Source organism: Phaenicophaeus curvirostris, chromosome 3 (genome assembly GCF_032191515.1).
Source record: "Phaenicophaeus curvirostris isolate KB17595 chromosome 3, BPBGC_Pcur_1.0, whole genome shotgun sequence".
NCBI classification, from domain to species: Eukaryota; Metazoa; Chordata; class Aves; order Cuculiformes; family Cuculidae; genus Phaenicophaeus; species Phaenicophaeus curvirostris.
This window is the reverse complement of record NC_091394.1, coordinates 57,932,226-58,076,084: the sequence shown is the minus strand read 5'-3', so window position 1 is coordinate 58,076,084 and position 143,859 is coordinate 57,932,226. Positions and strand designations below refer to the sequence as shown.

General features: G+C 40.0%; 4 protein-coding genes across 10 annotated transcripts; 2 read left to right on the top strand and 2 right to left on the bottom strand.

Moving 5' to 3' along the window:
- Nucleotides 1–9,352: 9,352 nt before the first annotated feature.
- MRPL15 (mitochondrial ribosomal protein L15) lies at nt 9,353–35,020 on the bottom strand. Of its 3 annotated transcripts, XR_011337180.1 has the most exons (7): nt 34,857–35,020; nt 30,873–31,030; nt 28,264–28,429; nt 27,584–27,707; nt 23,393–26,403; nt 17,621–17,743; nt 9,353–10,489 (listed from the first exon to the last, which is right to left on the bottom strand). XR_011337180.1 is itself a non-coding variant. In XM_069854109.1 (6 exons), the coding sequence occupies exons 1-5, from the start codon at nt 34,953–34,955 to the stop codon at nt 26,066–26,068; spliced, it is 885 nt and encodes a 294-aa protein (XP_069710210.1). In that variant the 5' UTR covers nt 34,956–35,020; the 3' UTR covers nt 24,399–24,575; nt 26,023–26,065. The 3 variants fall into 3 exon arrangements, 1 of the variants encoding a protein (XP_069710210.1); XR_011337181.1 differs by lacking the exon at nt 17,621–17,743; XM_069854109.1 differs by lacking the exons at nt 9,353–10,489; nt 17,621–17,743 and having other exon boundaries at nt 24,399–24,575; nt 26,023–26,403.
- Nucleotides 35,021–39,989: 4,969 nt separating this feature from the next.
- Nucleotides 39,990–50,385, top strand: LYPLA1 (lysophospholipase 1). Its single transcript, XM_069854110.1, has 9 exons — nt 39,990–40,114; nt 40,980–41,011; nt 43,769–43,834; nt 45,311–45,358; nt 46,157–46,227; nt 47,038–47,111; nt 47,810–47,911; nt 48,523–48,699; nt 50,092–50,385. The coding sequence occupies exons 1-9, from the start codon at nt 40,046–40,048 to the stop codon at nt 50,143–50,145; spliced, it is 693 nt and encodes a 230-aa protein (XP_069710211.1). The 5' UTR covers nt 39,990–40,045; the 3' UTR covers nt 50,146–50,385.
- An 8,616-nt stretch (nt 50,386–59,001) lies between these two features.
- TCEA1 (transcription elongation factor A1) lies at nt 59,002–89,787 on the top strand. Of its 3 annotated transcripts, none has more exons than XM_069854107.1 (10): nt 59,002–59,150; nt 65,599–65,661; nt 70,696–70,801; nt 78,505–78,592; nt 79,625–79,770; nt 84,265–84,321; nt 85,285–85,439; nt 87,276–87,422; nt 88,356–88,427; nt 89,463–89,787. In XM_069854107.1, the coding sequence occupies exons 1-10, from the start codon at nt 59,082–59,084 to the stop codon at nt 89,469–89,471; spliced, it is 912 nt and encodes a 303-aa protein (XP_069710208.1). In that variant the 5' UTR covers nt 59,002–59,081; the 3' UTR covers nt 89,472–89,787. The 3 variants fall into 3 exon arrangements, with proteins under 3 accessions (XP_069710208.1, XP_069710207.1, XP_069710209.1); XM_069854106.1 differs by having other exon boundaries at nt 79,622–79,770; XM_069854108.1 differs by lacking the exons at nt 59,002–59,150; nt 65,599–65,661 and adding an exon at nt 69,374–69,398 and having other exon boundaries at nt 79,622–79,770.
- Nucleotides 89,788–96,780: 6,993 nt separating this feature from the next.
- RGS20 (regulator of G protein signaling 20) lies at nt 96,781–135,487 on the bottom strand. Of its 3 annotated transcripts, XM_069854086.1 has the most exons (6): nt 134,983–135,487; nt 117,042–117,344; nt 103,488–103,636; nt 99,338–99,424; nt 98,357–98,591; nt 96,781–97,141 (listed from the first exon to the last, which is right to left on the bottom strand). In XM_069854086.1, the coding sequence occupies exons 1-6, from the start codon at nt 135,103–135,105 to the stop codon at nt 96,953–96,955; spliced, it is 1,086 nt and encodes a 361-aa protein (XP_069710187.1). In that variant the 5' UTR covers nt 135,106–135,487; the 3' UTR covers nt 96,781–96,952. The 3 variants fall into 3 exon arrangements, with proteins under 3 accessions (XP_069710187.1, XP_069710189.1, XP_069710190.1); XM_069854088.1 differs by lacking the exon at nt 117,042–117,344 and having other exon boundaries at nt 134,983–135,481; XM_069854089.1 differs by lacking the exons at nt 117,042–117,344; nt 134,983–135,487 and adding an exon at nt 116,038–116,136.
- Nucleotides 135,488–143,859: the final 8,372 nt, after the last annotated feature.

Below are 143,859 nucleotides of genomic sequence, written 5' to 3'. Positions count from 1 at the left end.
GCAGGAGAAGCTCATGACCACTTATTCAATGGCATTCACCACCCCACAGTTGCAGAAAGGAATGGACCAGGAGAGGTCCCTCTGCAATGTCACCTATCCAGGCTTTCCTTCCCCCTGGCAATCTAGAGATGGTGGCTGCCATTCCAAACACTGGGTCCCAGAGAACAGACATGCCCATTGGCATCTCCACAAAGAGCCAACAAGGAGAGAATGTGGCTGTATGGGTTTAGCTGCATGCTCCAGCCACAGCCCACCCATGTTGGGGACAGCAGTTACGGGGTGTGAGTGCACTGCCCCTTTCAGCCATCTACCCTTAGAGCCCTTGTGATGAGGCCACTGATGCCACCCTGTGCTCAGCACACAGTTAGTGGACACTGCAAATGTCAACGCTCCCTGTTTCTGTCTCTCTAGTGAGTACCTGTGGCTGGACATTGTACTTGTAATCATTATCTTTCTGAGGCAGGACAAAAACAGAGAGGATGGGAGATGATGTCGTACCCCTACAAAGCAGTGATGCACTTCACAGAAAAGTAATGCATTGGGGTGCAGGCTCATTGCAGAAGAGTTATTCTGCTTCTAGTGGTCTCTGTGGCTTCCCAAAATGCAATCCAGAATTTATAGTGCAGGGCAAGCAACAGAAAGGAAAACATCCGGTACACCTGACTATGAGAATTTTGAAGGTGAAAGCAGATCCTTGTAAAGCTACCCAAAGAGCTCATCTCTGTTGTCCTGCACCAGGATGCATGAATAAAAAATGCCTTACAGATCCAGCATAGGGTACTTAATGGCTGTCAATATGCAGAACTGGCCACCGTAGTACCCTGCAGGAACATGGCCAAGAAACCTAGTATTCAGATGTCAATGTGATGTTAGCAATGACAGAGATGGCTGGGGTACCTGCTGTACATTTTAAAGAATGCTGACACTACCCCAGCTGCAGAAAGAGAATCATTTAGGTCAGAGACGACTCTTAAGATCATCGACTCCAACCGTTAACATAACACTAGCATGTCCACTACAAATCCTTTCCATTTGATTTCTCAGCTTTCACTCCTGTATTATTATTGTATTAGCTTAGTCACAGAGTTTTCCAGAGGCAAGCAAAACCCAAATTTCTGGTGATAATACCCAAATAAACAAAAGAAACAAAAGCAGACAGGAAAAAAAAGAACAACACAGAGGGAAAATCTCCTCTCCTTTGTGCACTTCAACATAGTCAAAGGAAAACAAATCCATGCTCCCACATGACTTTGTAGTTCGCTTTAAGTCCTGCTGTGTCCAACAGCTGGAAGCTGTCTCATATTGGACTGTGTGGAGGGATGTGCCAGAGATTCCCTCTTATTCCCTTGTGTGGGATGTAAAGAATTCCTCTTCTCATAACTGGCATTCCTACTGCACTGTGTCATTTTATAACTAAGACAATAAACTAGTCCTGTTGAAACACTCCTAGATGGACACTGTGTTTTTTTTCTTATGATATAAATATGAGAATGTGTGTCAGATATGAAACTTCCTGGCCAAAACCTGTATTAAAATCAGAGTAGCCTGTGCTCACCACCTGCAGTTGAGACATACTTTGATATTCTTATCCCACCTTCCCAAGATTAATTATTCAAGACCGAGGAAGAGGTTTCAAATTCACAGCACAGCTATTAAAATAAATTTTACTCCTGAAAGATGCAGGAGTCAGTAATACAGTCACCTGCTCATTCCTCCTTGTAGGAACCAGCACAAGCACAAAATGCTGTTGTGTTGTGTATTGTTCCTAAACACAAGCCTGCCTGATGCTTTAATAGTATCTTTAGAAGAAAATGCCATCTTATCTGACACGTTTGTGCTGCAGTAGTGGGGTAAAAATAGAAGGGTTTGGGGTTTTTTAGGTAATTACTTGGAAATACAAACATGAATCAAAGTTGAATGTAAGTCACAAGCTGCTGAAGTTGTATTTCTACTCATTAGTACAGATAGTTGAAAACGAATATCATTGTTATTGCTGTTAGGTGAGACCCTGGTGGAATCCAGTGAAAATAAGAAGAGGAGGGGAAGGAGGTGGCCCTGACCTTGTGTTCAGGTTTTATATATTATCAGCCCATAAAAACTGAGATATTTGCATTTGTGGTTGTGGAGCAAACTGAAATTAAAGAGAAGTCTTAACCACAAAATTAGAACTGGGGGTTTGGGCAAATTTACCCCTGCCCTGCCAGGCTGAGGTTGTCTATATTGTTGATTATTGTCTATCTGTGTTACAAGACAGTATCTAATCAGGGAGAGCATCAGAGCTCCATGTGCACCAGAGAAACACCGCGGGGTGTGACCAGTTTCATGATGTGAAGTAATTGCCCGTGATTGGATTATGTTTTATTACACTACTAAGATCTCAACAAGCTTCTCTTTGTACCTTAGCTTACATGAAGCTTCCTTCTTTCTATGCATATCATCTCAAGATAAAACCCTCTCTCTTCTCGAGATTAATTATGTCAGCTTTTCATAATGTGGGGTTTTGATATTTTATTCAGCTTTTTAAAGCTTACTTGGTTTTGGTTTTTTGTTGTCCTGGAATCCGATGGAGGAAATTTGGAATTATGGGGCAGCAGATCCAACTCAGCTTGTAGTCTGCACAAAGCAAGGCTATCTTGCCATTCAAAAGTAGATCTCTTGAAAATAACAGGATTAATTGTCCAAAATAGTTTTTTGCTTAAAGTATTTTACTGGTATTGTAGCCCATGAGTGAGAGATACAGGTCTTCTACAGAGCAGCCAAAACTCTGTTGATCAGGTCAGACTCTTGAAATATTCCTAAATTCCTGGCCTCACATCTCAGGGCCACATTGTGGCAGTTCAGACTTTCTGATTTTACATACACAAAGCCCAAGAACTTCAGTCCCCTCTGCAAAGTCTTGATTTCATCAGTGTAGAACAAGAATCATCTTAAACTGCAAAAAAGTTTAGTGGCAGGGAAACATACTTTTTTCATTCAGACTATTCAATCTCCACCTGAGAGTGAAGGCCCTCCAAAATTTGACTTTGCATCTAGCCTCATGTCCATGCAGGCATTTGGATTCTGGGTGACTGGAAATACATTGACATATTTCTCACACAGAGAAGAGCTCTCTCTTTGCAAGAAAACTATATACAGAGTGTCCTTGGGATAAGCTTTGGGAGCTATTTTACTATAAAAATATAGAGATGGAACATGCTAAAAGGGAACTGCTACATGATATATGCTAATTTTCACAGAGCAGGCAACATTTGTATTCAGCATCTTTCTAGGCAAAACCCTGGCATTTAGCCAAATAAAATTTTTTAAGCGCAAGAAAAATTAAATCATTTACTGGAACTAACCTACTGATTCACTTTTAGTCACTTTTACCACTCAATCCAATGTCCAGGCAACAAATGACTTCTTTTCCTGGCCAGGATTACAGGCTACCAGCCAAGGCCAGCTTCTGCAGAACTGCGTGGAAAGGGGACACAAGCATTAGATGAAAAGCTTGCAGGGGAGTTGAACTTTACCCTGATGAAGGTGGGGTCATTTGTTCACCCAATTTCTCATTAAAACACAAAAATTTGGTTACAGTGCACAAATGCACACAAAAGATAAACTTATTCTTTAAGTAGCATTTACTTACGTAGTAAAAAATAATTTTCCTATGTTCCTTTCAAAAACCCTAAATATCTTACTGTAAAACATACCAATACACACAGCTTGCTTTGTTCCTCTTTTTTACAGGCCACTTAAGGTGCAGAGGTACAGGTGCCATGCCATCTGGTTCCACTGGTCATGATTTCAAGAGCTGTTACACAAAACTTCTGCTTTTGTTGTTCTTATTCCTCCTTCCTAGTGAATTTACCAGCATCATTACACCAAGTATGGATTTGATGTGTCAACCAAACCTCTGTTAAGGGAAAATTTTGTACTGCTCAGGTTTTTTTTTTCAGAATTAGGCAGCTAAAATGTAGCAAAACACCCTATTTGCCCACTATAATTACACGAACAAATGTCGATCAACACATATGTGTAATAAAAGCCCACCAAATTATTTTCTTTTAAACACAGATGTAAAGTGTAATAAGTTACTCCAGTGACCACATTCCACAGGGAGAAGTGATTCATGACTATATTCCATTTAAATTTCTTGCAGTTTCTCCTTTCTGTCTGTGCATGTGCACACTCGGGTTTGATTCTCCAGCTAACGTTGTTGTGACTAAAAATCATCTAGTGTTTTCTATCTACATATGAAGCTTTTTAATAAAGAAAGTATGTAAAGCTTGTCTCTCACTTTTTATTTAGTGTTTTGCTTTTATTCCTGTTTGAAAACACAGAATACATTTTTGTTGCAAATCTCAAGGCTACATGGGTTTTCTTTAGATTTTGTGAGCTCGACTACCAGTAACTTGTGCATGAGCCTGCAAGTAGGAGCAGGTTGTGCAAGACTCCATTTGCTTCACCCACAACATCGTCCTTCAAATGGAAATGTAGGGCAATGTATCTGCAAGGAGGTTGAAGGAAAAAACTATTTTTTTGATCAGGCTCTCACTTAGTGCTGACAGCAGTCTTAATGCTGAGTATTTCTCTAAATTCTTTGCATCATTTCATCAGAATGGTGGTTTTGGTCCTGTCCTGAATGATCTCTTTTAACTAGATGAGGAGGTGGGTCTGTGGGAGTGAATATCTTCTGCTCACATTTTCCTCTCTGCAGCCAAAAGAAGGGGTAATAAGGAATAACCATGATGTGCTCCTAACCACGGCAATTGCTGCTTGCTATCATTACAGCCATTATATGACTCAGTGTTTGTTCCAGGTTGCTCTATAGATAGTATGATAGGAGCATCAGTGGACGTGTCACCGAGGACTCATTGTGTCAGACTCATCCTCTGTTGGTAATGAAGATCTGGTCACTACATTCAACATGATAGAGAAAAGCAGATACATTCTGCTCTGAAATGGAGATTGAATTCTCATGATCACCTGAATTTTTCTTCAGTGCCTCCCTTTCTCCTTTCTAAAGATAATTTTTTTCATGAGTCTCTTCAAACAAGCAATTTACAGACAGATTTACCTGCATTTTGTTTTATAGCCCTGTCATACTTGCTGCTCCCCTCTTTCTTGTGTATGTCTATGTGCTTTTGTTACTTGTATTGTGTAAGGTGCCTTGGGATATTCGCATCCTGTGCATTGTGTGGCATTGTGTTGAATAGGAGGTACAGAAATTAAAAGCAGGTCTCCTTCTACCCACATATGCCTTTTCTTTGCAGGTTTTCCTGGAAGTTTTGTGTGGGGAGGGAAGGGAAGAGGTAAAATATGACTTGGCTGAGGCTGCCGGATGCTGAATCAGCTGCAATTGCCTCACGTTTTCCTTTCTTTTAAAACAAGGGGTACAGTTTTCAAAAATGCCCATCTGACTTCTCTACAGGACCTACCTAGCCCATCACTTTTCAGTAAGTTACTCTTAAAAAATGGTGTTAAGTCACATGAGCAGCTTTGGAGAACATCTTTATAATGCCTTCCTCCTAGGTCTGGAGACCGTGTGCTCTGGGTTTCCAAGAATCTGCTGTAGCTGCTGCAAGCTACCATGGTTCTTATGATCAGCCACAATTCCCTTGAAAATGGATTTTTTTTTTCCCCGCCAGAAAACAGATATTTATCTGGAGGAGACAGCCACACTCATCAACTCAGAAAAACTTATCGCCACCAAAGCCCCAAAACACATAACTTCTTAATGCATAATTCTGTTCCATTGCACTATTCTGACTATAGACGCTGACACCTGAAGTGCTGATTCCTTGCTGCTAACACCTACGCACCAGCACGCATTGCTCTGGTGAGGCTAGACAGCTAAGATGTGGTAATGCAAAAGTCAATGAACAGAGAAGCACTTAAGAGGGAGCAAACAAGAAGTACAGCATCAAAATCCTACAAGACCCAGAGATCACCCTCTCACAAGTTTTATACATCCTGAGGTTGCAGACAAATGAAATCAGCCATTGGTTAGGAGCTAGTAGCAGTTCTCTGGAAGCATGTCATTTATATTTAGCAGGGGGTCAGTATTTTGCTTCCACAGCATCCCTATCTCTAAAAGAAAGGGGGAGCTTGATGCCTTTTAGCTAAAGGACACACAGCTGTGTAGCATCTAACCACATACATGGTGCTTATCTTTCCAAATCTGTTTTTCTGTTGTGCATTAAGTCGTGCGGATAAAGGTTCATTCAGTCTTGCACATTTCCTAAAGTAGCTACTGCGATTGAATACTTGAAACACTGGCAGAAGAGCAGAGGAAAATTGAGTGTTAATGAGGGCTGTGCCCTCGAAGTGTGCAAGAAAAAGAACTGGCATCTGACAAGCAATGCTTTCACATTCAAATGTGAGAAAAGTAATTGCCAATTGCTATTTTTCTTCCTTTTTCTTTGCAGAAATGTGTATATACTCACCTGATACAGCTAGCATTCGAAGTCTTGATAGCTGGTTTTATATGCTTTCCTAAAGGTTTTTGATTCTTCCTACGCTGTTCCCAGTTAGATGGAGTACCTTATAATATAACTTCCTCATTAACATCAAGAGCTGTGATTATACAGTTGTGTTACCAAGGGCTTCAAAGACATGAAGCCTAAATATAATCTTACAGTACCTTGTTACAATACAAAGCACATCCTCTAATACATTTTTTTTGTTTGCATAAAATGCAACACAATAATGGTTCACTTGACCTTTGCCCCCCTGTATAGTTCATTTTAACATTGTTTGAGGAGCACAGAGTCTGCATTTTGCAGGGCACAGGTGCTCTGCCCCATACTGGAGACTGAGGCTCAACCCGGTGGTGCAGTGCACCACTTCTCCCCCCCAGCAGCTGGACTCAGGGGATTGCTTTTGTGGTCCACCAGGAATTTCCTGTGATAGAATATCAGAAACCTACTGGTGACTAGTAGGAGGTGACTTCACAGGGCAAAAGTTCTTTCCCTACAATAAACATTCACAGTGCCGCTGTGGAGATTTCCTACACAGACCTGACAGCCGCCAACTACTTGTCATCTCGACGGAGAATGGTGCAGGGAAGGGACCGTTGTCTTTTGCAAGCATTTGTCACCTTAAAAATGAAGTTGTGCCCATGCTGCTGTTTTATTAATGCCTCCTGAGAAAAGGAAGAATACAAATTACTTATGCTAATTTAAAAAAAAGAAAACAAACATTTTGAATGAATATGTTTAAAAATATACAAGTCCACAGTCAGAGTGTACTGGTATATACAGGTACCATAATACCCAGACAGTCCATACATACCATATAGCCTAGTATCTTTAGGCACCATGGTGTACATGCATTGAGAGAACCAACAATTAGGAAAACACTATACTTTCTCCATATGAGGGTTTCCTTGGGGAAAAAAAACAAGGATATTCAGCCACCATATCTCTTGGAGGGGCCTGTCATTTCGAGGATCCAAGTAGTAAATCTGAGCCTGACACAATTCCCTTGGTGAAAACTACTTAAAAGAACTGCTGGGGGCACTAGATTCATTTGGCTGGTTGAAATAACATGCAACTGGGCAAACTGCAGTGAAGATTACAGATTGAAATAGCTTTGGGGAAACAATACATTAATTTCCTGTGGAAAATACATCTATTAAAATGGAAACTAGCTTTGCTTGAGTCCAACGTGGTGAAAAAGCATATTGTAAATCTTGGAAAAAAATATAGCTCATTGTTGGCTTGGAAGTAAAAAATGCTGAAAAGTAATGTTATCCTCAGTATAAGGGCTGTGTCAGAGTACTCCCTGGTAGAGGCAATGAGAGAGAGCAAAGATTTCCAGAAGGAATTTTTAAGCTGCCTCACCAACTCCTCAACATACTCCAGCACTTACGCACAAAGCCTGCAACCATGTCCTTCACCAAGTATTTTCTGAGCAGGTTTCCTGTTCACTGGAAGAAGTTCAGCCCAAACCATTGCTTATTTGTTTTGCTTCTGAAATCTCGTCATCAGCTAATGGACATTACTACAGGTGAGGCTTCATCAGGGCTGGACAGAACACAGCATATCTTCGTCTCACATCCTGCCTTGTTCTGTAACTAATAGCACAGCACCAAGAAGTAAAAAGGAGAAAAAGATGGCAAGAGGCCTATAGGAGTACTCAATAACACTGGAGACGTTCGGTGCTGCCCTCCTTGTTTGCTGTTCCTGAAGTGCGCCTGTATTCACTGATATGTGCAGCACCACAGAAATCACTAACGAGCCTGTCCACAGCAGTCTGTGCCTGTATGTGTAAGTGTGAGGACCAGAGAGGCAGTGCTTCAGCTCCTTTAAGCATTGCTGCAGAGAAGAACAAAGCCCCAGTTTTAAGAGTTGCTTCTTCTTATATTCTCAGATAAACTTTTTTCTCCCTTCCAGCAATGTACAACATTTAAAAAGGCATCCTCTCTAAGAGAGCTCTGACAATTCCCTCTTGGAGGGCTTAATTAAAAGAAATAACCTCCGCCTCACCCCGCAGTCTGTTAATGATGCACTGGGAGATGAGACCACTTTATTTGACTTCAGTGTACTTACTAGACTTTTAGTGGCAAATAGATGTTTGTGCTGAGGGAAGACTGAATTCATCCGTCAAATACTTCTTTTTTTTTCTTGTGATCAAGGCTGATATTTTTAGTCTCAGTGACTGAATTTCCAGTCAGTCACTATGTACTCAGGAGGAAGAAACCAGTTTGGTTAGCTTTTTTTCTGTTTCTTAGCAAGCAGAACACTGTATTCCATTTCTCTGGACCGTGACATCCCATGGCACATTAAGAGCCTTATTCAAACTGCAAGACAGCCATATTTTACACTCAGCAGGAGACTCTAGGAAGAGCTATGAAGCCAGGTTATTCTGACTCTGGACAGATTGTCTAACTAGGAGCTAGGAACAAAGCTTAGGACATTCTCTGCCAGTTCATGTGATCCTGAAATAAATAAGTAGAAGATTGCCTCAGCAAGGATTTTCTTTGTACTATAAGAGATTCTGCCTAGAGGAAGGTTTAAATTCAGAAGAAATTCAAGAACTTACATTTGTGCTTTTGTTCTAAGTCTTCATCCAGAGTGCAGTACTGCAAACCTGTGGGAACTCTGAGGACAACTCTGAAATAAACAGGATTTTATTTTCTTGTTTGCACATGAACAGAGCAATAAAACACTGAGATCTCAGCTTAGTTCATGGACCAGGCTTACTGGTACCAGGGAACTCCTCTTTAGACCTGCACCATATCTCACATGCTGATCCATAGTTTCACCTCAAAACTATAAAAAAAAGCAGATAGTGGGAGGTCTTGAGAACTTCTTTATTAACTGCTCAGCATTTTATTCTGATTGATCTTTTCAAAGAGGACAGAAACTTTCAGAATAATAAATCACATTTATTGAAATTTACCACAAAAATCTCATACATCACCCATCACATGAAGGCAGACTACATTATATTTTCTAAGGCTAGGCAGTTCTACCATGTTGGGGAGAGGATTTATAGGCTTCTACATGCCAGGAGACATTTCTTCTCTTCCACAGATGTTTAAGATAAATAGAAATTGAAAAGTCTCTGCAAGTTGGACACTCTCCTTGTTCTTTGACTTCAGCATGCAAGGCTGGATTTAATCTGGGCAGTATCCGATCTTCTGAGTGACATCAGTTTCTAGCTGACATTGCTCATGACTCTTTTGTGTAAATTATAGCTGTTATTCATGAGAAATTAAATCATTCCACCCTAGTTGTACACTTGAGTTTCAAATTAAGAGATACAGGAGCCAAAGGGGCTTCTAGAGCAATTTAGTTCACCTTATCCCAGAATGTTCCAAGACAGCTTCTTGCCTCCTGAAGCTCAATTCAATTCGTGAGGTACAAGCAGTCAACAAATCTTTCAGTGATTTTTTTTTTTGCACATGACAGAAAATATAAGGAGTCTGTTTTTCGTGCCATGTGGGAGAGGAAACCTGTTGATGCTGATTCCTTCCCTGTACTAGCAAAATTTAATCACAAAAGTTCCACTTAAAATTCAAGATAAACTTAGGAAAAAGCTTTCAACCAGTGAATGTGTAGGAAAGAGTTCTCAGGTTGGAGCTGGGCTCATTACTCCATGGATACATCAACAGAGAAAATTAAAACATTGACTTTGGCAAATAATTATTTCCATCAAAAAGGAGCAGAATAAACTATATGATCCTTTTGATCACTGCACCTACTACACTTGATGTGAGTATGGAGAAAGACTGGAGATAAATAAAATGGCTGTTGCTTTTAGACAGTTTTGAAGTCAGTAAACTCAATCTGGTTTTGTTGTGGGTGGAAGATCTCTGTTGTGAGAGGTCTCTAACATGTTACAGGAGATGTTACGTTGTGTTTGGGCATGAAGGGAAGACAACAAGGATTGTTGTCTGGTCTTACATGCGTTGTTTTTCTCCTTCACATTTGCCATATTTCTTGTGGGCTGCAACCAGAAGAGTTGAGGACAATCAGTTTTGGAGCTCTTGCTGTTCTTCCTGGAAGAAAATGGAAAACTTCATGGAATCAGCAGTGTATTTCTCATCTAACAAGTTGTCCGATAGTAGTGGACTTGAGGAAAACAGCAGAGTTTATGGGGCCACAAGGCTGCCAAAACCCAAAGCCCAAAATCTTGTTATTGGTAAAGCTAAAGACAGTCCTTCTCAAATACACTTATGTTGCAACAGTATCTTAAAGATTTTCTAGGCTTGAGGAAATCAGAAGATCCTTCTTCACTATACATTCATATCTTTCCTGAATGCAAGGTGAAGAAGAATTCGATGACTCACAAGTTGTTAAAGCAAGGTAGTCTGCTTTATGTCTTAGCTTAACACTGCCTATTGACAACCAGGAGGTGACACAGCTGTAATCCAGAAATATACAGCTCTAATTTTTTGTGATATGGAAGATCCTGGAATTGTCCTTTTTACATGTTGATCCACAGAAAAGTTGGTTGCTTGATTTTAGGGTGAAAAGGAGACTAGAAGCCTTTTTTCCTTCCAGTACAATACTTACAGTGCCTCTTGCCAAGTTACAAACACAGACTGCACATCACAAAATTTATTTCCATAACACTTTGGTTGTAAAATGAACATGAAATTGCTGTTCATTTGGATTTTATCTGATTTCCCAAGGCTAGTCATCCCAGAACTTGATTGTTTGGTACTGCTTCCTTGCCTGGAAGACTAAATCTCTGTGTACCTTCAGCTCTTTAGCTTTTTTTAATAGATCTCTAGAGGAATAAGTTTACTCCCACTAACAGTAACTTCGTAAGCAGCTCAGTGGGGTTGTTTGTAGACTGATGTAGAATAATGTAATTCTTAAAAAAACCCTTGAAAACTGGTCCAAACGTAGAATCATAGAATGATAGAGTGGTTTGGGTTGGAAGGGACCCTTTAGAGGTCGTCTAGTCCAACTTACCAAACATTATGCTTGATAAATATCACCCATCACCAATTAAATCTACGAAGACAAACAAAAAGTATCTTTACAAGAGGCCTTTGTTTATTGTTTTGTTAGTACTTCTTTTCCTGACAATCTTAAAGGATCCACCACCACATCATTATTTCAGTGTAATGAGAATATCAATCTTACTATTTCTGATTTACAGATATCCTCAAAGATTGTAGCTTTTAACACCAGGAAATGTAAAGGTAATTGAGTAGCAGCTTTCCCATTTACTAACCATTATCTTTCAAAACTCTCCTTTCCTGTTCCACAAAGTTGTTGCTTCATTAATCTCCATGCGTGACTGAAAGCGTTAAAAGCTTTCATGACCGATTTATTACAAGAAGACAACTGGGGACATTTCCCATCGTTTTAAACAGCACCCTCTCTTTTGATGCAAAGTACCTGTTGAAGTATTCCTGCTTCACAGCACCGCTGAGGCTTTTCTTCCCAAACTGGAGACTTTCAATCTCAGTACCTGGCCCAGACCCTAAGCCAACCGGCCTCCTGGCCGGGGTAAGATCGCCCTCCAGCGTCCTTCTGAGGTTTTGTACGCTATTTTTGAGGGGGGGAACCCGAACTGCACACTTAGCCTTAATTCTAGTTTCTTGTAAGGCAGGCAGTGGGTGTTCCGCCCTCTGTATAACTCCGTATGCAGCCTCCTGCTGATAGCAAGGATGCTGCTGTACTCACAAAGCTCTGCAGGTCACCACTGCAACTGCCAAAACTATTCCAAGTGTATACCGTGCAAATTCAGTTCCATAAGTTGAATTCTAGCACAATACTTTGTTCCAGCTTTGTACCTGTCTCCACTTACTCCTTGCATTTTTCTTTTCACTTGCCACTTCTGAAGAAGAGGGGGACAGGACAAGAGGGAATGGCCTCAAGCTCCGCCAGGGGAGATCTAGGCTGGACATTAGGAAAAAAATTCTTCACAGAAAGGGTCATTGGGCACTGGCACAGGCTGCCCAGGGAGGTGGTTGAGTCACCTTCCCTGGAGGTGTTTAAGGCACGGGTGGACGAGGTGCTAAGGGGCATGGTTTAGTGTTTGATAGGAATGGTTGGACTTGATGATCCAGTGGGTCTCTTCCAACCTGGTTATTCTATGATTCTATGATTCTAAGAGAGGTGGATGTTGCTAAGCTGCATCAGAAAGAAATACAAATATCAGCTGTCTTACTCACCAAAGGGACAAACCCCACAGGGCTGGAAAACACAGCCCAAGGCTGGAGACCCCTCCTTACCCCTGGCCATTCAGCATCGATGCCTTTGCAGCTGCAGGAGGCACTCACTCTGCCCCTTGCCCTCACAGGACAGCTGGCTTCATCAATGCTGTTGTTTTAGCAATAAGCATGTTTTGGTGGCTAAATACCCTTGAAAAATACCCTTGAAATATGCCTGGAAGTACCAGCCAGACCCTTTCTTAAGCAGCAAAATGTAGGGCAGCTCTGCTGGTTCCGTGTATAACAGAGTTACCTCTTTGTCTCCCACCAAGTCACATTCTCCCAGCTCCAGTCAGGGCAGAAAAGGAGCTGGGTCCTCTCCCAGAGAAAACGAGTGGCAAAGAAAGAGGGGAATTTTTTTTAAGCACGTTAAAAATTTGCATCTGCAAAATAAATTTATGCAAAACACTATACTCTTCCAGGCTACTTGTAGTTCTACATCGTTCCTATTCTCTGTATATCTTGTGCTCCACAGCTGTCTGTTTCTGGCACTGATCAGCAAAACCTGTCTCTTTTGTTTAGTCATGGCAAGTGAAAAAAAAAATGTGGAGTGTAAATGGCAGCAGACCTGGACCAAAGTAGTGTGTAAAAATTCAACTTTCTGAATGGAATTTGTATTAAATACACTTCAAATAGTTTTGAAAGTTTTAGACATCTTGATGTGAAAGCAAAAGTTTCTAATTATCATTTTTCTGAGCTTAAAGGGTGGTCAGCTTTGTATAAATCACACTGCAATTGAAATTGTTTCTCTTAATGCTGTTACAAATAACATTAAGACTGCTGTGACTGAAAAATATTTTAGGAAAAAAATGTTTCTATTTTACTTTTGACAGATTATTTTAGTGGATTCTACTTCATAGTTTCCCTCTCCAGTCCACACCTTTGGGTGGATTTTTTCAAACAGCACCAGAAGCAGGAAGCGTGCCCTCATCTATGGTTTATGAGAAGTACCCTTGCTGAAGCCTGGCTTCTCTAGCTGAAGTCTGGCAGCGACAGGTACTGCTCTCTAACAGAAGAATTCACACTTAAGCCCGTCTGTTAGTGGGGACACATGAGACTCCTCTCCCAGTCCAGCTGCTTGTCTTCACAGAGCTTGTTGCACCTTTCTGTCTTTGACACTTCCACTCCTTCATCCAGAAAAGCTGAAATGGGTGCAAAGGTTTCAAAAGAAATGGGAAGGGAACCAACTAGATACCCAGACAGGCAAGCTTGTGCTGTTATACAACAGTTCTTTCCTTAGGAAATCAGGTTAAAATATAGGAAAACTTGACTGTAGTATTGTCTGAATCCTATTAAGACAATTAACTTCTAAAGGTAAGAGGTTAAGCTAAGAAGCCATAATATTCTAGGAATGTCAGTTGGCATTAATGTTAGCTACTGAAGCACATTTGCCCTCCTTTCCGGGCAGACCTGCAGCTGAGAGCTCTGCTACCTATTGAGAAGTGGTTATGCCAGCATCGCCAGCTCTGGTTCCATCGGCGCCTCCCCAACTTTGTGACCAAGGGACTACTACCAGCAGTCTTCTAGAGATACTGTAGACTATCATCACACTCCAGGGCAAAGTTTTACTTGAAAAATTTGTAAAGATTATATACAAGGATGGAGTATTTTTGGACTCCAGGCTGTAGTTTGACAAAATCAGTGGTTTATGTGCACCATGCTTTTATTATCCCCCCCCCCCAAAAAAAAATAACAGCCATGGAATAGCTTGCTGACTGGATTTTGATCATCATTCAAGTGTTCATGAACTATGTTATTTTAGTAGTAAATAAGGAATCTTGGTGTAGATTTGTTTTCATATTGGATGTGAAAAAAAACCAAACCAAAGAAGATCTGTAATCTAATTGATCCAAACAAATTAGTACAGAAGGGTTAGTCAGAACAGAACTGTGTCATAAGTCAAGATGACCTGTGTCCTGTGGGAACCACAGACATCTTTCATGTGAGCAGAGTCTTTAGCATCCTCAGAAGGATGGCACAGAAGAGCTTAAATTGGGCAAAGAGAAGAGAAAACATTTGAATCCCAGGAAAACTAAATAGTCTTTAAAGTTTCTTCCATGTCATAATAAATTTTTCATTCATATGAGACTTCTATATTCTTCCTATGACCTCTCTTTCTTTTAGTAAGTGTTTTCTGGTCATGTTAATCATTTGAACAAATTGCTCAGAAATTCAGTCATTTGTTAGTGAGTTCAAAAGATGCCAGGGAGTACAAAGATGCATCATTATTTAAATGGCACTCTGCTGCATAGTTTAATGTATGAGCCTATGCTTCACCATGTTCACTTCTTTTACGCAAGCTGATAAGCTTTTTAGGACAATGCAATCAGGAATTTTCAAAAATTCCTATTGTAAAAAGGAGTCAATAAAACCATAAGCAGAAATAATCACAGACAGTTGACCTCTTCTGATAAAGAATACCAGTGGATAGAGATATAAATTTCAAGATCTCTCTCCTACAGTGCTTCAGTATAGAACCATGCATTTTCTTGGAATTTCCTATCAAAAACAAAACCCCAGTAAACAAACAATCTCTATCTGTTTAAAATCTTACACTTAAAGTTACATCAACTGATATTTTTTTGAACAGAGTTGTGTAAAATTCAAGTGAATACGCAGTGCTGAGACATCCCGAGTCATGAGAAGAAGAATTAAGACTAAGCATGTCCACCTTCAGCTTCAGTTTTCATTTAACTTTAACTTTGATTGTGACTGAAACTAGGAAATGCCTTTTTACTTCAGATTTCCAAGTATGTGAAGAATCCAATTACAGTATGAATGAAAAACAGGTAAAATCCAAAAGCTTGTAGTATAAAACAGGAAGTACAATTGGCTTGACTCCTTGGATAGCCAGAGGTATTACTAAAGCTCTTCTGATTTTGGATACAAAAAAATCAGAAGAAAAGCCACAGAGTCGTGTGCCTTACATATTGGTTCCTACAATACTGCATGCAAAGTTCTGACAAAGGTATATGAGTCTGAAAGGTCAGTCTCTTCTTTTTATGGTGGTAGCTGGTCATATGAGCAGATTGTCCTGGCTGGGTTTGCCATTATTTGAAGAAAGGAAATATAGTTCTTCCCATATTACCAGCTAATAGCAAGGGCCTTGCAGGTGAGCTCTGCTGGAGAAAAAGCTCCTCCAAACTCCCTTGCTAAATCAGAGGGTAGGACACCCCTTTGGCTCCCCATCCAGCCGCAAAGCCATTCAACCCAGTGATCCAGAGCCAAGTGGGGCACACAAACTGTTCCCCATGCAGGTTGTGGCACTGGAGAGGATGACATGGCATCACCTGCCTGCATTATGGGGCTCTCCATGTGCTATCATGTCCAGGCTCGAACATTGCTGGAGAAGTGTAGTCACCACATGAGGGAGGTTTCAGGGGGAGATTTGAGCACAGGGACTGCTCTGAGTGATTTTCTCTGGCTACACCTGCACCTGTTCCCATGTCTGCACCACTGGGACTTTATGTCACATGTTATTTTACAACAGATGTGTGGACTTAGCTCCACCCCAGGGCACCTGCTACTTGGGTGCTACTGCTACAGTGTTAAGTAAAGAAGCACAGGACTCACAAAGACTATAGAGGAATCGTTATATCACAGAATCGCTAGGTTGGAAAAGACCCACTGGATCATCGAGTCCAACCATATATACGACATTCTTTATAAACTCAAAGATCACGTTCAAGGCCTTCAGGGTCTCCAGTACTTATTTTTCAAAAGGAAGAATTTTAAGTCTCTCTTACCTCTTCTGTGAGGTCTGGTGGTGCCCTTGGAGCCCTGGAACAAAACTATAAAAACTGTGATGATATTAAAAAAACCCAAAAAATCAGGCCACAATGATGTGAACTACTCTGCAGAAAACAATGTATTTCATGTACACATCAGAGCATCTGAATCCCAGACTTCCAGAAAGACAGTGGCTATTAAGAGGCTTGTATTGCTCAGAGACTGGAATCTGCTGCCTTTGACAGAGATTTTTGCCTTGGGAATTTGTTAGTCTTCTCTCCAGAGGCACATCCTATCAGAGACAGTTAGCAGATGAAAAATCTGTGTATTTTAAAATAGAGGAACATTATTTTTTTTCATAGGCTAATTAGAAACATGCCACAAATACAAAACCTGAGCCATATGTAAAGTTCTGAGGCAGGTATAGAAGATTGTCTGAAGGAAAAAAAGCCTGCCTTTTCCGTTCAACAACACAGGGCTTGTGCAAGTTCCTAGCTATTCCATTCAGGAAGAATCAAAGTTTCCTTTCAGCCACAGAAAAACAGTGAGCTCTGATTCTTTGTGTAGTCAAACACAGTGCTAGTAGCCGAAAGTCATGCTGAATCAACTAAAATGTTTCTTTCCAACATTCAAGGGACATTTAAATGACAAAAGACATTTAAAAGGCAAAAATTCCTTTAGCCCCAAGGACTGCTCCAAGAAGGCTCCTTTAGCGCTCTAGCTTAGGATCTCATGCAATCTCCTTTAACATGGGGAACCACTGAGCAGTTCTGCGGTATACTTTTGGGGTCAAGGATTATTCTTACAAAGAAAAGATTGCTTTGATTCATTTTGGGAGGCTGTTTCCCGAGGTTTATACAGCTACTTATTGTCAGAAGTATGTTATTTTCCTCATATATTATTCTAGATAACTAAAGAACAATCAAAGCATTCTGAAAACATCTTTTCCTCTTTAATATGCACATCACAAAGGCACAGAATTCAAAGCACTTCCAACAGGATCTACCATGGTGATGGAACAGGTAGTTCTTTCCAGGTGGCAATGTCATTGCATGAGGCTACGTCTGGTCAGCAGACATCAGTAAACAGAATATCCTGCAACTCAGAGACTATCCCATTATGCTTGATTTTGGATTCTTTAAAACAGGGTAAGCAAAGAGAATGCAAACAGCAAGGTCAGACACGATTTTATGAAGCAAAACCAGAAAAAGGACCATATTCTGAACTTACCACTGATTGCTATCAGCCATCTCCCTTTTTGCCCACACGCAAAACCTTCCTGGCTCCAACATTAAGCTTGAACGAACTTTCAAGCTACCTTAACTTCATCTTAGGAAAAGGACGCTAGAACCACTGAAAAAAAAGGCCAAAAGTGATGATTAAATAAATTAACTATTCACGTTGAGGTTTAAACCTTCCAGACCCAGAAAAGAATAAACAGTCGGTGAACCAGACGTCAGTGAATTCTCATGGGAATAAATGTGTCTGGTCACTAGGTGTCAGCCTTGCCTGTACCAGAACACTGGACATTACCAGTGTTCCAGTGAGCCCATGCAACTCTCGACGCTACGAATTATCATTGCAATCTTGTACTCCAATTTAGAGAAAGGAGCCGAGAAGGATGCTGTTTGTCTGGGATGCTTATGTACCTGGCAATATAGTATTTGTTATCCTCAGATTTGGATGCTGGAAACAGCAGTATGTTTCTTTTATGCTGAGATGAGACTGGAGGTCAACTGCAGAAGCAGCAGAGGAGTTGTGCTCTCAAACAATAAATAAATCAGTAGGGTGTAAGTAATGAATCGGTAACTGTTTTGCTAGCCTCGCAATATTTACTGTTTATCCTAAAGCATCAGTTCCTGGAAAAAAAGCCATCACATGAAAATGCTGGCTCTCACTTCTTAAATTTGCTTCTAGCCTTGCTGGATACAGAAACAATGCTTGGAAACAAGATCCCTGCAGGGCTGAAAAATCTAAGGACAACAAAGAAAACCTAGAATGTATTCTTTAAACAATTTCTTGAATACCAACAGTTCATAATGGTGCAGTCAGCAAAAACCAGAGTAATTAAACATGCAGCAGAGTTTAAGTGGTGTTTGCTGAACATTTGTTGTTTCTGATTTTGAAATTTCTACGGATGGAGATTTTCATATCTTGATTCTCGTGTTCCCAAGTCTTCACAGATTATCTTTTCTTTTCCTAGGGCCAGCTACAGTAGCACAGCTGTATATCATTGCCCAGAGTGATCTGCTCCTGTTGCAGTTTCCTAATATGCTCCAAGCAAAGTCATCCAGCTCAGCAAAGAGCATCAGTTCGAACTGGGAAAATACACACTTTTCACAAGATGCAGCAAAAATTACTTGTCAGCTTTTTACTCTCCATTTTCATATTAGATTCACTTAATGGACAGATAAGCTTTTCCACAATAAATAAAGACAAAATCATAGTATCCCCAGGGCTTTGATTCCCTTAGATACATATAAATGAGTGCAGAAAAACTGAGCCAGGCAGAATTTCACAACGTTCCCATCCTCGCTACAGTAATTAGTTTCACGATCATCCATTCTCCACTCAACTTGTATTTGATCTTGGGATTGTCCCCAGCCCTGGTGCAGGATCTTGCACTTGCTGAACTTCTCAAGGTTCACAAAGATACACTTTTCAAGCCTGTCAGTGTCCATCTGGATGGTATCCCTTTCCTGCAGTGTATTGACTGCACCACACAGCTTGGTGTCACTGGCAATCTTGCTGAAGGCACACTCAATCCCACTGTCCTTGTCTCTGACAAAGATGTCAAACAGCAGTCCCAGTACCAATGCCTGTGGAACGTCACTCATTACTGATCTCCACTCGGACATTGAGCCATTGATGACAACTCTGAGTGCCACTTTCCAGTCAACACCTTATCCACTGAGTGGCCAATCAGGAAAGATAGGGAAGGACTCCTTGTGATGGAGTTTAGTGATAGGACGAGGGGTAATGATTTTAAGCTGAAAGATGGGAAATTTAGATTAGATATTAGGAAGACATTTTTTCCTGTGAGTGTGGCAAGGCACAGGAACAGGTTGCCCAGAGAAGTTGCGGGTACCCCATCCCTGAAGGTGTTCAAGGACAGGTTGGATGAGCAACCTTGTCTAGCAGGAGGTCTCCCTTGCCCATGGCAGGGGTTTGGAACTAGATGATCTTGAAGGTCCTTTCCAATCCAAACCGTTGCTTGGTTCTATGATCACGCCACTGTAAACACCTGTCCTTAATGGTGAACCTGGAAGAGCTGGAGCCTTCCAATAATAACAACAAAACCCAACAACAAAGTCAAAATTGGCCCAGACATTTCACAAGTGCTAGAATTCAGGGCAGCAGCAACGGCAAGCCAGCCAAGCCCAACATAAAATCAGTAGAATAATATTTTGACTGGAACAGTATCAAGCTGAGTACATAGCCCAGGCCCAGACTGCCTGCTGCTGTGATTAGAGTGATTACCTTGCCAAAAAAACAAAAAAAACCCATAAACAACAAAACCCACCAAAAAACAGAAGAGAGAAATGATTCCCTATGCATTAAAAAAAAGCAAATGTGTCTATGAGGTTCCAGGGACTCAGAAATCACTGAAAACAGGAGAAATGACAAGTCAAAATCTGTAGAAGGATCAGTCCCAAATCTGTCTTTTATACACACACTACAATTCACACAGCACTTGTAAGAGGGACCCTAAGAGACATACTGGACTGCACGTTCTTAGAAAGCAGTGAGACAACATCTGTGTTTAAGTATCCCAGTCACGTTCTCTGATCATTACAAGCACCACTTGCTGAAGGAGACACCTCAGAGGAACAGTATCCTCCTCTCCTGTTTTTTCCTTATTTGTAAGTTCAGGCAACATTAACTTCCATGCTTTGCCTGCAGAGGAAATGTGTACAGTAGAGCTAGCACAAACATCAGCACCATATTACACGAGGGCCAAAGAATGGTGGCAGACAAATTTTGAATGGCAACACCAGTGAAGAGCTGTGAACTATGAGTATTCCAGCTTGAAAGAGCCAGGGGCTTGTAGGTAAGGATATCACCAATTCTGTATCCTGGAAAAGCTGAGCTCTCCAACAGTTGTAAAATAACATAGAGTACCTAATTGCCAGTATTTCACCTCTTGTGGCACCAAGATGGCCTCCAACTTGTTTTTTATTAAATTAGCATGCTTATTTTCAAAGACAAACTCAATCTTGTGCATCAAATTGAGAAGTTTGCAGTGTTGAGCTAGGCAATCCACACCAATGACTCATGATCCACAAGGAGTTCTTCCCTCCACTAGCTTCAGGCATCTTCGGTCACCAAAAACAGAGTGGGATTCAGCTCCAGATACTTACGTTTGAGGTGTGTACAGGTACATTATATGTTAAAACCACTATCATAGTCAGTAGAGCCTAGAGGGCAATTTAGTTGCTCAGATGTCTGCTTCAGGCTAAATACAGTGATTCTCCAGATTCTACCGATTGCATCACTCAGATTTCTACCGACTGTGAAATGAGCTTAAACAATTGCCTACATGTGAGCAACGTAAATTTAAACTTGCATTCATATTGAAATGCTAAATTTATAGGGAACTTGGGATTCCAACTTCTGAAGCTCTCAACCACAGCTATAGTTAACAAAGTAAAGAAAGCATCTACCTTGTAAGATACTAAACGTGAATTTATTTTCTTAATTTAAGGTACTCCACACTGGGAGAGAGGCAAGCTACGCTAATATGACAAAAAATCCACAGAGAACCAGTTTACAGTAAATTTACAGATTGACTTATTTTTCACAGACTGCACTATGTACACAAACCTCTAGCTATCACTACCTGCACAAGGAATAACAATAAAAATACAAACATCAAGAAAAGGTAGTTTCAGGCTAATTTGCCCTTACTTATAGATCAGGGAGCAGAAAGGACAACCCTACGATGAAACTAAAAAGAACCTTGGAGGCTGGGTTTCCAAAAGTGCAAGGAGAGACTGATTTGGACATTGATGTATTGAACACAACATTGCCTATCCATTAAGGCTCGTGTCTAGCACGTGCAATGCTGAGTTACGTGTGCAGACACCCTTCTAGGAGTGTTCCTTGACTGAATAAACTCTGAATCCATTGCTCAAAGGCCCCTCCACGTGTTGGTGTGTGCCTCGGAATCTACAAGGTTAACAAGTAAACAACATTGCTGTTGACATTTTTAACAACAAAAGCAACTCCAGTCCAGGAAACTCAAGCCATGAAAAAACCGCTCATATAAACAGATGCAGGAATGATCAACACTTTTCCTGCACCAGAGGCACATAAAACAAGATTTTCAAACCTAGAGTTGGCCAGACAGGATGACACTGTGAGAATGACTAAGCCCTGTAGTTCCCACCACTACAACAGGGGAAGAGAGAAGAGACCTCAGAAAGATGCAGATGCAACAGAGGGAATATTAACCAAAGGAGACAGAATAGATCTGAGGATAGTTTGCTTCCACTGAGAAACCAGTAATTCTATAGACAATGCCATACAGTTCAGCTGCAAGAGACCACGAAGGGCCATCTGGGCTGGGAGATGAAAGAGCTTAAAAAAAGTCATAATTTTCCTAACAACTAAGAATTCTGTCAAACCAGGACTTCTAATTGCATCTTTTCATAGAATAAACCATAATACAATAAACTGAAGTATAGACTCAAGTTATGTAAAACTATTTCCGTCTGATCACCCATCAAGAAATTTTAAGAAATAAATCTGCATATGGAATGTTAAACTGGCCATTTTGGACAGACACAGCATCTTTATTTTACATATATGTAAATATAATTCTTCAGTATTTAACTCCTGCAACAATTTCAAATTCAAGACAAATTTTTACAGAAATTGTGAGCAGAAATTGTGAGCGCAGAATTAGCTGTGCATCAGTATTTTAAATTTTAGCAATAAAATAGAAAATAATTAAACTAGCAATGGGAAGTGATCTTCATAATTGATCACTTTTATATGACTTCCTGAAACACTAACATAAATTACTCTTGTATGTCAAAACAATGTTGGCATACTGCCAGCACAGATTCGGATCAGAGCCACTTATTTATTCATTTATTCCTTTTTGGAAATCAGTGGGCTGCACAGTCAACTTTTGGTTTTTAAACACATACTACACTGTGAAGTACAGTGAATTAAAAGCTAGCATGTCCTCATTGTACAAATAAGTGAAAGGGAAAAAGCATCTATTTTAACTTCCTTAATTTCAAGTCTGCAGCTAGCTAACTGTAAGGGTAGAACTGTCTGGCTGCTGTTAGCAGTTTGTCTCATAAGAAACAGGCAATTTCTAATTAGCAAGGCATGATATAATAAGTTATGTACTTAGAGTCCTTTATTTTCATTTGACTCACCTATGTAACCAGTTTTATCAAGGAACCATTCCAAACAGCAATGTTGTTGATAAAAATTGACATGGCTTTCAGAATTTTATGGCACAAGTAACTTTTTTCCCCTCAGCTACTCAGTAGTGTTTTTCCGGTTACAGCAGATTGGGTGCTTCTTGCAGTGTAATACATTGTTGCATATGAAAAACCTCTATTCAAAACAGGATATCCAAGGCAATCATTTATCTTATGAACACCAAAACATAGTGCATATTCCTAAGTAAAGAGAATTGCCTTAGATGTCTGTGCTAGCTTACACTGAACCTGACCCTCACATAAACAACAGTCCACTGGGAGGCTGTTTATTATGAATTTATTAGAAACCTTGTCAATAACTTGTGCTTTTGGTAATTCTGTAATCAGTTGCCAGGAGACTTGTGTTCCTGACGAGATAAAATGAACAGGAAATCCTCTATAGCCTTGTCACTTTTTTTCACTAGTAAATAAAAATCAGAACAACCATTATAAAATACTAGCTACTGTAAACAGGAGAAAAAAGACAAGCATTGCATATTTTAAATAAAGCAACATACAGCCCTTTTTGCCCTCTCCAATTATAAGATGATAAAAAAATCACCTTTATAAAGTAGAATGACCGGATTTTGCGGAACGTGGCTGTTTTGGCTCCAAGGTATTTGTAGCATTATAGTATCAGAGTCAGGATACAGCTGCCTTGTGACTAAGATGTCGTTCACTGAATAAGTGCTATCCAATCCCTCGACGTCACCAGACATCTGTTTCCTGTTTTCATTCTTTCCTTCACTGTTATCATTTTATACAAGTTACCCTTTCACCTGAAAACCATTTAGAAGCCTAGAGAAACCAGCGTATGCACACGTGCATATATCAAAGAACTTGATTTAGGAGGAAAAAAAAAAAAAGATCCCCGAGAGCAATGCGTTCATTTTAATATAAACAGCAGGAGTGGAAACAAAGTTGCCTTCCCCCCTTTTCTCCTCCCAAAAATACACAATGATACATAAACACTTTTGTCTTCTGGTCTTCACTAATATGAGTAACTTCCTTCTTCGCTTCCAGTTAAGTAGCTTTCCTGTTGAGTACCACCACCTCCACAAAATACAATTGTGAATTGATTCATAAAAACAGAAACATTATGGCACAAATAAGGGAAGGCAATAAATACTCTTCCCCCCCAACTCCTTCCCAAATGGAGGCAGTAGTATTGTAATAACAAAAAAGAAAAAAAAAAAGGGAAAAAAGAAGTATTGCTTGTCATTTAATGTTCCAAACTAACAATCATCAGGATGCTGAACAGGATACATCCAAAGTGAGAAAGTTATTTACTTCACATTCAAGTTAACACGAGCTATACTTTTTTTGGCACACGGTATTCTTAATGTGCCAAAAAAAAAGTGTTGTGCACCTTATGAGACATGAGTGTTAACACCACTAAGACCGAATTCCTGCTATTCACAACCCAATTTCATATTGGTGTTGTTTTGCCACGTTTCACCTACACTAAACCACAAGTCAGGAACAACCATTATTGATAACATCTGTCACAAATTAACAACAAACAATAGATGCTGAAGTGTAAACTGTCAACAAATAGTGACTTTCCATTGTTAATCTCTGGATTTTACAGTTTTTATTTAATCAGCATGAAATTAGACAACTTGTTTTATTTTGTTTTGTGATACAGATGCTCATTAATTGACAAGGCAGTTCGTTGAGCGAAGCAAAAATCTGGGCTGGTTGACAAACATCAATAAAAAAAATCCTCCACTGTTTCTTATTCTCTGAAAGAAAAAGAAGATATTTTAATTTCTTTTCTCCCCCATCCTTTCTCCTTCCAAGGCACACCCAGTAAAATACAAGTGTTATACAGGAAAAACAAGAGATTCTGGCACTCAAAGGGCTTTCCCTAAGAGTTGGGATAGTTTGGCAGCTACAGGAAACTACGTAGCATTTCCAAAGGCACATGAAATTGGAAAGCCAGAATTCTTGTGTTCTGGTCTTCTGGAGTGTTTCCTGCATCCTAATAACCAAATTATCCCCACTGTAAAGCCAAATTCAGCTTCCATTAGATTTCATATAATTATAAATCATCTGATAAACTTCCAAGGAGTCAGAGCAAATTCCAATAGCTTAACTTAGTCTTCTCTCTGATATTTCAATGCACCGCCTGGCTCATCATCCGAAGTATCCAATCCTAGAATACTCTTGCACAATAATAGTAGAGTATCCTAGAGAGACTGGTGAAACAAACATTTTCTGGAAAATATTTTTAAAGATTGAATCAAGTTGATGTGATCAAAATACCATTTCTCACAAAAGTTATTTGTTTATAACCTTTCACAACATCTGATTTCATTTGTCTACTGTCACGCATGCAATCTGTAATCAAGCTGAACACTGAACCCTAACTTTGTCCATCACATCCCCATCCTTTATAATCTACTGTCATGGTCCAATATACATCGACTCTGTGTCCTGCTATGTATTTTTATCAATGACATTACATATATGTCTGGACAAGTTTTAAATCAATGGCTTTTATTATTCAAACAGAATTTGAGGGATGTATTTTTTCTCTAAATGTAGATAGAAAGTTCTTTCTATCTACAGATAGAAAGTTCTTTCTATCTACAGTGTGTCTTTCATAATTCCATCTGAAGGATTAAGACAAAAATTAAGACCCCTCAAGCTCTAGAGCTACTGGTGGAAGTGGCAAAATCCAAAACATTGCTATGGAATTGAAGAAATTAATGAATTCTTCTGTATTTTGTTATTTCTGAATGGTTTTAATTTTCCCCATTAAAAAATAGATAGTTTGCCTCTTAGTGGTACTCAAGATAGCATCTTCCCAAAACATAACTTAATGTTACACAATACAATAGGAAAACTAATTTTGGTTTTGTACAGACATGTTTCTGATTTAAATGGGGGGGATAAACTAATTATTAGGTCAAGTTGCTCTTCCCAGTTGTCCCCTACAAAAAAAGCAACATAGAAACAGTTTGTCTGAAAAAAAATAACTGACAAACTATTGCAAGAGAAAGTGTGCAAACACACACTTTGTGTCAGATTCTATACTGTTTCCAAACTTCTCATACACTGTACTATGACAATAAAAAAGTTGAGCTACAGTAGATTACATAAACAAAATTTTATGTTTTGTCTAGCATAATAGGGAATCTTTAAAAAAAAAAAATCAAGCGCCACTTCAGATCCATTATTTCATACCCAGATGTTTCCTGTACACCTGCAGTTGTCTCCGCTCCTGAATTCATGAACTGTAGTATTTTAACAGCCTTTCATCAGTTGGTTTTAGAATTTTCTTGTCTGCCAAGCTTACGATCCATCCTGGTGCAAGACCAAAAAAGATCTGTCTAGGATCCTTGCGCATGCTTAACATTTTGAAGAGTTCATCCTTAGTTATGTCTGGTAAGGCATAGCCGTATTTCTTTGCAAGTTCAAGTCTGGCTTCAGCCACCTTAGATGGATCTGCCAGGTACCCACGATTACTGGCATCTTTGTAGTAATGGACTAGATCTTCGTGTGGAAGCATTCGCTTAGGAATAGGCTGGCCACGCAGAAAAAACACTACTGGCTTACATAAAATTTCTGTGGGCAAACATGAGAGAAGATTAGATACTATGCTTTATAATACATACTTAAAGACATAAGATGATACCTTCTTGTTTAGTATTTTGTGCTAAGTAAATTAGTAAACTCTTATTAAAAAGTATCAAGCAAAACTCCAAATTTTAAGAATATTCTTGTTCAGAACGAGATAGTGGTTTACAAGTTTCACTTAACCAAACAACTCTGTTTTAACTGACATTTATAGCGACAATCTGGATGAATCATTACCTCCAAAACATTCAGAATGCTTACTTTGGAAAGATACAATAACTAAGCTAGTAGCTGCCATTTATTTAAAGGACTGACTTCCAGCTTAGCAGCAACACTTTTCATGGCTGTTTACATAGCGTACCAACAAATGTCAATATTAGAGTTTCTAGAAGTATTTTAAATAAAGAATCAATGACATATGTACCTATTTAGTCATTTGCGAGCCTATCCTCTCCTCCTTAAGTTTTACTGAATTTTGCAAATTACATTCTAGATCCTTTCAACCTTAGTATTTTGATTATTTTCTAGATCAGGAAAAAATAAACTCATAAAGAAGAACAGGGAAACATACACTTTGCACTGAAAATGTCTATTCCTCTTGTTTCCAGCTTCATTCACACATGAAAACTCCATTATTGTCAATAAAAAGTGCATGAATGAATATTAGGCAGGATGCAGCCTCAAGCAAAGTCTCATTCTTCAGTGAAAGTGTTGTGAGAACAATAGTCATTTTGACTAGAACGATTTTAAGCTTCTATAAGCTAGTTATTTCCTCACTTTAAATGGAAAAGTATTTTAAAAGATCCAGTGTTTTTTACATCTATTTTTTCCCTTAATTTTCTTAGTGTTATTAAACAAGTGAGAAAGTTTGAAAACAAAGATTCAAAGAAACAATCTTTTATTAGTTCCTCTATTTACAAAGCTGCTTGGATTTCTTTAACTGGCTGACTGGTAAACGACAAATAACACTGGTGGAGCTAAATGGGTGAGTGGTGAAAAAAAGCAAAACTGAGGATGCATTACAGTTCAGCATTTGTATAACAACATGTTGTTGAAGCTTTCCGAATAGAAGTAGTTCTTACTGGAAAATAATTCACTATGTTTGAAACTTTTCTTTGAACCATTTAATCTTCGTATATTAAAGAGGCCGAAACAAAAAAATTCTTACCCAAACTCCTTGGATCATAGAATGACGTTGTTACAACACCTCCATTTTTTTCTATGGCTGCAATTGCCAATTCAGATGCTCTCTGCACTTCAATATTTACTTTTGCTGAAAAAATATCAGCACCCTGTAAATTTTAACACATCAGAGTAACATTAAAACGGGTATTTTAGGACATACATTTAGTCTTCTTTGCAAAGCTGTAAGAAAACTTAAATCCTGCAAAACATTCTGGTTTGGTTGTTCCCTGCCCAAACACAGGTAACCAAATTGCTCCCACTCAGTCACCTGGCCTGAATAAAAAAACACTCTGCCTTTTCAAAATATTCATACAGTTCGTTCAGTACATTCTAGTCTTCTGCTGCAAAATACTTGTTTGACTTGTTGTTAAGTGCTCCTTAACTATTCCTTTTGTAGTCTCCCAGGCTTTAAAACATGATCCTGGGGTTTTGTGCTAACAAACAGTGCCCTCTAGTGGATTCATTACCATAAAAGTCTCACAGCAAACAGAAAAGCAAAGATGCTTCCAAATCACAGGGAGGACAATCTTAACAGCCTGGTATTGAAAATTAAAAAAAAACAAAACAAAACAAAAAAAAAAAAACAAAAAAACCCCAACAAAACCACAACAGAAAATCCAAAGCTTTCTACTGCCTGACACAATAAATGACTTGAATGCATACCTCCTCCACCAGCTGGACACCATAATCCCTTTTGAGAGGTTGTACTGTTACACCTCTGGCATTAACGAGCTGTGTTAAGTCAATTGGCTGCGTGGGGTCCACTCTACCCAAATCAATCAGGTACTGCAGCCTCTGAAGACTGAGTGGTTGGTACTGACGTCTGAGGCTGGGGAGAGGAAAACAAGAAAAGCCACAAACAAAGCAATGAGAAATTTACAAAATTGAACTTTTAATAGAAACAGGTCAACCGAGACACACTAATGTATTCCATTTTCTACTTACTCCTAAAACTACCAAGTAAATATTTAAAACACACCCATCCATAAGCCAAAAATTTAAGTTTAATTTAATGCAAATACAAGCCCTAGTAACAGTCCAAGACTTCCATTATGCCTTCAGGTTTGCTCACACACCCCCACCTGCAATACACTATTCATCATTTTCCTGCTGCTGAGCTCAATTTACTCCAGAGTATCTCTCTACTTGCTGACTCATTTAAGGAAGAAAAAAAAAAAAGATAAAAAAAATTTAAGTGTCAGCATTTCTTGGCAAGCCAACAATATTCTAAATAACTACCATCTTCAAAGTGAATCCAGCTTGGCAGCTTCACCAATACACCCAGAAAATCTGACAAAATGAATATACAGTCAAAAACAAATACATCCTCCTCTCCCAAATAAAATTTAGTCAGAGACTATCAGCCAAACCCTGTATGTGCTCCTGTATCACTTGCCTATATCCAACACGGCTTTTTAGTCCATTGCCACTGTTCCTGACATTTCACAATATCAAATGGAATCTTCCTCAAAATATCATCAAGGGAGAGAAATATTGAGAAAATATGCATTAACCCATATCCTCAAAGGAAACTGCAATATTTTTTCAACAGTCATCAGCTTTGGCAGAATCCACTTTTCACTTTTTATGAAGTACTAACTCTCCTATACAAACCAATCCACAGAACAGCTTTCCCAAACCCAGTATCTATGCTCACTGCACACCATTTACGCTAATGCTCAAAACCTTCTCATACAATCAGCTGGACCACTGCTATTGAAAAGCTCTGAGTGGTAGCAGAAAAACTGTTAGTGGCAAGCTAAGTGAGACAACACGAACCACAGAATTAGCACTGTTAGACAGTTCCTAACAGAGCAAAAATTCACAAAGTAGAGGAACACCTCTGCAGACTGAAAGAAGAGCAAGGTGAAGATAAACAGGCAGAGACACTACAAATCACACTCCTATCTTGCCATGACAGACTCTCTCAAGCATACTTACAATGTTTACTAGAAGGACATACGCAATAGCCTGGCATTGAAACTTCCCTAACAACATTGAAAAGAAATTAGAGGATGCTCTTTTTTTTTGTTTCCACATGCTGTCAGATGCTGTTAAAAAAAAAGCAAGATCTTTTTTTTTTTTGTCACACAAGAAACTTGGATTTTTGCTGTTGGTTATTCACAAACTTCTGACCACTGTTATAATAAGAAGTTCAGTGTCAGCAATCTGCAGCAAGAATGGATATCTGAAAACGCACAGCTATTTGATGAAATTATAACAACAGTTCGATTTTGTTTCATTTGCTAAGTTTAACAATTCACAAATAAATTAATGAGTCCTTTCATTCTTGAACTGTCTGGTAGGTATGGCACATTTTTCTTAGTACTGCCTGTAACAACTTCTGCATCCATAAAATGCTTTCTTGACTATACCTAAAAGGAAAGAAATGGTTACTGACCAAGGTAACACACACGCTATCTTAGGAAACAAAATCAGCTTTAAAAAACAATAAAACCCAAAGCATTTAACTGTGAACATAGTGAAGCAAATTACTAAAGCACTGGCATATAGATTTCCAGCTAAGAGCAGTGACTGGTTAAAAGAATCGTTTTAAAGATTAAAAAGCTGAAAGAGCGACATCGCATTAACAAGCACAATGTGAAAAGGAGACAGAAGTGTGAAACAATGCAGAATGTCTGAGCAGAACAAGAGTTAAAAATGACTTAATGGCTTCATCCAATAAACTTGATATACAAAAGCTTGTTAAGATCCCAGAAGGAACAGATGAAGCACAGACAAAGCCTGCAGTGTTGCAGAGCTAAAAAAATAGTCATGAAGAGAGGCAGAATTGTTTGACTAGCAGCAGATTAGAACTTCAGGTGAGTAAAGCAAAGAAATAACAAAGCAAGGCTTTGGATTACACTTCCATGCCTGACATCCTCCCTTGTGTCAATGGAACTGTTCCCAGTCAATTCAATAGGTTATCTGCTGGGCAGGCAGGCAAAGGGAGAAACAAGCATGAATGGAGGAGTGGTCTGAGAGGAGAAACGCACTCAGTTGTAGCAGGAAGGGTAGACTGCTACATATAAGAGACTACACAAAGAAAAGGGCAAATAAACAGAGCTGTAAAACAACAGAAAATACATGAATTCATTAAAACAAAAAATCTCACAGGAAATGGGAGATTCTGCTGGTAAGGAAGCTAACAATTTGAGAGGGATGTCTCATTCCCAGATAGGTCTGTTTTGGTATAAAAGATTCCAGCCTCAGGATAAAGACCAAGAAAAGCAGATAACAACCAATTTCTGAGTACATATGAAGAAACTTACCTATGTCCCTCATTAAACCCATATTTTGGTATGACCAAGTAAAATGGAGTTTGACCACCCTCAAAGCCTAATCGGGGGCGATTTCCTCTTTGTCTTTCTCCTTTGTGACCTCGACCACACTTCCTGCCTCCATATCTTCCACGGCCACGTCTTCTTTCCTTGAAAATAATCAATGATATATTTAATCAACTACTTTGGAGATAAATAGCTATAAGATTTCAGAGATATGAACAACTGAGCAAAATGATTCTTGAGGAAAATTTAAGTAATTGTTCCTTTCTAAGGGGAAAAACAGCCAGAGAAACAGTTAACGTGATTTTTGCAGACCACAGCTCTAGGCGGGCACCACAAATAGTCTGAAAGTTTATGCTAACACACATTCCTTGTGATAAAAGGAATAGCAGTACTTAATCCTACCTTTTACACCCTGTGCTTTTTACGTTAGGAAATCTTCCTGAATTAACTACTGATATTTCCTCCTATTTTATGAGAAAGTTGCTCAGTGCTCAGAAGTTTCTAAACATTGACAATGAAAAGAAATAATAATAACAACAACAATAACAATATCAATTCTACCTCAAGGGGCAAGGAAACAGAATACATGCTATGCTCGCACATAATATTTCATGGACTGCAACAGATGAAGTTTCTACTGACTACAGATCAAAAGAAAAGACTATATTCTAAACTTATTTTTTCTAAATGCAGACTGTGATACTAAGCCATTAGTTTTCCTAGCACTTTAAATCAGCACTGCAGCCCAATAATCTTCCTGTGCTCACCTCGTATTTGTGCCAGCAGAAGCACTCACACAGATAAATGGTGAACAGGATCAAAGAGATAAGCAAAGGTAAAACTTTTTTTTTAATTTAAAATCCAGGTCACTTGCACCATTCAGTACAATTCAATGGCATACAAATGCCTAGAGAATTACAGAACAGGCAGTCAGCAAAGGTAGAAATGAGCAGCTGGGAGTGATGGCTATTAAATGAAGCACTACCAGCTCACACTGACCTAAGTAATAAAGTTTTCTGTGTAAATTGACTTCATTTACTGAAGTCATTAATGTACAGAAGAACTTGCAGCACTAAGGCTCACTTTGGTTTCTTTGTGATTTGTCAGGGATAAGACAGAGCCACAAGCTTCAGAATCCTAGCTGCCGTGCTCCACAGTTGAGTTCACTGTTCAGCTCCAAGAGGTACAATCACATCTGTACATCACTTTGATGGATCCATTCTATCTTACAGATTTTTTCCCCCGATCAAGCTTATATTCACCAGAGTGTGAACACATGTGGAAAGAGCCTTGTCCTGTTGCTAACTAGTCTCACATCTGTATAACAGAACTCACACATCTGGTATTTTCCACTGCATGTTTCCCAATGTGAATTAGTACGGCTGATAGGCATGTAAAGCAACACATTCTAAACAGCATTTGCACTGCTTAAAAGCTAACTTTTGTTAAGTCACAGCACAGTCACTGTTGGATCAATAATAATGTAAATAATTCATTATTACACTACAGTAAGCCTGTTCAAGTTCTCTTTTTTTTTATTCATCACTCTGCCCAAATCCAGGCACCTCTAACCCTACAAACCAACTCTATGCAGTTAATATTGAGTAAAACTCATGTCTAAAAACTGCTCATCACATCATAGTACTTGATTATTAGCCTAACACCATAAAGACATAAAATTTGTTGTTTGTGGTCCTTATTGTGTCTCCAAGTTTTCCAAAGTTATGGTCACTTATGTGTACTGAACTATTAGTACAATATTTCAGCCCTACAACCAAAGGAAGCTGATTTGTCCTCAGCCCTACACTATGATTCTTCATTCACAGCGCTTCTTGTGCTGACACAAGCAGTTGCATGGGTGTGTGTTGGACAGGTCAGGGAATTAAACTAGATGAAAACTCATTTTTGTCCAACTAGTTTTCAGCTGGTTTAGTTCCCTGCTTTGGCTCACCACACAACCTGTAGCAGCAGTACAAAATACACAGCAGGTACGAGTACCTGAAGGGAGAGAGAGGGTGCAGCCAACTCGCCCCTTCTGGCAGCTGCCTGTACACACACCAGATTACACAGTGACTTTAGCTAACACAAGCACACTGACAATATCTGGGCACAAATGGAACGTAATCAGTACATCGACCAGATCTTAGATTCTCAGAAGGGCCAATCAAAACTCTTTTTTTTTGCTGCAACTTCTGATTGTGAAGTCAAGTGCTCTTAAATCTGTTTATTGAGAACTTCATTAATCACATAATAAGGTTGTCAGACACAAAAAGGAACATATCAGAGAAACAGAGCTGAGTTCACTTGTACAACTCATTTCCTAGATGGAGTTGCAAGTCACTTGCTAAAGACCCAGTGAGTGTACAAAAATATCTACTTTCAAGATTTAAAAAAAAAAAAAAAAGAGTGTTTTCCTTAATCCAACTGCCACCTTGAAAAACAAAAAGTCCTGACATCAATTACAGTCAGGAAAAAAGCAGTTCAAGCAAAGCTCAAGTTAACACTATGTCACAACTTCTGAATGCTAAGCCTAAAAATACCTTTTTGCTGCCTGGATTAGTTTGAAAAACCCTAAGAATCACCACTTCAGTCCTGTACAGGGCTGCTTCTTCCAGCTCTGGTTGAGCCTGGACAAGCTGGATGTTCACAGCTATAAATGAAATAACTTGACAGGGGAACCCCAACAGCTGCAGAAGGGAAGAGTTTCCATTCTCCTGCCATAGGTTTACAGGATTGCACCTATGCAGCACTCACCAGCTCTGTAAGCACCTCTACAAAACCTTGTGCACTGACAGGGATGTGCTGCTTGTGCTCTCTCTCTGTTTTCTATTCCTACTGCTTTAGCCCTTGAACCTCATCGCCCTGAGCACTGTTATTTCCCCCCAAACAGTTGGGCTTCTGCTTGGTTTCTTTTCTTTACTCCTCTATCACTTTACAAGGAGACAGGCAAAAGAAGATTTAATTTTGTTTTTGAGAAAGCAAAACAAACAAGAATTGCAGGATGACATCACATTCCCTTTTTTGGTTAAAGCCTTTTAACTTTCTCTTTTCAAAGGTATTACCCCATCCCAGAAACATTTGATATTACACATTTTCTTACTGTTTCCCTCTACTCCTCAACGATAGCCCTGAGGTTTACCTAGGGCCACTCATCAGCCAGTCCTCTGTAGGGACAACCACACACACTGGCTACACAACTTTTGAAGAAGAAGAGGGACAACATACACAGCACTGCCACCCTCTTCTCAGCCTTCCTACGCCTATTCTGGCCAAGCTCCTCTCCTGGGAAGGAAGGCGCCCCCACCACCAGGGCCAACTCCTGTTCCTGAAGGAAAAGGAGAACGCTTCCCTTCATATCCCTGCTCCTGGAGGAAAAGAACATGCGCCCGCCGTGGGGGATGAGCCCCGCTCCTGCAGGAAAGGACGCTGTGCCTTCCACAGGGAATGAGTGCCTGTTCCTCCAGGGAACCGAACCACTGCTGGGACCAAGTCCTGCTCCTGGAGAGAAAGAAGATGCGCCCACCCGTGGGGCTGAGCCTCGATAAGAGAAGGCTGAAGGGAGACCTTACTGCTCTCTACAACTACCTGAAAGGAGGTTGTAGAGAGGAGGGTGCTGGCCTCTTCTCCCAAGCGACAGGTGACAGGACAAGGGGGAACGGCCTCAAGCTTCCCCAGGGCAGGGGTTCAAATCGGACATCAGGAAAAAATTTTTCAACGAAAGAGTCATCAGGCACAGGAACTGCCCAGGAAGGTGGTGGAGTCACCATCCCTAGAGGTATTTAAAAGACGAGTAGGGGAGGTGCTCAGGGACGTAGTTTAGTAGCAGGTAGGCAGGGTTGGACTCGATGACCCAAGAGTTCTTTTCCTACCTAGTGATTCTATAATTCTGCTCCGGCAGGGAAGGACGCTGTGCCCGCCGCCGGGGCCGAGCCCCGCTCCTGGCCCGCCCGTCCCGCTGCAGGCACTCACCGGCTTTTTGGATCCTGGGCTCGGCCTCAGGTTGGCCAGACTGACCCTGGGCAGCGACCGCAGCAGCTCCAGGGCCTTGTTCGCGCCGTTCCAGCTCATGCCCGCTCTCCTCCCAAGGGCGGCAGCAACGCCGGCCCGCACCGCCCTGCTTTACGGCAGAGTCGTAAAGCAAGCGGACCGCCCACGCTTTTCCGGCAGTGTCGCGCAGCTCACCCGCGCGGGCTCAAGGGCGAGCGGGGCGGCGGCTGCGGGCCGCCCGGTGATAGAGGCAGTAGTTACTGTTACAAATATGGAATAGCTTTGATTTAAGCTAAAATACAGTTTAGTTTCATCTAAGTCATTCTGGGTTTTAAGTTAGACGGAATGTCCCTCTAACAGCGTGTTTTCTTTCAGTGTTTTTTTTTTCCAGACGCTGTTGATTCCTTAAAGATTATAACGTCTTGTGTGAAGTACGATCTGTGCTGAACAGATGTGTCCTCTTATGTAATCCCCTCTGTTTGCACTGCCTCTCTATCTCAAATCCAAGGTGAGGCAGAGCTGCCTCCAAATCAGCAAGAGTACCAGGCACGGTGAGGCTGCACCTCGAATACCATATTCAGTTTGGGCCCCTCACCACAACAAAGACATTGAGGTGCTGGAGTGTGTCCAAAGAAAGGCAACAAAGATGGTGAAGGGTCTGGAGCAAAAGTCTTATGGGAGACCTTATAGCTCTCTACAACTACCTGAAAGGAGGTTGTAGCGAGATAGGTGTTGGTGTCTTCTCTCAAGTAACAAGTGATAGGATGAGAGGAAATGGCCTCAAGCTGCCCCAGGGGAGGTTTAGACTGGATATCTGGAAAAATTTCTTTGCTGAAAGGGTTGTCAAGCATTGGAACAGGCTTCCCAGGGAACTGATGGAATCTCCATCCCTAGAGGTATTTAAAAGTTGTGTAAATATGGTGCTTAGGGACATGGTTTAGCGATGGACTTGGCAGCATTAGGTTTACGGTTGGACTCAATGATCTTTAGAGGTCTTTTCCAACCGAAATGATTCTATGATTCTATGACTCTTTCATTCACACAGATCTCAGCCGGGTATTTTGAGCACAGGCGTTTAAAGCCATCAGGCTGCACCTAAAAATGACAGACAGTGCAGAGAATATCTACTAAAAGTGCAGTGTGTCAATCCAAAAACTTTAAAGGAGAGTACTTACTGGAAATGTGCATTGTTATTAGAGACTTCTGTTGTACTGTTGCACTACTTGATCACTTTAATCTAAAAGGTGGACCTACTGGAAAATCATACAGGGGTTTCTACTGGCATCTTGGTCTGGCAGGAAGTTACCCTCTGGCACAGTGGGTCTGGGCTTACTGAAGTGAAGATCTGAACGAGGGAAGCTGTGGCTGAGAAGTTACAGAGCAGAAAGGCTCATTCCTGTTGTGAAAGTTACCCAGTACTTCTCAGTGTCATATCCCGCTTTCAGTCCTGAAACTTGTGTTTGACCAAAACCTTCTTCCATGTTGAACATCTGCATCAGATGATATCTTGGAGAAAAAGCTCTAGCCCTTCTGAGAGTAAATAAGGGTGGACATCAAGTTTTAGAAATTGGTTGAGTTTCAGTATGAAATTCAAACAGCTTTCCCCCCCACCCCTGCCCTGTCAGAGCCTGCTCAAGCTGGGACTTTTGTCTTAGACAATTGCAACAGTGATAGTTGTTCGTTGTGGAGTAGAGAGGCCACAAGGTGACTAAAACAATGATGTGGTTTGGTGTCTCCCGACAAAAACTCCTGATGGGTGGAGGGTGCTGACGCTTGTCCACTGTCCCTCCACAGGGACTCAACGAAAAGCAGGGGGTTCTGAGCGACCAAAGCGATACACTCAAGCCTGGAGAGGTGAAGCTCCAGTCTCTCACAGAGTGGGTCTGGAGCAGGACTTGACAACCCCCTTAAAAATAATAATTTAAAAAAAATGGTAAAAATCACAATGTAACAACACGCATGAAATCCTGGTATGGAAAACCTTCTTATCCAAGTCCAGCCACTAGAATAAGGGGAAAATACAGGGTTTACAGCATGCTTTGTCTTGTAAAGCTCTCACTACTTTGAATAGAACCATGAAATTAGGTAGAAGAAAGATCACTCGTATGATAGATATATTATTGTAAAGAGATAGCCAACTTACAAGTCTTTGAAAGATTCATAATTCAGAAGTTTTCAGCAATGTTTTCGGGATTTCAGAAGGTTGGTTCCTATTACGTTTGTCTGTAACCAGCAGACCGCCCCATGTCTGGACAGGCTGTCCTGTTACTCTGTGACTTGCATATGTGAAATACAGGCAGAGCTCGCATTTCTCCAGTGACCCTGAGCCATGCTAGTGGCAATCAGGAATTCACAGAATCACCAGGTTCAGGTAAGATCACTCCAGATATACTGACTAAAAGATTAAAAGTTTGGTCTAATTACAAGCAGAGTACCAATCTTCCAGGCTGAAGCTACATCACCCGGCCACCTCATGGAAGTTGCATTTATGTGGTAAATAGCACAGCAGAGAAGGAAGACAAAACTTTGTTCATTTCCCAAAAGGGTGCTCTACAGCAGAAGTCGTGTTCAGCATGCTTGATAAGCACTGGACATAATGTGAAGCTTCTAATCTTTTAGGAATCTTTTATGCATAAGCTATATTTTCTTAATAGATTTGATTTGAGTTCAGTGTGTGAGGCAAAAGCACACATTAAAGCAGAGATAAATCAAAGCAGAAAAGGCTGTGAAAATAATTTGATTTTAGCAATAACATGGATCCCTTGGCATAAATACTGTGTATCAAAGCAGCTTAACAATCATAGAAAAAGAGGCTGCATGTTTAATGTTACACAGTTGGTGCAATGGGTTTTGGAATATATTTTATGAAGCCAGGCTGATAAAATTATTAGTCTTAATGAGCAGAAGTTTTGTGAAAAAATGTCCCTGCCTGGTATGGAACATGCCAGTGGGGAGGATGTGAAAGAAATCTAGAGTGCATTCAGCTGCTGTTTGAGATGCCAAAGAAAAGCATCTGTGTTAGTCAAATACCACCCGGCAAATACAATGAGCAAATTGACTTTCTGGGAGGAAATATCAGAGAAAGATGTATGGAATAGACAACAAAGAACAAAACATTCCATTTTGATAGAAATGTGTCTGCCATATTTATTCAGAGTTGGTCTAAGTATTTGGAATGGACTCAAATGATCCAGTAATTTCAACACAGAGTGCCTGAATAGCCTAATACATTTCAAGATGAATGAGAATCATTGACTCGTCGGCTGCAAGCCAAGAGATTTAATTTGAGGATGAAGGCATCTGATCTGATGAGGACAAATTAGTTCTGTTTAACAATGCTGTTTGCGGCACTTGTGCTGGTTTTCCTGTTTCCCATGAGACTTAGCATTTTATATTTACCTATTTAAGCATACTGTTATTTCTTTTTCCCCCTAAGCTGTATAATACAGCATAAAAAATGACTTCTACAGGAAACACTCAAACCACAGACACATACAAGTTATACTACAAAACCACAATATAATTTGGCACATTCAGGGCCGGATTGAATGAGATCTTGAGATCTATCTGGCTACTGGAAAGCAAGTTTTAAAGCCGAAAGATAGTTGAAACTCTTTGAAAACACTGGAAGCCCAGAGCCAGTTTTCAGCAGCGTACGTAGATTTGTCACTTCTCAAGACACTCTGCTCCAGTCATACAACCCCTGAGGGGTGTCCCCTGCAGGCCCTGGAGGTCTGCAGTGCCCAGGCCACAATTGACAGAATCATAGAATGGTTTGGCTTGAAAGGACCTTAAAGATCATCTAGTTTCAACCACCCTGCCATGGGCAGGGACACCTCCCACCAGACCAAGGCCCCATCCAAGCTGGCGTTGAACACCTCCAGGGATGGGGCAGCCACAACTTCCCTGGGAAACCTGTGCCAGTGCCTCACCGCCCTCATGGTGAAGAATTTCCTCCTAATGTCTAGTCTAAGTGTTTCCCTCTCCAATTTATAGCCACTCCCCCTTGCCCTTATCACTACAAGCCTTTGTAAAAAGTCTCTCTCCAGCTTTCCTGTAGTCCCCTTTCAGGTACTGGAAGGTCACTATAAGGTCTCGGAGCCTTCTGTTCTTCAGGCTGAACAATCCCAGCTCTCTCAGCCTCTCGTACGGGAGATGCTCCAGCCCTCTGATTATGTTCATGGCCCTTCCGGACCCGTTCCAACAGTTCCTTATCCTTACAGTAAGGATTCCAGAATCGGACACAATACTCCAGATGAGGTCTCACGAAAGCAGAGCAGTGGGGCAGAATCCCCTCCCTCTCCCTGCTGTCCACGCTTCTTTTGATGCAGCCCAGGACACGATTGGCCTTCTGGGCTGTGAGCGCACACTGCTGGCTCATGCCGAGCTTCTCATCCACCAGCACCCTAAGTCATAGAATCATAGAATAACCAGGTTGGAAGAGACCCATTGGCTCATCGAGTCCAACCATTCCTATCAAACACTAAACCATGCCCCTTAGCACCTCATCCACCCGTGCCTTAAACACCTCCAGGGAAGGTGAATCAACCACCTCCCTGGGCAGCCTGTTCCAGTGTCCAATGACCCTTTCTGTGAAAATTTTTTCCCTAATGTCCAGCCTAAATCTCCCCTGGTGGAGCTTGAGGCCATTCCCTCTTGTCCTGTCCCCTGTCACTTGGGAGAAGAGGCCAGCACCCTCCTCTCTACAACCTCCTTTCAGGTAGTTGTAGAGAGCAATGAGGTCTCCCCTCAGCCTCCTCTTCTCCAGGCTAAACAACCCCAGCTCTCTCAGCTGTTCCTCATAAGGCCTGTTCTCCAGCCCCCTCAACCAGCTTTGTTGCTCTTCTCTGGACTCGTTCCAGAGCCTCAACATTCTTCATCCTTCATCCTTCAAGTCCTTCTCCGCAGGGCCGCTCTCAATCACCTCATGCCCCCTCGGGTACTGACACTGCAGACCCAGGCGCAGGACCTTGCCCCCGGCGTGTCCGTGTGCGCGCACACGAGCCCGGGGTCGCTGCTCGCGGTTGATCGCTGACCGCCGCCCCCCGCCCGCCGCAGCCAATGGGGCCGCGCGGATGGCGGGGGGTGTCCCACCCGCTCCCGGCTGCCGCAGCGCCCGCCTCCCCGCTCCTCCTGCCGCCGTCCCGCCGGCCTCCTCGGCGACCCGGTGTATGTGCGGCAACAACATGTCGGCTCCGCTTCCCGCCATCGTCCCGGCCGCTAGGAAGGCGACGGCCGCCGTGAGTGCGGGGGGACACGAGCCGCAGGACCCCCGTTTTCCCCTCCTTTTCCCCCCCACCCCCGCCCCGCACGCTTTGTGCTACGCGGCGGCCCCGGGCTGCCAGGTCTACCACTCGGTGGCTTCCCTGCCGGGGGTCCCCGCTCCCTCGGCGGCCGAGCGAGGGCAAAAGGGCACCGGTTGCGGGGAGGGAAGCGAGAGGAGCGGAGTTTTCCTCCCGAGGAAGCGGCGCCTGAGCCCGCGTGGGTCGCTTGGCGATGTTTTCTTTTTTAATTCCTGAGCGAACCGGTGCCGGCCGCGCGGTGTCCCTGCTCTAACCAGGGGAATCGTCCAACAGTAAAGTTCTCCTTTCGTGATATTTAAGGAATAAAACAGCGAAGGCTGCGGAAGACCGGCGTCTGGCCAGTATTTCAGGAGCCAAAGAAAGACCGGAGGTCGCGATAACCCTTATTTCGAGCCTTAAATGGAAACTTCCAAGGAGGGCAAGTGCCAGGGAAATAGAGTAGGGGGCTGCCTGGCAGACCTCGGGCTCGATGAAGGGCTGCGGGGAGCACACGCGGGGCCGAGGACACGCATCCCGATTAGTATTGGGAAATGTGACTAATATGCATGATCCTTACAAGAAATTGAATACATATGTATACATTCAGTGTGTAAAAAAAAACAGCTACTTGCAGTCACTGGCGTATGCAGTAGGAGGATTGATTCCCCCCCCCCCCCCCCCCCCGTATATCTGGTACCCAATGAAAGAGAACGCCTGCTTCTTAGGACCCCAATTTGTGTTAAGAAGTTTTTTTTCCTAATTTCAGTGATGATCTGACACCAATCTGGGTTTGTCTCTTCTGTTTTTTTTTTTTTCTCTTCAGGTCATTTTTCTCCACGGATTGGGAGATACTGGGTGTGTATTCTGATCTATTACATAATTAATAGTTATTCTGTTTCCAAGTACTAGGCAGCATGTTTTAAAGATATGAGAAATTAAAAGTTACTTAAGGTTATTTTGCTCTTAATTGAACACAGCCGCCAACACCACAGAGAACTTAATGTATGCTGGAACGATGGTGACAACTATTTATTTAAAATTTCCCAGCATGAGTCCTAAAAAGCTTTTTCTTCTCTCTTTTTGATCACTTAACCTAATTTGAGCTGAACGGGATCCTTCTTTGGTTCTTGAATCAGACTTGGTGGAAAAAGAAGTCTGGGTTTCTGATCTTTTGCTTTTCTGAGAGTAGGTTCCCAGTTAGTTCTGTGTTTACCTAAACATAGATGAGTTCCTTGTTTTCCAGACTCGTTGTTTTGATAGTAGGTGCGATTAGCCCATAAGTAGAAATGGAAAGAGAGGGAATTTCTGGAAGGCATTCTCCATGTGGTATAATGTTCCCATTTGAAGCTTGTATGCGCTGAGATATAAGCACGCTTTCATTAAAGCCATTGAATCAAGAAGTTAGGAGTGTGTTGAAACCTTTTTTTTTGTTAGAAAACTTTAAAGGAGTTGGCACTTAGAGACTGAAAAGTAAGTAGCATGAATACTTTGTTTATTGTGCTCGCTCATGGGCAAAATTACACAGTAGTATTTTAAGAGTTCTGCTTTTTTACCTGGAACTTGAACGCTGCCTCTAGGTTGAAACTTGCAATGTTTTAAGACTTTTTCTGAAGAACTAACAGAAAAGTCAGCTGTCAAAATTGAAACTTGCATAACTGGACACTTTAATAAGTTAAAAAGAGTCAAGTCTGTGCACTTGGCAGTGTTCACAAGTGGAGACTTTTGTTCTTATTTGTTGTGCTGACACAGCACCTTGTTTGCATTATCCCTCTTCTTTTCTGCTGGTAGGATGCAGCGGAGGCAGCAGTGCTTCCTGCATCTTGGCACCAAATGCTCAGCAAGTGCTTGGAGAATCTTTTGAGTCTTTGGAATCTGAGTCCTTGCAAATCAGGTTGATGTTGGTTTCGACAAGGGGGGGGGGGGAAAACGCGGAGATTTGAACTTCTAACATAAATTGTATTCCTTATGCAGAAGTGTTTTTTCCGTTTTAGTGACAAAGCTAGTGGGCAGTCTCAAGCCTGCAGATGCAGTGAGCGTACTGGAATGTATGCATTAACAAGTCCTAACATCTCTGCAGAAATACAGCAATTTAGCTTTATTATTCCAGACCACTACAGATCAGAGGAACAAAATCTGACATTGACATACTGCCGTTTATTTCCAAAAGAGCCTTAGCAGTGACACAAAAGAGAATTGTCTGAAGAGAATTGTCTGAAGAGAACTGATTAACAGTTTTATAGTTTTCCACAGTTTAAACTGACCTGTTCTACTCTACACGAATTTTTAAATTGCTCACTTCAGTTTACCAACTGTATTTTTCTTACTCTGGGAAGTGTCTAACAGAGGTTATGTTCTTTTTCTCTCTTGGCTCCTGTATAAATGGCACTTAATGATTGCTACATACTTGTAAAAATCTGAACAAAAGGTACAACATTGAGGATTGTTCTAAAGAATTTGCATAAATGTGTATTTGATGTTGCTTTCCAAATTTGTCAAATTAATCTGTATAGGTGGCTAAAAAAAATCCCTAAATTCTTACCTAACTAGTTTTTCTCAGTCATATTTGTCCTTTAGATTCTTGTTTGGCTTTCTGTGATACTGCAAATATTGTGCAGGTAATATCACCCTCAACATGTTAATGGTGTGGCTTGTCTGCTGTTGGTCTGATGGTTTCAGCTGTGTCACTGATGCGTTTGTTACACGTGTTTTCTGCTTAGAACCAGCTTTCCAGTATCTAGTTTAGTGAGTGAGTTAGGAATACTGAATAATGAGAAAAATCAGGGAATACAAGTACTGCTGAGTGTTCTCGAAAGCCAAGTGCAGGCACAAGCAGTGGTCCTGCACAGGTTCAGATGTGGGTCAGTTCAGTTCATGTCTAGATGAGCCCTGAAGCAAATCTTTCAGAACCGTTTATTTAAATTATGCTTTCCAGTTATCTGGTTTGTAGGAAGCTTGATAACTCATCTGCTGTGCAGATATCATGTTGTTCTGTGCATTCATACAGCACGTGCTTGAGATTAAAAAACTACCTGCCATCTGGAGTGTTCAGGGCTGCCTGAATCTGAGAGCATTTGAGCTAAGCCAAAGTTAATAGGTCTGATTGATTAGGTTGGCTCAATGTGGAGTTAGCTTAGATGTCAGTTGGCTACTCTTGCACATCAAGAAATTTGTTTCAGGAAAAGCAGAACTGGCTGTGAAAGGAGCTGCCATAACTCTACAGGAGCAGCAAAGCAGCCTCTGGGCTAAAGCTGCTTGGAAGCAGGATACCTGTGTTTATCTGTTGTAGCACCCAAGTTAATAAACTCAGCCAGATACAGAGCACTCTTTGCCTAGAGCCATAGTGGTATTTCTGCAGCTGTGCCAGAACTATGACAGTCAAATTAAATAAAGTGTATAGGCTGTATTTAGGCAAAAATATTCAGCAGTGGAACAAACCTTTTAAGTTTAATACTATGTTCGCAGCATACTGTAGTTGATGTAAAAATTTTCTAGAAATGTGTTTGTATTGATCTAATTGGGTGAGTTTCATACTTGCTTTGCGCTGTTGCACTGACATAGAAATAAGCACTATGCCAAAACATGAATGCCATCTAATATTTTTTTTATTAACAGGCATGGATGGTCAGAAGCCCTTGCAGGTATCAAAAGCCCCCACGTAAAATACATTTGCCCACATGCGTAAGTGTTTAACGTTTCTTGCTCTGCCTTTTTCTGTAGAGTTACTTATTAGATGCTTGCACAGATGATGACATCAAATGAGATTTAGATGTCTCTGTGTGTTGTTTTTATATAAAAAACCCACTCTAAAGTACTGTTGATGCTATTAAATATTTTGTCATATTTAGGAACTGCTGTGTGATTTACTTCATGGCAAAATGCATTTTTTTTCATACTTTACTTTGCTACTTATTCAGACTGAAAACATATTTGGAAAGTTTTATGTGCAAAGTTAGATTGTTCTGACTTTGTTTTCACTGGGTTGAGTTATGCATTGCTTACCTTCTCTGAACAGTCGTTTTTTAAAAGCCAGTCTATTTTGCTGACCATTAAATATACTTTGTTTTAGGTACATGTACTTTTTAAACTCAGGAGCCTGTATAGTAAATGAAATTTCCCTGTTACCTATAGCAAGTTTCAAAGATTCACAGGGTATTTGTATTTTCAGCAAATAATGCAACTTGAGCTGTCTTCGTGCAATTTGAGAAGTTAAATACTTCTGAGCAGGGTCAGGAGTCAGTAAATAAAGCATTAAGATCTATCTAGTATTTTCTTACTGATAGAAAAACTAATTAGGTATAATAATCCATGTATTTTAACACGAAACTCAGATTCTTTTGCTCCAGCAAAAAACAGATCTTGGCAGATGTGGAGCAGGGATGACAGGGAGATAAGTAAGCAATGTTTTGGTGTATTACTAATTATGGGGCTGTGATTTATTTACTTACTTTACCACATTGCCATGCTCTGCTGAGCTATTCAAAAACAGCTTAGCAATATCTGCTGTTCTTTTTCCTTGCCCTTTGTCTTCTTTCAATCTTTCCCCACAGAACTTCTGTTCCTCAATTTCAGTAGATTAGAACTATAGCCAGATTTGATCCATGACATGGTTTAGTGAAGTAGCCTCGGTATGTCTCAAAAGATGCCATACAGCAGCATAAAGGTGGGAATGAGACCTGCAGTGAAGGCAGGCACTGCTTAAGCGGATTATGCTGTTGAGAGAAGCATGTGTGGCTGTACTTATATCTGCCACTGTGCTGCATTTGGCTGCTTCCTTAGGTTTGTTGATGCTGCTGTGTAAGCTGGCTTCATCCACCGAGCATGTCTGTGGAACTGTAATAAGTAACTATTACTTAGAAAAAACTAAATGAAATGTCATATGCGCGTATTTTACATACGTAGATATGCACAAACACACACACTCCATTAATGTTTTGCTTGCTCTCCCTAGAGAGTGGTAATTCAACCCTGAATATAAAGTGTCTTTGGATTGGCAGGTTACAAGAGAGAATTCTTGAAGAGATGCTACAAAGTAGTTAATGTTAATTACGGTTTAAAAGTAAGAATTAGGGATATGTAATTTGATTATATAAGTGCATCTGCATTATTCAATTTCAGTACATGTCTTATGTCAGCAGTGTTCATTCTAATTTCTAGGCCAGTCATGCCAGTTTCTTTGAACATGAACATGTCTATGCCATCATGGTAAGTGTTTGTTCAATTGCAAACAATTCTAATCCAAAAATATCTAGGGTTTTGAACTCATTACTCTTAATTAAAAAAACCATAAACAACCTGAATGGCTGATTTAAATCACATGCAAGTATAAAAAGCTTTTAGCTTTAGTTTGTTCTTATGAAGGGCATATGCTCTAATGCCCCTTAGGTATCTGTGGTAAGGGTAATTCCTCAGAACTAATCTCTATGTTTTAAAATACAAAACCCACTTCACTTTACAAGTACAGTCTATAATCTGGGTTGTGTATGAATTCATAGTCATAGTAGACTGGAGTGGAAATATTATTTCTGCTAGTGAGTAATATTTGGTGAGTCAGTTGGACACCTAGAAACTGTTCAACATCCATTCTGAATACAGAACAAGAAAAATGTGGATTTTGTGTTAAACCAGTCCTCCTCTGTTTGTTTGGTTTTTTTCTCGAGTAACGTGTGTGTGTTAACTGTATTTCTTCAAACAGTATTTTAATTTCAGTTGCGTGTAAAATATTGAAATACCTGCTGATATTTCTGGGGCAAATATGAAAACTAAGCTGCTTAATCCTCAGTAAATTAGAGAAGATATCAAAACTCGGAAAAGCTTTATTGACTTGATCTAGCCTTCTAGCCACAGATTGTCCACTATTTTTTGTAATCTATGGGTGATTATTACAAAATAATATGTCAGCTAACATTTTTATCTGGAAAATATCCCAGTTTTCTTATTTGTGTTATAAGGAAGTGGAATGGATGCTCTAATGAGTAATGCTCTTGTTGATATTTTTGTAAGGTTTGATATCATTGGACTTTCTCCAGATTCACAGGAAGATGAAGTTGGGATCAAGCAGGCAGCAGAGAATGGTATGCTTAGGAATACTTTTTATGTCTTGAAAGCATTTCCATAGGTTTGTAAAAAATAATTATCAGTCTGAAACAGATTTGCCGAAGACAAAATTCTTATGGAAAGTAGTATGTATGTATTGTATTACTGCTGATCCAAGTTTAGCTAAAAGCTTTGTTGGTTTTGTGGGGGGTTGTTGTTTTTTGTTTGTATTTTTTTTCTTTTTTAAAAAAGCCTTTATGAGTAAGTAGAGTAATTCACCAGTATAAAACCTTTGTACTCTCAAATAACAAATGTAAATGGGAACCAGTATATTTTGGTTTTTTTAAGAACTTCTGGGTAGCACAGCAGATTAGAGCTGTATGAGCACCAACTTGTGATCACAGAATCATAGAACGGTTTGAGTTTGAAGGGGCTTTAAAGATCATTTACTTCCACCACCCCTGCCATGGGCAGGTACACCTCCCACTAGGTCAGGTTGCTCAAAGCCGTATCCAACCTGGTCTTGAACACCTACAGGAATCAGGCAGCCACTATTTCTCTGGGTCATCTGTTCCAGTGCCTCATGCTGGATAGTTAGAAGAGGACACCATCTTCCTGGCAGTGGGGCTTTTGTGAGACTAACTTGCATGTTTTTCTCTTTGGAAATGGTACAGTGGCACTGGAATTTCTGATCATGGTCTAGATGTTTCAATACTTTTTAATGTACAGCAGGCTAGATTTTTCTTTTGCTAGGTTTCTGTTGACATCAGGGAGAAAGTCTCTTTCATCTTCTAAGCTTCCTACAGAAAGGAGTGTTTTTTAACTACTGGCATTTATTTATGTTGCAGTTAAAGCACTAATAGATCAAGAAGTAAAAAATGGAATTCCTTCTAATCGAATTATTCTGGGAGGCTTTTCTCAGGTAAGGTGTGGTTGGAAAGAACTGTGTCTTTTTCTAGTGAAGTAATCTAGCTTTCCTAATGTGGGACATCTAGGCCCTTGAACTGAAAAGAACTGATGTTAGGTGCTTCTGAAATTTCCAAAATGGAGTTTTTAGTTTTGTGCAAATAATTACTGTTCACAGGAAAAAGAATATGCATGTGGAAAAAGGTTCTAAAACTAATAATCTAATTAGGGTCTTTGTGCAAATATCTTACATAACATTGCTTGAAAATCTTGATAGTATTTTAAATTTAACTTCAATTTGGTAGATATTTGATTGCTTGGATTTGGGAAGTTCTTCCCTTCATGCTTCTAAGACATCTGTGGTAGGTAGATTAATGGAGTAATTGGTCTATACACCAACTCCCATACTGCATGGAAGTAAATTAAAATACTAAAGTAGTGGTAATACTGTCATGAGTGATAGTGCTTTATTTCATGTTTTGTTTGTTTTTCCCCAGCTGTTAATTATGGTAAATTTGCAGGTTTATTTCTGAATTGATCACATGGACTGTGGGGGGAGGAAGGGGGGGAAGGCAAATACTACTTTTAGTGTTGGTTCTAATGAAGAATAAATTGGAATAGAAAAAGACCTTTAAAGGGGAAATGAGATCTTGAAACAAACATAGAAAGGAACATAACTATCCCCAGTCTAATATTTATATCTCTCTGTCTTAGGGAGGTGCTTTATCATTGTATACAGCTCTTACAACACACCAAAAATTAGCAGGTGTTGTAGCCCTTAGCTGTTGGCTTCCTCTGCGGGCTTCTTTTCCTCAGGTATTTATGTTTTCTTCCTAAGCTAAACTGCATTTGGGGAATGAGTATATCTGAAGACTGTATCTATTACTATGCAGGAATTAGTGGCCATCATTATTACCGAATCTTGTCAGTTGTTTGATAACTTGGAAATTTTTAAAATAGGGCTCTGGAATTTTAGAGTTTGGCAAGTAGGGAAAATGAGGAAATACTCAATAGCTATCTCTGCTTGCAGTGACATTCATAGGAAACTTAAAGCGTATGGCAGATTTTCCTTGGAGACTGATTTTCTACTTGCTATTTGTTAAATCTGCAAGGCCCTAGCTTATTAGAAAGAAGGTATTTAAAGAAAGTATCTGGTTTTTTACTTGGCCAGAAATTGTGTTGTTCTGTTCTGAAACTAGTGCCAAGATTTTATTTGCAGGTTTTTGAACTTAATGTGTTGTCAGCAATAGAGCTTACTTCATAAGGAACTTGCAGACTATGCGAGATGTTGTTTTCCTTCAGAATTCAACTTATTTGTCATACGACGGGACATAGAGCTGTGAGATTATTTTATTTCAAAGATGTTAGCCTTACCTTCACTTACTGTCTCTTTCTTCTCTTCTCCCCTCTAATTCCATACCTAACAGGGCCCCATCAGTGGTGTCAACAAGGAGATTGCTGTTCTTCAGTGTCATGGGGACTGTGACCCCTTGGTTCCTTTAATGTTTGGTTCTCTCACTGTTGAGAAGCTAAAGAGTATGATAAATCCAGCCAATGTGACCTTCAGGACTTACTCTGGCATGATGCATAGCTCATGCATTGAGGTAGTTTTCTTAATATACTATATTTTAGCTGGATATGATTTTTTTTTTCATCAAAACAAGTAAATATTGGAGGTGGAGGCGGCTGGTGGGTTGGTTTTTTGTTTCGGGGTTTTTTTTCAGTTTTTTTGATAGTAAGTGCTTGATGCTACTGATTTGTTTTAGTGAGTAACTGAATGCTTGGCTGAAACAAGCATCCAAGACAAAGGTTTATATGACTAGTGGGAACTTCCTAAGACTGTATTTTTGGGACCAGGCTGGTTGGTCTATAAAATATTATTTTCTTTTTTCCCCTAATTTTTATTATTTGCTTACTAAAAAAAAAAAACCCACAGAATTGGAAGGCAGATTCTCACAGCAGTATTTTGGAGGGAAGAATTCTGTTAGTTCTTTGAATAGAGACATTGAAGGAATAGGGAGGGAGCGTTGATGCTATAGAAGAAGCAGCCTCAGAACCTGTATACCTATATTTATAGTTCTGGCTTAGCAGGCAGCTGAGCTGATATAATGGCTTGCTGCTTCTGGAAAGGGGTGGACTAGGTCCCTCTGCTTGTGACCCTCCCTTCCTTCCTGCACCAGCTCTGGAGTCGATCGGAAGCTTATTTGAGCCGTTTGAACTTATTGAAGTGGCAAAAGCTGCTGGGTTCAGCTTTTGCAGCTGTAGTGAGTTGAAGCATCAGAACTAACACAAAGTAAATAGCAGGAGCAAGGAATGCCCTTTGTCAGCAGCAGTAACTTCGTTAATTTGGATTGCTACCTCTTGTGGGAACAGTACCTTTGGACAACCTCTATGGGACATTTACACAGTTATATTGTGTTTAGACAGTAATAGCAGTAACTTGTCACACAAATATATAATTCACTTGCTTTTTCCAACAACATTAACCTAATAAAAAAGTAAATTAAATTATTTTTAGTACGGATTGGTTTCCCAGTCTAGTTTGTTGTATTGTTTTTCCTTGAGGAATTATACATTATGAATGTGACACTGAATAGTTGGGAGGAGGAGCTGCTGGATTTTCTCCTGCTAACTTGATAAAGCTTAGAGTATACATGAAGCTATGGCCTTGGCTACATTCAAATCCTGCCCATGCTCAGCCTCGTGCTGTTGAGATGACTTGATGATTAATATGTAGCTTGCCAGCTCCACTTCATAGTAAAATAAGTGTTTGGACTTTTTCTTGTATTTTAGCCTCTTCAGAGTGCATATCACCTTGAAGAGTTATCAGCCTTAACTTGTTGTGTGCAAAGTGGTATGATGTCATCAAGTAATTATTTACTTAATATTTGTAGCGCAGGTGCTCATTATAACTGAAATGTTGAAACATGATTTAGTGTAGCTGTATATATATTAGTCAGGAACTTGAACTAATGCATATTTTTATCTTTAAACAGGAGATGATGGATGTAAAACAATTCATAGACAAACATCTACCTCCTGTAGACTGAAATGATACGCGAGAAGCCTTCTATATAAATATACCAGCATCAACTGTGGTAGAGTGTTAATCTTTTCATATGCCTGATAGGAAATATTACTTCTGTACCTACAGTGTTACTACTGTGTTGCAAATTTATACTTAGGGTGAGGATTAAATAATGCACATGTACAAGAAACGATAATCTTTTTAGTATTAATTGTCCACTGATGATATTACATGAATGAGGCAGCTAGGTAACAGTGACAAGATGTACTAAGCGTAGTTTAAGCGTTTAGATGTACTAAGCGTATTGTTTAAGGCATCTGAATGTTTTTGATTACAGAATTTTAAACTATTTGTACAAGTAATTAAAAACTAAATTTAAGAGAGCAACATAAATGTCACCAGTTTAATTACACCTGAGACTTGATTTGTTCTTAATACTAATTGAAAACATATTAAAACATTTCTTTTGTGTAATGGGTGCTTAAAGTACACAACATCTAACATAGTGAGCGTATGATGGTAAAATAAATGTTACCAAGGACAAAGTGTTAAATATTAAATGTTAACTGTTACTCCAGATAAGGAGGGTTGTTCTAGAATGGCTAGAAGTCAGCGAAGGTATTTCCTTATATTTAAACCACCTCAATCTTTAACTGTTTTCATGTAGGTGGGGTAGATATTGTGGGAATTCTAGAGGGACTTATTCCTTGTTAGACCATCATTTGTCACTTATTGTCTTTTTGGGGTCTTTTGGGGGTTTTTTTGGTTACTATAAACCCCTGTCAAATGCTGACTTGGAACAGAATTCTGAAGAAGTGTATAGAATTAATTTGAGTTTCATTTAAAAATTCCTGTTTTCATCCTGAATATTTTTGGTTTGGTTTAGTCTTTGTAGCTTTCATGTGTGTGTAAATGTTGATGATATATGAGCAATTTCAGCATATAGTTTTGATTTTTCTGCCAGCTTTGGAGCAACTAACTGAAAACAACACAGCTCTGTAGTTTTGGGTGTTGAAGTCTCATCTGTAACAGACATTGACTCATTTGAATTCTTTTTAAATGGGCATATAAGTGCAATTGGGGTATAACATAAACTTCAAATTGATACCATCTAATACCTTCTTGAGGTTTGATTTTTTTTCTGAAAAAGAACAAAGAATTATGTCATTCTGCATTTCCCTAGATCAGTATAGCCTAGGAATATGAAGACCTACTTTGGGAAAAAATAAATCTACAAGATACAGAATGTCTCTTCTTTCAGAAGCTTAACATTCTAGAAGGAACTGGGTTACAGAAATTGATGCACGCTCAATAGCTTTTTGCAGTTAAAAGCCGTAATTACTTCTGGAAACAGCTGTTCTACTGTAGGCTTCAGATGCTGTCGCCACACTTAAGAATGTTACATAGCGTATTATACAGTAAACGCCGTAGTGTATTTTTTAAACAATGTTCTATGCTGTAATACATTTGCAAGCAGAAAATACTCTTACTTTAAATGCATCTGTGTTGTCAGCACTGTGCTTCATACCTGTATTTAAAGTACTTTCTCTTCTCCCAGCTTAATCGTGGTCCTCTTACAGTGTATATGGATTTATGCCTGAGGCATCTGCCAGTACAAACGCATAAATGGGAAAGAACACTTTTGTATCCCTTCTTTAACACAGCTGCTGCCAGAAATCTGGCTTGTTCACCTAGTGTGGATTCCCAGTTTCCAGTGCTTGTCTTCATATGTATTGCACTTCAGTTTTAGGAAGCTGTTTCTCTTCTCTAATCCAGTTTCTCTGGATTATTAAACAACTCTTAATATGTAAAATTTAAAAGAATATTTTTCTAAATGGTATTAAAACACTTCTAGATATTCCATCTGCATGTTTGAGAGGGCATGTCTAACTTTGAAGTTTAATTAGTCTTCTCCCTCTGTCACTCTGTTCTATTTATCTACCAATTTGTCTTTCAGTTAATTTAGTTGAAGAAAACATAATATTCTTATTGTAGTTGTGCCAAAGAACTGTTGAGAAAATGGCATGTCCTAGCTTGGAGTCATTCCCAAATTGCATTAGCTAATTTTGCAGTCCTGCTGAATTGCAAACTTGGTAAGCAAATCTATGTTATTCCTCCTAGTTTATTAGTTGTATCCTCATTCCTCTGTTGTCTAAATAATTCCCTGAATATTGGCACGTTTCCAAAGTTCTGCACAAGCTTCTAATTTTTCCCTTATTATTTACTTGTTCTGTTTGTAAATTGTTTGATAATACCATTCAGCGGTCTTGCTCAACTTCTGATAGACTATCTGTTCATTTCACACGTTCTTGTGTTAGAAATAATTTTTTTAAACTCATTCTGAGTTGTTAAAATGAGATCAGTCCTAGCTTTATTCTGTATTAGCTTCATAAGACTTCCTTCAGTCTGGTGAACTCTGTTCACAGCTTGTAGTTAGTTTCTAGTATTTACCCATTTTGATCCAAGTTAGCTTCCACTGCCTTCTCCATGATGCTTTCAGGTGTTTTTCTAGAAATGCTTTCTGTGGTAACTTTGTTGAAATACTCCACAATCACAAGAAGATATTTTTCGTACTATTATTTTGCTGTTTGCTGTATCTACTAAGAGCTGTGTTACCAAAGTAAATATAAGTAAATCTTGTGACTTACTTTGTTCCTTGTGAAAGAGCTCAGAAGCTAGATGAAACTTCAACAATGTAATAATACTTAGCCTGTCTCCTCCCACATTACCCTGTGTATCCTGAGTTTCTGTCTTGTGTAACTTCCCATCTAGTTGGAAAGCTGTGTGTATGATCTTGTAGCTGAATTTCTTCACTACCTGAAGCAGTTTGGTGCTGGGATTGTTATGATTGCATGTATTTTTAGACTGAATGATAGCTCAATCTGGTGTTGGGTTTATCATAATATTCTATTAAAATTGGGAAGTCGGACTGTCAATATTTTCAAGTATGAATGTCCTGTCCTCATAAACTACAATTTGAAACTGTCCAATATATTTTTTTTAATGTTATATTTTCCACAAAAGAGGATGATGTCTGTCAAACCTGCAAAAAGCATTGACAGGAAAATACCTTGCTTGCAGATTGGTTTGTTTCAGTGGGTCTATTAACTCCCTAATGTGTTTTTAATTTCAAAATGGTATTTAAATTTGACTGCAGTTTTGTGCAGTCGGAAGTCTGAATGCTTGTTGGAATATGTTGCTCACTTTTTAATGGGTGTTGAACTATGTATTATAAGCCAAATAGTCTAGCCATTCTTGAAGTAAACAGGGCATCTGTACTGTGGTGAAGGCTGTATGATTTGATTTCTTCTTCCTATCTTGTATAATTACAACACAGTAGATTGGTAAAAGTACTGTACACTGTAACTGGTATTAGAACTGTTAATTAAAACATTTTCTCTCTAATGGAGTATACTGCACTTCATTGAAACCGTTAGGATGCATCTTTTATGTAGAGGTGCTGTTTGTGCTGATGGATATCACCGATAACAAATTCTATAAGATGTTAATGAAGCCATATGTACAAGGCCTTATGTATCTTAAATTCTATGAAGAAATACTGGGCACTTACTATTTGTGTTATGAATTATAAGCCATTTATATGTAATATGAACATCATCTACATAATTTACTGATTTTATTTATGATAAGAAATCTTAACTTTAGAAAGTATTTCTTTAGTAGGGAACACGTAAAACGTTTCCATATTTATCATTGTGAAATAAATTTCAATCAGCTTTTGGGCAGGTACTAAAGGTTTCTCCATACTTACCTGAAAGACGTTGAGCTTTCATGTGTTGTGGAACTGGCACTTCAGAGGTGTCTCGGGGTTGTCCTATTCTGGGATAAGAGTTGGTTGGACTCTGTGATCCAAGAGGTCTTTTCCGACGTAGTGATTCTATGATTCTGTCCTTGTGGGTCTCTTCCAGCTCGGCTCGTTCTATGATTTTACGGTAACATATGCAGGATGTTATAAAATGAAAGAATGATGAGTTGTAGTTACAGAAAAGAAACACTTACTAGTTTATGCTGCACTAATTTATTTTTGAGAGAATACTAAGTATGATTTGATATTTTTTTCATATTCTGGGTTAATGTTATTGTTTTCTTGGGATCTGCAGTAATTTTGAAAGGAACTTAAAATATTTTCTAGTAGCCTTATTCTAGAACACTGAAGAGCCAAAGTCTTCTCACTGATTACTGCTACACCTTTCTCTACAGGTTCTGCAGTGTCAGGGAGCCCTTGAAGTTTTATTAGGTTTGGCATACATACCAATTAACCTGTTTGTTAAAGCAGCAGTTTTCAGGTCAGGGGTTACATGTACTCTTTACGTTAACTACTATTTGAGGCTGATCAGTGGTATACGTAGTGTGGGGCACTCTAGAGAAAACTTGAGAGTATCTGGGAAGAGATGCTGAGTATGCATCCCCCTCAAGCAGTTTAAAGCAACTAGGAGGGCTCTTGTCTCCACAGACTGTGATGACTAAAAGTCATTGTGGGGCATAATTAGGAAGTTCATGAATGTATGGAAATACATGATGGAAGCACTGCTGTATGTGAATGTATTTTAGCAACAAGGGTAAATAAAGATGCAGTACTATATAGAGTAATTTGTCAGTTTGTATTTTATGAAAAACTTCTTGAATAATGTTCAGTTTCTATTTACTTTCAGCCCTGAGGAGATAACTGTGAGGAGAAATGTAGCCTAGAATTTGTATAGTAAAAAAAATTACAATGTACTATTGTATTAAATTTTCTGAACTGTAGTATGAAACCACTGGTATAAGTGAAGGTGACTGGAATTTTTCCAGTGTCTCTGTTGGCCAACTTAGAAATGGGATTCTCTGAAGAAAAAGAATAGCTGCAGAACAGATTATTCCCCTCCTTCCTTCTCTCCCCCCCCCCCCCTTTTTTTATCCTTTTCATTGCTTGCCACTCTCATGTTAACAGTGTTTGTCTTTGGGATAACAGGTTTTATTAATTCTCTTTGAGTGAAACAAGTGCCTTTGATGTAGCTGATTAAAGCTGATTTAAATGGAGTACTTGTGTGATTTAATGGACATCCACATACCACATGGTATATAATAGTTTTTTCTAAATTCCAATTACTAGACGAGAACAACATTTTTATCGGCAAAAGTTGTAAAAATTAAAACTTCCAGTCAGTTTGCTGAGGTTTAGTGAACCTTGCTTAAGCAGGCATTTAAGTGGGAGGTTTAGCTCTTTCATGTAGAGAAAGCAGTCTTCCCTCAGGGTGGCTTAGGGTTATTTTTTTAAAAGGCTACTTGTCTGCATTAACAGATGAAACAGATGGATTCTGAATGTTTCCTGGTTGTGAATATGAGCAAACTCTTAAAGCAGCTTCTTGAAATAATTTGCTAGCAATATTGCAGTATTTAAAATTATTTGGGGGAAACTATTAAAAGGCTTAAGTATTTTCAGCCTATATAGAAAAAATAAGTAGATGTTGCCCTAGAAGTCTAATAATGTGACCTTTAAAATAAAAAAAAATAAAGAAACATTTTCTTAAATATCTTTTTCCATGTAAATGCTTCTGGTTGCTGCTTCTAAGTTGACAGAAGTAGAGCAATTTTGAAAATAAACATACTGCAAACAGAATTTGAAAATCATACTTTGTCCAACTTCAGATCATTCCCTTACAATCTAGATCTAGTGTGAAAAAAAACCAACCCCTCTGTTGAATAACCATAGAAACAACTAATCAAGATGCATGCTACTGTTTCAGAAAGTTTTGAGGAAAATCTTGCCAAGGAATCAGAGCTTCCATTTGCTACAGCTCCCCTCGTGTATCTGTGGTTGGACTCCTCTCTTCTTCCACTGTGAAGGTTGGGGATCAGTTGTCTAGTTCTGACCAACATATGGTTACATAAAACCTTTTGGAATGCTGTGAATGTTAGATTTTTGTGAAGCTGTGTTAACATTTGATTAGAGGAGTGTTTTCCTTACTGAATGTTAGTCCTGAAAATGTAGGATTTTAAGTGCCTTGATAGGAGTTTGCCCCCTCCACCCAAAATTTCTCAAGATGCTGTCTCCGATCAAATGAGCATAGTTACTAAAAATCCCTTTTAGGGGAGATGTTCCTGCCTATTAAGTCTTACTACTGTGGAAGGTCCTATGGTCCAGCAGATTACAGGCTGTAGCGAGTTGGACACAGGCTTTTTGCAGCAGGAGATATAAAAATATCCTTTAGAAAAGGTTGCAAAGGGCTGGTGAGAACATGCTGTAACAGGTAAATGCAGTGCAACAAATACTGTGTTATTTCTTCTTTCCAATAGATTTATTTAGGAGAAAGAAGCTAAACAGAAAGGAAAAGGTTGCGTAGTTTAACTTTTAGTCTCTCTTCCCTCTCCTACTGTTCTTTGGGTTTACAGTGGCATGTTATAGAAGACATTGATGCTGTACGAAGCTGCTTGGTTTTGAACCAGCGGAAAGAGAACAACCACAGAGAGTGCTGTGTATTTCTTTGCAATAAAGAATTGCTGTCCAAGCAGTTAACATCGAGAACTTCGTTAGTTCTGATTCAGTTAATTGTGTATCATTGTGATATTGTAGTATACACTACAAATAATGTGAGCTGTATTTTTTTAAATGCATTAATTCGCAAAAAAGGGATATGCATTACCTAACATCTTGTTAGTCTTTGATGTCTCTACTGTCTCTATTTCTCTGATGCTACTTTTATCAATTCAGATGTTAAACATGTATGACGTGCTTTCCCCTTACAGTCCTGCAGCAGGCCTTTTATAAGTGCTACCTAGCGTTTAATTTACAATTATCATTTCCTTACCTGGTATATTTTGGGTGTTCATAATTTCACCTGCAATTTTTAACTTTTTTAACTCTTTCCTTACATTTCCAGTGAAGAAGTTTTTTAATTGTATTTTTTAAAAGAAGTTAATACTGTAAGACTTTGTTCCAGAATTTAAATATGTTCAAACTAACCATACTGACTGTTTTGAGTTTTCTAGTTTTCTGATACTGTTGTCCCTGACCTAACTTGCACCTGCTGTAGAACACATACAAGCTTGTTTGCAGTAGAATCATAAAATCATTAAGGTTGGAACAGATCTCTAAGATCATCAGTCCAGCCATCAGCCCAACACCACCATGCCTACTAAACCATGTCCTGAAGTGCCACATCTACACGTGGGGTTTTTTTAACACCTCCAAGGAAAGAGACTACCACTTTTCTGAGCACCTTGCTCCAAGACTTCACCACTCTTTCAGTAAAGAAATTTTCCTAATATCCAATTTAAACTTCTCCTGACATAACTTGAGGCCGTTTCTTCTCATCCTATCACTTGTTACTTTGGAGAAGAGACCAGCATCCACCTTGCTACAACCTCCTTTCAGGCAGATGCAGAGGAAGATTAAAGTCTCCTTTCAGCCTCCTCTTCTCTGGACTAAACAACCCCAGTTCCCTCAGCTGCTCCTTTTAAGACTTGCTCTCCACACCTTTCACCAGCTTCATTGCCCTCATCCGGACATACTCCAGCAACTTCAAACTCTCCAAACCTTTCACCAGCTTTATTGCCCTCATCTGGACATACTCCAGCAACTTCATGCGCTTCTGGTACTGAGGGGGCTCAAACCAGAACACTATTTAAGGTGTGGCCTCAGCAATGCCAAGTACAGGGGCACAATCATAGAATCCTAGAATAGTTTGGGTTGGAAGAGACCCAAAAGATCAACTAGTTCTGACCCCCCTGCCATGGGCAGGGACATCCCACCTGACCAGGCTGCCCAAGACCCCATCCAACCTGGCCTTGAACACCTCCAGGGATGGGGCAGTCACAGCTTCACTGGGCAGCCTGTGCCAGAGCCTGACCACCCTCGTGGTGAAGAAATTCCTTCTTATGTCTAGTCTAAATCTTCCCACTTCACCTTTAAATCCATTCCCCCTTGCCCTATCACTACAAGCCTTTGGAAAAAGATCCTCCCCAGCATTCTTAAAAGGCCCCTTCAGGTACTGGATGGTTGCTATAAGGGATAGGGAGGGTCTGCAAAGAGAGGTGATTACGGAAGAGGAGGCATCTGTTTGGCAGGGATCATACTTCACACAAGACATTTATCATTTTCAAAGAATTAACAATGTCTGTAAAAACACTGTCTGAAAGAAAACATGCTCTCAGAGGGTAAATGCTGTCTAACTTTCAAAAAAATACAATTATTTAGATGAAACTCAACTCTTGCCTTGAATAGAAAATATTCATCTTTTTGTAATAGTGACTACTTCTTGTATCAATACAAGCTGTGAGGAACAGATGTGCCTTTTTCTTGAACAACGAAGCTGGTGAAGGGGCTGAAGAACGAGTCTTATGAGGAGCGGCTGAGAGAGCTGGGGTTGTTTAGCCTCGAGAAGAGGAGGCTCAGGGGAGACCTCATTGCTCTCTATAACTACCTGAAAGGAGGTTGTAGAGAGGAGGGTGCTGGCCTCTTCTCCCAAGTGACAGGGGACAGGACAAGAGGGAATGGCCTCAAGCTCCACCAGGAGAGATTTAGGCTGGACATTAGGAAAAAAAATCCACGGGAAGGGTCATTGGGCACTGCAACAGGCTGCCCAGGGAGGTGGTTGATTCCCCTTCCCTGGAGATGTTTAAGGCACGGGTGGATGAGGTGCTGAGGGGCATGGTTTAGTGTTTGATAGGAATGGTTGGACTCGATGATCCGGTGGGTCTAGTCTAACCTACTGAGACGGTGCCACGGGCGCGTTTCGCGGTCCCTCGGGGGAGTTTGTGCCGTGACGTGCGGGGGGTCGATAGGCTCGGCGTTCGATCGACGCTGCCTGGCGGCGCCCGATCGGCCCCGCCCGGCGCTCAATCGGCGCTGCCTAGCGGCGCCGCGGTGGCTGCTGGGCCGCGGCCTGGCTCGGCTCCCGCCCTCACGGCGCCCGCTGCTCCCCGCGCCCCGAGCGAGCGCCGCGGGCCGCCGCCGCCATGACCACGGAGGACGAGATCATCCGCATCGCCAAGAAGATGGACAAGATGGTGCAGAAGAAGAACGCGGTGAGCGAGGGCGGGAGGCGAGCGCGGCGGGGCCTCCTCCTTCCTTCGCCCCCCGCCTCGGCGCCCTCGGCCGCTGCCCCTTCCCCGCCCCGCCGGGAGGAGGTGGGGAGCCGCCGGCCTCTCGCCCCGTGGGGCGGCCCCGGCCTCGCTCCAGCGCGGCCCCGAGCCCTGAGGAGGCGCGGGCTGCCAGTGCCGCTGCCCCCGCTCCCTGGGTACCGACATCGCGACACTGGCCTCGCCGCGGGGCGGGAGGGGAGAGGGGCTGTGGTCGCCTTCGGGCGTGGAAGCTGGAACACGGATGGATAACCCTAACCTTGCTTCGTCGGGGAGATCAGAGTTGTGCGGGGGAAAGTCTGAATCAGACAGGGGCTGTGAACCGGTTATTCCTTTCGGTTTTGTATGAAGGGACCTTAAACATCATTCAGTGCCAACCCCCCTGCCATGGGCAGGGACACGTCCCACTACATCAGGCTGCCCGAGGCCCCATCCAACCTGGCCTTGAAACACCTCCAGGGATGGGGCAGCCACAGCTTCCCTGGACAACTTGTGCCAGTGCCTCACCACTCTTACGGTGAAGAAATTCTTCCTGATGTCTAGCCTAAATCTGCCCCTCTCCAGTTTATACGCCAGCCCCCTCATCCTATCACTTTATGAACAGTCCTTCCCCAGCTTTCCTGTAGGCCTGTTTCAGGTACTGGAAGGTCGCTATAAGAACTCCTTGGAGCCTTCTCCAGGCTGAACAACCCCAACACTCTCAGCCTGTCCTCAAGCCCTCTGATTACCTTTGTAGCCCTCCTCTGAAGGTGTTCCAGCAGTTGCGTGTCCTTCTTTTGTTGAGGATTCTAGAACTAGACACAATACTCTAGATGAGGTCTTACAAGAGAGGAATAGAGGGGCAGAATCACCTCCCTCGACCTGCTGGCCACACTTCTTATGATGCTTCTTATGATTGGCCGCCTGGGCTGTGAGCGCTCATTGCCGGCTCGTGTCTATCCTGACTATCACTTCAGCTGTGCGTGTAAGTTCAGGGAATAACTTATGTCTCAGAGTGGGGGTAGAATATAGTCAGGTAGGTACTTACCTTAGCTCAGGTATTATTCTCGCTTATGCCCTTGGTATTAAACTCACTTAGGTTACGTATCATGTCTGTGCTATTCCTACAAAACATGAAAATAAGTTAAATCCAAGAGTCAAATACCTTATTATGAAAATGTAAAATAGTATACAAGTAAATGATAAACTCCATTTACCACTTCTTTATCAAGTGGCTGTATCGTTTTTGTTTTGTAATTTGTATTTTTACAATTGTTGTTCTTCCTGCAAACTATTTAGTACATAAAATTATTTTTTCTGTATGTTACGATTGTGCGTTAAATGGTCAGTATTAGTTCAGAACTAAGCTGTGCAGAATTTCAGTTTATAAAAGTCTTGGTGGATGCAGCAATGTTTTGGTTTTCTTTTTTTTTTTACTGTTTAAGGTAATGCAAATTATAAATGACACTTTTAAAGAAGATTTGCATATTTATAGAAATACGGATTGCATTAAGCCAATGAAATTTGTTTGGTTCAGAATCCAAACAAACTAATTACAAGTACATACAGGCTGGGCTTTGCTGGGGCTCAGTCTTTGATGCTCCATAGCATTGTTTGGTTTAGCTGTGATATATTTGAACTCTCTAATGATACAGTGTGGAAAGAGGACTCTTATCTATTGGGGAGAAGTTTTTACAACGAGTGTTTATTCACTTAGGTGTTGGGTTTTTTTTGGTTGCTTCCCTCTTTCTTTTTATCTCTATTTCCCATGCTTTTTCAGCACAAAAGAATTCAGGCTACTCTGCCAGCTCTAAAATGGGGTTAGTTCCGTGAGGTGTTGAAAAGGTGAAAGCATACTGGCTGTGAAACATCTACATGTCATTGCAGTGAGAATGATAAAATGCAGTTTATTTACTTTTATTTAGGTGGAGTTCTGGCAATAGAAAGAAAATGGCAACTCCCAGGTAATACGGGAAAGACTGTTGATGCTGTGGGTTTGGTTGGGGTTTTTTATGATCTCAGAGGCTTAGGAGTTTGGATGAAATTCCTAGCAATGGCTAGGGACACGTTATTCGTGTTCTACCACTTGTAACCTAATTAACTTTCAAAGCTCTGGGGACTGGTGCAGTGTCTTTGCTGGAGTCAGTGTGGGTCTGATGTGGCCAGACACAGCTCATGCATCTGGCTTGGGCCGGAGAGAGCAGCTGGATCTTCATCTTCACCTGTGTCCCAGGACGAGAGCACAGGCAGCAACCTGAAGCAGTTGTGCTTGGTTGGCACTGAGCTTGTTTGTTCCAGCTTGTTACTGCAGACAAGTAGTACTGTTATTGATTTGTTGCTGTATTGAAAACTTTTAACTCTGAGTATCTGAGCTACCTCTGTGGCCAGTGGTTGAGATCTGGCAGTTCGTCCAAAGCATGTGTGTGCTGTGATAAAAACCCATAGTTGTATGCTAGGAGAAATAGTACAGGAGATTACAGGTCTTTGTCATTTATAATGTATTTCCTCTTTAATTGGACAGTATGACTTCTACTTAATCCTGCCCTACTGGATTTTAACTGCCCCCTACAGTTAAAATGCTAACTTTAGGGGAAAAAAAAAAAGATAATTTCTGTGAAAAGCTACATCATTGTCTCACAAAGATGAAGTTGATTTGAAAAATGCATTCTTACATAAGTACCTGCTGGATAATGATGTTCCTGACAACCTCTTGTATTCCTTTATCCGTTTTAACATAACAGGTGTTTGGTGCATGTCTTTGAAGGAGAATTTTGGTGAAACCCATCTCTAAAAGAGGAAAAAAAAATATAAGAGCTTTGATACCTTTTCACTCTGAAGTTGTTAAGAATCAGATGGCAAGGGATGCTTCATCTCTCACATTAGAGGTGACTCTGTGACTTGTGGCAAAGTGCTGTTTGTCATTTCTTTTGATGAGTTGAAAAGGCAGGCTGGGCAGACACCCTTCCTGAGTCAGACTCTTGGTGATTTGCCTTGACTAAGGGTTTAATTGTAGCTGTGCAGATTTCATAACTGTTTTAGTGAGGTGATACATCTAGGGTTTTTGTTTTGTTTTGAACATTGCAATGTTAGTACACAGAGATGCATATTTGTGCTGTTACTTCACATATTCTATGATTCTCTATTGGTTGTATATTCAAAATAGATAATAACCAAACTTAAGAATAACTGTGATTGGATTAAAATGCACATGGTGCCTTCCTGTAACTTTTGTTGTTTGTAAGTACACTTCTTTTTCGTTAAATTGCTGTTACGAATGCGTATGAAAAATAGGGTGCACTCATGGAATAGAAAAATCAAGAACAGTTGAGTAAGTTTAAAGCACAGAATGTTATTAAGTGCTTGCTCCCTTAAATAGAACAGAACAAGAACTGGATAGCTCTGCTGTCTTCAGAAGCACACCATATTTTCTATGGCATGAAGTATAGCTTTAAAATATGAATATGGAACATCATTCTGTTGTTATGATCAGCTGAGAGGAGTAATCTAAATCTGTATGAAGCTGACTTCTGTCATTTCATATAACTGAGTAAAGTGGAAGCCAACCAGCCTACTGGAATGGGACATTGCCTTTCATTGTTTATGAAATGATACATATGCCCTGAAAAGAAGACTTATAATAAGGTCCTTAAAGTTCTTTGTTTGTTTTAGCAAAGAAGTCTTACATTAGAATAATAGGAATTAAAAGCTTTACTGTGCAACTTCCACTCTGGTTTTGAGGAGAATGGGAAATTAGACTTCATGATAATAAAAGTAATTGAAAAAAAAATGCAGTTACTGTGAGTTTAAACTCAGCTTAAATTTACTTTTTAAAGTGTCTACGTCTTTGTAGTCTTAATATACTTGCTTAGAGAATAGCAGAGGTTTGGAAAGCATTAAAACATTAGACATGTTGGTGGTTTGATGCAAAACTCAGTCTTGGTAGAGTGCCTGTTTTTTTTACTTGTTGCTTGGTTTGTTAGGCTTCTTGATATCAAGTTACTATGTTTAGATGTTTAGACTGGGAATAATAAAGTTGTTTTGACACCTGCAATTGGAGAAGGATTTTACAGAGGCAAAAAAAGAATTAGGCTGTATTTCTAATATGAGGTGAAGAGAGCGCTCTAACTTCTACTTTGCATTACAGTATCGCTGTTATGCGGAAACTGTAGACCACAATAACCTGTGTTTATTTCAAAATCACATACCATGTGCGGTTTGCAAATAAGTTGATTGGTATGGAGGTAAGTGTTACTAGATTCTAGTTTTGAAAATGGCACATTTACTTTTGTAATTGATTTTATTGTGGCTAAAAGTTTTTTTGAATTTGGTTTTATTTTGTAGCAACTAAGACAATTAACTTGCTTTACTTAGATCTGTGTTCACACAGAAGAAACTGCACTTATGCCTGTTTAGAGAAAGAAATGGTTTAGTATGCTAACTCAGTGTAGCACCTGAAAACAGCATGACTTTTCCCAGTCTTGCGTCTTTGCTGCTAACATTCTCTAGATAAAATTGGAGAAGTTTTGTGTATCGTGAATGCAACTTTTTGCTATGATGGCAAAATAGTAAGACTTTGGTTTTATAAGTGGATGGGTTTTGCATAAGGTGGGTTGTAGTGAAATGTTTGGTTTTAAAGGCTTCTTTGCTGTCAGATGTGTTTAAAAAACAGAGGTTGTAGCAGGCATTTGAAAGTGTCCAAAGCTTCACTTGTTTGGATTTGACACACAAGTTTCACTTTCATCTTTCTCAGCCTCTTGCTGGTTATTTTATGTGCTGTCTTTAGTGGTTGAATTGCAAGACCCGCAGATGTGGCAGGAGATGACAAGACTTTGTTGCAACAAGTGCCATATTAGCAGCTGCTTAGGGAGAATTGAAAAGTAAAGATGAGCAATATGCATATTAAAGTATACAATATGTGATGATTTGGGAGATGGGTAAGGAAAGAGAAAAGCAGAAAATTCTGAAGATCTGCAAGATGGAAATTTTGTAGGGTTTGTTTCCAAACCTGAATTTAAAAAAAAAAAAAAAAAAAAAAGCCAAGAGGGTATTGGGTTTAGCCTGGGGAGAGAGACCTCTTGTATGTGAAGGCAGTTGCCTTCTGACTGTTCACAGCTCGCCATTCAGAACCATGTGCACTTGAAAACAGCAAAACACATGTCAACCATTAGGAGCTTGCTGTCATCTGCTAACCCATGTGCACAGCAAGAAGTGACTGTTGCAGACCTTTGCTTAAGTAGAGGTGGTAATATCAGGGATACAGAGGTTAAAGTAAATTATGGAGCTCACATTTATGAAAACGTTTTAGAGGTAAGGCCAGGATCTCCAAAGAATGAACTGTTAGACAAATTCTATACACAGCTACTCTGACATTGATAATTAGCTTAACAGTATGATTTCTGAAATTAACTTACCTCTCTAAAATTACTGCTTACACAGTATGAGTTTGTGCCTTTCCTTATACGAGAGTAGCATTTGACTGTTATGGTTGGACTCGATTATCCAATGGGTCTCTTCCAACTTGATGATTCTATGATTCTATCTTAGCAGGGGACAAGGAGGAAAGAAAAGCTGTCACAGTCTGCAGTAGCTTCGATACTACAGCCTTTTGGGATAGGCTCTGTCTTCTGGTTTAGAACTTGTAGGTGCTTGGCCAGTCTAGTGTAGGTTAAAGAATGTTGTCTGCATTAATCCATGCAACTTCTATATTTCACTGAATTAATATTTAAGCTTAATAGTTGAAAATAAGACTTGAAAGCAAGTCTTGCTTAGCTTTCTTTTTTTTTTTTGGCATTTGTTGGTAGACACACTTACAAAGTTGTTTCTTTCTATTGGGAAAACTATAGCTATGTCTAGTAAAACAGTGTAATCTCATCACAGTTAACTGGTAAACTTTTCTGGCTTTACCATACAACTGTAGATAAAATTGAGTATGCTGGCTATATGTATTTTTATGTATGCAGTTACTTGTGCGTATATGCATTACTGATGGACCCTGCAGAGCTTCTGGGCTCCAAGTTCTTGTGCTAGAACTGGTGAGGTTGTTCTGACTTGAAAATTGCTGTTGTCTAGCTTGTTTCTGGTGCTGTTGAGTGAAGTACCCTTGAGGCTATTTTCTTGAGGATGTGTATTGCTTAATTAGGAATTGACAGAATGCTTTAACTGGCGTTTGAATTATACGGGATAAAAGTTCTCTAATCATTGAGTAAATACTTCTGAGTTAAGACGTTTTAATGTTTAGAGTTTGTGAAGCAGAACATTGCTTGTCCTAGAGTTGTTCCGTGCATAAATTGGTTGAATGGTTTGAATTCAGTCCTTGATCTTGAAGGCAGATGAAGTTATGTTTTTGATACTATATTTGAAGTACCTGATTGGTACTAAATTGAATTTTTTTTAATTTTATTTTTCTTTTTTGCAGGCTGGAGCTCTCGATTTATTGAAGGAGCTTAAGAATATTCCTATGACTCTTGAGTTATTACAGGTATGATTATATTGTTTTGTTGCAAATTTTAACTCCATAATGATGAAAGTGAAACCAGCAAATATGGAAGGATGTTGCACTATTAAAGTGGATTCCTGTGTAGAAACTCTTTGGAAGACTCAAGTGTTATAGGGTAAGTTGTCTTGTTTCACCCTGATTTAGGGCACTTAGCTCAAGTGTTTTCTTCCAGTAGCAAGCTCTTAAAGCTTATCTTTCTATTCAAGTTGGAAATAGTGAATTTTGTCATGGACAGAGCTAAACAACTGCCTATAAACATACCTTACATACAACCTCAGGTTCTTACTAACACAATGTGATGCATTTCCTTCCTTCTGAAGGAGAATGCACCCAAGTACAGCTGATACCTTGTTTTCTTTTTGATTGTAAATGAGGAGGAACATAGTTTGTACCTTCAGGCAAGTTGTATTTGCCCATTTCCTTTCTCTTTTTTCCCTCACATTAAGTCGAAGTAGTGTATTTTTAATTCCCTAGGCAGGACATGTTGGTGTGGTGTGATCTCACTTACATGCAAACTTCTAATTTTGCTTATAGATACATCTCTAACATAGTACATTCCTTCTATACAATTTTTTTTCCAAGAAGTAAGTCTGTGTACTTATTTTGCTCATCAAATTTTAGAGGTTGTTATGTAATTCATCAATGAATAAGTTTTGTTCCAAAGTAACTAGGTATTTCCCATCTCTGGAAATTTTCAAGTTGCAGCAAGAAATATAAGACCTGATTTGCTGTGGTAGATGCTTAAATTGGAAGAGACTGAGAAGTGACTTTTTTCTATGTGACAGTGGTCACAGATACAGAATTGACTATAAAGTTTAAATCTTAAGTGCCAGTAGCAATGTTATTTTTAATGTATGCATCCTGTATATTTGCTTAACGTACTTTCTTTGTTACTACTAATACTGTTAGTGACAGAAAATAGGAATTTGAAAGTGTTACCTTCATGCATGAATGAACATGGCTGATACGATGCTGCAACCTTCTCCCCTATGTCCACCCGCCTTCCTTAAAGTAACCCCAAAACAAAACCCCACAAATAAAAGCCCAGTAACCCCTCTCCCTCCCCCAAACGCAAACAAAACCCAGAAAAACCCACTGTTAATGAGATTCTTTTAGTTTCTTTGTGTAGGTCTTAGTACGAAATGTTTGTGTAATAATATTTTTTTGTCTTTGGAATGAAAAATGTCTCTGCAAGTGCTCCAGAAGTTCTGTAAATGCTGTGCTCACCTGTTCTGCTTAGCATGAAGAATGAGACTAGAACAAGAAGCTTTACACAGAACAGCAGAATAGTTTTACCCTTGAACCATGAGTATCTGAAGAATGTACAAGTAGATAACAAATTCTTTTTTTTATTTTTTTTAATTGACTTGCAATGGAAACACTAATGTTATCAACAGAGGAGGGGGATGCTTAATCTTGCTATGTACAAACAAACCCAACTGTCTGCGTTTTAAAGCACTTGTGTGACCCTAATTTAATTTATATAGGGTTGTATTTTAATTCTGTCCAGTTTTCCACCCTACTGAACAAAACTTGTTTATTCTCATCCTTATGACAGGTACCTAATTTTAGTGTGAAATACCTGTGGTAAAAGTTTGGTATTAATCAGTATTGGGACAGGCACCAAATGAGTTTGTAAAGGAGATTATTCTGTAACCGTAGGTGTAAAAGGATCAGTTATTTTAGCCTACTTTTGCATGGTAGATTGACTGTAGCTTAGTTAAGTATCCACTGCTATATTAAAAACAGTTCTGCTCCATAAGATTGCATTTAGTAGCAAGTTTAGAGCCAAATTTACATTATTTTTGTTGAGAGATTTATAAATATACACAGTCCGTTGTAGATTTTTTTTGTTAGTCCCCAAGTTTGCTTAACCAGTGGAGGACTCGGAGCAACAGCTGAAATGTAAAGTAATTATACCCATTGCTCTGACAGTGGATCATTAGCGTGCTGTTATCAAGGAGGGTTATGATCCATAAGCTGGAAGCACTTACTACGTCTACCTAGACTGAAATATCAGTTTGATGTGTTTGAACTGCTGAGACTCAGAATGTAAGTGAAAAGTGTACTTCCATGCTGATTTTTAAGTGGATTTGAAAATTGGCTAGTTTGAGGAAAGCACTCCTAGCTGATGTGACGATTTCATTATTCCTGTCTAATAAGAGAAGTGACATGACTGTCTCTTCGGTCTGAGTTGGTGAGGTCTAGTTTACTGTTGTGTGGAATAGGAAGATGCGCATCAGCAGTCTGGAGTTCTGTCACAGAAAGCTGAAGTGATTACAGAAAATAGTATGACTGTGTTGTATCTAATGAGTTTTATGTAAGCAAGCTGATTCTTGTTCAGCTAGGCAGGGAGCCAGTAGCCTTCCTCACACGTGATTTATCTGGTGGTGAGAATTGCAAATCTGTTTAGCAGCTATGGAGTATTAAAGGCATTGTGTCACTGATGCTAATTATGGTTAGCGCACAGCCAAACTGTGAGTGACACAGATGGTCTTTATTTTAACAATCAGGTTTTACTGGAAATTACACGCATGTATGCGGAACTCATCTGCAATGTACAATCCTTGTTTCGACTTCTTGTCAGATTCTTGGCCGGCCAAGGAGGCCTGGTAACCTGGAAATGGTTATTCCTCAGGGGTTGATTTGGCTTTTCTTTGGTCCAGGTCTTCACCAATTCTGTCCTTATGCTCTCTTACAGCTTAAAGTTAGTAACAGCTCCAGTGGTTGCCTTTCTTCCCTGACTATTTTTGCTTCATTTTGTCCTTTGGTCTGGTTTGGAGAAGAGTAACTGCCGCTGCATGCTTTGTTTTATGTTAAGGCATAGGGTACTTACGCTAGCTGTTGCTCATACCAACTGAAGGCTGCTTGGCCTACAGCTTGAATGCTTTGGGGTGGAAACAACTCTTTTATGCTGTGTCTGAGCCTCTTTGCTCTCAGAAAGCAGGTGAGAAGTGCTTTAGAATTTAAAGTGGGGAAGAATAATCCATTAGAAATGTATTTTTGACAGGTTGAGAAAGGTTTTCATGTATCTGTGCACTTATGAACTGACAGATAAAGCTGTTCCACAGGTCACACTAGGCTAGGCAAAAATACTGGAGTTTTGCACTTAAAATGGTTCTCTCAAGAGCGGCTTAGTCGGCTGGAAGACTGAGGGAATTTGAAATGCCAACTCTTGGCTTGTCATTAAAACATAGTCATGAGAATGTAAAACTGATCTTTTGTGAATTACCTGTGTTACTTTGCAGACAAATAAATTGATAGATCATTCCTTCCCTTCTCTTTAGGTGAGGCCAGATCAAGTCCTCTATCAAAGCAAATGAATGAACTATGTTCATGTACTGCCTTGAGAAAACTGGTAATTTAGACAGTTACCATAGTCTGTTTCTCTTGTGTGATCAGAAGCAGAAATTACTTTATTAAATTAACTTTGAGCTTTTGAGTCTTACTTAACCTAAGTAAGTCTGTAAGTTGGTGTCTTTTCTTTTTGCTGATGAGATAAGGCCATAGTTCTGCCCAGTTATCAGTGGGGCAGTGGTATTTTTTGTAGATACTTTTTTCTCATTCAGGTATGGCAAGTATTTTATGGAGTGCCAAGCACATGTTATTCTTCGTTGTCCAAATGTAGTGTCCAGAGTATGAGTTTAAAATGTCAAGAGAGTTGGCCAGTACTGTTAGACTAAGTGAGCAGAGTCCACCCTGAAACACTTTAGTTACAGGTGAGTAACCATCTGTTTTCTTTAATCCAAAATGCGTGTTTAGAGTTGATGCTCAGACCCGAGGTTGTTTGATGTGTTTCCTTTGCTGAAATAGCTGCTGAATACTTCACTACATTTCCAGTCGTTTAGCACATCCATGGTACCCCAAAAAGTGTTACGTGGGTTGTAAGGAGTAATTTACAGGAACAAATAATTTTCATCTTTAGTGAGCCACAAAGATTTAAATTTTACTTTAAAGGAGAAGGATATTTATGACGAACTACTGCAGAAGTAAGTAGAATAATTTATATTTAGTGAGTCCTGTAAGTGCATCAAAACTGAGCATCTTAACTACATTTTTCAATTAGTTCTTATGAGTCAAAATATGAAATGATAATAAAATACTTATTTATATTGTTAAATGTTTTACTCTTCTCCTGAAACTAAAAATGTGGAAATTTTCTACTTGTTAGATTAACACATTAGTCAGAAGTCATCTAAAATTAAACTTCTTGTCCTCGTCTTCCGAGTCTTAAAAGGAGTGGATTGTACGTTAATTTCCCTTTCGCTCTGTAGGTGGCAGTAGTGTCAAAGGTTTAAAGTCTGGCACTATCTTGGCCTTTTCAGAGAGGTAGGCTAGTCTTACTGTTTCTATCTAAAAGCAGAACCCTCTGTGCTTAAGATTTTTAAAAAATCTCAATATTGGAGAAATGATAAAACATAGTGGCTCCCAGATGATGTTACAGCATCTGCCATACCCACTGAATGGGAATTTTAAGAGTGTGAAGTCACTGAAGCAGTTGGCAAGCTTCTGATAGTGCCAGGATGTAAGTACAGTCACTGCTTCAAAGGAAAATAAGACTTTGAGGCTAGAACCTTTGCAAAAAACTGTATGTAACATTAAGATGTATATATAATTTTCCTGTTGTTAGAAGTTTTGAATGTCATACTTAGTTTAGGTAAGTAGTTCTGCAGACCTTTTTGAAATGGTTTGGGCATAAAAAACCCAAATATTCTGACTGACTCCTCTTAACTCTCCTGCCTCCTTCCCCCATCCCCCCATCAATTTCTGTGGCGGAGACAAATGTTAGTCCTGTGGTTTGTTGTTTTGGTTTTTTTTCCAAATGTCCATGTTGTTAAAAACTGTTTTGTGAAGGCTTGCAACACTTCATCCTGATATTCTTAAAAATAACCCTCACAAAACAAAGGAAAAAAGATATTTTTAAAAAATGGTGTCAAAGTACAACTTCATATATTTTTTCCTTGTTAGATTTTCTTCATGTCAACTTTTACAGTGTATCTTTTGTTGTTGTTGCAGTCAACCAGAATTGGCATGTCAGTGAATGCAATACGCAAGCAAAGCACGGATGAAGAAGTTACATCTTTAGCAAAATCTCTTATCAAGTCATGGAAGAAACTGTTAGGTATGGCAACACAAACTTTTCCCCCTTGCTTTTGCATGTTTTTATTGTATGCAGTCTTGGTGCAAATCCTTCACTTTGCCTTGCTTTTGATATATTTTTGCTCCTGTATAAGTGTTGAAATTTTCTGCACTGATGTAGTTGTTTTTCACTCTTTATTATCACCAGTGCATTACTGTGAAAGTGTATTCAGAGAAATTGTTAATATTTTTTTATTGATGCTGTCAAGCAGTAGGAAGTCAGCTTCTGTGACATGACTCATTTCTGAAGTCTCGTTGCCTGCTGTTGAGCTAGAGTGATTGTACTGTAGTACTAAGCAGTAACGAACTATTTGGACTATTTCCGTTGTAAAATATATCAGGTGCTCTGAAGAACTTGTGCAAAATCTCATATGAGAATGTGGAGGCTTTGAAAGTTGTTTATAAAGTGATTTGTAAAGAGAAAAAAGAAACGGTAAAAAATCAACGTTTAAAATCTGTTAGAACTTGCAGGTAGTGAGAAATAGATCTGCATTTTCTAAAGTCTTTGTAGTTTTAAACAGCTTACTAATTAGTGAGTTAGTGCCTTTTGTTTCATTTTCCTTGAAGCAATGAATGCAGTTGATGAAACCTTTCTGTTAGCAGAAGGTTTATTCAAGGGTTTTTTTTAGCACTTAATGTATTTTAAAACACTCAAATCTATAACTGTGTCCAGATAGTTTTGCTCATACACTGTGCTGTACTCTGTTTTATTTCTTTATATGCAATTTTATCCAGTTTAGGTAAACTAAGGAAGCTTAAAATTCTGAAACAGGAAACAGTTTACATTGCTTTCTACTGATTTAAATATTTCATTCTGTCTGGGAAAGTATACTAAATATCAGGAGGTGTTAGAGTCTCCTCTCATTTTAAGTCAGCATCATTTTTATTGATTATGAAGTGTTTTATTTGATACTTTATTATTCTCTTGTAAATAGAAATTACTGTATCAACTTGATATTTTTATATCCATATTTGTGTAGAAATGGATAGTTTGTGTCAGCTTTCAACTTCTATATTGTAGTAGGAAGAAACAACCTCAACAGAGGACACGTTTTTTTTAACCTACATTTAAAAAATTAGGTGATGCGAATTAGGTAATTTTTGGTAATTAAATTTAGATAATACTAGATATGCTGATAAAGTACTTTTAAAATCATAATTATTTTTGTTATAAATTAAATACGTTATAAAGGATCTGATGATATTTCACTGGTAAATACTGGAAATTATGTACTTTGATTTTTTTTTAAACTTTCACTTGGGACTTGAAGTCCAGCTGTATTATATCCAGTGCATAAATGTGGCAAGATACATAAGTGGGGAAACAGGCTTCCATATTAATTTAATTATTTTAAAAGCAGCATCTAGATTCAGTGACCTAGCTCTCACATTGTTAATTTAAGTTAAAAAAAATGCACTATCAAAGTTCTGGATTAATTCCTTCCTCCTCCTAAGGTTCAATTTTTTGATATTGCAGCTTAGTTTATGCAACAAAGCAGAGGAGGTACTCTTCCCCTTCCCAGAATTCTCAGGTTTTGAGGGTGCCCTTGGATACCACTTTTTTTGGGAGGGCTCACCTTCCGCTGTCCTTTGAGCAAAATAATTGCTTTTATTTGTTGAGACAGTAGTCTCAAAAATAGTTTTCTGTCTTGTTTTTTAACACTATTTTCAGTCAGTCAAGTGTGTCTTAATATGTTGTTACTTATAGCTGAATGATCCTTAAGCATTCAGACCTTGTGAAACATGGGGAGTATTATTCCTGGCTGAGGACCAGAGGGTTTTTGTGCAGTAGGAGTCTGGAATAAGACTAGTGCCTGATGGTCATGGCAGGTCAATCTGGATGTAGGCTGCTGCTGAAAGGGGTGGTCCTGGCTTCTCTTCTGCACAGGTGCCTCCTTGCTCCCTCCTACCAGTGCTCAAGTGGCTATCCAGGAGGCGAGGGCTGGGAACTGGCCTGTTGGAAACCAGTCCTTTTCTCAGTTTCTTGATACAGCATGTTTGCAGTTACCATTTCTTGCACTGGGACTGCAGCAGTGACATACAGCTGGGGAAAGGTGGTCCTTCTCCTTTTGATGGCTTGCTACATTCCTATTGTTTTAAGACAACTAGGAGGCTCTACCAAAGGCTACTTATATCAGGTGAAGTAAAATATGTGAGGAACTGGAGAGCAAATAGCAAATACTCGACTGAATACTTTCTTCTTGAGGCAGCGGGTATGTGACCTTTGTTCATGCTCTTAAGTTCTGTTACAGGACAGATATTACTGCATGTACTTTATTGTTCCAGGTCTAGTGCAATTGTGATTGTGCATTTATATAAAATCAGTTTTCTCCTGAAAATACAGCATTGCTTGTATTTAAAACTCGTGTAGGTAAATCCTCATACATCATAACATAGATGTTATTATCAAGCATAGTAGGGCAAATGTTTCACCTCTTGTTTCACTGCTTAGTAATTAATTTGAACTTAAAATTTCATAACTGTGGAAGATAGGGTATCTGGGCTGTGCAAAATATGGGTGGGAATCTTACAAAGTACTCTTATTCTGTTTTATCATTAGTTTTGACTTTCTCAGAAGAATACGAAATACCATATGTTGAGCTCCTTGAGAAATCAGTTTCGATTATGCTGTTTATAGTGCATGTAAAATGGTATGGATCAGAGATGGCAACAGAAGCGGACAGCTGTTAATCCTACCAAGCATTGTACTCAGAGATCTGAAGTCTTTGTGAGTTATTTTTATAAATGACATCTTAAATTCAGGCAAGAGCTGTTGACTGTTCAGGCTGCATGTACGGTTTAATGCTATTGAAACTTATGTTTTAAGAATGCATGAGAAACATGAGAAGAAATCAAATTAAGATTGTGAATCACCAGACATTTTATGGCTTGGCTAGAGCCATACCAGGTTACCAATGTTTTTTCAGGGAGATCAGAAGCTGCCCAGCAGAGGGCTGGCAACTGTTACCTGTAGTGACTCACTGAGTCAGCAGCAGTGCAAGGTAGCTTTCAAGTGTTGCTGTAAGAATGTTAAACCACACAGCTGAATTGATCACAATTTACACGAGGAAGCAAATTCTGCTCTCAGAATGAAGTAGTGTTCAGTTATAATATGGGATTTGGGAATAAAGATTGTTTTGCCAAGTTTGTATAGAGTATGACATGCAGGTAGTGGACCTGTGCATATCTGTTTAGGTTCTGAGGAGGGTTCCTTTATATTAGAAAACAACAAAAAAAATTCTTTAAGGAATGTAACGTTCTCCATCTCAAATAATTGCTTACTGAACTCTAAGAGTGTACAGTATAACGAATGTCTAGTCCTCTAATTAAGTGAACATAACTCCAGTAAGTTTATGTACTGAACTAGAAATGCAGAATGATTGGACAGTAAGCTGGGCTTTAAGTGCAAGTGTGATCATCTATTGCCAGTAAGACAAACTAAAAGCGGGGCCAAAAACATTTTGAAATGGCTATTCAAAAAAGTGCATGCCTGAGTTACTTTAAAAGAATTTTTAAGTTCTTAATAATTCCAGAAGTTACACTAGCCAGACTTCACAAGAGTGTTTTACTCAGATCACTTTGTCCATGCAAACCCAGGTTTGACTCTGCTGGAGCAAGTTGGTACAGTCTAGGACCACCTTACAGGTTGGTTAATGCTGTCATTGGGGAAAGCTGTTCAAGGCTGTCTACTAACCTACTGGCTTTGCTCAAAAAGCTTGTTATTTACAAAACAAGTTTCTAAATTACAGTCTGTAGTAGTGTTTCAGAGTATTGTTTACAGTTGATAAGAGTACACATCTTTATAAGGTATCAAGTAGAATCAAGTGCAAAAATAATTTCAGTAGTTTCCTTTCATTATTACGTATGAGCTGTGGAAATGCTTATTTGGAACTGTTACATGTACAGTTAGTACATTTATAATATGCTGGAATTATCCATGGAGAGATAGTAACACGTGTTGGAAATTACGTAATATTGTATAGGAGAAAAAAACACCCATAGCAAAGAAGTTAGTCGTGCTTTTTTGTCATTTATGATAAATTCTTCAAAAAATGGCAAACAGTTTGTGATTTTGTTTTTTGTTTATAGATATTATTTCTCCCTGTGCTAGTATTAGGAAGATGCTTTTCTGATTTTACCTCCATATTTTACTGCCTCTTGCAGAGGAATTGCTGACAAGTGTAATTGCTGGTGCATCTCAAGATTATTTTGGTCAGGGTCTGGAAAACATGACCTAAAGAATTACTAAATATGAGGGTCATTATTAAATTAATCACTGTGCCATCTTTTCCCTGTTCTCATGTCTGTTTCCTTTAACCTTTGTAAACTGAGCACGCAGAAAACTTTCCAGGTTTTGGTAACGGTATCTAAATCAGTAACATATGATAACCCACTAAATTAAATTCTCATACCCTTCCAGGGAATAACGACCCACCTTTCATTAACATTTCTGAAAAATACTGACTGTTAAAAATTTTGTAATTTGAACTTAAATTTATAAATTTACAACTTTTTATTTTCTGTTGTATTTTTTTCTTGTTACTAGCAAATGTCTTGAGTTTACTTGTAGTATAATTAGCAGAATCTACTATAAAGCTGTTAATGGCTTCTAACATTCATATTATCTCTGTCTTTGTATTATTACATAAAAAATTTTACTCTGGTAGTGAAGAGCAGTCATGTCATATTTTATCCTGAAAAGAATATTTCACTGGGAAATGTAGAGGTATCTTTCCAATCAATTGTAAGTCCCAGATAAAAACTGCAATGCAGTAGTCGTGGTTTAATATAGTGTTATTCCAGTGGCTAAATGTCAGTTCATGTTATTAACTTGTTCTCTGTGTTTTAAAGATGCATTATTTAAATCAGGTGATTTTTAAAAAAAGAAAAGCTTAAAGGCTTTTTTTGTGTGGCCTTCTGAAGCTACAGTAGCTAAAACTGTGAAGTTAGTTTTCAATCCTAAAATTGATGACAACTTCATTTTTTTTCTGAAAAATATTTTGGTAAGTTTTAATAGCTGTCTGAAGTTGAGAAAGTAATTGTGCCTCTTCAAAGCCTCTTCTAATTTATATTTTATAAATATTCATGATGTTTTGTAGACTTCCTAACATGAATCATTTGCTCATTGGAACTTTTAAATATTTTTTACAGAAGGGCCATTTTTTCTGTCTTTTTTCTGTAGTTGTTTGTAGTTCCCATTAAGAATAAATCATGCTTAACACTGGATCTCCTCTCATGAGTGCTTTCTTATTTATGATCTGTAAGAGTCAATTAATTAAACACCTAGGAGAATATTTCAAGCAAGCGGAGAACATTGTTAACATTATTTTCAGATTTCTGCTAATGGATTAATTAAAAGTCTCTTTAAACTCTTCTCTAACTTACTAAAGAAATTGTAGTTTTGAAGGCATTTTTGCCTTCAAGTATGGTTCACTTGTTTCAGATGCTGAAATTTGACCTTGATTTGAGAAATGCTTGCATAGTCTGATCTGCAGGTGTAGGAAGAGCACACCTCACAGACTTTTCCCTCTGTTAAGTGAAAGATGCAACTGGAGTATTGGCAGATTTTCCCAGGCGCCTGCCTTCGCTGTTGAAGTGGTGCTGGGCTAACTGGAAGTAAACTAAACCAAGATGCCAGCTGTGCCATAGTGGTGTATTTGATGCAAAATAAGTGGGAGATACTTAGGTTAGCTCTGAATTTAACGACTTAACGTGCCAGAAAAAAATACGGGGTAAATGCGCTGAAGCAGAGCTGTTTTGCAGAATTTGAACTGTACGCCAAGATAACTCTTTGATCTATCAACTTGTCTTTAAGCCTGTGACAGAAATGGTTATGTACTTAAACGATGAGGGCAAATGAGATTACATACATATTTAGAATATTTTTTAAAATAATATATCGTGTAAGCATTTGTTGCCATAGAGAGTAGTCATGTGAATGTGCATTTTAAAAAGGGATTTGTTTTCTTTCTCTGAGTATTGTGACCTTTAGGTGTTATAACAAATAGCTGTGATGCATCCTGTTTTAGAGCCTTGATTGCTTTTTAGTGAAATTACTTTTTTATAAATAAAAGGTGATTGAATTGCTATCTGTTAGGATTTTTTTAATAACACCTGTCTCTTAGTAAAGACAGTCAGTACAAGTGCATCGTCTACTGTGTTTAATTTTCCTTTTTTTCTTTAATGGAGAAATTTATTAAGGATTGAATACAAAGTTACAAACAGTGGTGGAGGAAATCACTAAACTACTTTAAACTCTTGAAGACTAGGGAAATATTCTGGAGAAGTATCTTTGTCTGCTTGCCTGGTTCCATTATGGTTTTGTAGGCATCTCTTTTTAGGTAAAGCTGGAGACAGGATAGTAGATGGGTATTCGGTTTGATACATTATTGCTGTCTCTGTGGTATTCTATTATGATGATAATTTTTTAATAAATTGATATATGATTTGATACTTCCCTTAACTTCTCTTAAGGAATTTATCAAAATGCTGTTCAGTTTAATATCTTTTCTGTGTAGTTTTATATGTAAACTGTTCCTAGTAAAAATAAGCCAGTGTAGTAATTTTCTACTCCAGGGGGAAAAAAAAATAAAGCTCAATGACTGAATGAGAGACCTGAATTTGTGTTCCTTACCTCCAAGTTCCCCTAGGGAAATGTGGGAACGGAGCTCTTCTGGAAATAGAGATGCTTTTAGATGCTTAAACAAGGATTTAGATACCTACTTTGTGGGAAAGACTGAGCCTTATCATATTTCCTTCCTTTTCTTGATCTGTTTTTAGTTTTTTAAAGTTTGCAATATGCGTCTACAGATTGAGAAGTGTAATGGCAGCTTTCTGAGTGTTTAGAGGAATTCACAAAATCTAGCTGTCAGTGAGTGATGCCAATCTTGCTAGGAGTTTTTCTGTAGGCAGTGGAGAGTTGGCCTTCCTAGAGAGCAGATCAAAGCAGGAGCTCAATTTAGCCACTCTGAATTCATCTTTACAGTAGGAGGGTGTATGTAAGCTAAAGTTAAGGGTTGTGATTGCCCTTTTTAATAAAGGCTTTTGTCTTTATTCTGTATAAAATCATCATTAAGTTTAGCCTGTATGGGAGAGGCAAATTCAAATATTTTTAAACACTAAGACAAATAATTTTAGAACTGTCACAGAAAATCCTCTGTGAATGTCTGGAAAACTCCTTCAAAAGCACATGCAAATGATATTTTATTTTTTTTTGGCAGCCATGGTAGCTTTCACACCACAGCTTCATTTGGTTCAGTCCTTTGGTAGATATCCTGTGAATACAACTTAAAAGAATGACACTTACTTAGTAGGAACTTAAGTTCAAAATATGGAAGACAAAGTTGGGAGACCTGATGCAGTAGTTTAAGAAGTTGTCTACCTCATGCAGCATAGTTGGCAAAAATAAATCATAAAAGTTTACATTTTCATCATGTCTTCACTGCCAGTTTAAGCAGATGCTGGACTTGACTCAAAGGATCTGAAGTGTTGTCATATTTTCCATTTTCTGTATTGGAGAAGGTGTTGAGGAGTAGAAGGCTGTGCTTCAAGAGAAGGTCAAAGCAGAGAGTGGGAGCTGATAGCATTTCCAACTGGTTCAGGAGAAATGATCAAAGATATTTTACCACTGCTTTAAATATGTTACTATTTCTGGGTGAAAGAATTTCTCATGTTTTATATTTCCAGATGGACCTTCAACTGATAAAGATTCTGAAGAAAAGAAAAAGGAGCCTGCATCTTCCTCACAAAACAGCCCTGATGCAAGAGAAGAAAGGTGTATAATTCTTCATGACTATACAAATAACCTTACTCAGTATAAATTAATATTAAATGATTTGGTCCAAATTTGTCATATTAGAGGTCCACATTCTTCTCTGAAATACAGAGAGTTTTACAAGAAATAATGTGTTCTTAGGGAAGTAAATCCTGCTGCTGCTGACATGAAAAAAAAGATGAAAGCCACAGGTCATGATGTGTCCAGACTAGATACTGTTTATTACATCTGTCTCATCTGTCAAATATTCCTTCCTCTCTTAATACTAGCACTGAGCTTTGGGAACTGTAAAAGAACTCTGTCACAGCTTTATGGTGACTGACTATGTTAGAGGTTTAGAATACTATTTTTGTTTTTTAGCTTTCATGTTTAATAAACGGTCTCATTCTGTGCTTTTTTATAAACACAAAATATATGTTATCAGAAGAATAAGCCCATGTTAACGACACTGTAGGAGCTAAAGAATGTTCACAAAATAGTATCTGCAAGCCCACTTCTTCTGTGCCTTTCTAGTTTTAGTGAATCTGTTTCCAGCAGCTGTTTCAAAATTGAAATTTAACCTCTAATGATTTGTCCTGTTGCAAGCTGAAAACTTTTTGGTTTACAGTTTGCAAAGCTACATTGTTTGTTTGTTACTATGGTACCATTTTAGTGCAGTAGGAAGAATGCGTGCAGTGCATTCACTGCAGACTGAATGTTAGCGTGATGTATCTTCACTGCTTTTTAAAGTAGAGCTCTGGGGGTGAGGCACGGGAAGATTTAGTGTTAATGTAGAGAACTGAATTAGAACTTACATGCCACATAATGGAATGAAATATCTGCTGTGTCTATTGTGTGGAATAGTCTGAATATTCTAAAGACACTTTTAAAATTGTATTGGCTCTAGGGCTATAAGTAGCTTTAAAAAAGTTGCCTGTGTTTTACTTTTGGAATGCAATCGAATGGATATAGCTGAAAACCTGTGTTTTGCCCTGGAATAGTTGTTTTTGAGGAAGGGAACCCCATTAATATTAATTTTGCCTTTTTTAGCAGTTCAAGTAGCAATTCCAGCAGCAGGAAGGAGGAGGGTAGTGCTCCCTCAGATTCTTTCATCCCTTCTTTTCCCCGGGCTCCAAGCACTTCGGATTCTGTACGAATGAAATGTAGAGAAATGCTCTCTGCAGCTCTCAGAACAGGAGGTGAGCTTTGTAGAATATATTTTCAAGTTTAACTATTTCTTTCTTCTCCATTTCAGTCCTTCATACTCTTGCTTTTCTCCTGCTCATAGGACCGTTTATGTCCATTTGTTGTGTGTATACCCGTAGGCCAGTTCACCCAAGCTGCAAGTAATGAGTAACTATGACAGCACGGGAGTGTGTTGAAATACATTTTTGGTACTGATGATATGGGACATCATGTGGCTTCTGTTCATCTGATGTCTTTCCTACAGTAGAACTTCTTTTTAGAAAGGTTATTCCTCCTTAGTGCCTCATTTAAATCTTTTTTTGGAAGCTGCTATTATTTTTTGTCTCATCTCTGACTGAGAGTGCCACTATACACATGCCTGTCTTTCTTATGCCAGACAACCTGTAGACCTTCCAGATTTTGGTTTTTGAAGGTTGCCTTTCTGTTTTGACTTAATCTTTGTTTCAGTGAGATACTCACAATAAGTTACTCACAATTGCATTGCTTTATCTTCTCCACTTTTGGGCATCTGTAAATTCATTGGCTGTTTTGGATTTTTTTATTTTTGCTCCTCATGTATACTAGAGTGCCTTTAAACCCACAAATTGAATGATATGCTAAAAGTTGGACTCCTCAGAATTACCTGATTTTTTTTTCTTGTGGGTCCTTCTCTTCTACCAGAAATTATAATCCTTCTCCTGTTCTTGTCTTAGTGTAACCCGACCCAGTGTGAACAGACTTCTGAATCATCCGTTTTTACCCTCTTCACTCTTATTCTTTCTCTTAATTAACATAAATTCAAATACAGACAGTGATGAAAGCTGACTAAGACCATGAATATATTGCCCTTTGGATATGTAGTTCATAGACTTCTAAAGTAATTTGTGACTAGAAAGTTGCATATAGCATCTTAATAGTAGTAATTCTATGTAGTCTTAATGCTGGTTTTCCAAGAACTCTTTTTGTTGTATTACTTTATACAGCACAGAGAAACTGATCATCCATGGGTTAAATGGTAGTCTGAATAGTATATTCTGATTTTATGGTCTTCCGCATGAGATTGAAGGAGAAATGATGTTTGGATTATTTGTTGAAGTATGCCCATGTTCAATGGGGAGGAAAACACACATTGTATTAATTTGTCCTAAGCTATCTTGGAAAGCCTTTCTCAGACATTTTGGTCAGAAACAGTAAACAATTATTATGAGACATTTTAGGTCAAGTGTTGCGTTGTCTTCAAGATTGCTATGGTTTGTTTCTTCTAACTTACGTGTTTCATGACACATCTCTGCTTTGCATGTTTTAAAATATCTAATTATATTGTTTTAGTTATTTCATTATTATGTAGCAAATGAAATCTTCCTCTTCCATGCAAGACATTAATTGCTTATGCTTGTATTGTGTGGACTGAAAGAAGTGATGAAATACAATACAAAATATTTTCTTTTTATAGTAGTCTATTCTACACACAGATATGCTGTGTATATGGGCGTTTGCCAAGCCTATGAGAATATTTAATATTTTTCTGTATAGCGAAGGTTTTCGTTACTTGTGTCTGCAACTAGATGCCAGAATTTTTGGTTTTGTGGAAAGATTTAGGGTTGTTCTACTTTTTAAATGTCTGTTGCTCTTCATTTCACATAGAATCGTAGAATGGTTTGAGTTCAAGATCATCTCATTAAAGATCATCTTATTCCAACCCTTTGCCATGGGCAGGGACATCTCCCACCAGACCAGGCTGCTCAACACCCCATCCAGCCTGGCTTTGAATGTTTCCAGGGACAGGTCATCCACGACTTCCCTAGGCAACTTGTTCCAGTGCCTCACCGCTCTCATTGTGAAGAATTTCCTCCTAATGTCTACCCTAAATCTTTTCCTCTCCAGTTTATAGCCATTCCCCCTCCTCCTATCACTACATGCCCTTGTAAAAAGTCCTCCCCAGCTTTCTTGTAGGCACCTTCGGGTACTGGAAAGTTGCTATAAGGTCTCCTTGGAGCCTTCTCTTCTCCAGGCTGAACAAACCCAACTCTCTTAGCCTGTCCTCATGTGGGAGGTGCTCCAGCCCTCTGATCATCTCTGTAGCCCTCCTCTGGACCTGTTCCAACTGTTCCATATCCTTATGTTGAGGATTCCAGAACTGGACACAGTACTCCAGGCAGGGTCATGAGGTTCTCACAGGCCCACTTTCCAGCCTCCAGGTCCCTCTGGATGACATCCCTTCTTTCCACTGTGGCAACTGCACCACTCAGCTTGGTGTCATCTGCAAACTTGTTGAGAGTGCACTCAGTCTCTCTATATCATTGATGAAGGTATTAAGCAGCACTGGTCCCAGTATGGACCCCTGAGGGGCACCATTTGTCACTGATCTACATCTGGACATCAAGTTGTTGACCACTACTCTCTAAATATGGCCATCCAAACAAGTCATTATCCACTGAACAGTCCAGCCATCAAATCCATATCTTTCCAATTTAGAGAGAAGGATGATGTGAGGGACCGTATCAAAGGCTTTACAAAAGTCCAGATAGATTATATCTGTTCGTTTTCCCATGTCCACTGCTGTGGTTACCCCATCATAGAAAGCCAGTAGGTTGGTCATACAGGACTTGACCCTGATGAAGCCATGCTGGCTGCCATTAATCACCTCCATGCCCTCCATATGCTTTAGCACGCCTTCTAGGAGGTTCTATTCCACGATCTTCCCAGGCACAGAGGTGAGGCTGACAGGTCGGTAGTTCCTGGGGTCATTTTTCCTACCCTTTTTAAAAATGGTGGCAATGCTGCCTTTCTTCCAGTCACCAGGGACTGCTGACTGCAATGACTTTTCGAATATTATGGAGAGTGGCTTGGCAACCACATCAGCCAGTTCCATCAGGACTCTGGAATACATCTCATCCCATCCCATAGACTTATATATGTTCAGGTTCCTCAGGTGGTCACGAAACTGATCCCCTCCTATAGTGGGAGGGGCCTTATGCCACTGATCCCCATCTTGTTGTCCATTAACCATGGAGAGGTGAGGAGAGTGGTTGTGAATGGAGATAAAAACGTTTAAGTACCTCAACCTTGTTGGTTGGTATGAGGTCACCATTTTCATCTATCAGTAGGGGTACCTTTTCTTTAACCTTCCTTTTCCTATTGACGTAACCGTAGAAGCCCTTCTTGGTGGTTTTCTTGCCAAGTCTATCTATGTCTTGGCCTTCCTGACCCCATCCCTACACAACCGGGCAGCATTCCCTATACTCTTCCCAGATTCTCTGTGCCTGCTTGCACTGCCTGTCCAATTCCCTCTTTTTCTTGAGTTTGACCGGCCAGTCTTGACTCAGCCATGCTGGTCTCTTCCCTTCCCTGCCTGATTTCCTGCATCTGGGGACTGAGCACTCTTGCACTTTATGGAAAGCATCCTTAAATATTTGCCAGCTCTGTTCTGCTTCCTTGTCCCTGAGGGCCATATCCCAGGAGGTCCTATTGACTAACTCCTTGAAGAGATGGAAGTCTGCTTTCCTGAAATTTAGTGTCCTGACTATACTCCTTGCCTGTCCCATATCCTCAGGACCTTGAACTCCCACCAGTGTGTGATCACTGCAGCCTGGCTGCCTCCGATCTTGCGAGTGTGAAGCCTCCTCTAGCTGGAGGATGAAGGCTTCATCAGTAGACTCTCCTTGATTGGATGACCTTTAGTGTACACCACCCACAGGGTTCCTTTGCTGCCTCGATCTTTTATTCTGACCCACAAGCTTTCAGCCTTTTTGTGGCTACTCTTCAAAGACAGCTCTTCACACTCTATCCATTTCCTGATATAGAGGATAATGCCTCCACCCCTCCTTCCCAGTCTGTCCCTTCTGAACAGCCTTTAGCCATCGATAGCCACACTCCAGTCATGAGATTTGTCCCACCAAGTTTCAGTGACGGCAACCAGATCATAGCTTTTTAGTAGCACAGTAGCTTCCAGCTCCTCCTGCTTGTTGCTGAAGCCGCGTGTGTTTGTATAGAGACACTTTAGCTGGGCTGTTGGCCGCATTGCCTTCTTAGTGGGAGACCCCTTATTTCTCTTAAGGTGTTCTGTGGAAGTTTTCTTCCTGGCACCTACTGCCTCAGGAGCTTTCCGCTCATCTCCGCAGGACTTCAGCTGTGCTGTGGTGTTGCCAGCATGCCCCAGGGCAGCAGATGGAGAGCCCGTATCAGCACCCTGTCCGTCCAACCATTATGTGTCCTCCTGCAGTTTGTCATAGATGAGCCTGATATTACCCCTCTCTCCCTTCACATCTAGTTTTAAGCCCTATCAATGAGCCCCGCAAGCTCCTGAGTACCCACTTTTGTTCTTCCAAGGAATAAGTTAACAAAATTTTGAAAGGATAAGTATATAATATATTAAACTTTCCCATACAAAAGGAAAATTCACTGCGTTTGTTTCGTAGTTTGCCGAGTCTGAGATTTTAGTGGGGTCTCAGGGATATAGAACACCGAGATTGTCAGGTGGCTAATATTTTCATATTTGTTTCCCCTAGATGATTACATTGCTATTGGTGCTGATGAGGAAGAGCTGGGTTCTCAGATTGAAGAAGATATCCTTTGTGATCTGTGTGCTTTACAACAAGAGTATTTTTTTAAAAGCATTGATAATGTTAAAATTCTATTTATTGAATATTTTTTAACTTAATTTAATACAAAAATAAAAAACTGTTCAGCCTATCAGTGCAGAAAGTTAGCATTTAAAAAACCAGCACAACCTAAATGATTTGCCTTAAAACATGTAGGAATGTGTGTAGGTGAGTGTGCGTGGGTTTTTTTCGGTTCAGTATGTTTTCCTTGCAGCAACATTATATCTTACTGAACCATTCTGACAAAATTCTGGGCTATTCTATGTTATTTTATAATCTTTCCTTGTTAACGGTTTTTATCTTTTTCTAATGTCTTTATTTAATTTTCTACAGTTTTATTTGGAAATTTCACAAGGGTTGTTCTGCTAGCAGTTTTTGAATAGTTACAGAGCAGAGATCTGGGTGTCTTTTTTTACTTTAGGGTTTCATTATTTGAGAGTGTGTTCTTAATTATAGAAATAATCTAAGCTTCATGATTCTAACTTGCTAATGTCCTTTTGTCATCAGTCAGCCACCATTCCTGTTAATTGCTGTTAAGGAATGATCTGTTCCTGTTGCAAACTTGTTTTAAAATTCTCTTAGTGAGTTGCCAGTGTTTGAATATTAGGTTTAGAAATCAGTTAATGCTTAGGATGCGGTCAAGAAACTGGGCATAAGCTTATGGATGACAGTTTGAATTGAGATCCTACTACTCAAAAATTTGTTTCACTGACCTTGTGCTAGACTGTGATTAGGCTTCAGAAGGATATGAAGTCTGCTTTGTTGAACAGAAAAGTAACTGTTGATTGGGATTGAGGTTGGGGTGAGGGGAAAGGACTCAGTAAACAGTGGATAAGTACTTTGCTTTAGAAAAGTTGCCTCCGAAAATTAATTCTTTATAGTGCTTTGTTTTACCTGTTAATGTTTTGCTCCTTACATCCAAAGCACCTATTTTTCAAGAATTAAAAAACACTGATATGAAATACAAAAATAGGGTACGAAGTAGGATAGCAAATCTGAAGGATGCAAAGAATCCTAACCTAAGGAAAAATGTGTTATGTGGGAACATTCCTCCTGACAAGTTCGCCAAAATGACAGCAGAGGTAAGTAAAGTATAGGTCTTCAGACTGTTTCTCTGTTGGACTTAATATCCTGGCCTGTATTTATTAGCCATAAAAATAATTTACATAAGCTACTCACAGTTCTGAAAGATTAACTTGCACAGTCTGTGTTAGACAGGGCTGTGTTGGGGCAGAGGGAATAACAGTGGTGTCTGATAATGGTTTCTAAGTATTGGATTTTGTCTCTGAGTTGGAAGGCAGGTAAGCTGTTGTGTGCAATGTTCCTGAAGCAGGGTAAGTTGTGCTGTTTTGAAAGGCCACATGATGTATTGGTGATAGTTTTTTAAATTCAAGAAGATGTTAGTATGTCTGGCTAGTGACTCCAAGCTGCTTACTCATTTACCTGGGCACGTCAGTGTTGGCCTGTCTTGTTTTTTTGTTTTTCAAATGCTAACCGCTCCTATGCAAAGTGCAGTGCTTTGGTTTTTAAGAACAGTCGCTCTCCAGTTGGCATTTTCCGTGTTCATTTAAAGCTTATCTCAAATTTGACAGCACACTTTCAATGATTTTGAAGGGAACTCTTCACAGTAAGTAGAAAAAGCCATAAATGGTGAGGGAAAGAAACTAGGAGAATTGCCCTTCAAATTAAATTAAATTTATGTTATTGAAAGAACATTTCGGACACTTGAATAGAAATTCCTGTTCAGATGCTTACTGTCTTTACAAATCAAAATAAGTCTAGGAAGTCAAAGTAGATATTATGGGAAAGGAAAAAAGAAAGCACGCTTCACATCTGGTGTCAGTTTTGTAGTTCTACTTGTATGTGTTGGATTCTGTCCCCCCACTCCAGCCTCCCAATCAGCTATAAACGAGTATCTTGGAGGCTGAAGTAAATTAAATTTATGATCAGGTAATGAAAATCCTGTCTAGCTTTAGAATAAAGAAAAGAGGTTTGTGTTTTGTTTTGTTTTGTTTTGTTTTTCTTTCTATAGCTTTATGTAAAAGGTTAGTGCAGACGGAGACTGATAATGGAATGCATAAAGAACAGTACATTTTATTTTCTCTAGAAACTTTTCTCATTCTACATGTCTATGTACATAAGCACAAACAAATATTTTGTGTGGTCCAGTGCCCATTCTTTGTTTTAATCAGTGTCTTGGATTAAAATTATAATGGCTAAAATACCCGCTAGTGTTAAGATTACTTCTAAAGTGAAACAACATTAATACAAGATATGCATTCCACATCTGTGTGTGATATGGAATAAAACTTTATTGGAGGAATATGGAACTTCTTGTTTTTGCTGTGCACACTTGATGACTATATATTGTGGAGATCCTGCAAACCAGAACTCTTTTAAAGGAAAAAGTAAATTGGTGAATCTCAGCTCTTCGGTTAGTGTTTTGAAACTAAGTGTACATGACTTCTGGTAACATATAGTAAATTACAGCTGTACTGTATTTCTCAGTACAAATATGGAGAGTCAAAATAGTGTAAATTTTTCCTATGACAGTCTTCTGTAGGTCAGCAAGATAATTATGCAAAGACCTGACCTACATTCTCAGGAGAGCTTTTAAGCCCTCCTCTACCTTGTCTCTGTATTACATTTCCAAGCTTCAAACATGCTTTTGTGTAGAAATGTTTCTAGGTGTTTGATGTTGTAATGCTTACTGATTTTTCCATAAAAAAAAGGACATGTTTCCTGTGCTGTGGAAAATCCCAACTGCAGACTTGCGAAATTAAAATGTGTAAAATTCTTTGCTCTTCAACAGAGTTGTTGTTCATGGATTCTAATTTGAAAAATGGTCTGGGCTTGCACAGTGGTAACGACTTGTTCAAAGCTCTCCAGTAAACTGTCTGCTCTTTTGGCCATAACAGGAGATGGCAAGTGATGAACTGAAAGAAATGCGCAAAAATCTGACCAAAGAAGCTATCAGAGAGCACCAGATGGCTAAAACAGGAGGTACTCAAACTGATCTGTTTACATGTGGCAAGTGCAAAAAGAAGAATTGTACATATACCCAGGTACGTGGTTATTAGACTCCTTCATTTCCTTCTTGGAAACTTGTCCTATATAAAGAATATGTCAGAGAAAAAAAGCTTTAATAAAAAATGTTAGCATTTTATTAAAAGCTCATATTACAAAGCATGGGAAGATAATCAAATCTATCGTGTGCTTACCTAAAAAATGTTTAATTTGCCAAAGCTTTGCTGTAAATGCAAGCTCGTATAATCTGAAACACCAGTTCCTTTGCAATGCTGAGTTTTTGTTAATTCTTTTTATCACATCATATTAATGTGATTTTATGTGGAGGAGAGCTAATTTACTGTTTAAATGTGGGTAAACCTTTCTTTACAGAGTGAATACATAGCAGAAAATAATGATACATACATATAAATATATATATATACATATACATAAAATCTACCATTTGACTAACACTACACCCTGATTTACAATCATTCCTACATTTTTTTTCTGTTTTAATTTGGAAATATGTGCCAGAAGGTCTTTAATTTGTTTAGCAGTGCTTCAGGGCATGTAATTTTGATCATAGAATCAGCTGCATTTATAATTTAATATTGCATATCAGATGCTTTAAGTAGAAAACTCTTTTCAATCACGAGGCTGTGAAGCCTTTGCATCAGTAAACATATGTAAAGCTGTACTGAATATATAGTTTTACTGCAGAATCTTTTCCTAGAGGTATGTGCAGTTTCTGTGACAAAATTGATATTTTAGTGCTTCTAAATCTGTCAGAATGTAAGTTTGATTGCTTTATAGTCTAGACAAAACCCCCAGTTTTAACTGATATGGAAAGTTAACTTTTATTTTTATCCAAGTGTGTTTCCTTAATGTTAAATTTTGATTTTAAACCTTTTTACCTTGAGCACTTTCTAACAAAAGTTGAAGATACTAATTTTCCTTTTCCACTCTGGCTCCTGCCTTTGCCAAAGGTTCAAACCCGCAGTGCTGATGAACCCATGACAACATTTGTTGTCTGTAATGAATGTGGAAACAGATGGAAGGTAAGGCTGTTAGACTGCTCTGCATATTTGAAGCAAACAGACAAGCTCTGTGCTTAAAGTCAGTTTACAGTACATGACAAATGAGTTTCTACTGACTTTTTGTTATTTCTTAGCCCATTAATGATATTATATGTCGAGATTGCAAAATTGCTTTCAGTTAGAAAAGTATTTTTGACTGAAAGTGTGAGATGGCACGAGTAGGGTGGTAGCAAAGGGAGAAAAGGTGGGATATTGACTTAGTCCTCGTGACATTTAGTTACAATAGTGCTTCGCCATACAAAGTTGTGTCGAGTTGATCACTGTGTTTTCTCTTTCTTCAGTCAGAGATATTCTAAACTGATTTTAATCTCTGGTTCGAATAGTGGAATAGGTCTTTTTAGAACTTTTTGCTTTTTCTTCAGTTTTTTTGCTATTGTGAAAAGAAGGGGCAGGCAATAAAACGGAGCTGACCACTGCCGTATTGCTGTGTCGGGATAAGCATAGTGTAGTGATAACTTGGTTTAAATTTTTTTAAAATTTAGGAAATGGGAATTATAAAAGGTTCCGAGGAACACTGGTAGACCAATAAAGTAGAGAAACACTGAAATGTGAAATTTACAACTTAAGGTGTGATCGCATGCAATGTGACGCATGATACCCTCATTTTGTTGTCTTTCTGTGTTAAGAATGCTGCAGCTCTGCAGAACCATGCTGCCTAATATACATGAAGATTACTGCATTAAAAAAATTCTTTTGTGCATGTGTTCTACATATCTTATTACTGAATATTTTTCCAGTCTAGGCTGCAAGATAATCTAAACAATTTATACAGCTTAGAAATCGTTTCATGTGGTACCTGGGGAAAAAGCCTTCTGTGAGGTGGTGGTTACAGAAGTGTCTGTGTGAAGGTGCTTGAATAAAGGAATTGTGATATAAGCAAATGCTTTAACTAGTAATTTCCATATCCAAAGTGTGGTGTCATATTTCTGTTTCTTCTTGCAAAGACTTGGAAATATGCTGTATGAAGATCTCATAAAAATTCTTTTCTTTTGACAGTTCTGTTAGAAGAAGAAATTGTCAAGACGTCTGGACCAGTATGAAAGAGGATTTTGTAATTAGCTTTAAAAACTAGGCTAAGCATCTAGCTTCCTGCAAATGAGAGGTTTTTTGGGGGGGGTTGTTTTCTTTTTTTTGTTGTTGTTTCAAAGCAGAATACATGCCTCAAGTTAGCCTTTGTTTTGACACAGCCATCATTTCCTTAAACGCCTTCCTGTAGCTGATAGTCAGTAGGGCCAGGGCCAAGGTTGCTCAATTGTATGGTGAATGTTAAAATATTTTTTCATTTTTATAAGTTGGCATTAAACTTTTACCAATTAAACAATTTAGTAATTGGCTTGTTCTTTTCTGACTACGTGAATAATGTACTGTATTTTTTGCAGTCTGAGATATACATGCTCCTTCCATGTGTATTTTCCTCTCCATGTTTGTTCAGTTGAAAGAATGGAAATTGTTTCTTGCTGTGTTTACTAGTTTTGCAAAGAGAAAAGGTATCTAGCTTCACCTAATTAAGTTAAACTCAGTTGTTAACTAAATCACAATTTGGTTCTCTGTCTAGTTTGTACAAACTGTTTATGAATTAGGACTAAATTTATGGTTATGGGGTTCGGAAATTCATTAGTGGCCATGATGACCTCTTTTTCAATGGATGATTAAGCTTATAAATGTAATCAGCTTTGATCAAGGCAACATCCACGTTATTGTCAGAAGAATGTATTTTACATTCTATCAGAAGGTATTATTTTTAGGAATGTCTTAAAATAGTCTGTTAAATCTAATTTGAATGATCAGTTTTGCTTAACATGCTTGACAACCAAGTTAGGTTTAGACTTTATAAATAAGCAAAGGCATTGTGTTGTAGGCTGTCCAAATAACACCAGCTAACCAATTCAGCACAATATAAAGTGGCTGCAGAGGTAATATTAAATTAATTTCATATAAATGACATTAATTTTGTTCATGAACTGAATTTTGACACGTAGAGTATCCGGTGTCAATCACAGACCTGCAGGTGTGAATAAATTGTTGAAGTTATGGTCTTTTCTATATGCGGAGTGATATAAATACTGCTTTGTTAGAGCTGTGCACAGTGCTTATAAAGGGCAGGCACAGGTTGGTTTGCATAACCTTCCTCATACTAAATTTTCTCTAATCTTTGTGCCTGACTGTGATGCTTAAAAAAGTTACCTTTTAAGAAAACATAGTAATTGTCTTTCTGTACTTACTGAATTATATCTGGACTTTATTAAAAGAACTAGAATTGCAGTAGTGCTTTCTGTGGTGTAGGTGTATCCAAGTAGGAGTTCAAAAGAAAGTTTCACCTAATGTTACCTTATGACTGTGGCAACAGCCTTCACACTTCCTCTCTTCTGTCCCTGAGGTAAAATGAACAGTTTCTTTCTTGCAGTGAAAGATGGAAGTCCAAGAACTATATCCAAAAAAAGATCATAGCTGCCTAAATTCTATTCATGCTTCATTTTAATCACTCAAATCCAAAAATAAAACTGCCTAGCAGTGAGCTTTTGATGCACTTCTGTTCAGCCAGTACTTCGGTTTTCCCAGTTGTCTGAAATTGCCCTCCTCTGTTGGAAAGGATACAGTCTGAAGGATGTACTGGAGAATGATATAGAAATGGGCTAGGTCTGAATCTCATTTCCCCAGCTGGCTGACTGACTTACTAAGCTTCTGTCATGCTATGACTGACCCAGTATTTTAGGATATTTTATGCAGTGAGATGTGCTGACAGAACTGGTGATCTCCCGTGCAAGAACAGCCAGTTTGTTTGTTTACCTTTATGGATATCTGAATCTTCTCAAAAGAAAAGAGACTGGAATGTAGTTACCCTACAAACTAAGCTAGTTTCCACAGTAATGTAGTAAAGAAAAAGAGAGTGCAGTATTCCTTATAAAGTGTGTATGTAGATCTTTAAGGATGTCATCCTTCTTGTTTAAGGAAGGTTAGAGATTTCTGCAAGTCAGAAAACACACCTTCCAAATCCTTTGTTAGAAGGCAGTTCCTCATGTGCAATTCTGTTAACTTGAGCAGGAGAAAGTGTGGGGTTTAAAATATCTTATACTGAATGATACTTTTTGACTATCACTAAGCAGAAAGTAAACACCTGCTCAATGATCTTGCCTTTTGTAAATCCCACTTTGAAGCCCTATTGCCCTTTCCAAGCGTTGTGAAGTGCCTGGTTTTTTTTATCTGAAGTTCAGGATTCCATTTGTGGTCACAAATGTGAATTTTAAATTGAAACTTGCAACCCATACCAGCTTAGATAGAACTTAAATTCATCAAGATGAAGTCTTCATCCTGAAAAAAAGTGGTTGTATTACCTTTCAAAAGCCTGCCTTTTGAAATAGATCATTAGTAGTCATTCATATAAATAAACCTGAGGAGTTTCACCTCGTAAGCAGTTTGTATAGCTCTATGTTAGCTTTTGTTTCGCTAGGTCATCACTAATCTTGAAGCGTTTTACAGTTTTACAAGGTTTGGGATTAATTTAGTTACAACATTAGTATAGAAAATCTTTCATTAATGTAATTGTAAAGATAGTGATACCTTTCATGGAAGGTATCATGGAAGGTTTGCTTCTTAAAGCAAACTTGTTTAAAAATTACTTCACACTGCAATAAGTCTTTCTCATCACTTTCTGTTTCTCAGTAAGCTTTGTAATCAGGAAGTGCATAAGTACATGATGCTTGTGTGATAATTTTTCATCTATCTTTATATATCGGAGCCCTTCAGGATATACATATAATTTTTTTTAAATTTCACTTGTATGGTGCTAATGAATCTGGAATTTAAAGGTCAGTGTAAAGCACAATACAGTGGCTGAAGGAGCCCATGCAATTTTAATACTGCTTAGCAGGCTGGTGAAAAGAGCAGTCCTTAACAGTATGCATGTTCTGTGGGAGTTATTAGTTTGTGAAGTGCAGACATTGAAAAAAGCATACCAGTGGACTGGAAAGTTGTTAGAGCTTAATGACATCCTGCAGTTAGATAAATGCCAAGACAAACCAACCATGCTTATTTTCAAGCTAGGATAAATTGATTTTGTGATAATTTCTTACTTGATGAATTATAAATAATATCTTGTGTCAATATGATTATTTTCTCCTGCTATTTTTGTAACAGCTTGTCTGTAGAATCATAGAGTAGGTTGGGTTGGAAGGAATTTTTAAAGGTCATCTAATCCAACTCCCAGCAATGAACAGGGAGGTCTTCAACTAGATCAGGTTGCTTTGAGGCCCCTCCAGCCTGACCTTGAATGTTGCCAGGGATGGGGCTTCTACCACCTATCTGGCCACTCTATCCCAGTGTTTCACTACAGTCATTGTAAAAAAATTATATCTAGTCTGAATCTACTGTCTTTTAGTTTAGAACCATTACCCCTTGTCCTATCACAACACACTAAAAAGTTTGTTCCCATCATTCTTGCGCAACCCTTTAAGTACTGAAAGGCCTCTATGAGTTCTCCCCAGAGCCTTCTCTTCTCCAGGCTGAACAACCCCAACTCTCTCAGCCTTTCTGCATAGAAATAATTTCTGGTTGTTTTTGTGGCCCTCCTCTGAATCTGCTCCAACATGTCCACATCTTTCCTGTGCTGAGGGCTTCAGAGGTGCATGCAGTACTCCAGGCTGGAATCTCATGGGAGGAGAATAGAAGGGCAGAATCATCTCACTTGGCCTGCTGGCTATGCTGCTTTTGATGCATCCCAGGATATGGTTGGCCTTCTGGGCTGTGAGCGTACACTGTTGGCTTGTGTCCAGCTTTTCATCCACCAGTACCTCCAGCTCCTCTGCAGGGCTGCTCTCAATCCCTTCATTCTCCAGTCTGTATTGATCATAGAATCATAGAATGGTTTGAGTTGGAAGGGACCTTAAAGATCATCTAATTCCAACCTTACTGCTATGGGCAGGGATATCTCCCACCAGACCAGGCTGCTGAGGGCCCCATCCAACCTGGCCTTGAAAAGTTCTAGGGATGGGACATCTGTTGTGTCCCTCTTCCAGTGCCTCACTATCCTCATTGTGAAGAATTTCCTCCTAATGTCTATTCTAAATCCACCTCTCCAGTTTATAGCCATTCCCCTTCATCCTTTCACTAGAGGCCTTTGTAAAAAGTCCCTCCTCAGCTCTCTTGTAGCCCTGTTCAGGTACTGGAAGGTCTCTATAAGGTCTCCTCAGAGCTACCTCTTCTCCAGGCTCAACAACCCTAACTCAGCCTGTCCTCTATGGGAAGGGTTGCCCCAACCCATGTGCACAACCTTGCACTTGGCCTTGTTGAACTTCATGAAGTTCATATGAGCCCACTTCTTGAGCTTATCCGGTACCTGTGGACAACATCCCACCTCTCAGGCATGTCAGCTGCACCACTCAGTTTGGTGTCATTTGCCAACTTGCTGACAGTGCACTTAATCGCACTGTCTGTGTCATTGATGAAGGTATTAAACAGTACCAGTCCCAATATGGACCCCTGAGGGACACCACTTTCCACGGATCTCCATCTGGACTTTGAGCTGCTGATCACTACTCTCTGGATGCAACCATTCAGCTGGTTCCTGATCCACTGAACAATACCCCAATCAGATCTATATCTCTCCAATTTAAAGAGAAGAATGCTGAGGGAACCATGTCAAAAGCCTCCCAGAAGTCCAGATAGATAACATCCATAGCTCTTCTGTTGTCCACTGATATAGTTACTCCACCAGAGAAGGCCACTAGGTTGGTCAGGCAAGACTTGCCCTTGGTGAAGCCATGCTGGCTGTCTCTGTTCACCTCCCTGTCTTCCATGTGCCTTAGCATAGCTTCAAGGAGTATCTGTTCCATGATCTTCCCAGGCATGGAAGTGGTGCTGACAGATCAGTAGTTCCCCAAGGTCCTCATTTCTACCCTTTTTACAAATGGGTGCAATTTTTCCCTTTATCTAGTCACCAGAGACTTCACTCAACTGCCATTTTTGTTTGAAGTTCAGGTTGTTTGTGAGGGTTTTTTTGAGAGATACTCATAGTATCTAGGGACAAGCATTCTCCCATTGGTGTTGGATGTAAGCGTAAATCTAAACCATATGAAAATTTCTTAAGATTTTTCAGGAAAGATGTGCATTGCAACTGTCAGCAAATTGTAATGCAGAGAACTTTAATTGCTTAGAAGTTATTATTTTCTTCTTTTAATCATCTAATGTGAACCGTAAAACTGCCCAAACCAATATAGTTTTCTTTCCCCTCTGATTATATTGCATCTTTTTCTTTCCTTTTCTTGCAGAATAATAAAATATATTGTTTGATATAAAGTCCCACTCTTCAGTCTGTCTTCCAGCTCTTAATGAGGTATCTTTGCAGGAAAGAGAGAGAACTTAAAAGAAATAAAATCCTCCATTTCATGAAATGACACACTTTGAACTTTTTTTTGATGTATGTGTCTGAAATTTCCTGCAAGCTGATTTTGCCCTAGTTAAACTTTGTCAGCTTAAGAGTTTTAGAGCAGTCTTACCTGCCCTGATTAAAACAAGTGCAGCATTGTCGGTCTCACTGCAGCTCATAAACGCTGCCTTACCGATACGTCTAATTTGCTTTGTTGAAGTTACTCCTTTCTCCTTGTTTTGTAATACTTTAAGTAATCTGAGATTGCATTGATAGTGCTTTGGATATGTTTCCTACAAATTCAGCTGAGATAACAAGTGTCAGTACCTTCAGTTGTGGCAATTGAACCATGTCTTAAATAATGGTGTATAAAAGTGCTTCCTCCTAGTCATCCAGTGTTGTGCTACAGATGGCAAAAGAACTTTGTTTTACTGTCTCTCAAGCTTTTTAGTTTACTTTTTTGTGCTGGCATATTGAGTAGTGCTTTGGTTTTGGGAGGAGACGATGGTATCTGGTGTATAGTTATTGTTGTTAACTTAGCGTATATTGGGTCTTCTCCTGTGGTGCTGTGTAATGAAAGTCTTGTCATTATTTGTTTTAATAATGCGAATGCAGTAAAGGGTGAAGATGCCTCCTGCTGAGTGCATTGAGGAAAGACTTAAATTGATCTCCTAAATTCTGTCTTGCTATTTCTCTTTCCTATTTTCAGAGACAGACCCATTTTATGCTTTTCTGTAGTGCCAGAATTAGGCAAAGAGTAGGGTTTAGAAAGGCTACAGTAAATGTAACTGAACTGTACTTGGCTGGTACCCCTTCTAAGGGTATTTTTTTTCCCCTGTCCCTCGTATGTCCTGTTCCTACTTAAGTGTGTCATTTGATTCATTTAAATGTGCAGGAAAAAATAAAATTTAATCTAATTCCACAATGAACTCCAAAGTTTAATTGGTGGAATTGTAGCGAATTTTCCGATTTAAAGTAAAGAAGCTATTCTAATAACAGATCTATGAATAGATTATGCGGATTCAATTTACTTTCTTCCGAGTACTTCCTGTGATTACTGATTTTGAGGTATGATCATAAATGAAGTGTAATGTTTCGAGGATACTGTAAATGAGGGTGGTTTATTAGCAGATAGAGCTGTTGCTTTTCTTTCCAACAGTCTGATATAGTGCTATATCAGAACAGAATAGATCCAGCTTCCCCTTTTTGTCAGTTCAATGTATAAGTATCTATAGTAGAAACCTTAAAAGATCTGCAAGGTAACAGGAGAATTTAGTATGTACAAAACCAAGATGTTTGATGCTGCAATCCTTTTGGGAGTGAATACTGAAATGTTTTTCTACCTAGCAAGGGAAAAGAAGAACATGTGAGAATTCTTGTGCTTTATTTCAGAATTCAAATGCCCAGACTCTTCTTCCTCTTAAGTAAATGATTTATAAACATCAACAATATGAACTTAAAAATGCTTTCAGCAGACTCTAGTAGTAAAATAACAATTCTTCAACAAAAAGTTTTTATAGGCAGCATTATTTCAACCATTAGCTTTCGTAAACTTGAGATTGCCATACTGATTTCCATTAGCGCACCATACACACATTAAATATACCAAGACAAGTGGAGTGTACTTGTGCCAGATACAGTTCAGACAATACGTGAAACTTGGTTTAATGTAACTCAGATATTGACAGTACTGTTTCCACTTTGGTCACAGTGCAAATGGAGTAACTGGTTTGGTTTTCCAGAAAATTCTAACACTCCACTTAAAAATAAAATTCTGGTTTTGTGCTCAGTTGGCATTTGTACCTCAGACATACGCTGTAACAGATTTGCATCTGAGTTGCGTGCTGTGTTTGAAAAAAATACTGCATTTTTTGAACAACAACAATATTTTCTCTTCATTCTCTTCATTCTCTTCATTCTCTTTTGCAAAGTAACACTGAATTTGATCAGAAACTGTAGTTAGCTGATTGTATCAGAGCCTTGTGTGGGTTTGAATTATTCAGTCTGTAGTAAAACTTGCCTGAGTTATTTTCAGGTAAATATCTGATCGATTCTAAATTCCCTGTGAATTGGTGTAGCCCAGAGTTCCATTTGTTTTAAAATAAATAACATTTAAGAAAAAATCTTATGCTTCAATGGATTTTTCAGATAAGGACCGAAGCAAATCCTTATAAATAGCAGAGTTCATAAACCGTGGGTAGGAGTCTCTGTGCATTAAGGTATAAATTTGAAGCTGTGCGTCATCAAAGGTATGTTGTGAGGGTTCCAGCATATTTCGGTTAATAACTTCTCTTACTCTGGAGTCCAGACTGACCTGCATATTAAAATAAAGTCACATAATTAATAGTGGTGCATAGTACATCTGGGTTTTTAGGTTCACTTTATTGGCTTGAAAAAGCAGTCGGCTTTAACCATTTCAGCTGATGTCCTTCAACAATGTAAAAACTACTAAAAATATACTTTGGCAAAAATGATTGTTGAAATTTAGAAGTAGTAATCTCTTGAGTATGGATAGAGAAATTTTCTCACTGAGGTGACCTTACTTTGAAGAAGGCTTCCTGCAATCCCTTTATGACTGAAACCTGAGAGAATGGTGGACTATTTCCAGACCAACTTCCTGCTCTGTAGTAGCAAGGATTTGTAATTTTTTGTGACGGTTCATTTCCTTGGGAGTTTGTGCTGTTGTAAAGAGACTGAATTTGAAGTAAGCACTATGACGCAGATGGAAAATGTAACCTGGGAAGCTGTTGCTTAATCAAATTCCTGTTAAAAAGCAGGGTGAATTGATGTGAACCACAGGTATGGCTATATAATGATTTCATACAAGTAATGTAATTTTATTTCTCCAAGGCTCTAGTTCCTGCAAAACTATATCAGTATAGATAGAATAGACTGACTAAACAGTACTTTTATAAGTACATAAGTATAGCTTGCACTGCAAGCAATTAAGTTTGAATTTTGCAAGGATATTGGAAGGTTTAAAATTCCAGCCTGCTTGGCAGGATAATACCCAAACTGAACTGAGGTGTCTGAAACGTGACATATTTGCTAACAGCCAAGTGACAAAGAGCTTTGAAAATTTTCAGGAAGTTAGTGTGTCTCTTCCATGCCATATTTTGTCAGCTGCTCTTTGGGCAATTTGTGCTTTGCAAATAACACTTTATTTGTGGTTACTATGCTTTTGGAGAGAAGCACACACACCCTTTCTAGTGCAAAGAAAAAAGAAATAGGTTTGTCCAACAAATTTTAAGTTTAGCATGGATGAAACAGTCATCTGTGTATTTGTGCCTCAATTCAACACTTCACATCAGCATGGCGGGTAGTGTAGGAAGAGCTTTCTTACAGCCAGTGAAAGTTGTTTTGACCATCTCACCTCAACGACGGGTCTGCCTTTTCCCCTCAAATCGCTACTTGATGACAGTGAAATGTGGGGAAAAAATGTTCACCCTGAGTGGTGATGTAGCTTTACTCACATTAGAACTAACTATGCAAAGCAGCATCGAAGAATGTATTGGGGAAAGTAATATACCTCTTTCGGAGAAAGGATAGAAATATAATCTTCATAAATTAGTCTTGCTTTTTCTTCAATGACACTTTTGTTGGATTCTTGTTTTAGTTCCTCACAGGCCATCCAGAAAAGCATGTTCTCCTCACTGAATTCTGTTCGTAGGAATTCACGAAATGCATTTCTGCCAGCTGGAGTAAGCATCAACTTGTCAAATGATTGAGCCCAGGCATTTACTTCTTCAAGAGTAGGAGCAGGGCTTGAAGAGGAGGGAGCGGACAAGAAGAGAGAAATAAATGATTGTTACTCAAGCTGTTTGTAGCTGGCAGGAGGCATCTGCCATCACAATGGAAAAAAATGACAAGTTTTATGGGGTCTCTTAATTCTTCACTAGAACTATCAAAGTGCAAACTCTAGTAAGCATATTCGTAAGAAGCTTTTTGAAAGTGTGCTTATCAAAAGCTCAGATGCAGATGATTGCCTGCACTTTCATGCAGAAATTGCAGTGCACTCCTCAAAGTAGTTGCAACAAAGAAGTCTCTCTGCTACAGCTAAGCATTTTTTCTATACATAATAGTCCTTGTAGAAAATTGAGTGAAAACATGTAGAAAGAAACAATGATCCCAATGAAACCCCATAAAAAGCACCCTCCTGTTTAGTACAGTTTTACAGGTGCTTCTACCTGTTTGAACAGTTCTGAAGAGACAGTTGACTGACTTTTGGGAGGATCTGAGGTCCCCTTTGTATTTATTCTATGTTCTATAATGCTGGTTTTGAGCTGCCATGTTATGAAAGTGGGGATGTGGTTACATGCTACATATAAACAAGGTAAAAAAAAAAAATAGATGAGACCCTTGGTTCTTTAGGAGATAAGAGACAGGTGACTGCAAATTCAGCATAAATGACAGATAATGAAAGTTAATTGTGTATTTCAGGTAATTCACTTTTAAATTTAGTATGGTTTGTTTCATTTTAGCTTGACAGAACACGTAGTAAAGACCATACCTTTCCTCACAGTTTGGAATACTCTCTGCTTGGAGTTCATGAGATGTCCTCCTTGCTCTCTCTTCGTCTTGATTTCTAACAGTAAGACTGCAAGATAGCAAACAAAATTTTACTCAACTGTATAAAGAAAAAGACTGAACGTACACCAGATGTTTTTCCTTCCATATTAAAAAAAAAAAATCAGCTAAAAGGACAGAAGTTAACACTAGCTGCATAACCCATAGTTATACTCTAACACTAGTTTTACAGTTGTATAAACTTGGAAAACTTTAGTGTAGCTGAATGCTGTTCAGTAATCCATCACATAGACTTTCTGTATGGGGATCACAGATTCATAGAATAGCTTAAGTTGGCAGGGACACAGAGATTGCAGAGTGCAACTCTTCTATACATGCGCACACAGGTGTATATATACACATATATATGTATACAGAAATACCCTTTATCACATACCAAACCTGTTCTCCATTGATTCTTACTACGGTGTATGCTCGATGCAGTGTTTTTACTGAAGTTAGATGTGATGCACCGGTTTTACGTGAGTTAAGTTTCAGGGTGGTTTGGTTTTGTTTTTTTTTCCCCTCCTTGGCTATTTTTCATATCCATAGGCCATGATGGAGGCCAAGACTGGCTTAGAATAGTGATACCATGTTACAGGAAAACCAAAGTTCAGAAGATGGAGCACAAGTTTTAAGCAAGCTCAACACTTCTGTGAGTGGTGTTGGAGGTGTAAGAATCTTTCAGAATTCAGATGAAGATACAGCCAGATTGTGTTTGCAACTTTAAGTGCTAGTATATATTTCAAAATGTGAAGCCTGCAGCAAAAAGAGCAGCTATATCATTGCTGAGTGTTTTGAGTATGTTTGACTGGAGAGGAGTATTAGCTTATTTGTAGATTAAAGAAAAAATGTTTGCTGCCAATTACTAGTGATTACTGAGAGAGAGAGTTTTTCATGACCTCTGAAGGGTAGCTGTCAGTTCCTGCTGCTTTTATTAAATGTTAATTTGAATAACTTTTTTTAAAACTAGTTTTTAAAAATTCCTTTTATAGTTACAGATGATTCTTTTAAGACTGAATTTGAAAATACACATTTTCTTTTAGGGAACGGGAATACATTTCAGTTCACACGCTACCATAGTTTAGTGAGAAATGCATTTGCACACACACACACGCATAGATTATACAATCTGTGAAGCTGCTTAAAATTTGTCAAGAAGAAAAGATCCTGGTGAATTATAACACATAAGTTATATGAAGCAATCCTCCAGCTGAAGTAAAGCAAGACAGTTGTTACAACTTCTAGGAAAATATTCAACACAATTTCTTAATTTCTATCTTATCTTTCTTTAATGCTGATGTTCTAAGTTTTGTTGCCTAAATTCTTAATCTATCACTAGCAAGACTTTTTGTTAAATGAGTTGATTTTTCTTTCCTTTCTTCCTTCTAACCTCATGTCTTTGTCTTATTTGCAGCCTTGCTATTTACTGGTTATCTCCATCTGTTGCTCTTCCAAGCATTAGTCTGTAATCTGCAGAGACCTGCTTGGAGGATGGAGGACTGAAACAGTTTGAGGTTGGCAACAGAGAATAAAGATGATTTTCTCTTTCCCAAGACAGTCCATGAATTGAAGAAGTAGGGAAGCTTTCCTGTTGCTGAGCTGGAGAGCAGTTACTGCAAATACTTTTTTCTGCACCGTCTGAACCATATGTTCGAACCAATGAGATGTTTCAATTCATCTTTTTAGAAAACAAATAGTTGAGTAGTTAATGATCTCTGTTCTTTTGGGGTGTTTAAGTGTCAATCCTTTACCATGCATTTTTAGCAGTGATTTTGGCCTTTATTTTTATATGAAAAGTGATGTATTATGTATTCCTCACACAGAAAAGAAGTGATGTGATTGCCACAGTTATTTTTGGTTTGAAAGGAACAAACAGATCTAACAGAAAGAATTACAGTCTTCATAGGATAATGCACAAAAGGGGGAAAGACAGAAGAAATAACAAAAAATTCCTTAAGAGAGCATGAAATGCCTCAGAAAATGACTTGCAGGCAGGCTCTTTCCTTAGAAACATACAGGTAGAAAAAAGAGACTAGTGCAATACTGTGTCTCCTCAGGATCTGGAAGAGTAACAGACTGAAGGCTTGAATTTCTCCTGTAGGAATGAACACAGGCCCTGAGCATCCAGCTGAGAGGCTCATTTCACCATTTCTTCATTCTAAATCTACTATTAAGTGTATGCTGAATGTTGGATGTTCAGCATCTCAGCTGCATGACTCATGTAGACTGTTATTTTTATTCCTATTCATAATTTTTCTGTTCAAAGTATTTGAGCTATTTTGAGGAAAGGCTCTATGAATAGGGAATATAAATAGCCTAATTACAGTTTGTTTTGCATTTCTTGCTACTAGAAAACAATTGTTCTCAAAAATAAATCAGAAATTATTTTAAATCTAAAACAAGTGTCTCTGTTTTGGAGCCTGTACTGGTTTCCCAGATAATTCTGAAATGCAAATAGGAATTTTAAGCATTGTGAAATCTGGGTACTCTCACAAACCCTATTGACTAAGTTGGTTGCTTTGAATTGTTTGAATAGTGAGGTGCACAGAAAATAGGCATCCTGAAAAATACCAGGTAGAATGGCAAAAAAGCACCCTATCAAGAACTTTAAAGATAAAATGCAGATTTTATGTAGTTTAACTTAGATATGCCTTATTTTTTCCCTTTTAAGGAAAGACACATTTGTGTAATATGCAGCTTTAAACTGAGCCTTTTGTGATTGCACTGGACAACCGTTCAGGTGACACTGGAATTTGTATGGCACGCTTGAGCACAGGTGCCATTCTGCAAGGTAGCAAACTCTGATCTTGTACTGGCATGCTAATTAATGTATCTTTAAATTCTACCTTAATTTACCTTTAAGCACCTGTTGAAAAGCTTGGTAGAGTCAAAATACTTGGCATATTGCAAAAAAACCCTCTAAGCAGCCTGTTGTGCTTACAAAGTATTCATTACTTGCATTAGGGAGGGCAGAATTGGTTGTCTTCTGATGAGCTGAGTAGCAATACCAAAGGAATAATCAGCCTGTTCTTGCCTTGCCTTCTGATGGGATTCTCTAAAGTGTTTGCTACCAGCTGCTGCTGGAAAAAAAATAATTGTGGAATAGGTTCCTAGCTTGGGCTGTAAGGTTATTTATGACTTCTTCCCTTCAGCTCAGTGCCCTGTTTGCTCACTTTAGAGCATTTCTGTGGTGGATAGCGCATTTATAAGAAGCCCTCTGCTTGCTGTCAGTGTTTTGGTTGAACTCCTATGGCTGTTTAAGATGGTTTTCTTTCTATCAGTGCAAGCTCTTGTCTCATCCATTAATTAACACTTTGCCCCAAACTGATACAGGGCTTTTGAGAATTGGAAGCTTTACTTCAATTTTGGATGAAATCACTTGGTTCTGGAAGGGCTGGTAAGAGAGAGGTAAACGCATCTTAATTTAAGGAGACAAGTGATTACTTTTCCTCTTCTGCTTTGCTTCCCTGATAAATTTTCCTCCTTAACACCTCGTAATGGGAGTAGTTCTGCTTAACTCATCTTTAGCAAATACCCACAAGGTTTAAAGTCTCTGATGCTAAGGTTGACTTCATGAGCTGCAGGTGCCATGAGTTGGCAACACTAATTAATAACAACAGATCCAGTTGCCTTCAAACAAAAGAACAGTGCTGGGTACCTGACCTACAAATTCTTTCTCCTTCTAATTCCATTTAAAATGTTGTGCTGCTTGTTAAGTCCCAGTCCTAAATCTAAAGCTGTGACATTATTCTGGTATTGCTTGCAGTTTTTTAGTGGAAACCCAGGTGAAGCTCAAGGCCGAGTAGAACCAGCCCTGCACAAAACAGATCTTCCATTGCACAATATTGACAACAAAAGTACAACAGGGATGCTGTACTGAGATTTTTTTTTTTAAATCTGTTATTTCAATGGCAAGAAAACAAAAAAAGTAAACTGCAGTAGAAGGTTGTATCTAGTACTAGAGCACCTCTCTTAGTCCCAGATTTGCTGAATTACCCAGGTGGTTTGCTTGGCTATGTTGTCCTACCCACTGGTTATTGCCTCCCTCCCCTGCTTTCCTGTTCCCCAAAAGCTTGAATGAGAGGGGTTACCATGAGCAGCTGCAACAACAGCACCAACAAAAGCAGCAAGCATTGGACCCTCGATTTCCTGTGCTGTGCTGAGCCTGTGCAGCACCTGGGGTCTCCTGGGTCGTAGACATCTGCCGTTTGCGCATCTCCGTCCGCTCTGATCCCATGGGCTGCAGGACAGCAAGAGAAGGAGGAAATGAGAAACACTTTGTTTTATTTGTTTCTTTTCTTTCCCTTAGAAGTCTTACTAAGAAGTGCTGAAGGCCACAGCTCCAAAGGATCTGAAAACCTAAATGCTTGGTTCTTCTCCACAGAAGCTCTTTGAATCCTTTGGAAAATTCACTCATTTTATTTAAGTGCTGTGATGGAAGGCAAGTGGCTAATGAATTCCACACATACAAAGACAGCAGTGATAGAGAGAGCAGAAGGTGGAAGTGAGGGTTCTCAGAGAGCTGCAGCTCTTAGGACACTGGCATATAAGCCTGAGAGTTGAAGAGGGTTTCCTGAGGTTTTGACCTCAAGGTCAGTCCTAAAGAAAATGTTACAGAATTGAGGTAGTTGGAGCGTCTTCTTTTCTTTCTCTTGATTAGCACAGGCTTAGTGATATTGGAGTGAGACACCTGAGGTCTCTTGAAAATCTGGCTTTTGCTGAGTATTGAGGTTATCTTAAAACTGCTGGTTGCCCTCTAGTAAAAGGCAAGGACCAACACTTATCTGTCTAAGTCTGACTGCCGTAAGTTTCTTAAGTGTTTTTCTCTCAAAAAGGAATCAAGTGCTGCTTTGAAGATTAAGAATTGTGGAAAAAACACATGACTGTGTGGCATTAAGACTTAACACACAGGCCTTTGGTCACCTCCCCCAGCTGAGGAAATCATGAAACACTTTTTTGGTGGAAGCACTGGTTGTAGTTTTTGCATTGGTCTCAAACCTTTTTGGAGCCAGAATTCTGCAGCTCGTGCAGAGGAATGGTGTTAGTAAAATTACAAGTGCCCTTGAAATCCATGTCCCTTTCTGATCTCTCTATGAACTTCAGACTTGCTTTACAGGACTCTGTGATGCTCTCCTTATTATGCTGAGGGTTGTGTCGTATTTAAGTGACCCATGTCTTTTACAGATAAAATGACAGCTTGTACAAAGATGAGTATGTCTTTCTTAATTTTAATTATATTAGATTTTTGGATACATAACTAGTCATCCTCCAATGTCATGAGATCCCTTTGTGTGTAGTTTTTTTCAGATTGTTAAACCTTTTGAGGCCATGACAATTGTAGGGTAATTAAAATTAGCTGCTACAAGTTTGAGTTTTTTGTTTCAAGTCTGATATTACATTATCAACAACAAAATCTTATCAGCTGAATACTGGAGGGTTAAAAGTCACCTTCCTTTCTAAAATGTTTAGCCAAGTTTGGAAATACTATTGTTGTAGCTTGGGAGAGAATGCACAGACATTGTCAAGGACTTGACAGAAGTGTCAGGAGAAGAAAGGAGATCATTTTAGTAGAGTGCAGCATTAAATTGTGCTAGATTTTTTTTTTCTGCTGAATTTGTTTCTCTCCTATAGAGCTTAATAGTTTTTGGTTTTGTGAGAACCACCCACTCTCCCAAGAGCACGACATGCCGAGCATAAGATACACCTGTTTTGCAGGAGGAATAAAATACAAGAACAATACAGATATTTATGATAACCCGTTTTGTAACTCGGTAGACCTAATCTGACAAGCAATACCTAAGCGGCAGGAAACAGAGAACTGGAAAAAGAATATAGTTTCCAAAGACCCCACAAACTTTCTTGTTTCCAAATGTGGAAGTATAAATGTGAAAGAATAAATGTGAAATGTAGAATACATTTGTAGATTCAGATTTCCTTCCTTCAGAGTTTGGGATTCACAGGAATAGAACAAAGCGCTAAGTATTATTTTCCTTGCAGATACCTATGCCTTTTAAAATAAAGCACCTTCATATTTCAATTAAAAAGTGACAGCATATAAAGTGCTATTGGAAGGATAATATATCTAGCAATATTTAAGGTTGTTTTGGCAGTAAACTACTATTGATTAGAAAAGTGTAACTTGGATTCACATGTGTGGTTTATATAGCCTAATCCATCCACTCTTACTGTTGAAATGTTTTATGTGGATAGTTCACACATTCATATATCTAATCCATGTTACAGTTGAACTGACAGTGATCTGAGTAGAAAGGCTAGTTCCTATTTGCTATTTTCCAAGGACAAAGGTAAAGGACAGAACAAGTGAAGAATACACTCCTCCTCCCCACCTCATCCCACTGAGGCTTAATTCAAGACATCTTTCTGGATCCAGTTTTACCATTTCAGGTTGTTCTTCATATTTGTTATTTGACATCTTTAATGAAAGGGAAGTTTATATAAGCAGCTGTATAGTAAAAACTGCCCAGCAGCACCGAGTCTTTGTTTTCACTTCTGAATCATACACTTTACTTAGGAGTTTTCTGGTACTATAGTTTTCTTATGCACGTTCATCATTGCATCATTTCTCACAGTTTATAGAAAATGAAGGACTGAGCAACGCAAAAATTCAAGAAAATTTTTTTCAGATTAAAGGATGCATTTTCATTTTTATTTGGCAGATGTGGACCAACTCAAATAAGCATGTAGGTTTTGGTCATTTATGTGATTTTTTTAAAAGGTATTTTTAGCAGATAAAGCATGCTTTTGTGATAGCAGAGTTGTATTAGAGTAATTGGAAATAAAAGAAAGAGGACTGGAATTTATCTGTTAGCATAAAGAAAGCCCAAGCTTTTGAATTACAGAGCTGTTTAGTGATTATTTCCTGTGGCAGTTGACAGTCATCTTGGGCATTGAATAGAGGTTTGGAGTGGATCATAAACTAATTAAGATGTGACTTTCTGTGGTGTATTAGAAGGAGTACTTTGGTAAAATACAGGAAGTAATTTACTCCTCTGTGCAAGAACTATGGGTATCACATTCCAAGAAAGATAAAGCATTTATCGAAACATCTAAAAAGATGTTTAGAAAGCATGACTAATGCAGAAAAATTGTGTTGTTAATCTAGAAAGAGGAACTGAGGAGCATATTGCTTTTGTGATCATTAGAAGGTTATAGTGTTTTATTGTTCTCTCTTTCGGAGATAAATAATGAATTAGCTGGTGCTAAATAAAATCTAGGCTCAATTTTATAGAACAGCAAGATGTAGAGGGCTGAGCAGTTGTGCAGATTATTACAAAGCTGTAGAAACTCCTTGGGCACAGACAGTATTAAGAGCCATAAGACAAAAACATAGCAGGCTAGCCCAGGTTCACAGAACAAGCAATGCGTAAGTGATCCATCCCAGCACCGTTTTCCTAACTTCATTCTTCCCTGCTTTCTAGATCGCTTTGCTGTTTTTTAAAAAGGGTATATATATTTGTTTAACAAAAGGTAAATCAGGGAGACACAAACTGTGCAATTTTGCAGCTGTACATGGTGATACAGGAAGTTTACCATGAGCTCCCTACTTACTGCTTTTGCTCTCCCATAAACTTCTCTTCGGCTGGAATAGAGGCAAGGGCACAGACAGAGAGTTTGTGCAAGTCATCTAAGGATTCACTTTCAAAGAAAATTATCTTAAAGTACTAAGGCTATCCAAGTATGACTGTACACACCGAAGTATAATGATCTTGGAGGCTGTATGGAGAAAAAACATCACAGAGATGAAGCAAGTTGCCTGAGCTCATGCGGTGAGATAATAAGAGAGCCACTAATGGGACACAAAAATGAAAAGCCTTGTTTTATGTCTGTAGTTGTTTTTCTGCTACCTCTAGTATATCCATAATTTCACTACAAAAGGTCATCAAAGTTCTCCATCACAGAATGGACAATAGATTTATCAACAACTCCAGAGATTATTATTTGTAGGAATTTACAAAATTCCTAGTTTCTTTACAGTACAAGCCACATTAGCAACAATTTAAACAACTGCTTGACTGACTTGTGGATCTGTGGGAATGGAGCCAGCTATTTTTTCTCCTGCAGTAGACTTTGGGGTACTCAGAGCAAAAAGGGAGATTTTTTTTCAGACCTCACAATAATAAAAGCCGCCTGTTCATATAATATTATGGTTGTTAATTTCAGACATCAGATATTCTGACTGGGTCATGCAGTAGGTGTAAAACCAATCAGAAAATCTGTGCCTGTGTTCTTTGCACCAATGATAAGACTAACAGCATGTATTAGTTGTGGAATTATTCACCTGTGGATCTTATGGGTATAGATAGTACCAGTGATTGCTGACCTCTTTGAGTTTGTTATCCCACAGCATTAGGCCAAAAAGCCTTAACCAGATGTTATCAAGAACAGTGGAAGCATGACTGCTAATTTGTAAGAGGGCTTTTTTAGTTTCTAGACTGGTATTGTGGGTGATCAGGTTGTTTTAATGATGAAAAATCTGAATCATCAACAGCATTGTGAGCTAATAACTTACCTGAAAGTTGTTAAAGGGAATGATATCTGTTGATGCTCATGTTTAGCTAAATATTTTTCTTACCCTATCCTAGCTGAGAATACACTTGGCAGACCTACAGGTGGTGAAGTAGGGAAGCAGGTTAAGTGGCACATGGGTATTGTTCCCCCACCAGCTGCTGCATTTTGTAAATAGTATATAGGAGGTGGCCTTACCTAGTCCCCACACCTGACTATGATGCTTAAATAATGATCACTGTTCTCTTAAACCAGTACTATGATGTTGTGGAGAAATGCATGTACAGAGCTGGGCAGGGAAAACATTAGTTGTAGCAATCAGTTGAAAGATGGTGGAGTTCAAGGAGCCTTGACAGTTGAAGTGCGTATAGAAGCAAGTGCATTCAGGGGTGAGGGATAGTCCAGAGCTATTATTTGGCTGTAGAACAAAGGGTGCATTCCTGAGGAAAAGTGTACATCCATCCTCCTACAGCTGGCACTGCCAGGTAGATCACTTAAATCTGTCAAGAGACTCAGTCAGTATCGCATTGAAGTGGGCAAGAACCTGTGACTGAACTGGCCAGATTTCTCATAGAGAAATTCTATAATGCAGTTAGAAATAAATTAATAAACTAGGTGCATCTTGTGAAAACATCTGTGCAAATGTTCTTCCACCAGCTAAAATATTCTGTTCCTTATTAGCAGGTGTACGCTTTGAAAATAGCAATCGGTAAATACAGCTTCTTGTCACACCATCCTCCCAGGACAGTCACTTATTTGGTCAGCTGACACTCTGAAGTAAAAATAAGATAGACGTGTTCTTTCTCAGGTTTTCAGTTTCCATGGCACGCAATTAGTATTTGGTTTTAAATGGATGTTTCACTGGCCACTAAGTATTTTCTGTTTTATTTCCCTCGACAATCAAGTATATCCATCAACAAAGAGGATGTTTTCCTTGGAACATCAAGATCTCATGTGATTAGAGAAAATTCCATCCTAGTTTTTATATGTTCAGTTTTGAAGTATTAATACTGATTACACATAGTGTGCGTCAGATTTTCAGCTGCTAAAAAACTACATTGCCAGTGCAGACAAGGGGATTTATGCCAGCTGAGGATCTGATCTGGTACTTGTATTATATTAATGCTGCAGAGAAAAGTGACTTCTTATTTTGAGTTGGATTTAATACCAGGTGGTGCTAAGCAGAGGTGTTATGAATTGTCTGAAATGCCTTTCTTCAAAATTTGTATAAATGTTTTGTTTAAAAATCCTTCCTGAATGCATTAACACAGATGGATACAAACAGTGAGAGTTTTAGCTTATCACTGAAAGTTACTTTTTCCATCTTACTAAGAAAATGCAGAGGGTGAGTATGTGTCAGTGCACATAAACTACTGTTCTCTGTTTCTGCTCAGACTGAAGTTTTGTATTTCTTCTTTGAGAGAACACTTACTGTTTTGACTACAAATTGAATTTAGAGATGGACATTTTTATTTTTTCCAAGGTAGTTTAAGTATATTTAGATTTTTAGATATATTTAAATAGTTAAAGATTCACACCTATGAGATGCAGTTCTCCTATTCTCATTAAGGTCTTTGCAAGTTTAGGAAGACCAACATCTCACCGGTTAAAGCTGAAATTACTGCTTTGTTTGGGGGGTTGGTTGTCTTTTTTAAGTCACATAAGTAGTGACTTAGAAAAAGCTCTGGTGCTTTCCCCCTTTAAGATTATTGTCTTTAAGACAAGGTTATATTGTTTCTTCAAGGTAAGAAAGACAGGTCCAGGAGGAGTCAAAACAGATGGATTCATCAACCTAGTTTGTGACGTATTTATTCCCTAATACACCCAGATTTCAAAAATGTCAGATGCTCCTTGGTCTCTTGTTCTTGTTTAATTCCCTACTACCTTAAAGCAACCTAATGTGTTACAAAAGATCTGTACCCTAAAATTTGCCTCACTGAGGAAGAAAAGGCCAATCAAAAATGGCTTTTTTTCCCAGCCAGATTATCTCCTTCAAACCAAAATAGAAATGTCAGTGCTCTAAACTACCTGTGCCTCCTTTATCTACTCAGATTTCCAGGCCTCTCAGGAAGCGCTTTGAGAATGAACAAATTGTGTGAGAACCCTCTGTGCTGGATGCTCTCGGTGCTTTTAAGAACTGGGATTGGCCTTCTCTGTCCCCACCCTCTGGAGCAGATATGTGCCTTGTTTGAAAATGTCTTTGAGATGAAAACAGAGGATTTAAAAATTGGAGATGGGCTGCTATCTTGTACATATTTTTTAAAGAATCCAAAAGTACTTTTAGACTACTGATGGAATGAGATGAGATGCTTTTAACCAAAGGACTTTAACCTCTACCATCTCCAGTATCATTTAACCCCAGCCTAGGTACAGTTTTAGCCATTTGCTGGATATAACATGAAATGTATCTCTATGTCCAATTGTATCACTTTGCCAAAAGTAATGACACCACTATCAAAGACATCTATGTCTCCTTAGTGAGGATTTGGGTAGCCATAATTGAATAGAAAAAATACGACTTTCTGGTTCATATGGGTAGAGAAGGACTAATGGGTGCTATGCTTCTGCTGGTTCATGGGTACTCAATTGGATCCGATTTTGCTAAAATCAAGTCACTGTGGGGAATCACACCCTTGAATGGGACAGTCAGTTTCCAGATAGCAACAGGAGTTTCTGTAGTGGGGTTCCTTGCAGTGGTGGGGTTGGCTGGACCAGACAAGGCTCTCTGAATCACGCTTTGCTGCGCAGTTCTTGTGTCCAGTTGGCCCATGTTCCTTGGGACCAGTCCAGCACACGCATGATCCATCCCTAGTGATTATCTTGAACTACATACAGAACATCTCCTGACTACCTAAATAGTGTACAAAAAAGACGTCCTACATGATTATTTCTGCATCTGCAGGAGGTTTCTTCTGACTACTTTCAAGTGACTGGCTACTTAACGAGTCTCCTTTGACTACCTGCAGTCTATGTAGATTTGGATCAATTTTGCAGCCTTGGAGTTTCTGGAAGGGCCTTATTCTCCACTCCAGGTGTTAATCAGCATATTGAAACATAAAGAAACTTGTCTATGCACAGTGGGTCCTGCATGGAGGAATCCACAGAACTGTCCAAATCCCACATGGAGAACACCAATTAAGTCAAATAACTTAATCAAGAAAGGGGAGTGGGAGTTCAGATGATCAACTTGTCTCTGATCTGTTTCAGGTCTGTTCTCTCTGTCTCACTGTTCCAGGTCAATTTAATGTAGCATCTATGCAGATGCCTATCATAGAATCATCAGGTTGGAAGAGACCCACCGGATCATCGAGTCTAACCATTCCTATCTAACACTAAACCGTGCCCCTAAGCACCTCGATGAGGAGTTTCTGGATCTCCCAGGGAGACAGAGGTCTTTCTCTATAAAATGATAACAACAAATTTAGTCCTTTGTAAAAATGTCCCTAAAAAGCAATGAACCAAAAATAGAGGAAAGATAATGGCACATGGTCTTCTTTCTTATCCAGCTAGACACCATATATGATTCATATAAAAGTACATGCTCCTACTACTGAATGCTAATAAGTAATTATAAAAAAAAAAAAGTCCAGGAATTTAAGCAAGCATCTGAAAAGTTACTAGCAACAATAGTGGAAAAACTGCTGTATGCCTTAGAAGTAATGTTGAGGTACCAGAATAAGTAAGTCTGTTATACCTTTCCCACTCCCGGGTGTGCCTACCTAACATTCAGATGATGTGGCATTTCCGTATGTAACCTTATGAATGCAAAGAAGTATGAAGGTCAGGAGTGAAAATTATTTCCCTGGTTAAAAGCACCTCGGATGATACTTGGCTTAGGTGTAACATTTATAGTATTTGCTAATATCTGAGTAGAAAGGTGAGTTACCAAGAAAGTAGCCTTCCCAAAGGAGGAATATTTAAAATCTAAGCCACAAATGTCAAATTTAAAACCAAAATAAAACCCCAACGAAATTAAAAGGGGAAAAAAAGCAACAACACAAGAACACATAGAAAGGAAGATCATAAACAAAGCTTTTAGATTTTTATCCTTATTTTATGCTAAAACGCAATGGCGTTTCCTTAGCTCAAAGTGAAAAAATTCTATTAGTTAAACATAATGAGTTCTCCTTGTCCACATTACAATTATGCAGGTGTGCAAGCATTAACTTGCGCTCAGGTCCAGTTTGGATTGCCACAGCAGGACGCTTTCACAGTAACCATGCAGCCTGTGAAGCCCTGTGCTACAACCCTAGCCGACAGCCAGTTGGAATGAGTGCACAGATGTGGTTCATCATAGTCCAGTTATTTTTCAGTAAATACTTTAGGATTGATCCAAGCTCCATTTAGGCAATGAAAACCACCTGTTTTCAGCAAGCTTTAGGTGAGGTTAGGTGACTTGCAGTTGCTGCTGTCCCTTCAGATCCCCCCACCAGTGAGCTGGAAAAAAAGAGATTCTGTCCTTATCTTCTACTGTCATAAGAGGCTTGTAATGGGTTGAGCTCCAAGTAAATCTCTAAATCTATATTTTATTAATTTAGAAATACTTTGGGCTCCAACATACTCCCACTGAAGGCTGCTGCAGTTTATTGTCAACTGAAATATGAACAGGAAGCTTGATTCTCGTGCTTCTTCCTCTTCATTGACAAATTTGACACACGGGTTTAATGCATCAAGCAGTGTACTATTTTAGATAGAGAAGAATTGTAATACATGTTAATGAACTCACCCACACATATCCACGTGCTTTAGGCATAGATATCGGATTGCCCACTTGGTGAGTTAAGACCAACAGCTCTTTGTAGTTTTTCTATTATTGGAGATCTGGCTTCTTGTGGTAAGGTAACTGAAATAGTACGAATGCAAGAAAGCAGATAGCAGAGAGGAGACTGACAGCCCCACAGAATAAAGCACCTTCTTATGTCATTGCTGCACCCCAGCCTGTTAAAGGCTTAAGTGGATAAAATTGCAATAGAAAGTAGTATCTTTCTATGAGTTTAAATAACAATCCCGGGATGCTTTTATCTAAAATGTCCAGAAATTGAGTGCCTTTACCTGCTCTATTTAATTTATTTCTCCAGAGAAGCAGGCAGCTCGGAGGACCTGGGTTCATCTACTCAGATTAAAGCATTGCTTTACATTTCAAAAGGAATGGCTGAAAATGTATCACACCCACACAGTAACAGGTAATGGCGCCTTGCTCATGTCACCTGTAACTGAGGTATTTTTCTACCAAGGACTCAGATGTCTTCTGCTCCTTTTTCTTTGCTATTCAGTGGTCTACATTTAGCTGCCAGATCAGCCTGCTGTCCAAAAAAAAAAACAAACCAAAACGACCCAAACTTCCTGCGCTGAAGTATTTTTCTGAGTAAAATCTTTCTTGTTAAGAAACGTAGTTACTTAGGGTTTCAGTAGAATTTTTTGTGAGGTTTTCTTAGAGGGATGCCCTATATGTCCTCTAATAGTATTTTAAAGTATTTCTTTACTTTGGATTTTATCACAGACTTCACAATGTTACTCCAACTTCACTAACAATACTGCAACTCTAACTATCAGGTCTCTGTCATTATTTCTCCTGCAATACAGAAAAGACACAAGAGAATTTTTTACCAGTTGCACAGAAAAAACAATAAATGCAACCTGTCATTCCAGTACAGCTGTTTATCTGGGTGCTATGAGAGTGGAACAGTATGAATGCAAGTATGGATAAAACTTCATCCCATGCTGAGTCTTTTTATAAATCAGGTCATTGCAAGCTGCAATGTGAAGTTCTCCTCTGCACACCGTTGGCATCCCTTGCCTTGTCTTCTGTGGCAGCTGGAGCCGGCATCACTGGATGTATGTTAGTTCACGCTGGCTCATCAGCTGTCTCAGATGCAAAACCAAACAATATAAACACCAGGCTCCTCCAATGTTGGGAATTCTACCACTGCTTCAGCCTTGCTTTGGTTTGCTTTAATGTCAGAGTAAGTACTTGCTTCTAGTTATATTTATGCAGCTTGCTTTAAAAAAAAAAAAGTAAAAAAAAAATCATTCAGCCTAATATTTTACAAACCTCTTTACTATGCAAACAGTGAAACCGGCACACGTAGCAGATTGCTCTGCTCACTCCCATCATCTCCTACTGAGTGCTTGGTTGCATCGTGCTTAATTATGAATGGTCTCCAAAAAGCCCATTTTACTGTACTATGAAGTGACTCATATCACACAGAAGCTCTGACAACTCGCACTGGGTATTGGAGTCACATGGTGCTGTATTAGTCGGTGACTCATTTCATATTGTACTCGGTGCTGAGATCTGACTCATATTGAACTGTGCGAGGAGCTGACTGACATTGTACTGGTCTGAAAGCTGGTTTGAATCGGGATGACTCACCCTGGAGTGCATTAAATAGTGATTCACATACCGTTTCCTATTGATTCCAATTGCTGCGATTCACTTCAGATCGTACTACGCTGGCATCTGGCTGCTCTGGCAGGGTAGGCGCTGTGGTAGCTGCCCTCTGCCTTGCAAGCTCGGCTGCAGCACCAAAGGGAGCAGTGTCAGCCACAAGGAGTATTACCAAAGTCAACTTGAAGGCAAAGAAAGGTCAGAATTTGACTTAGCACGTTGTCATTTTGGGCATGACACCCTCCGGACCTCTTTGCTTCACCTGGCTATGACAGATTTTGAAACACGCCTATAAACAGAAAGCTAAGAGTCATGAACCTCTAGCTAAGAATAGTCTGTTGCTTCTGTATGCCAGGAGATCTCTGCAGTATTTCCAAGACCTTCCTTGGAAAAATTTTTCTTAGTGATGAAAAGATGGGATAAACGTTTACCAGTGACTAAGTGCTGGTAGTTGCCAAGGCTTCAGGTTCATCAACTTGTGACATGCAAACCTTATACTCCGAAAACTCCTTCCTGGTACTTTAAGCTGAGCCCTCAAGCATCACTACTACTCACTCAGAAAAACTGTGCACGGTTCTTTTCAAGGGATAAAGAGGTGTGTTAGAGCTGAGACAATGCTTCCATCATTGACTATTTGGTACATAGGACATGAAAAAGGGAAATAAAGTAACTGTTCTCTCATCTCAGAGCATTTCATAAAACTCAGTGCTAGTTTTGCATTCAGTTTGCTTGAATGTGCCCTCACTTTAGAAAGATGCTCCTAATGTTACACGATGCTCCTAATTTTAACCCGACCGCAACCAGGACTGTGTTAACTGATAGTGATTTCGATGCTTTGTTTAATCGAGCTAGTGGTTACTGGTTTTTTTTTGGTCTTGTAGTAGCGAAGCGACGGCATAACTGGCAGCGCAGCAGGTAGCTCCGCGGGGCGCTGGAGGTGATGCTGCTGTTGTGTTGTGTTGGTACAGGAGCACAGGAGTACAAGGAGACTCCTCGCCGTTATGTCACAGCGACGCACTGTATGAAAAGTTTTGCTCTTACGTTTTCCAAAAGCAAAAAATGAAATGATGGAACAGTCGCATCAAGTAAATGACATTGGTATTAAATTACTGTAATTCTTGCTGGCGTGTACAAGGATAACCTTATTTCACTTTCTGCAGTTGTCTCCCATTTTCATTACTCGCTGCTCTTACCTACTGATAAGTAGCTAAGGACAGAGCTCAGGAGCAGCTCTTTCTCTCAGCCCAGGACTCGCGGCGGGGCGGCCTGACACGGGGAGAGGCTCGGTGGAAACACCCGCTTGTTGCTCCTCGTCTCTCTAACTCGCAGGGAAGCCGAGGACGCCGAGCACGGTGGCGCCGCGGGTCTCCCTCGGCGGAGGGGCGGGGGGTGACGGATGCCGCCGCATCTTCATCCTCGCTCGGGGACAGAGGGGAAGGGAGCGGGGCGGGAGCCGAGCCGGGGCGAGGGAGGCGGAGCGGGGGGACGCTGCCGGCCCGGGGAGCGGGGTGTAGGGGGGTCCCGGTGCTCCCGGGGGCTCGCGGGGAGGGACGGGGCGGCGCGGAGCCCGGCCGGCGGCTCCAGCCCCTCCGCGGACGCGGGGGAAGCGCCTCTCGCCTTTCCCTCCGGTTCGTCCCGGCGAGGGGCGGGCGCGGGGGTCGCCGGCGGCTTCTCCCGGTGCCGTCGCTCCCCGGCTGCGGTGCCGGGCGGGACCGAGCGGTACTTACGGTGTCGGCGTCGCGGCCCCGCCGGGAATCCTCGCCCGCTTCGCCTCCGGTAGCGGCGGCTCGGGCGCCCGGGGACGGCGGCTCGGCGGCCCCGCGCATGCGCCCGCGCTCCCGGGACCGGGGGGACCCGCCGGCCGGGGCCGAGGCGGCGAGCCGAGCGGCCGCCGCTCCCGGCCCGACGGGGCGGCCGCCCCCGGCCAGGCGAGCGGCGTGGGGGCTGCGGCTCGGGGCGCTTCGAAAGGGCCGGGCGGGGCGCGGGGGGAGCCGCGGGGACAGCGCGGGGCGGGTGCGCGCTCAGGGGAGGCGGTGCCACCGCCGGGCTCCGTACCGGGGCTCCGGCGTTCATAGGAGCCTTCGACGGGAGCCGCGCTCACCGACCCGGCATTGGAGCACGCTCGCGTTTTAAATGACCGCGGGGACGCACCTTCCCTCCCGCCTCCCGGCCGCCTCCCGTCTTGCAGGGGCGCACGGCTCGTCGCCGCCGGGCTCTCTCGGTCCCGTTGCCCAGTTTCAGCGGGCGCGGTGTCCCCCGGTCTCTCGGCCGCGCCCGCGCCGCCACCGCCGCGTTTCGGGGACCGTCTCACCGACGAGGTCCCGCCACCCTCGGGCCGCCCCGAGCGCCGCCCGTCGGGCCGGCCGGGGACCGGGCAGAGCGGCACGGGCTGCCCGTGACAACGAGACCGGTCCGGCTCGCGAACCCCCGGAGCGTCCCGGCCTCCGGGGCTGGGCTCCCGGTTACCGGGACGCCTGCCGGGCAGCGCTGCCGTCGGGGCCGTTCTCCTCTCGCCAGCGCGCCGGGTCGGGGCTCGGCGGCCGAGCCGGGCAGCGCAGGGGCCGGCGGGCGGGGAGCGGCGGAGCCCGGGGCTCTCGGCTCACCCAGCGCCCCCGAGACTCCCCCGCCGGTGGCGGCTGGGAGGACGCGGGCGGAGCGCGGCTTCCCCGGTGCGGAGAGGAGGAGGAGGAGGAGGAGGAAGGGGCGTAGGCGGCCCCCGAGCGGTACTCACAGCGCCGGGCGGCTGCGCGGCTCCGTGGCTCGCCGGGCATCTCCGGCGCGGCGGGGGGAGGCGGCGGGGCGGCGGCTCAGCCCAGCGGCCCCGCAGGAGGGCGGCGAGCGGGCAGCGGGCGGGGGCCGCGCTACCGGCCAGCAGCGCCGCCAGAGCCGCGGGGCCGAAGCAGAGCCCCGGGGCGTCGGGACCGGGCGCCGAGACGAAGCGCGGGCGAGGCGGGCGGGCGGGGAGCTGCGGCCGCGGGAAGGGGCCGGAGAGCAGAGCTGACACCGGGGCGAGGGGCCCGGCGGGCCTCGGAGGCTGCGGCGTGCGGGGAAGGCGTGGGAGCGGGGAAGGGAGAGAGAGAGAGAGAAACACAAAATAAGCGTTATCGTGGGGCGGGCGGGCGCCCTGCACAACCCAGCCCCCTCCCCCGCGGTGCCAGCCCGGGCTGTGGCAGGATAGAGCCCCCACGGGTCGGTCTCGGGGTGCCCGGGGCTGCCCCTCGCCTCCCCGCAGGCACGCTCTGTGATTTTAACTTTTCTAAGCCGCCCCTCTAGGTGCGGAACGGAGGAGACTCGAGGTGTTGAGGCAGTCAGTACCCCTCGGGGTTCAGGCCTGGAGGAGCACGGGGATGAGATTGGCCTCGTACAGCCTCGGCCCCAAGAACACCCCGAGCCTCCCCCAGGGACCCCGCAGCCTGGGAGCGCCGCGCCGCCGCCACGCGCCTGGCCCTGTCCAGGGTCCTGAACCCGCCTCCCTCCCGTCCCGCCGCTCGGCTCGGCAGCCCGATCGTCCCCTTTCTTTCCAAGTGTCGTTGTCCTGGAGGGAAGAAGCCAAAATAGGAACAGACAGAAATGACTGCAATGATTTCTGCCTGTTTCTTCTCAGGGCCACATCTTTTCATCAAGTCCCAGCCCTTCCCCATAACATCTTCCCCATGTTTGGCCAACAACCATTCTTTTTACATCCAAGAGACAGAGAATAACTGGTTTGCACAGTGTGTATTTTAGGCCTTCAAGCTGCTCAGCTGTTTCACGAATCAGAGGGTTACGTACATGTGTAATGATGTAGATGCACCTGCCTACAGAGCTAGGTACAGTTGTCTACAAACACCAGGTGGCTTGTTTATCTAACAACATTCATGTTTGGGGTGATGTGTACCATCTTTTATACAATGCTATGCTCTATCACTATGCTTCAATAATGTTGAAAAAAATAGCCATCTTTAATAAGGTATTAGCTGATCATGACCCTTCTGATCCCAGCCCCTCCCATAGTGACGGCGCCGCCCTTGAAGGCCAAGGCCACTGATCTTGCAATGGGAGAACACGGCTGTGGTGCTGTTGATGCCAGGGGAAGGTGCTTGTTAAAGCCAAGACCTGCAGGGAAAGCTGCCATTCCTGCACATAAGGAGAGCTTGCTGTTGCTTAGCAGCACAATGTTCCCCTAGGACTGTTTGGAGAGGTGAACTAGGGTGGAAGCTGGACAATGCTCCCAGGAGAGGAGAAAAAATAGAAAGATTAATTCCCACCCCACAACCCCACTTAGTATTTCTCCTACCCACTGGCAAAGAGCCCTTCTGCAAATCTCTGTCCTTTTGGTTGTGGCACAAAGCACGTGACTGGGATGTTAAAAACACTTCTGTGCTGACTTAAAATTGTCAAGAACCAGATAGGACCTACGGAGTTACTATAGACTTGAGAATTATGATTAAATGATACCGCCTCACTCTGTGCAGAGATAAGGGAAGAAAGTCTCAGTGAATGTACCAAGGTGGTGCTTCAGGTGTCCTGAGACCAATATCAAACCCCCCGTTAAAACCTCTGGGCTTTTAATCCAACTCCTAGTCACTCTGCCAGGAGGAGCAGTCATTCCTCAGACCAGTGAGTGGATGTGACTGCCCTAAGCCCTCTCTAGACTATGCTCTCAGGCGGCTTTCTGACTCTTAGCAGGAATGCTTGGACAAGTGCAGGTTTAAAATGCTATCATAATGTAACCCCTTTGGAAGTTATGGTCCTTTCTTCATACTTCACATTTCTCTCAGAAGGGTCATGATCAGCTAATACCTTATTAAAGATGGCTATTTTTTTCAACATTATTGATGCATAGTGATAGTGCATAGCATTGTATAAAAGATGGCACTCGTCATCCCTGGCATGAATGGTGTTAGATAAACAAGCCACCTAAGACGAGTATCTTCCAGTGCCTAGTGTCTGTAGACAACTGTACCTAGCTCTGTGGGCAGGTACATCTACATCACTACATATGTACATAACCACCTAATTCCTGAAACAGCTGAGTAGCTTGGAGGCCTAAAGTCCTCTCAAAATTGGTAAAATAGGCATCATCTTCTCCTTTCTCCCTGAATAATAGATACAGGCAGACGGCCAGCTGCATAAGGCAGAACTGCATAAACAAGAACTTGGACTTCATTGAAATGGAGTGTAAAGTTGAGGGACTTTAAGAGCTGAGAGACACAGATTTAACACCTTCCTCTGCCTGAAAAGAATCTGAGCATGCATTTCTCACCCATGAAAGAAAATTCCTCACTCATCAGAGTAGCTTGCTCTGCACATACATGTCTGTAACTGTATTCTTAATCCCCACTGCTGCCCTGCTTTGTACGGGTTAATTGAACTTTTCCATGACAGAGAGAAAGCGAAAAATGAGTATCTTGACAGTCTAGTTATGCATGGGAGCATTAGGCCTGGATCTTGTTTCTGTTCCAAAAACTGCATTATGGAAAATAGAGTGTTTACATGTGAGCTATGCATTTAATTAAATTATCCTGTATATCTTTGTTTGCAACTTACAAGGTAAATGTTAAATCAGGACTCAATTTGAATATTAGCTGCTAGTATATAAAGCATTAAGAAAAAAAATCTCTTTAATAGACTTTCCAGAACATTTTGCATTATGTCTACATAAGTTATTGATACACTTTTAGGATGGAAGTCTATTCAGCATGCAGCAGTTTTCTTTTATTCTACATCAGAATGATATGGCTCTATCTGAGAGTGTCCTTGCTATTTAATATTGGCCCTTTGCAAGTTTCTGAAATTCCAGCCTCTCTCTTTCTGCAGACTTGTTCAGTTAATAGTTTTTCCTAATTTCACCTTTGTAGAAAGGAAGAAACCTATTGTTGTTATTTTATTACTGGAAACTTGTATGGCACCTTTTTAAAATTTGTTCTCACTGCAAATTTTAAGAACAGTTATAATAATCTGTATTTTAATAACACTGTCTTCCAACATTCTTGCAGTCACGCATCAATAGGTGACATAATGCAAATATTAGCTCTTTGGGGCCTCTTTTGCTTTAAGGTGTTAGGACAGATTGTTGCGCCTCCTACTTGAACTTCTGCTCCTTGTCCATGGAGGGGTCATGCACATTTGTGTGGTGGCTTATGTGTACTTATCTATTTCAGTGTTTCCTGCTCAGTTCAGTTGTTAAATAGAGAGTTTCCAGATTGTTGAATGGAGCTGATTCACAGTGAAGTAGGGAGCAATTCAAACAGAAAATGAGAAGCCATTTTTTGCTCTTTTCATTGACATGAAAATGCCCTTGTTACAAATAATTTTGAAGACTGATAGGCTTCTCTGGGAGAGGAGATATTTTCAGAAGTAAAATGAGTTTCTAGGGACTTCAGTTGAACTTCAATTTTCTTTCTATATCAGCAGTATTCTAGGATTTGCTTTATCTCATTCCTTAATAAAAAATTAAAATGTAAAAAAAATAAGTAATTACAAGATGCATTTTAAGTAACCATATTTTGAAATTAACATAATGCTAGTGATATTATAGGAAACAGCTCTGTTAAACTTTTAAATGTTTGTATTTTTTTCAATATCAGTTTCTTATAGGTGTAAGTAACCATGTTCTTAATTGATTTATTAGTAACTGATATCCAATAGAAGATGTGGGTTCAAAGTTGATGGGAGGCACAAAAAAAAGAGTCTTCAAATGTGTAAAACTAACCATATTGCTGCATGAATCCACAGAGCACTGATTAACTTGTCCCATGTACAGGGATGCCTTTTAGTACTTGATTTTTCATCACCATTAAAAGCACTGAGTTAACTCACCAGCAAAATGTATTTTGTGTGAACCTGCGTGTGAAAATTCTGTTGGGAAGTTCCTCCCGATGCCATCTCATTTATACTGTCAAAATGTAACTGTTCAGCATCAGGTATATAGAGCATAGGGTTTCTCTTAGCCTTTTGCTGAAGGATGAAGTTTCCTTAAGCTCTTATGCTAAACTCTGTGATTACATTATGTTAAGACTAATGCTTGAAAAGTTATCATAATGGCTGGACTTGGCTTAGATCTCAGCGCAGTCGTTGATGGCTCTGCTTAGGACTTTGATAATTATTCCAGCACTGTAAGGTTATTTTCTAGGGCGATGTACTTTCTCAAGGTTGGCTAATCCTGAATGTATGTTCTGCCAAAACTCTCAGCTTCAGTATTACTATCAGTCATCTGGTACTCTGAAGTCTCGGAAGTCTGGAAACGAGTCTCTGCTGTTTCCACTCACAACCCTGTTTCTTTTCATATCACAACTTTGTTACTTCCAAGGAAGAGGAAGCTTTAAGAGAAATAATCTTTGTGATGGAATTAAATATTAGAAATAAGGGGATTTTCTTTTTTTCCAGCAGTAGAACTGAATGCTGGGTTTTAGAGCATCACAGTCAGCTCAGTGAGTGACAGCTCTGCTCCCCATTCTGGCCCCAGTCCAGCTGGTGCATGCAGGCACAGTGGGGTTCATGAGCCCTTGGACAGAGCTCTGGGGGACAACTCATGTGCTTAAAATCCTTGGTGACTCAGAGTTCTGGCAGATTGACAGACTACCCAGGAAGCCGGTGGCTTAGGCAAAGAAGGTCTAATTAGAAATCACACTATGACACATACAAAAATTGAAATCTTTGCTGAAGTACAACTGCATGAGGAAACTATGCTGTTCATTTAATTTCCCATGTTTGGCAAATTGAAGCCTCGTTATACTCTGTCTGACCCTCTCACCTTATGCATGTCAATAAATAATTAGAAATGTAATGACAACTACATTTTTTAAATCACAAAATTAATTTACAGCTCTAATTCTGTCTATAACCTTTTGAATTATCTGTAACTATTAAAAAACCTTACAGGTTTGGGTTGATTACAAAAATAAGAGTTTTCCCATCACAACCACGTTCTGTTAGCGTATGTCCCTAAGACAGCATAGAACCTGTACCAAAGGTCTGGACAAAATGTTGACCAGAAAAAGATTAGTTTCTACATGTAAAAATTTTGAGTTTCTGGATGTTTGAAGCAAGCCGCTTAGTAACTCATTACAAGCTTCCAGAAGGTGTCACTGTGCACCTACAATTTGAATGGGGAAGCTGAACAGCTGAGAATTCGTGCCAAAGCACTATTCCTCCTTCTGCTGTTAGGGGTCCTCTGCCTATAATGTGAATTAAATGAACGAAAATAGGAGACACAAGTATTTTCGTCTTTTTGTGATTAGCAAAGGAAAGGAAAAAAAAATCTTCATAGTATCAAGAGGTACCACACAAGAGGTACCTATCTAACCAAGACCTGCAGAAATATTTTTGGTCACACATAATCATATTATTAGACAGGACCCTCACCACACTAATGATTGGTAAGTAATAAATACAGTTAAATTAATGAAGAATCCAAAACTGACATGACCACAGTTTTTAGGTATAGGAAGTAGTTGGTAGTTATATTCCAGAGCTGATTCTGAGAGGAAGATTCATGCAGCAATATGGAATATTGTTCCCTAATAGCTCAGATTTTCAGAGTAGTTCCAAGTGGTGGTAAATGGTGTGAAATCCAGCTGGAGGCCAGTGACAAGTGGGGTTCCCCAGGGCTCAGTGCTGGGTCCATCCCTGTTCAATGTCTTTATCAATGACCTGGATGAAGGCATTGAGTGCACCCTTAGCAAGTTTGCGGACAACACTAAGCTGGGTGGAAGTGTCGATCTGCTGGAGGATAGGGAGGGTCTCCAAAGGGATCTGGACAGGCTGGACCGCTGGGCTGAGTCCAATGGCATGAGGTTTAACAAGGCCAAACGCCGGGTCCTGCACTTGGGGCACAACAACCCTATGTAGAGCTACAGACTAGAAGTCTGTCTAGAAAGCTGCCTGGAGGAGAGGGACCTGGGGCTGTTGGTTGACAACCGACTGAATATGAGCCAGCAGTGTGCCCAGGTGGCCAAGGCCAATGGCATCTTGGATTGTATCAGAAATGGTGTGACCAGCAGGTCCAGGGAGGTTGTTCTCCCTCTGTACTCGGCACTGGTGAGACCGCTCCTCGAATCCTGTGTTCAGTTCTGGGCCCCTCACCACAAGAAGGATGTTGAGGCTCTGGAGTGAGTCCAGAGAAGAGCAACAAAGCTGGTGAAGGGGCTGAAGAAAAAGTCTTATGAGGAGCGGCTGAGAGAGCTGGGGTTGTTTAGCCTGGAGGAGGCTGAGGGGAGACATCATTGCTCTCTATAACTACCTGAAAGGAGGTTGTGGAGAAGAGGGTGCTGGCCTCTTCTCCCAAGTGACGGGGGACAGGACAAGAGGGAATGGCCTCAAGCTCTGCCAGGGGAGATTTAGGCTGGATATTAGGAAAAAAATCTTCACAGAAAGGGTCATTGGGCACTGGAACAGGCTGCCCATGGAGGTGGTTGATTCACCTTCCCTGGAGGTGTTTAAGGCACGGGTGGACAAGGTGCTAAGGGGCATGGTTTAGTGTTTGATAGGAATGGTTGGACCTGATGATCCGGTGGGTCTCTTCCAACCTGGTTATTCTATGATTCTATGATTCTATGATTCTATGAAAGCCTCGATACACAGTACAGCTGCACAGTAGTATTCCAGTTTGACAAGGCTCCGCAGGAAGCCACTGTGACTTCTGCCATTGAGTTTTCCTCAGATTTTGGACCTTAAAATTGGGGGAAATGGGCAGCCATGTTAAAGGCTGATAGAAATATAACTCGCTTATAAGATGTGGTGAAGAACACAAAAAAAGAGATCTGGTCTAAAATACACTACAGTTGCTCTGAAAAAGAACAAATAATAAAGATCAAGGCAATGAGAGACTGCTGAAGAGCATTAGGTTGAAAAGAATAGTATTTAGAATTGATAATATTTTAGGCTGATCATTGCTAGCACAAAGAACAAACTCTGTATTTGCGTTATTGCAGACTAGCCTGAGGTGGTGACCAGCACCAGCAGTATTTCTCCAGCATCTTAAAAAGACTTTTGAAAGTCAACGGGAGGAAGAGGAGCTGATCTGACAAGAATGATGGTGAGGAGGTGGTGCAAACGTATTTTGGAAATGGGAAAACTTCAGGTGACATCTACTGCAGTGTATTAAGTTATCAATGTTACTGAACAAGTACTGATTTAGAGAGGTCAGGTTATCCCTCTTACATAGGTACTCCTATGGAAGTGAGTGGAAAGTCCTGGGTCTCCCTTGCAGAATCCCTTACTAATCTTTCTTCCAGAGGTGCCTTACGCCGTCTTACCCATGTAGGAATGTATGCCTGGATTAGAGACGCTGTGATTGCAGACAGCACAAAGTACTGGCTAAACATCATGCTTGCTTTAGGCTTAGGAGCAGGGTTACAATTCCCATGTCTCCCTTGACACCACAGATATTGAGTTACAGGTTATAGATACAGAGGAAATAAAGAAAAAAAAAGAAGAAAAGAAAAAGCTCAGAGCTACCGCATTTTTGAGAAAGGTGCTTGGCGTGTTTGTATGAAACCACATTTTTCCTGCCTTATGCTCAGAGGAACTGACACTCCTTTCTGCAGGCTGGACCTTTTCCTCTGGCCACTCTGGAGACGTCTGTCATGCTTCCCTGTGACTGGAAATACGCTGCACTTTGCTGTGGATGCTAGAAGCATCCTGAAAGAGAGAGAACAGTAGTTCAGCTGGGTAGAAAATTAGGCAAACCTATTTTTATATCCCATCTTCATGCATCATTGTTCAAAACAACTGTTTAATAGACTACAGTGGTGGTTTCCGTCCATTATACAACTGTTTTGAAAGACCACACCCTCCTTCTGGACAGACAAAATGTTCCTCACAACCTCCTCTCTGCAGTTCATTTCAAACCTTCTGCCTGACCAAACACTTAAAAGACGAAGTGGGACTGAAAGCCTCCTGCCTGCAGTAGCCTATACTTTCTACTCTGATCTGTAACAGCTTTAAATTATTTCTCCTGATCACTTGGAAAGGCTGGTAAGAAACTAGTAGAGTTTGGCTTTTCTTTCTCTTTAAAGTGTGTCTGCTTGCAAGCCAGTATGATACTTTAAAGAGCACAGCTTTTTTATGAGTCTGAAACAATTTTATAGTCTGAGCATACTACTCTTGTTTAGGTAAATCATTCAAGCAGAAGTTATTCTTGAACTTAAATGAAACACATGCATTTGTCTGTGTAGGGTCTGGGTGAACAGAATAAATACAGTGCAGTGAGGAAGGCTTGTCTGCAATAAAAATATCAATCATCTTTCAGAATCAAAAATTTCAGTGAACATAAAGAAATGCTAGTTTGAAAAAACATCCTTGGCATTTAAGGCTGTGACTCACTTTATAGGTTTTCTGACTGGAGAGCTATCCAGCTATTCCATGCCAAATCATCCAGAAGATCTGAATGTAAATCAAGAAACAGCCTCTAATCCTCTTATTTACAGCTCATTATATACAGATTTTATAGATATTCCTTTTATTTACATACAGAATTCTGAGTAATGTGAACTAGTAAATAAAGCAAGAATTGGCAAATGAAAAAACAGGACAAAGGGATGTGGCTGATAGAAAGGTAATAATCCACCTGCCTCAGAGTGAAGTTTAAACTTGTGATGAAACATATAGTTACTGATAGTGTAGATAAACAAGGTGCATTCATCCCCTGTGTGCCCTCTGGTAGAAGAGTGATGGTCTCTTCTTTGCATTTCCTGGCTTGGCGGGGCTTTAACTTGGACCTGCTTTCAGGAGGATTCGCCTAGCTGTCACCTAGCAACCCAGAGCTGGACTTTGAAATTAAGGTATTTGTAGTAGGGTATTCTGATCTCCTTTTGCATCTTTTGACTGTATTATAAAGAGATGCAAATGAACGGGAGTAAAAAGCTGTCCTGTTATTGCACAGAAGGGGATAGCAAAATGTAGGACTGATTAAGCTCTAAATGGCTTAAGAGAAACATTTATTTTCCTAAAGTCTTAGAATTGTTTTGTGGAAAGAAATTGCTGTGAAAAAGCATGTATGTGATTCACAGCTTTTGTGTCCTTGCATCACTTATGGAAAATGTATATCGGGTAGCATGCATTGTATACAAACAGACAAGGGGAAGAAGTAAATTACTTTTCATGCTCTCAACATATACAAGAAGTAATGGATTTAAACAGCAGGCAGGGATATTTAGGTCAAATATGGGTCTTTAATAGTAGGATGGTGAAGCACTGGAACAAGCTGCCCAGATGGCTTTAGAGGTCCTTGTTTATCTACAATATAAGTAACCATATGTTTCATCACAAGCATAAAAACTTCATTCTGAAGCAGGTAGAATATTATTTTTCCATCAGCCATATCCCTTTGTGCTGTTTTTCACTTGGCAATTGTCACTCTACTTATTGGTCCACATTACCCAGAATTCTGTATGTCAGTAAACTTCACCCTGTTAGTGAAGTTTTAAAGAGCAGGCAAGGTAAAACCATGCCAGGAAGGGCTTAAGGATGGCTGATCCTAGCAGCAAAGATCATGATATTTTCAATCTCCCACCTAGAACTACCTTTGATGATATTCCATCTGACATCATTCTTCTGGTCACCGGAAGGATTTGCCAATTGGAATGACTAACTGATACCTGCAGCCCCGGCATGACTTATTCTGGCACTTAAGGATTCCTCTGGAATTGAGAAATCTGAGAAATTTGAGCTGAAAAAACCTCACACCACAATTTCTCTTTCAATTGGACATGAGGTATATTGACAATAAAGCAGGGTGTGATGGGAACACTGTGCTCAGGTGATCTCTACCACGTGATGGTCTCTAGGAGAAACCATACATCAGAGCAACACCAACTGTATTTTTTATGTTTTATCAGTAAGGGGCTGTTGAGGCACAAAAGTACTTTATTTTAGTTCGGTATTTTACAGGAAATCATTAACTGTCATTGGTTTGGGTGTGAGAGACATATCATGGAGTAAAGTTCAGTTCATCTGGATACACAGGCACCCAGACTAGACACCTTTTTTAAGAAGGCCTCCGTGGCCTTCCAGATAAATATTGCTTTTCCCCAGTATCCTTCATGTAAACTGTTGATTCTTGCTGGTGGAAGGACACCCTAAATTAATATATTTGTAGATCTGGAGTTACCTATATCTCAGATGAATTGATTTAAATTTAGGCTGAGTGGATTATTTATTAAATAGCATGGCATTTTGTTCCACTTATATAAGGTCATCTTATATTAATGAAAACAGTCTCTGTAATTCAGGTCAGTCTAGGACTGTTTTGCTGAAAAAATTCTCAAACTAGTTTAAAAACAGTTTTGTATTCATAAAATTCTTTCTGACGGTAATATCCTAATCAGCCTAGGATTCTGCATTTTTTCATTTCAAAGGTGCACAGCTAAAAAGGAAGTTTTACGGCTATTTCAAAGGTAAAATATGTAAATCACTAAATGGGAGAAAGACATGGTTGCAAATTAGTACAAATTATCTGACAACTAGAAAATTTGCGCACTGTTAATATACAAGTATTCTACCCATTAACACACAGTACATTATTATTTTAACAGCTTTTACAAAAGAATGCCCTCTGATTGCTGTCTGCACAGCTATTATTGGATCACAGACAACTCTGAGCAATACATCTAGCTATTCTGAGAACAGTGTTTCTGGATGCAAAAGAGAAACCTTCTATGAATTAAAAAATATTATTATGCCATGTAATTACAGAACACTTGAAAAAGAAAGACACTGTGAAGAGCTCTTTGTTTCACAGAACAGTTGAGGTTGGAAGGGGCCTCTGCAGATCTTCAACTCTAACCTCCTGCTGTCAGGCTTCCTAGGATCGTGTCAAGTAGGGTTTGAATACTTCTGAGGATGGAGACTTCACAGCCTCTCTGGCCAACCTGTCCCACTGTTCAACCACCCCCACAGTAAAAAAACAAACAATTTTTTCTTCCTGATAGAATAATTCCTGCATGAGCTACTTTCATCTGTTCGTGTATTATGTTAAAGATTAAAACACATTATTACATTTAACAGTTTGAGCTGCCCAGAGCAGACTAGTACACTAAGGACATTCAGAGGAGAAATGGGGAAAAGACTACCCCAAACCAAACATGGTCTCTCTGAGGCTGAAAGTGGTGAAAATGAGTCCTGCCCACTAATACTAGCTAAGGCAGTGGCTAAAGGGTGTCCCATTCACAGCACATTGTGCTCCTCCACTGCTCCCAGCAGGACCCACAGAATTAAATTAAGCACCAGTGCCTGCACCCTCATCCTGCATGGAGACCTACTTCACAGGGGCTGAGGAAACTCCCAATTAGAATCATAGAATAACCAGGTTGGAAGAGACCCACCGGATCATCGAGTCCAACCATTCAATTGCAGGAAACAGCATTTATGTCACATCTCTCAAAGTTATGTGACTGATTTGGCACTGTACATTCATTTGGGAGCCAGATACCACCCAGCCCCACGTGTTTGAATGCTGCTGTACTTGTTGGAGATACAAGAGATACAGGCTCAGATCCTTCCTCCTCTCTGAATTTAGGCTGATCTCCCAGACTGGTGACCTGTCTGCTGGAGGCAGTTCGTCAGCCTCAGCTTTCAGAAGTGCCCTCCCTGGCTTGGACCCAGCTAACCAGACAGAGGAGAAGGATGATGACTTTCCAACCTAGCTACAAGAGACCTCCCTGTGGATTTCAGTCTGGGCCTCACTGAATACCTGCTAGAAAGGAAAATGGAAGTATTTCTCAGTGAATCTCAGACCCATGTTTGATAAGTGCCTTAAAGACAGTAAAACATTACTTCCTCCTTTATACAAAGAATATTATACACAAAAGAATGATTTCTACACAAGAGAAGGAAGGGGCACCTCCTGTATTTCTCACAGACACATTGCAATAAGTAGTTAGGTTATGCATCTGATGTATGTGGCTTCAAGTCACCTGAGGAGAAGATTTTGAACTGGAACTTCCCATAACCTGGGCAACAGCAGTAAGTGCTGAGCTATCAAATGAGAAAGCTCTCTTCTGTCCTGCATCAGGACAGGGAGGTATAATTTCAGGAGTGCATCCGAGTTCATGATTCACAAATGAAAGGAGAGGGCTATTTCTAATTTCATTTGGTGCTTCTGCTGATGGCCACCTCTCCAGAATGGTGGCATTTTGTGTCCTGCCCCTATGTACTGAGTTCTGGTCATAGGTATGCAGACATCTAGTCCCCAGCTCATCCATGTGGGCTCTAGTGGACACCAGAGCACCTAAACACAGCACACACTAATGCTGGTCACTGGATGACCACAGTCTTTTATAGATCGTGTGGGTTTTAGCTAAGAGAATAATTAATAAATAGCTATTAATATTTATTTTGAATTCCAGTCCCACACCTTTTCCATTCAACTTCTCGGTTTATTTTACTTCCCTCACTCAATAGAGAAACAGTAAAAGTTTGCCTGACCAGCAGATTTGTACTCTAATGAATGTAAATCCTCAAAAATGAAACAACTTTATGGAATAACCCTGAGATACTGCATCCCATGCCTCAGGACTGCTTTGTGACTTCTGAAAACAGCAATTCATGAAAGAGGTTTTTACTTGGAGAACAAGAGAAACCACTTCCAGTTTTCATCTGAACCCTCTTGCAGGTCCGGGGGCTGTCAGGCCTTAATCTTCCTAATAGGTATGCTAATGAGATGCACAGCAATATTTTGCTGGACACTGCCGGTCTCAAAAAGGATTGATACAGTCTACAAAAAAAAAAAAAACAAAAAAAAAACCCAGGAGTAGCCCTTTGGGGCCAAGATAAACTCTTGTTATAAAGGATACATGTAAGAAAACAAAATTAGCCAGCACAGAAGACCACAGAAGGATAATGTTCTCTAACTTGCCCTAGAAATAGCTTTGCTTATCTTTAAAATCAACTGCATATGATTTTACCTCAATATATTAATCTGTAAAATAAAACTATAATTATCTTAATTTATTCAGCAAAATATCCACTCTTATCCCTACCTAAAAATTATACAGTATTATCAAAGAAGCCATCAATAAGACTAGATGCTTATAATTTGTTGGTCCTAAATTCCCTGTCAGACTCCCAGACTGTTAGCTACCAAGTGATTCAATCCACAGCTATGCAGTTTGCACCCCTTGTCCATCTCAAACATAAGAATTAGACAGAAATGTGACTATTAAACTAGTTTAATTTTGTTCAAAAGAACAGAAAGAACTTGTTCCTGGTGCAGGTATAAGTTACTGTTTGTTTTGTTCCTAACACGCTATGACACAATTACAAGCTTCAAGACATACAAATGCTACTGCGTGAAAAAACACACTTCACCAAATAAACACTCCTGACATGAAAGTGTGCTTAGGAGAGATAATATTGACTGAGGGTGAGTGTATTTACTAATATCAGGTCTTTTCCTACTCTTATAAAAGATAAAGACAATATGTGACTGCAGAGGCACTGCTAACAGTAATAATAATTAGTGACCGACAGTATTCATCACTAGAAGACACCAGAGTACTTGGCAAACCAATGCAATTATTCAGCTGGCATGTTGTCCTTTGCAAATAACGTCTTCTACATTTTTGACCTTTCTGGAGTTGTTCGTGAATAGTTCCTTATTTTTATAAAGGAAATCACGATTCATAGCTGTTGGTGAATAATTTAGATGAGCTATGCGTGGTCACAAGCGACTTCCACATTACATGCAGTTCACGGAATAATGTTTGACACCTCCAAACACAAAGGACTTCTTCAGAGCTGAGATCAGCTAGATGAAAGAAAAAAAAAGGTGCTATACTTCCTCTGAGCTGCTCCTCCAGAGAGTATGCTTGTGGCCATTTCAGTTTCTGCCCAGTATTCCCTGCAGAATTCAAACAGGTAGGAATTGGCAATAAGAAAGGTAACACTGGTCTGATTAGGCTCCAGCCTACAGGCTGATGTTAAAGGACGCTTAACAGCGGCTCTTTGCCTTTCATAGAATCATAGAATCACTAGGCTGGAAAAGACCCACTGGATCATCGAGTCCAACCATTCCTATCAAACACTAAACCATGCCCCTCAGCACCTCGTCCACCCGTGCCTTAAACACCTCCAGGGAAGGGGAATCAACCACCTCCCTGGGCAGCCTCTGCTAGTGCCCAATGACCCTTTCTGTGAAAATTTTTTTCCCCATGTCCAACCTATACCTCCCCTGGTGGAGCTCCATCCTCTCCACAACCTCCTTTCAGGTAGTTGTAGAGAGCAATAAGGGCTCCCCTCAGCCTCCTCTTCTCCAGGCTAAACAACCCCAGGTCTTGTTCTCCAGCCCCTTCACCAGCTTCATTGCTCTTCTCTGGACACGCTCCAGAGCCTCAACATCCTTCTTGTGGTGAGGGGCCTAGAACTGAACACAGGATTCAAGGAGCGGTCTCCTTGCACACCAGTTCCTTGGCACACACCTCCTCACTCTACACTATACTTTTGTTCATCTCTCTTCTCTGTATCTCAGAGAACAGAACCCCCTCACAGCTAAGGCAAACCTCAACAGGACATGTAAAGGATTCAGCTTACCAGGGAAGAGCAGGAAGAGGGCTGCTCTCTCAGGGAAGGTAAACTGGAAGCCAAGGGGATCCCACAGCCTTTCCCACAGTAGTTGAGCAAGGCAAACAGGACAGACACAGAGACAGCCCAGTTATCTATTGTCTGTAGGTCTATAATTCATGTAAAACCAACCAAATCTGGAGCCTGCATGCTTAGAATTCATAATTATGTTACAGAAGAGAAGTGAGTCCTATCTCACTGTAATGTGAATGTGAATTAAAATGTGGCATCTTTGTACAGAACTTTTTCATGCTTTTCTGAGAAAACTACGGCAATAAGCTCCATGTAACAGGACTTTGGACAAAATTTGTCATTAGGAAAATAGTGTGGTCTCTTTGCAACCTCCCACTATCTCCCAGTGCAGTGTAATGTTTCTGTGATATTTATTTTGTTAACTGATAAAACATACATTGGGAGCATATGAGAATGGATCTGCATTAGCTCTGGGTCCTTACATCTTTGTGTTGAGACTCATAAAAAGTTTATTCACTTTTGCTTTTTAACGCATCTATAAATCAAGGCACAAACATGTCAGAGAGAAAGGCTTTTCAAGGAATGCTAATGGAGATCAGAAACAAACAACTCACTGAGTTAATTTAAATGCCATGGAAAGAATTTAAAAGGCCTTTAAATTCTGCCTACCACTTTTCGAAAACATTTCTCTTTTAATTCAGTTTCTCACCGTAAGCATGTTCAAGAACAAATAAACCTATTTCAAGTGTTCTGCTAAAAGATTTAAGTTTGTTTTTGTTTTTTTTAATACCAATTAGTTTAATATTTCAACCCTGGGGCATTGAATTAGATGGCAACTTGCTCTCAGAAGCAGCTAATGCTCAGATTCAGAAGAATCAAATTCAAAACCTCACCTCAAATGGAAAAGAACATGGGAATTAACGAGGACTAAGGAATGAGAGTGGTCAAGGTCCCTGTCAGTCAAGCAAAATTACGGGTCTAAGGACATAGCTTATCTATAGTCATCACTGTCACATATAGAAACATTGTCCCAGAAAGGATTTGAACTTTCTGCAGGCTTCAGTGTCACCAGGACAAAAGAAAAAAAAAAACTTTAATGTGATCTTGTCTGTTCTGGTAGTGTAAGTGACAAATTAGTCTTGAACCTTACAGACTCCAAGTTTATTTCCTATGTCCTGGGAAATCATGTAAATCATCCGTGTCTCAGTTTCCTATCAGTAAATAAAAGAAATTAATTCCTTTCATATTTGAAGTAAAGCTTTCAGTTTATTTTAACTCTCCATCCTTAGGGCTGTATGCATTTCTAGATTGGTAAATTTTCTAACTTCCTATCACTAACACAGTTCTTGTAGACTTGATTAACTCATAGTATCATTGCTTATTTTACATATGTGAAAGGATCACTTGCTGATATGTTTTATGAAGTTCCCAGAGTGTGTAGCCTCATACAAGAGCTTCCACATGTCAGCAATTTCATGTTAGCTGAGCTCATCAAGTGCTTACAGAACATCTTCTGGGCTGTTCCTGCAGGCTGTCACTGCTACCACAAATGACAGTCACACTGGTGAAGCTGCAGCATTTAGAAACATAAGCACAGAACAGAGTAAATGGGACAGATACCCAGTGGGGAAAGGGAATCTGGTAGCACTGGTGTTTAAGGAACTGTGGACAGTAAGTGGCCCTGACCCTTGCAGTGCCATTTAGGTCTGTCTGCAGACAGATTTTTCGCAGAGTAGGGAAATAATAACGTTGTCCTCTGTGAGGTCTCTGACTCAGTCCTGTGTACCATGTTCTCTCAGAGACTTGGCAACAAACTCATGTCAGGTGAGAGCTATAAAAGTGATCACCAAGCTTCAAGCAATAATTCACCCGGGATGAATAATACGATGGCTAAATGAGAAATTACTGCGAAGAACCCAGTACATGGCTTTCAGAAGGTGAGTACCAAGGCTTAAATTCAGGAGCCATTGTGCCTCTGACAAAATCCCATCTGCCTTTAAGAGGGCTGAGAAATCCCTAGGCTAGAGTGCTAAATGGACAGATGATGAGACAAAATAACGTGAAATTCTGAAAGGAGTGTACTTCGTTCATCATCAGAAACAGTCTCCTGATAGTGGCAAAACAGCTGAGTATTTCCTCTCAGCCAAAGTAACTTAGGATTTCTGATGAGTGTATTTCTGTAATTCACATTAAATGGCCTCCCAGAAATGGACATACATTGGCTAAGGAGGTGGGATGTAGAAGCAAACTCTTGCTTTAACTTGAATGTGTGTAGGGTTTATGTAGAATGGGGAATGGTTTCTTCTCCTGTCTTGCATTTTACCAACTCAGTCAACAACCTTGAACAGCTGCCCTAGTCCTCCTCTGGTGCCAAGTTAGTCTGAAAAAAACACAAACTTTGTGATTCCAACAGTGTGTGACTTTGCTATCACATTCTCTTCCCTATCATGCACCAGGGTGCATCACTTCTGCACCAAAGTTTTAAGAAGATATGGTTTCTTGCTTCTGTCTCTCTTGCTTTGTTAAGCTAAACAGGAGCATGCCACTCACCAAAAATAATGTTGGTTCACTTCTCGGGCAGCTTGCAGGTATTTGGCAAAAATTAGAGGATACATGACTGTTGTTTTTAATTAAGGAAAATGGTTCAGCTCTACAGGTTCACTAAAGAGGATTTACTTTAGAATCCTAATAGATTTTAGTATTACGCTGTGTTTGATTTCTTTGGGAAATCTTCTTCTGTTAAACATCAATAAATATAATCTGAGATAATATCAGTAAGAAATGCAGACTGTTTCAGTGTCTAAACACCATGCAGCAACGTCTTTTCCCTCAACCTTTTAACCACAGATTAGCTCCACAAAGTATGAATCATTTTTTATGAGTTAGATGGATGTGTTTAATATGTTGTTTGAAAGCAGACACTTAACAGGAAGGTGGATTACCGCCTCCTTTGCTACTGTGGTTGCAACACGCAGAGGAACAGAGGGCAGAGAAGATAAGGCTCAGGAATAAAGAAAAACTACACAAATACTGATGTCTTGGTGGCAAATAGTCTATGGTTGTTATACATGACATTAACACTTTCTTTCTGATTCTTTCTAGATACATAATTTCCTCCCTCCTTCAGGATGTTTGGATAACCCTGAATTTTATCTTACCTTGAAAATCCACTTTGCTGCTTTAATATCCTCTTCATCTTCACTTTGGAGGGTCTCTTTTGCTTGATAGTTGTCTGCATGGTAGCTGTGAGTCCTGAAGTAGATCAAAACTTGCCTCCACATTGAGAAATAAAAAGGTTGTTCCTGAACCCAATTTTAAAATTACGTTTCTTGGAAAAGCACCACTTTTATTTAACAATGAAACAAAACCAAATCCCAGAGATTGGGCTGAATGACAACAACATAGAGATGGCTTGTCCTTACACCGATGGGCAAATGCCAGGGCCTCTTGCAGATTGCCAGCTTTTCCTGCAGCCTCCACAGTTCTGGAGACAAACAGGATTATCTGCCCTCAGATATCTGCGGTGCCTCATCCCCTCAGCATCGTGCCAGCTTAGAGATTAGATTTACGACTTTGTAGGTTTTAGTAAGTTGAAAAGGAGTAAGACAGGCACATAGTGGTTGAATACGTCAGAGAAACAGGCTGTAACAGTCATGAAACACATTTCATTTACAGTTTGAAGGAAGAAGCAATTCAGCACGTAGTTATACTCTGCAGGCAGCACCAAATGGAGCTGTCTGTCTTAGGTCAGTGGCACCTGTCAATCATGTTTTTTTCTCATCGACTGAACAGATGGCCTACTGGTAATCCTTCCAGCCCCAATGAAAACCCCACATGAACAACAGCCATGTCTTGGATCGAGACAAAATAAATACACAGACTAAGACTCTAGGTAGATTATTTCCCTTGGCTTTGTATAAGGCTGCCAGGGTTTTGCTTCCTGTTTGTCAATATTCATTTGCTATTGATTTTTTGTGCTTTTAAAAATACAGATAGGAGAATCACAGAAAAATTAAGAGGAATATTAAATTATTGCAAATTTTTCACTCAAATAATTATGCAAACATTATTTGTAGTTCTGGTCATTAGCAATGCTGTTGTAGTAAAAGCTCTGCAAATAATAGTTGTCCTTGTGTGGGAAAACATTCTGGAGCCCTCTAAAAAAATCTTATCTTGGAGAGAGGAGAAAATCAAGCTCATACATAAGTCAGTATGTGCTGAAAAAATAAACCTTTTAACTTCTTCATCATTTCAAAATACTTCCAGTTTTAATAATTTTATATTCTACTTAGTATTTTTGTTAGAGTTAGCTAAACCTTCCAAATGAGAAATTACCATAAATGGGGAGCTTCCATTTTGAGTGTCTGATGAGATATTCTATCTATTTAGAAAATTTATGAAGTCTTTTCCAAACTGAAAAGTATGCCTTAACCAACAATTTTTTTCTGCCAAGAATAAAAAGTTTTGACAATTCAGAACTGTACATATAAGATAGGTATAATGCTGTCTGCCCCCATAACATCTCATGTGAGAAGAGGTGACTTGGTCACATCTCTGTCTTTTTCAAGAGATCCAGTAGGTGCTGAAGAGAAAAATGAAGAATAATGAGAGAACACTTTTTCCAGCATTTGATTTGATGAGCTGAAATGCAGTACAAGTCTGTAATAAGAATGTTGTGGCATACGCCCTGGTAATAAGTCTGAGTTTGGCAGAGTTAATGCTGAGGTTGAGGTAACCACCTTCTTTTGGTCCTCTGGCCAGGCTTACTGTCTGCAGCACTGAGTAGCTCAGCATCTCCTTTTTCCTTCAAGAAGCTACTGCTATTTTATTTATTTATTTTTATTTTAAGCCAGAGGTGAGCTTTACTTCACCTGGTACCACAGCAACTTCCCAGAGTAGGGTGCTCCCTCTACACATTCAAGTGCTAACCCTCTTGTCCAGAAAAACTCACAAAGCAGCAGAGACTGACGATGAGAGGAGGACAGATGCTGTAGGCTACAAAGAAGGACTGGAGACTGAGACTCTCCCGCTTTCCATACAGAAGTGTGTGTTCATGAGACAGAGAGAAACATTTGTCCTTACTCCTTAAACACTCTACCATTTTAAGCCCAGCCATAAGTAGTTAGTTTTGCTCTGGCCTTTCTGTTCCTGCTTCTGCACAGTACTTCACTTTCAATTTTCTGACAATGCAGCATTATTGCTTTCTTTTGGGGGGACAAATTAAAGATATATTTATTACAATAAAATGTTAGTTTATTTTTCTTTTGAAAAAATCATTCCTATTGAGGATAGGATATGTACAGTTTCTCAACTGAGATTGCAAAATTTAATTTCCAAGAGGTGGTGAAGTAATCAGAAGACTACTTGGCATAACAGTTGCAAAATTGTGGTGCATTAGCTTTATCAGATCCTTTAAATCAGAATACAACTAATTTAAAAGAAAAATAAGCCAAGTTCTATTATCTATAGCCAGATAATTCTATATTGGTTGCAGGAAGCAGGACTTGTTTAAAAAGATGCTCATGAAATAATGGTCTTCCACAATGACACAGATACTAAAGTGAAGATAAAGCAAGCGGAGAAAACAGACACAGACAGAGCAGGAAAAAAACCTGTTCACAGCGGGCCAATCTTGTTATAATTTGACAGGAAAAATGTCCAGTGAAGCACCTCGTATCTCCACCCATTGAAAAGTCATTTCTGTGTTTGTCAAAGGAAGACTTTTCCATGACAACCCTCCACCCTTAGACAGGAGAGAAAAGAATCTCATATCCTCCTTTCCCCTGCCCCACAGGTCCTCCTTGGTGTCTGTGAGGCAAATATGAAATCAGAGTTGTGAAATAAGTCAAGGCCATTCAAAAGTTACAAATGTCACAGCATTTTCTCTCTGGGATAAGAAGTTAGTTGTGTATCAGTGGGTTGTCAGAAATCACTGGGATTTGCTCCAGTATGTGAGTAATTTTTATACTTCCTTGCAATATCGAATCATGTTAGATTTCCAGACAGTCTAGGCACCTAAAGACATATCTAGATATCCCAAGAGATTTTTCAAAAGCCATTGTGCTCTTTTGTTCCATACCACTTAAAAGCCAAAAGGAGCACCTCAAACGTTAAGTTTTTTTAACAAAAATGTGTCTAAAGGACTAAGAAAGTCAGTGACTGTTTTTTCCTTACCTGTAGTTGACATGTATATTTAAAATTATAAATAAAAAAGAAATAAAGCAAAAAAACCCATATAAAATACAAAATATTATGTTATTGAAAAAAAAATAGCTCTATTTATTTTAGTCCAAAATGTAGAGATAACACCTTATAATTTCTTGGGCAAACCAACCAGTGGACAAGAAGGGCAAATTATATCTCTTGGGAAACAACTAGCAGTCTTCTTCAGGCCTTACAACAGAGTATACGAGATAAGGTGCCAGAAGATGCAAAGGTGGGCACATTCAGATATATTTCTTCTCACCTTGCATTAGGTCAATTATTGTAGGTTCATTTCTTTTTTGCAATATTATCTTCTTCCCTTCTGTGGAGCAGTGCGTTGGGGAAGGGAGTGTTTTAGATTTACAATAACCTGGTCTTTGGTTTCCCTGTTCATGTGACCTTGAGCTAGTTTCAACATTCTTCTCTTTGCCTCAGTTCATCTAGAAAACAAAGACTCTCCTACCTCATATTAGTGTTGTATGGACTTATCCACTGATGTTCAAAACAATTTCAAGATTTATCCTTACAAAAGCAGCTAGATTCCTTCTAACATTTTCCTCTTGCAATGCACGAGCAGACATGAATCTTAGTTATTTCTTCCTCTCTGCTGTTGGCTCTCTCCTCCTAGAGAATCCTCTTTGCCAAAAAACAACAGGTTTAATTTAGTGTCTGCTGACCAAATGTATCTGGCATGCAGACCTGTCATAGAAGAAACATGTCCTACTCTTGCAGTGTACCCACGGGGGCTTCATGATGAAAGAAATCATGCTAAGAAGCTCATGCCTACAGCTCTCATCTACCCCTTGTCATGCAATCTGCTGCTGCTCTCTTCCATACTGTGTTGGGAGGATGAATGTTAAGCCTTGGAAAAGGAGAAGCTTGAACACTCAGATCTGATCTGACTCCTAGGATGAATAATGTCAGGTTAAAACAAAGTACTTGTTATAGGCTTGGTAGCTCTTAAAGGCTGCATTCTGTGCTTTTCTAGTGTATGGGTACCACTTTGAAAACGCCCTCCTTTAAAAACTCGGCCATTTCTAATTTTTGTTTGTCAAGAATATTTCATGGATTACAGAAACATTCACTTTTCCTTACCTTCTCAGTATGTTTTGCTTGGATAAAATTTCTAAGCCATTTCTTCCATACTTATTAAATACTTGTACAGACATGCAGGAGACAGCCAGGTGATGTACAGAATGCTGAAAGGTTAAATGGCAGGTGTGTAAAACACTTCTATAATTTGTAGAAGACATGAGAAACTATGATACATTGTTCTTATTGCAAGAAGGAAAGGAGAGCAGAAAAACAGTTCCATGATCCAGCTGTTTGTAGTCTTATTGTGACTATGACTCATCTGCATTCATTTTTCTAGTACTAAACTATGAAACATTGTTATTCTTTGTGATCTAGGCAACTCATGACTTCCATTCCTGCATGCTGAAATGCTTTTCACTTTTCTGTGTTTCACACATCAATAAAGTAATCCAATTACAGCAACTTCAAGTGAAGCTGCACTGCCAGGAGTTAATGGATAAGCACTGTGACCAAAATGACCTAAATTAGAATTGTTTTGCAGCACCTGAATCCTAAAAGATGGATGCTAACTGAAAAATTGGAGCATAGACTTTTCTGACCATGACCCTTAACAAGACCCAGTTCAGAGAATGAACCTGCATGAATAAGGCACTCTGAGGTGCTGTCTGAAGCTGATGACACATGACGGGTTTGCCCTGGTTCCTAAGGATTGCCTCTTGCTATCATAGTGATGACAGGCAAACAAGAGACAGTAATAACTATACAGAGTTCTTGTTTCTCAAAGCCTATCTTTGCAGTGCAATGAAGTTCCTTAACACAGTGAGTGCCTCATGGGACTTACACTGAGAAAAAAATTTCAGATATGCTCAAGCGTTTGGCAGATGGGGGTATAAGAGCACATGTAAATCGGCAGTATACCCACCATCCTGCAGCAAGGTTTACAGTTTAGCTGGGTGCTTGTCAAAGGAGCGTTGAGGAGCAACGTACTGTTTGTATTCTCTAATGCAGTACATTGTTGATTCTTCTACTAGAGACTCTATTAATTTGACTGGCATAGGTGTAATGTTTACTGTTTGGTGGTTCCTTAAATGCTCTCTACAACTTCTGTTTAAAAAGCAAGGTAATAAATTACTATTACAATTATTTCTCCTCTCTTTGCATTTCTCTTTCTCCTAATTCAGTAGATGCATACTTTAACCACTATGCCTCACTCCAAGGTTACAAAAAAGTTACAGGAAAATATTTTTTACTGTAATCTCCCAACTGCCTGTGAAACGAATAATAAAGCCAGAGTCTGTTATTTATGATGAAGTCATGCCAAATCACAGCTTTTCAAAGTTCTTTTCTATAGAAAAATCACCATGTTGCTGTAGTAACAACATTTCAAGTACAAACAGCAACCTCTCTTCTTTTAGCCAGATTGAATGGATGGTGCTAGACTCTTGCAGGTGGTGTAATTAGGCAAAGAAATGTTCTGCTGCCAAAAAGAAAAAGACCACTGATGACCTAATGTGTACTCCAAATAAGAGATCAGATTAGGCATGTGTATTAATTTTTCTCGCATGAACACTGCTTATTATAAAGTACTGAAACAACACTGGAAGCAAGGACTAGAAGTGAGAGAACTGCAGTCCTGTATATATTTGTATTCAGGTTCAGCTAGAGTACTTGGGTACCAGTGCTTGGGATAAGCCAGAAGTGTGTTAAAGGGGCAGGGAAAACGTGCTGTGCAAAGTAGACCGCAATCCAGTATTTTGGGTAATTTCCTGGAAAGAGGTGATCCTCAGCAGAAAAAAAAGGGCTTTGCAGGCCTAGGCAAATATTTTGGCCATTACCCTGCCAGACATAGGGGTGCATGACAGTACTAACGCTATTTGTGCCTTAAAACTGCCAGCTGGAACTGCATTTTTAGGGATGCCAAGCCAGTTTCCATGGGTTTACTAAGCTCTGAGCACAACTATTGGACTGAGCTTGGAAGGGTTAAGGTAGAAGTATACCATACCTGGTTTAGATAAAAGAAGGCACTAAGCTGTCAGTATTTTCAGTGCTGGGACATTTTGGGGTTCAGGCATTAGTATCATTGTAGACAACTGACTAAGTTTCACAGAGGAAAGACTGATACGCCACAAGCTTAGATGGTCACTTTATCAAGAAATAAAGCTGAATGGTAGCTTGTAGGATCACTGTACAGGCCTTTGATGCTTTCCTTCTGCAAGTCCAATTTAAAAAGCTTCAACTCTTGTTCAGATTATCTTGTAAGCCCTTTGTGCTTTTGTTCATAAACTGGCAGAGTCATATGGATCATCATTGGTAATGTAATTTGGAATGACTGTGGAAAAGGTGAATATTTTTATTCCAGGTGCCTGAGCCAGAACTCAGGAAAAGAGCAGTGGGTGAGACATGCCATAAAAAGGCACAGGAACTCATTAAAATAAGGCCTAATTCTAGCTCTCAATCCTGAAATAAAAATTATAGAGTCTAATGTGCTTTCGAAGTAACAGATTTTGATTCAATATTGTGTGGAGATGTCTATGCTAGAGTTCAGGAGTTGTGCAAGCATTTCTAACCAATGCATGTAAGCAACCTGCAAAAACACAAATATTGAACCTCAAAGCCCCATGTGCTGGGTAATATGAAGAATCACATTAATGTATGTGTTTATTACAGACTAGATGGCACAGAGTGAGCACACAGCTTAGAGAGCTTTCTTCTGCTAAAGCATAAGGAAATGCAAATGCTGTTGATTGGACTGTGGCTGCGATTTAAGCTCAGTGGTCATGTTATCAAGAAAACAACAGGTTTACTACAGTATGAAGAAAGATAAGCTTTAAAGGAAGAACAATCTTCTGGAAGAAGTATAATTAATCAGAGGCACAGTAATGAAGCCTCCCCACCTCCCTTCCCCTTGAGTCAAAAAGCACCACTAGAAGTAATAGCCAGGTATAATTTAAAGAACAGTGTATTCTCTAAATAGAAAATACAGGGCCCCTAGCAAGACAAGGAGTTAACGGTATACCACTCTAGGCCAGCTCTAAATTAGTTGTCTTGACCTGCTCACACAAAACGATGGCCTATTTCTCTTTTCTCTGCCTTTCCTCCTTATATGTTAGCAGAAGTACTCTTCACGATTGTTTCTGACTGGAAGTGGTACGTCTATGCACTTCATCACAGTATGACTGGAAAAGTTCACTCAGCAGCTGAAGACAGAGAGGTTTTTTCTCAGAGGCATGGAAGATATGACTTAGGAAGAATGAAATGGCGTGCCTCCAGTGCATAAACCCCTGCAGACCATGAAGTGAGGGAAGAGGTGTGACACAGCAAGCTACAAAACCTGGCACAATACAATGTGGCACAGGCAGTCAAATCTCTCTTACCAGCAGCAGGGATCCAGGAACAACTTCCCGCTTTCCATCTGGAGGAAAGAACAAATTCACCCATTGCACCACGAGATGCAGAAAGCAAGAAAATAATAGAATCGTGGAGCGGTTTGGGTTGGAAGGGACCATTACAGGTCATTTAGTTCAAGCCCCCTGCAATGACTGGGGACATCTTCCACCATATCAGGTTTCTCAGAGGCCCGTCCAACCTGACCTTGAGTGCTTCTGGGGATAAGGCACCTACCACCTATCTGGGCAACTTGTTCCAGTGTTTCACCACCATCACTAGAAAATTTCTTACTTCTATCTAGTCTGAATCTACCTTCTTTTAGTTTAAAACCCTTACCCCTTCCCGTAGCAACAGGCTCTGCTAAAAAGTCCGTCCCCATCATTATTATAGGCCCATTTTTAAGTGCTGAAAGCCCACAGTAAGGTCTCCCTGGAGCCTCCTCTTCTCTAAGCTGAACAACCCCACCTCTCTCAGTCTTTCTTCATAGCAGAGGTGTTCCATCCCTCTGATCATCTTCGTGGCCCTCCTTTGTACCTACGCCAACAGCTTAGTGTCTGTAAATTTGCTGAAAGTGCACTTGATCCCACTAAATAATTGATGAAGATATTAAACAGTACTGGTCCTGTTACAGAATCTTGAGGGACAACACTTGTCACTAATCTCCATTGGTACACTGAACTACTCACCACCATCCTCTGGATGCAACCGTCCAACCCATTCCTGATCCACTGAACAGCCCACCCATCAAATCCATCTCTCTCCAATTCAGGGAAGGATATTGTGGGGGACTGTATCAAAGGCTTGACAGAAGCCCAGACATTTGACATAGCTCTTGTACACTGGTGTAGTCACTCCATCAGATGCTAGGTACTGGAAAAAACCTACAGAGCTGAAGGAGTCATTCCAGCAGTGGGACATTGCCCTCCATATCCTCAACTCCTTTCCCTCCAATGGCTCCCTCTCCAGCCTAATGGTCCCTTGGCCTGATGGGCCCCATGGCAGAACAACAGGGCCTCCTTGGAGGGCTTGCCCTTCCCAGCCAGCCTCCTGTTCTCCCTGTAGAAACACTGAGATGGTTCTTATAAGCCAACAGCGTGAGTGGCCACCAACACACTCTGTTCTCCCACTGGCCTCCTCAGTGTGGGATTAAAATCACAGATCGGTTTGGGTTGGAAGGGACCTTAATGATCATACAGTTCCAAGCCCCCTGCCATAGGCAGGGACACCTCCCACTAGGTCAGGCTGCCCAAGGCCCCATCCAGCCTGGCCCTGAACACCTCCAGGGATGAGGCATCCACAGCTTCCCTGGGAAATATGTGCCAGTGCCTCACCACCCTCATGGTGAAGAAATTCTTCCCAATGACCTTGCTCTCTCCAATTATAGCCACTCCCCCTTATCCTATCACTAC

Bases quoted from the DNA above. Each gene is read 5' to 3' on its own strand.
- LYPLA1 (XM_069854110.1), top strand. From the start codon at position 40,046: ATGTGCGGCAACAACATGTCGGCTCCGCTTCCCGCCATCGTCCCGGCC. The intron at 40,115-40,979 runs GTGAGTGCGGGG...TTTTCTCTTCAG, and splicing joins CTAGGAAGGCGACGGCCGCC to GTCATTTTTCTCCACGGATT. The intron at 43,835-45,310 runs GTAAGTGTTTAA...TCTAATTTCTAG, and splicing joins AAATACATTTGCCCACATGC to GCCAGTCATGCCAGTTTCTT.
- MRPL15 (XM_069854109.1), bottom strand. From the start codon at position 34,955: ATGAGCTGGAACGGCGCGAACAAGGCCCTGGAGCTGCTGCGGTCGCTG. The intron at 31,031-34,856 runs GTGAGTGCCTGC...ATTATTTTCAAG, and splicing joins GCCCAGGATCCAAAAAGCCG to GAAAGAAGACGTGGCCGTGG. The intron at 28,430-30,872 runs GTAAGTTTCTTC...TCCTCTCCCCAG, and splicing joins GGGTTTAATGAGGGACATAG to CCTCAGACGTCAGTACCAAC.
- RGS20 (XM_069854086.1), bottom strand. From the start codon at position 135,105: ATGTGGAGGCAAGTTTTGATCTACTTCAGGACTCACAGCTACCATGCA. The intron at 103,637-117,041 runs GTGAGTACCGCT...GCTGTCCTGCAG, and splicing joins CCGCGCAGCCGCCCGGCGCT to CCCATGGGATCAGAGCGGAC. The intron at 99,425-103,487 runs GTAACCCCTCTC...GCTATCTTGCAG, and splicing joins TGTTGTTGCAGCTGCTCATG to TCTTACTGTTAGAAATCAAG.
- TCEA1 (XM_069854106.1), top strand. From the start codon at position 59,082: ATGACCACGGAGGACGAGATCATCCGCATCGCCAAGAAGATGGACAAG. The intron at 65,662-70,695 runs GTATGATTATAT...TTGTTGTTGCAG, and splicing joins TGACTCTTGAGTTATTACAG to TCAACCAGAATTGGCATGTC. The intron at 85,440-87,275 runs GTAAGTAAAGTA...TGGCCATAACAG, and splicing joins TCGCCAAAATGACAGCAGAG to GAGATGGCAAGTGATGAACT.